This window comes from Stenella coeruleoalba (genome assembly GCF_951394435.1).
Source record: "Stenella coeruleoalba genome assembly, chromosome: 20".
In the NCBI taxonomy this organism is placed as follows: Eukaryota; Metazoa; Chordata; class Mammalia; order Artiodactyla; family Delphinidae; genus Stenella; species Stenella coeruleoalba.
In genome coordinates this window covers 43,642,088-43,767,789 of record NC_137166.1, presented here as the reverse complement: position 1 = coordinate 43,767,789, position 125,702 = coordinate 43,642,088, and the positions used below count along the sequence as shown (strand labels likewise).

The window sequence follows — 125,702 nt, the reverse complement described above, 5'->3', positions numbered from 1 at the left end:
CTTTAGCTCTAACATTCTTTCCTGTATCTCCCCTCTATTTTTAATTCCTCTGTTTCCCTTTCTTGCTCTCTTTTTCATTTGAATATATTTTATTATTCCATTTTAATTTATCTATTTAGCTTTTTACTATTTCTTTGTTTATTTTCTTTAGTGGTTCCTCTGGGGATTATAATACACATAATATATATAATTCACAATATACTTTGAGTTAACATTTTAGTACTGCATGTTGAATATGGAAACATTACCACCATATTTGTCCCTTTTAGCCTCCCCTCTTTATATTATGATTATCATATTTACTATATCTACATCCATTACAAACTTCATCAGAAAGTGTTATATTCCTTGCTTTTTATCACAGTAAATTTTTAAATTATTTTTAAAAACCAATAATTTTATTATTTATTCAGCAATTTGCCATTTCTGTTGCTCTTTACTTATTTCTGAAGTTTCAGGTTTTTCTTTGATATCATTTCCCTTGCATCTAAAGAGCTTCATGTAGCATTTCTTTTACAGCAAGCCTGCAAGTAACAAATCCTCTTTTTTTCCCTTTACCTAAGAATATCTTTTATTTACCCTTCATTCCCGATAATTTTCACTGGATAAATTTTGGGGTTGACATGTCTTTCCTTAAAGCACTTAAAAAATGTGTTGCACTATCCTTTGGCCTTCATACTTTCTAATGGGAATTAAGGGATTGTTCTCCTATATGTAATGCATCAATGTTCTCTGGAAGCTTTTGAGATTTTTTTCTTTGATTTTCAGCAGTTTGGTTATGATGTGTCTCAGCAAAGGTTTCTTTTAGTTTATCCTTTTTGTGGTATGCTATATTTCTTGAATCTGTAATTTTAAGATCTTTTACCAAACTCGGTAGGTTTTCAACCATTGATTCTTTAAATACTTTTTTCTTCATGGCACTCCATTTTGTTGCTGAGCCCATCAAGTAAGTTCTAATTTTCACTTTTTCAGTTCTAAAATTTCCTTTTATACATCCGAGAATTATATAATAAAAATTTTAAATGTTTAATTTCCTTTTGGTTTTTTGTAGCTTCTGTTTCTCTGCTTAGATATTCACTCAAGAGTTCACCTTTACATCTTGGAACATGGTTCTAATTCTAATGTGGATCATGTCAGTATTGGTGTCTTTTTCTTTTCCATTGTGAGTTTTAAAATTGTCCTGTTTGTTTGTATGTGGAGTACATTTTTATTGTTTCCTAGACATTTTGAATAATTTGATTCTCTGAGTCTAGTTTAAATCCTATGAGAAACATAATTTAGGTTTGTTTGTCTTAGCAGGCAGTTTATTTAGATTCAATATGCAAGTTCCAAACTACTTTCTGTGCCCTGGGATTCCAATGTCATTTCAGTTTTCAAAGAATTTGAAAATTGGAATTCAGTGTGCATTATCTTTTATGTGCTTCACCCAGTACCCACTCTGAGACCTGGTTGATGGTCCACCTGGTTCAGTTCTCAAGGCCTTTGGTATGCTGCCTAGTGTCAGATCTACACATGTGCACCCTCGAGTTCATATAATACTTTAAGGGATCCCTAACTTGAGTTGCTCCTCTCCCCTATCTCACTAGAACTCTTTAGTTCCCAGAGGACCACTTCCTGGATCTAGTTAGAGCAACAGGGCTTTATTTAGCCTTCCCATTCTGCTGTGGCCTTCCCACAGCTAGGGCTTCTTCCAGTGCCAATGAGTGAGAGAATAAAGAGGAAAAAAGCAATGGGATTTCCTCCACCTTCTTTAGAACAGACTTCCACTAGTAAGATAGGATTCCCTTTCCTCAGGGTTTAAGTATTTGCTGGCAGCTGCTGCTACCACCACCTACCCAATCCAGGACTGCAGCTTTCAGGACTAGTGTTTGCCTGCAGTGAGACCAGAAAGAAAAGAAAAACAACATGGATTTCTTCTACCTTCTCTGCTCCACAAAAACCCCTTCTCCCACTCTTCCAACTATAGAGAGTTTCTTATGGAGCTCTTTCCATCCAAGTTTGGCTCACAGTTTTGGGATTCAGGTTGTTTCAGTTCAGACCAGCACACCACCAGATCAAACTTCCAACTTCTTGTTTCCTTCTCAGTCTGTCTGCTAACATTTACTTTTCAGTTTTCTCAGCTGCCTCATCCATTCTGTCTATGATTTTAGTTGTGTTCAGTGGGAGAGGCAGGGTGGAACATGCTAACTATCTTAACTGGTACTGCTGCTTCTTTTTTTTTTTTTTTTCCTTTTAAATTCTTGAGTTTGGATGCATCTTGCTTAAAGAGCTGGAAATAGAGTGCAATCATGTGGTACGATTATGTCAAATTCTGAATGGTGACTGATAGGCAAAACAAAAGTTCTGCCTCTCAAGTCATGATTTCCTCCGTGTTTGGTTTCATTTTGTTAATATTTTCCTTAGAATATTTGCATTAATATTCATAAGCTCATCTAGATCTTTTAGAAACTATCTTGATCCAGTGTTTAGACTTCTAGTATGAGCTTGTAAAATTCTTTTAGAGATTATCCGTAGTTTTTACCTGATATTTAAGTATTGTTTTGTGTGTGTGTGTGTGTGTGTGTGTGTGTGTGTGTGTGTGTGTGGTACGTGGGCCTCTCACTGTTGTGGCCTCTCCTGTTGCGGAGCACAGGCTCCAGACCTGCAGGCTTAGCAGCCATGGCTCACGGGCCCAGCTGCTCCGCGGCATATGGGATCTTCCCGGACTGGGACACAAACCCGTGTCCCCTGCATTGGCAGGCAGACTCTCAACCACTGCGCCACCAGGGAAGCCCTAAATATTGTTTTAAAGAGAGGTTTTGGACCAGATTTTCATTTTCCTGCTATATGTATTGTACTATGCAGATTTCTACCTCATCTTGAGTCAATTTTAAAGAAAATACTTTCTGTATATAATATTACTGATATTTTTAAACTCTCCATAAATATATGTGTGCTACCTTATTAGTGCTGTCATATTTCTCACCTTTACATTGATCAAATTTATAAGTCTAGTTTAGATCAGTGTTTTTTCCACAAAAATAAATTGAGGTTTTATTGTTTCTTCCACTGATTTCCAATTTTAACTGTACGAACTGTTTTCTTCTGTAGTTAGGTTAATTTGTTCTTTTTCTGGTTTCTTAGGTTTGATTACATCATCAGTTTTATCAAGTGTCCACTATGTGACAGACACTGTTTCAGAACTAGGATTATAATAGTATAGTCACGTGGGGCAATGATGTTAATCGTTGAATGATGATGCAAAAACAGTTCTGGCCCTATGTCTTGATTTCCCACATTTGTTAAAGGGTATTAGTGTTCTTCTAAGATGATTTTGGTCACCTCATACAGGTTTTGTTATGTAGCAACTCATTATCACTCATATCTGAGTGGTATCCTGTTTTAATACTGGTTTTCTCTTTGAATCAAACAAATAAAATATAAATTTCCAAGAGGAGGTTAGAATCACTCCACACTTTCTAATTGTAAGAATAAAAAAGAACCTTTAAAATGGAGAGAGTTGACAGTCACCACCTTAACCATATGATCAAATTTAGCCTCATTTTATCAATATGTACCTTGATATACAATACAAAATACTTTACATCATTTATGAAATAGTCTTGCAAAATTGTTTGATCCAAACTTAATCTTCTCTCTATACTTAGTTTCCAATGTAAATGGCAGAATTAATTAAATGACAACATTAGGAAACGAGAACAACAATCGAAAATATGGAACATCCTACAAGACTACTGCATGGACTCTAAGAAGAAAAAGTCATGGAAAAAAAAAAATGAAGAACTAAACTAGCCTAAAAGAGACATATCAACTAAATGCAATTTCTGAACCTAGAGTTGACTCTAGATAAAAAACGAAAGCAAACAACTGTAAAGTCAATCTTGGGACAGCTGGGAAAACCTGAATGTGTGTCACATGATATATTTTAGAAGATGTGGTTATAGTATGGTTATGTTGAAAATTATAGGAAGATAAACCAAATATGACAAACTTTTAGCTATTAAACTAGGTGGGGGGGCAGGGTGGTAAATACATGTCCATTGTACTTTTCTAACTTTCCTGTTTGTTTGAAAGTTTTCATAATGGCAACTTGGAAGGTTTACTAATGGACGGTTTTCTCTTTGTTATCCTTTTGATAATTTCTAATAAACTTTGAATTGTGAGAGGAGAGTGTAGATTATGGGGTATCTGTTATTAGGAATTTATTAACAGAATACTGCTTCATACCCTTTTCTACTTAAGCAACTAGCTATATTCTCAATATATATTTACAGCCACTAGTTCCAGAGTATTTATTCCAGCATTAGTTTCCTGATGCAGCTCAGCAGGAATGAAATTGTCTCACATGTTCTCTATATTTTACTGGACTTTATTCAAAATCAGTCATCTGAGGTTGAATAGGAGAATGGGGGTGATTGGAGGCTCTTCTAAGTTCATTACCAACATAGTGTCTTTCTCTAAGAATTTGCTAATGATAATGCTATTAATTATCATCAGAACAACAGTAGTTAATATATTTGTCAAATAGTCTTATAAGGGTTTACACGTATTAATCCTCACAAAAACACAGGTATTGTCTTCACCATTTTACAACTGAGGCACAGAAGTAATATATTGGTATATTGCTGAATATCTTGAAGATGATGATAGGCTAGGTATGTGATGTGACCAAAGGCTTTCTTTCAGTTCCACAACTGATAGATTAAGAGATTCTCCTCTAGTATAAGTTTGCTGGTATCCAACAGGAATTGAGTGGTTTTGATCTCAGGTGACCTCAGCCTGCAGCAGCTTGAAGCAGAATCTCAGTTCCCCAGCCAGAGATTGAAGTCAGGCCGTGGCAGTGAGAGTGTTGAATCCTAGCCACTAGACCATGAGGACCAGTGGCCAGTGACAAGGCCCTGGCTTATCTGCTTTGTAGAAATGAATTTCAACAAAGAGACGGAAAGTAGTGAAACAAGTAAAGTATTTGGGGGGAAAAAAAAGTGCGTGTGAATAGACACACAGGAGGCCTCAGAAAGAGAGCTGCGCCTTCATGGTAGTTTAAATCACTTAGGTGGGGCATCTCTTTCGGGTTTCCTCTGGCCAATCATCTTGCTTTGCCAGGTTCTGAGTCCGTATTTGGTATAATTCAGGGTCCTCCCCTGAGGTGCACATGCAACTCTTAGCCAAGATGGATTCCAGCCCAGAGGTCTATGGATAGGTTGGCATCACCTACTATGGGGTGGTGCCCCCCCCCCTTTTTGGCCTCCACAGAGGCCAAATGTGCACATGTAGTCAGGAAGGTCTTCTTGACCTCAGAATCAAAATATGTGGTCTCTTTATCTTTTATCTGGACAGGACTCAGCTCCTCTTCACTTCTGCCATTATCTCTATCTTGGAGTATCTACTCCACAGGGGACAGACTCCAGCTGCTCAGCCTGGGGCCCGTCTATCTCCTGCCTCAGGTTTGGAAGTATTTTATATATTCATTAGATTAAGATACCTGGCAAGAAATCTTTTACGCTAAATAAGTTGTAAGAAAGACCAAAAAAAAAAAAAAAAAAAAGGTTTCCTAAACATTTCCCCTAGTGTTAATATTCTATAAAGAGTTGAGTCAAAGAAAAAGTACCTTTGAATTAACACTATAAGGTTATGAATTCTCAGGTGTTCATAGAGACATGAATATTTGGCCTTCACACATTTCTTACATTTTTAGAGTCTTTTGCCATTATTAATTCTCTGGTGTTCAGTAAAACATGAACAAAATCTAAAAGCATTCCCACATTCCTCACATTCAGGGTTTCTACTTAATGTACATTCACTGATGTTCATTCTATCTAAAGGCCTTCCCACATCATCGTGCACATTCATAGGTTTGGTTTCTCACCATTATGAATTATCTAATGATCTGTAAGGATTAAATGAAGTTCAAAGACCCTTCCATAAATCTTAAATTCACACAGTTTCTCCTTAGTGTGCATTTTTTGATGTTGAATAAGTGTTGAACTCCATCTATAGGCCTTCCCACATTCATAGGGTTTCTCACCAATATGAATTCTTTAATGTTGAATCAGATGTGTCCTCTGCCTAAAGGCCTTCCTACATTCTTGACATTCATAGGTTTCTCATTAGTATGAATACTCTGATGACCTATAAGGTGTGAATGAAGTCTAAAGGTTTTCCCACATTCCTTACATTCATAAGATTTCTCATCTGTATGAATTTTTTTATGTTGACCAACTTGTGCACGTAATCTAAAGGATTTTTCGCATTCCTTACATTCATAGGGTTTTTCATCAGTATGAATTTTTTGGTGTACTCTAAAGTATCTGGAAGAACTGAAAGTCTTCCCACAGGCCTGACAGTCATAGGGTTTCTCCCCAGAATGGATATTCTGGTGTACTTTAAGGTTTTTGCCAAAACAACAGCTTTCCCACATTCTTTACATGTATAGGGTTTCACGCCACTATGAATTTTTAGAGTTGTTGACATATTCTAAATGCCTTCCCACATTCCTTACATTCTTAGGGTTTCTCCCCTGAGTGAATATTTTGGTGTACTCCATGGTCTCTGCCAAAAAACTAAAAGCCTTCCCACATACGAGACCTTTACAGGGTTTCACTCCATTATGAATTTTCAAATGTCAAGTTGGTTGTTCACGAATTCTAAAGGCCTTCGCACATCCCTTACATGCATAAGGCTTCTCAGCAGTATGAATTCTCTCATGTTTGATTAGATCTGAGCTATAATTAAAGGTCTTCCCACATTCTTTACATTAATAAATGTTTACTAGGAATTCTGTGATGTAGGGTAAGAGATGTGTCTTTTCTGTGAATAGATATATTTTCATAGATGATTTTCATTTGGCTAAAATATTCTTTTTGAGGTTCTTGTTTCTTAATCTTGACTTTGTTCTGCCAGCTATTTTGGATAATGGAACCCTCAAGGTCAAGCATTTCACTTCTTTATCTTACATTTAGATAAATTTATTTCAAAAATGTTTTTGAAATAAATAAAGTCTTTGTATCATATCTGGTCTCCAAACGTGGAAAAATAAAGCAAGAAAACTAACAAATGTTGTTTTCCTGTACTGGGGTACAGAAGGGGGGCACAGGGGGACAGCAGAGATAAGTGATAAACTGAAAATACATTAGCAATGAATTTCGATAGTTATTATGCAGTTTGAAGAAGGCAAACAGTTTAGAGAATAATGAAAGCATATGTTGTGAGATCTGTTAACAATGAAAATAGATTAAATCATTGATTCTAAAATGTAAGTGTTCAATTAGAATCACCTCAGGAGCCTGTTGCAAGTATTAATTTCAGAGACCAACCCAGACCAAGTGAATCAGAATCTATAAGGGTAGGTCTTAGGCATCTATACTTTTAACCACTCCATCAGATGTATCAGAGGCAGATCAATGTTTGACATTCTCCGTTTTTTGTTTGTTTGTTTGTTTTGGTTTTCTTGGCCACGCTGTGTGACTTATGGGATCTCAGTTCCCCTGACCAGGGATTGAACACAGGCCACGGCAGTGAAGGCCCAGAATCCTAACCACTAGGCCACTAGGGAACTCCCTGACATTCTCTACTTACAGATTTTTTTCCAGTGGTTTCTCACTGCAGTTAGAACATTATATGACAAGTTAAAGATGGAAAACAAGGCCGTTCTTATAAGAACTCATCTCAACCACTGCCCTTTTAACCTACCTTAAAAATTCCTTGAAGGCACTAAATCTGACACATTATTTCCCATCTTTTGGAACTTCGCATTATGTTGTTTCATCCCCATGAATTCCCCTGACACAGCTCTTTATAGGCCTGACTCCTCATTCTTCAGGCCCCAGATTAAAAGTCGTTTCTTCAGAGAGGCTGTATGATCAGAACCTACCAATTCCATGTTCATTATTCTCTATTCTAATATCTTGTGTTTTGATCTACTTTCACTGTTTTCAATTACATATTCTTTAATTTCTCATTTCTTAATTTATTTCCAGGTATTTTTATAGCCCTAAAACTCATGATGGGTAGATCTAATTCTACTTTATTTACTATTAATAAACAAGAGCTAGGATACAGTAGTTTTTAAATAATTAATTTTAGAATAACGGAACCACTGAATTTAAGAATGAAAAATAAGAATAAAGGTAAATAATACAAAGATAAGCCATTGGGAAAGATAATTTGATGCCTATCAAAATACAGTTTACTATAATTACACAACAGTTACTATATATGACTCATTGCCTATAATCTCTCACATCTTCCATATACTTGTCTCACACTTTTCCTACAGTGATCAAATATATGTTTTCCTTCATCACTTTCCTTTCTGATGGGTGGAAATGAATTTGATCCAAACAAGCTCAGTTAAATGCACAAACAGAAAAGGTGACTGCATTCTTCTATCATCTTTACCCTTAAATATACAGGTATCTCACCACAGTCGACCATTCTGCCAGTGGCTACTCTTCTTTGTCCCCCATTTCAGTAAGGCAATAGGATGTTTAACTTACGATTCATTTTTAGTATTACACATCTATCCAAAGGTGATTACTAATCTCTCTTGTTCATTGAAGCTTTCTGTCAGGTCCTCCAATCTATTGCTTCATCATCAAGGCTAACCAGTAGCATACTTCCCAGCAAAGTATCTCAATGATTATTCAGGTATTATAATAGGTAATATATTATAGTAGGTATATCCAAAATTGGATACTGTGCTAAGATCAAAGTGTTGACAAGGCTGTCTTCCTTCTGGAAGCTGTAGGGGAGAATCTATTTCCGTGTCTTTTCTAGCTTTTAGTGCCTGCCTTCATTTCCTGGCTCATGGCCCCTTCCTATGTCTTCAAAGCCAGAGCATAGCATCTTCAAATCTCCTTCTATGACTCTCCTGCTTCCCTCTTTCTTTTATAGGAGCCCTTTGATTACACTGGGCCCACGAGGGTAATAATCTAGGATAATTTCCCCATCTCAGGGTCCTTAATTTAGTCATACCTGCAGAGTCTCTTTTGCATATAAGTTAACATATTCACAGGTTCTGGGGATTAGGACATGGACATTTTGGGGACATTAGTGTGTCCACTTGGATTTATTTGAAATGAAGGGATGGTCAATACTAGATAATCTGTTAATATGACTGGTTGTAATATTAGATCTAATGGGGAAATTCACATAATTCTCTCCTTAGAAGCTCAAAAAGCATGTGATAATTCAAAACCCAATCTTGTTTTTTGAAGTTCCATAAAATAGGAATTGATATATAGATATATTGCAGCTTAAAAACCAGGGACTTAAGGAGGAAACACTGGAGGCATTCCTGCTACATTCAGAAAAAAACAAAGGTACTCACCAAAAAAAAAAAAAAAAAAAAAAAAAAAGGTACTCACCATCAACCCTACTATTCACTGACACAGAAGGAAATTAGATATGTAAAATTTGGGGAAAAGGGCTAAAAAACTAACAATGTACAGATATGATTGTATCTCTGGGAAACTCAAGAAAATCAAGTAAAAATCTGCCACAAACAACCAGAGAATTCAGTTTGGTAGTGGGATATAAAATTAATATACTGAAATTACTAGTCTTCATATATAAAAATAATAGTTTCATATTAGAATTAGGGAATGTATTTTTAAAGCAAAAACTTAAGGTGAAATTAGCAAAATTTATGAAGGACACAGTAAACACTCCTAAATGAAAAATGCATTTGAACCTTGGGAAACATATCCTATTCTTGGATGAGAACATTCAACTGCATAAAAAGACATCGATAATTCTCTTAATTCAGTACAAACTTCATGTGATCCCCCATAAAAAAGCCAGCATGTTTTTTCTCTCAAGAACTAGACATGTTAAATTTAAAGTTCAGTGCTCGCTTCGGCAGCACATATACTAAAATTGGAATGATACAGAGAAGATTAGCATGGCCCCTGCACAAGGATGACACACAAATTCGTGAAGCATTCCATATTTTTTTTTAATTTAAAGTTCACATGGAGGGACTTGCCTGGTGGCGCAGTGATTAAGAATCCACCTGCCAATGCAGAGGATGTGGGTTCGAGCCCTGGTCTGGGAAGATCCCACATGCCACGGAGCAACTAAGCCCATGTGCTAAAACTACTGACCCTGCGCTCAGAGCCTGTGAGCCACAACTACTGAGCCCACATGCGCAACAACTGAAACTCGTGTACCCTAGAGCCCACGCACCGCAACTACTGAAGTCCACACTCTCTAGGGCCCACATGCCACAACTACTGAGCCCACGTACTGCAATTACTGAAGCCCACGTGCCTAGAGCCCATGCTCCACAAAAAGTGAAGCCACCACAATGAGAAGCCCGCGCACCACAACGAAGAGTAGCCCCCACTCACCACAATTAGAGAAAACCTGTGCACAGCGACGAAGACCCAATGCAGCCAAACATAAAATAAAATAAAAAATAAAGTTCATTTGGAAAAATAAGGAAGAATAACATGAAAATGTTTGAAAAAGAACAAGAATGGAAGAATAATCATACCAGATGTTGTTTGTGTTATGTTAAAGACTGAATAATGAAAACATTGTAGTACTGGTGAATAATTATACAGGCAATATGAATGGAACAGAATGCAAAGTTCAGAAGCATTGCAGATATTTTACAAAGTGTAGTGTATATTAAAGTGAACTTCAACTCAGTAGGACAAAGAGATTTTTACATATATGGTAAACTGAAACTATTTTACATACACACATGAACAAAAAAAACAGTTATTACCTAAGGAAACCACAAGCCAAAACACAAAACAGCACTGCTACAAAAGGTGAGAGTGACTCACCAATGGTGTTCCAAGCTCAACATTTGTCAGAATAAGAAGTAGGAAGGAAGACATAATAAACAACTGGTGTTTATTTGTTGGGGGAAGGGTACTAAGCCAAAAGCAGCAAATAGACTGAACCTGCACAGCATGTCTACATGACTACAACTGTTTGCCTTCAGAAGAAAGCAATAGGTGCAGGAACTTGGACATGATTCATAGGCCAGTTGCTGGTAATGCCCAAGAAGGAAAGGAAAGCACCCACATTCACAGTACTAACCAGTAAGGTAAACTGATACCCCATAACATGAAAATATATCTCCCCTTTATCTCTTTCTCTCTCTTTTTTTTTTTTTTTTTGGCTACATTGGGTCTTCATTGCTGCACCTGGGCTTTCTCTAATTGTGGCGAGCTGGGGCTACTCTTCATTGCAGTGCATGGGCTTCTCACTGCAGTGGCTTCTCATTGCAGAGCATGGGCTCTAGGCACACGGGCTTCAGTAGTTGCAGCACACATTCTCAGTAGTTGTGGCACATGGGCCCTAGAGGGCGCGGGCTTCAGTAGTTGTGGGGCACAGGTTCAGTAGTTGTGATGCATGGGCTCTAGGGTGCATGGGCTTCAGGAATTGTGGCTCGTGGGCTCTAGAGCACAGGCTCAGGTGTTGTGGTGCACGGGCTTAGTCGCTCCACAGCATGTGGGATCTTCTCAGACCAGGGATTGAACGTGTGTCCCCTGCATTGGCAGGCAGATTTTAACTACTGCGCCACTAGGGAAGCCCTCTCCCCTTTATCTCACAAAAGCAGGTCAGCTGCAAATCCATTTTTCCACTCAAGCTGACTACAAAGAAATCAAGCTGAATGAATGGAAGACTGCCTCCAAAAAATGGTTAGAGAACAAAGAAAACCAGAATTTTAGAATAAGTTTAAATAGAATCCTCAATAGATATAAGGAACTAACAAATCTAGAAAGTGGAATCACTTAGATTATACAAAATTTTAATTTGTACTCATTGAATTAAAAGTTCAGTAGTTGGCTTGAATAGCAATAAGTACATAGTGAAAAAGTAAATCAGGACACAAAAAATAGAGAAACGAGCACCAGAATGCAGCAGAAAGGAATATAGACGTATAATGTGTATATAAACTTGACATTCAGCAATTTAAAAATTTTTGGAGTGATAGGTCACATATCTATTTGAAGATCATATTCACTATGACCCTTTACTCAGAAAAACGTACACATCTACATATACTCATGTGCTGTTATGGGCAATAGCAGGGACTTACTTAACCTCCAGCAGGACTTACTTAACCTCCAAAATTCACAAATGGACCACACCTCCTGAATGACAATAGCCAGCTAACAGAATGTCCAGGAGACAAGAACAGAGAGAATTGTGGGGAGGTCATGTTCTTCACAGGAAGATGGAGATTTCCAAAAATAAAGATGGATAAGAATGCTCAGATTAAATTAGAACCATCATGTGGTTAGCAGGAAAACATCTATATCCCCAGTTTTGATTTGCACATTTCTTCACATTTTAACATCTCTGAAATTGAGTTTAACAAACTACATAGCCTAGTTTAATTAGCAGTGATTTTTAAGTGATAAATAAAATAAGTGGAATTACAACCCATGGCTTCTTAAATTCAATCACATGCATTAAATAAAAATACAAAAAATAAATAATACCAAGAAAGCTCTTAGAAAAAATTCAGAAACTGAATGATTAACACAAAAATTCTGAATGTTTCAAAGAGAGAAAAAACTGTGTACTTACAAAAGAACAAGAATCATATTAATATCAGACTTTAATCAGTGACAAATATTTCAGGAAAACTGTCTAAATATTTAAATTAAAAGGAAAACAATTTTGTATTTATAATGCCATACTCTGCAAAACAGAGAAGGAGAGTCTAAGCAGAATAAAGAAATCTCTGTGCTGACAGCAAATGAATATCCAACTTCCAATCAAGAATTATAGACATTTGAAGAAGCAGAGAAACATCAGTTCATAGAAACAGATGCAGAAATGACAGAGATAATAAAAACAGCAAGGATGTTAAAACAGTTATTATAAATAAGATCCAATGCACAGGAAAATATGGACATGATAAGGAGAGAAATTTAAGATAAAAAAAAACAAGTGGCCTTTCTGGAGGTGAAACTATAACATCTGAAATGATATTATATGAAATTAACAGCAGGTTAGACATTAGAAAAAGTCTAGTGAACTTATGCACATAGCAAAAGAAAGTATCTAGAAAAAAGCTCAGAGGGAAAACAAACAAAATCTGGGGGGAAAAAAACCAAAACACAGCAATAATGACCTGTGGGATAATACTAAGAGGTCCAACATATGTATAATTGTAGTTCTAAACTACAAGAAGCAAAACCAGATACAACTGAAAAAGAAATAAAGAAATCTATAATTACAGTTGGAGATTTCCACACTTCTCTTTCATTGATAGGATAAGTAGACACAAAATAGAAATAAAGACTTGACCAACTGTTTGTATCAATCAACTTTACATTTATAGAGCACTTCATTCAACAACAGCAGAATACATATTCTTTTCAACTGCATATAAAATATTCATCATAATAGACCATATTTGGGGCCATAAAATAAGTCCCTATAAATTTGAAAGGCTTGAAATATATGATGTGACCACAACAGAATTAAGCTAGAAATCAAAAGTAAAGATACTTGGAAAATCTGCAAAATAATTAATATTTAAACAGCATATTTCTAAAGAATCCATAAGTCAAGAAGAAATCATGTGGAAAATGTAAAACTTTTAACCTGGTGATAAAGAAAATATACTGAAATTTGTGAGAGGAAGCTGAATAAAACTACACAGAGAGGAGGGAAATTTCTAGCTCCAAATACTTGTATTACAAAAGAAAAAAGTTATCAAAATCAATGATCTAAGAAACTATTAAAATGTGTAAATTAAACCCAAAGCAAACAAAATAATAAAGAATGGAAATCAATGACAGAGAAAAAGAAAGATATAGAGAAAATCAATTAAAATTTAATAGGTTCTGTGAAAAGATCAATAAAATTGACAAAATTATACCAGAGGTGATCAAGAGAAAAGAGAGAACACACACGTTATCAATACCAGAAATTAAAATTCTGGACATCAAAATCTCAAATAAACAACCTAACTTTACACCTAAAGGAACTAGAAAAAGAACAAACAAAATGAAAAGTTAGTAGAAGGAAAGAAATCATAAAGATCAGACCAGAAATAAAATAGACACTAAAAAAAAAATAGAAAAAATCAATGAAACTAAGAGCTGGTTCTTTGAAAATGTAAGCAAAATTCATAAACCTTTAACCAGACTCATCAAGGAAAAAAGAGAGAGCCTAAATTAATAAAATCAGAAATAAAAAAGAAGTTAAAACTGACAACACAAAAATATAAAAAGGATCATAAGAGATTACTACAAAGAAATATGCAATAAAATGGACAACCTAGAAAAAAATGGGCAAATTCCTAGAAATGAACACTCTCCCAGGACTGAACCAGGAAGAAACAGAAAATATGAACAGACCAATTATCAGTACTGAAATTGAATCAGTTATTTTTAAAAGCTCCCAACAAACAAAAGTCCAGAACCAGACGGCTTCACAGGTAAATTCTAACAAACTTTTAGAGAACAACTAACACCAATCCTTCACAAATTATTCCCAAAAAATTGCAGAGGAAGAAATGCCCCAGACTCCAGGGCCGTCAAGCCCGCAGGAGCACGCACGCACAGCCAGGTGCAGCCTATTGAGCGAGGACACCAGAGCCTGACCCAGAGCTGCAAAAGCCCAGGAGGAAGCTGGGAGCTTCAGACCTACGTGTGTTGAGCACCTTACTTTTGTTCTGGGTAGGAATGCTGATGTCCACCATGGGTGTGACCTAGAACGATGTCTGGCGGGGGCGGGGGGGCGTGGCGGATTTTGTGTTTTGTCCCTGTGGAAGCCCAAGCGCCTGGAGCCGGGCCTGGCACGTAGCAGGTGTGACGTGTGTTTGTGTGTAGGTGTATGTCCCGAATTGGGATGGCCCTCTGTACCTGACCTGATGCTGGTCACCTCGAGCTACTCTGCAGCCAGTTGTAGAAGTGGGTGGAGTCGTGTTGCCGCGTGGTGTTTCCTCTGGTGTATCTATTTTTGGATTAAGTGTGAGTCGTGTTTGAGCTTGTAAGTGACTGGAGGAGACATTAACAGGAAGTGGTTTGTGAGTGTGATTTTTCTGTGTAGAATTACTTATATGAGGTAGAGAATGATGTGATGCCTTAGGATTTTGGTTTTGTTGAGTGGATGAGATAGTAGGTAACTGAATGTGTCTGTTTTTATAGATGTGTTAGTATTTATATGATGGTTACAGAAGGGATGTGGTTCTCTTGCATATGTTCTATGGTGGCAGACTGCTGAGCGACTCATAAACAGTGCCTGACTGTGACTAGCTGGATATCTGATACCTGCTTTTATTTGAGCCTACAGAATTGTGCTGGCAGTTAGGTAAGTGAAATAATTATAGGTGTAACAATTGAAAAGGGGATTTAGACTATCATAATTTCCAGATATCATTGTATATCTGGAAACTCAATGTCAACTAATAACAATATATTGAATTGAGTAAGACTCCACGCATTGCTTGCAAACAAAATATTTTATTAACTACTACTTTAAACACTTCTGTGTGTTTTTTCATGCTCCTAAATGAAGTCTTGGCAGATTCGATAGCTTCTTCAGTAACTGTAAGATGATAAAACTGAGGTCACTCTCAATAAGTATAATCATTTTTGCTAATTAAAATATTCTCTGGAAAAATCATTACTTCAAACTTCATTTAAAGCAAAAACTTTCCACCTCCTGCAACTTGGAATTTCTTCTCTAATATCCCAGTCTGTAATTTGACTACTTTACTTTACCTCTCTCTGTACGTGGTCTCTGGCTCTTCTGGGATTGAACCAGGGGACAAGAGAAATAAGGAGCAAGAAAAATATCACTTGATTGGTATTGCAGTAATCTAACTAAGGTTATGTCTTGCCTCGGTGGCATTCAAAGCTGACTTTTAAAAATCTCTTTATTTTACAATATTTTAATTATGAAAAACTTCAAACATACAGCCAACTTGAGGGAGTTTTACACTGAATATTTATATACTCACCACCTAGATTCTATCCTTAACGTTTTATTATACTAGCTTTGTCATGTATCTATCCATCTCTCTATACATCCAGTAATCCATCTAATTATTATATGCACTTCAAAGTAAATTGCAGACATCAGTACACTACCTCCTAAATACTTCAGGAAGCATATTAATAAGAGTTCAATCTTTGTTTGCCTTTCTGTTTTGATGTACGTACAGGAAAAAATGCAGAAATTTTGAGTGTACTTTCTTGGTTTTGACCAATGTGTATATGTAATCCAAACCCTTATCAAAATATAGAACTTTACAATCACCCGAAGAAGTGCCTTTATGCCTCATGGTGTCAAAACTCACAACCAACCATCCAGAGGCAAATATTGTTCTTTTTGGGGGTAGGGAGCTGCAGGTTAACTTTGCCTCTTTCAGAATTTCATATAAATGAAATCTTACAAAATATACTTGTTTGTGTAAGTGTTCTTTCAATGAGAATGTTTTTGAGATTTTGTATATATATTATATATAACATATATATAATATTGTTGGGCCTATCAGTAATTCATTCCTTTTTATTGCTAAGCAGTGTTTTATTGTATGAATAATGTATGGTTTATCAGTTCTTACAGAGATGTACACTTGGGTTGTTTTGGCTAAAAGCTTCTAATAACATTCTTTTACAAGTCTTTCTGTGATTATAGTTTTCATCCTCCTGGGTAAATAGCCAGGAGTGGAATTGTTGAGTCATAGGGTGGGTATATGTTTAGTTTTATAAGAAACTTTCCAGATCTTTCTCCATTGTCAAGCCCCACCAACAAGGTCTGAGAATTCCAGTTGTTCCACAAAATCCAGGTTTAGGAGTTATTAACCTTTTTCACTTTAACCATTCTGGTGAGCGTGCAGTGGTATCTTAGTGGTTTTAATTTGCATTTCCCTGATAATTAATAATGTTGAGTTCTCTTACATAAGATTTTTGGCTATTTGTATATTTTTATAAAATGTCCAAAAATTATTGATTTGCAGAGTTCTCTATGTATCCTGGATACCAGTCCTTTGTCAGATATATGTTTTATGAATATTTTCTCCTACTCTGTTCCTTGCCTGTTTGTTTTTGTAAAGATGTCTTTTGGTGAGAAGTTTTTAAGTTTGATGAACTCTGAATTTATCACTTTAACCTTTAATGGTTTTTGTCTTCTGTGACCTAAGAAACATTTGCCTGTCCCTAAATCACAAAATCTTATGTTTTCCAATAATCACTCTTTTGTTTTAGCTTTTATGTTTAGGTGTATGACCAAACTCTTATTATTAATTATTATTATTATTTGGTATGATGGCTAGATAGGGTAAGTAATCATGTCCTCTGCAAAAAGATAGTTTTACTTCTTTCTGATCTATATGCCTTTTAAAAAACAAATAACTCAATCGAAAAATGAGCAGAAGACCTTAATAGACTTTTCTCCAAAGAAGACATACAGATGACCAGTAGGCACATGAAAAGATGCTCAGCATCGCTTATTATTAGAGAAATGCAAATCAAAACCACAATGAGACATCACCCCACACCTGTCAGAATGGCCGTCATTAAAAAGTCTACAAATAACAAATGTTGGAGAGGATGTGCAGAAAAGGGAACCCTCGTACACTGTTGGTGGGAATGTAAGTTGGTACAGCCACTATGGAAAACAGTATGAAGGTTCCTCAGAAAACTAAAAATAGAATTACCATATGATCCAGCAATCCCACTCCTGGGAATATACCCAGACAAAACTATAATTCAGAAAGATACATGCACCCCTATGTTCATAGCAGCACTGTTCACAATATCCAAAACATGGAAACAACCTAAATGTCCATTGACAGATGAATGGATAAAGAAGACGTGGTACATATATACAATGGAATACTACTCAGCCATAAAAAAGAACGAAATAATGCCATTTGCAGCAACATGGATGCAACTAGAGATTATCATACTAAGTGAGATAAGTCAGAAAGAGAAAGACAAATACCATATGATATCACTTATATGTGGAATCTAAAATATGGCACAAGTGAACTTATCTATGAAACAGAAACAGACTCATAGACATAGAGAATAGACTTGTGGTTGCCAAGCAGGGAGGGAGAGAGAGGGAGGACTGGGAGTTTGGGGTTAGTAGCTCCAAACTATTACGTTTAGAATGGATAAATAACAAGGTCCTAATGTATAGTGCAGGAAACTATATTCAATAACCTGTGATAAACCATAATAGAAAAGAATATTTAAAAAAAGAATGCATATATGTGTATAACTGAGTCACTTTGCTGTACAGCAGAGATAGGGCACAACATTGTAAACCAACTATACTTCAATTTTTTAAAAATTTTTAAAAAAGAACATAAGGACACAAATGTGATATGGTTAGACCATCTATTAAATATGTACTTGAAGTCCCAGAAAGAGGACTGAGACAATAGGACAGATGTAATATCTGAAAAGAGAGTAGCTGTTAATTTTCCAAAACTGATTTTTTTTAGAAAATCAAGAAGCCCTACAAATCCCAAACAGGAAAAATCACATATATGCCAAAAAACAAAACAAAATCTAAAAACACTGAGAGAAGAAAGGCTATATTGCTTTCAAAGAAACAAACATAACATAATGGAAGTCAGAAGTAAGTTAACAGAAGTGCTAACCAAAAATAACTGCCTTCCTAGAATTCAAAATCCAGTGAAAATCCTTCAGAAATTAAGATGAAACAATGGTACTTTCATATAAAAGTATTGAGAGAATTTGTCACCAGTGGACCAACACTAAAGGAAACTCTAAATGATGTTTTTTTTTAAAAAGATTTTTTTTATGTGGTCCATTTTTTTAACTCTTTATTGAATTTGTTACAATATTGCTTCTGTTTTATGCTTTGGGTTTTTGGCCATGAGGCATGTGGGATCTTAACTCCCCAACCAGGGATTGAAGCCACACCCCCTGCATTGGAAGGCAAAGTCTTAACCACTGGGCCACCAGGGAAGTCCCAGTGTTTTTTAATAGATAGAAGAAAAACAATCTCAGATGGCAGCTTGGAGATGCAGGAAGTAATAAATAGCAACATCAGAGTGTAAAATGGTGTTGAAATTCCAAAATCCATAAAGAGCAGTCAGACATATTGGGTCAAGTAAGGTGACACCCGCTCCAATAAAAAAAAGTAAATGCCATGAATAACTTGTGGTAGGGAAATTTTTCATAAACAAGACATTAAAAGCACAAAACATAAATAGTTGAAAATGCCATTACATCAAAATTAAGAAATTTTATCAAAAGACTTCATAAAAATAAAAAAACAAGTCATAAACTAGGAAAATTAATTACAACATATCATATAACGAACAAATGACTAGTATCCAGAATATATTAAAGCTCCTATGAATCAATAACACAAGGAGCAATACCTGAGGAGTGCAGATCTTGGTTAAAAACCTGTGAGTGACTTTTCAGGCCTGACTATAGGCTGTTAAAAATGGCTTTATGTGTCGCAAAAAAAAAAAAAATGGCTTTATGTGGCAGGCCTACAGGGGTAAGCTGCCCTCCCCATACCAGACTTGGTACACTGCCAGTGCACTGCAGTTTCTGAAGGGAGTTGCAGTGAAGGACTCAGGCCCCCCTGGACAGTTATGTTCTTCACATATTTGCATTCCTACCCTTGGTGCCTTCTTTCCCAAGTCTCTGTATCTGAGACCTTGAGCAGAGGTCTTCTTCAGATATCTCTGCTGATAATTCCTTGTTAGAAGAAAACTTGAAAATACTTTTCCCCACTCTGACTCAGTACCCAGTACTTTCCCATTCCTAGGGGAATCCAAGGGGGATCCCTTGTCCGCTATCTGATCCCAAGGTCCATAAAAGTGCCAGAGCCTTTTGTTCAGGACTCCCTCAACAGTGAGAAGATTCCCACATCTGCACTGATCCACCTGACCCTCAACTGGTGCAACTGATCTCTTCCTGGATCCTAGAAAAGACAGCCCATAGATATTCAGACACCTTCCTAGGCTGGGCTTATTCTCATGGACTGCCACAAGTCATCATAAGATGCCAAAACCACATGGAAAAACTGTCCTGCCTGCCAGACCCTGCCCATGACTAAGAACAATGCTCAGGGATAGATTTCCCAGCCAGTGGGCCAGGATATTCTTGGCAGAGAAACCAAATTGGGCCTCTTCCTATCCAGAGTTTTGCTGGATCCTGACTGCAATTGACACTCTCTGGGTTTGGCCTAGCCATCTACGTGAATTCCAGTGACTCAGACCACATAACCCAGGCCCTACAAAACCACATTTGCTTCTTTGGATTTCCTGAACATATTGCTTCTGATGACGGCCCCTGATTTGTGGCCCAAGGCACACATCAGTGCGCCCAATCACAGGGTGTATGGACTCTCCATGCTCCATATCACCCCCAAGCTGAAGGGATGATTGAGCATTTGGATGGACAATTAAAGGACAGGATTAGGGACTTCCCTGGTGGCACAGTGGTTAAGAATCCGCCGGCCAGTGCAGGGGACACATGTTCGATCCCTGGTCCAGGAAGATTCCACATGCCACGGAGCAACTAAGCCCGTGTGCCACAAATACAGAGCCTGCGCTCTACAGCCTGTGAGCCACAACTGCTGAGCCCGCATGCTGCAACTACTGAAGCCCATGCGCCTACAGCCCGTGCTCTGCAACAGGAGAAACCACAGCAATAAGGCACTGCAATGAAGAGTAGCCCCTGCCCACCACAACTAGAGAAAGCTCGCACACAGCAACTAAGACCCAATGTAGCCAAAAATCAATCAATCGATAAAAATTTTTAATAAATAGATAAAGTATACAATTTAAAAAAAAAAAGGACAGTATTAAGTGGCTAATGGGAGGAGACAAGATAACCCCAACATTGACTACACATCTCAGGTAAGCAGTCTGGGGTCTCAATGCAGCAATTTCCCCCTAAGGATACTTCTCATTTGTGCCATATGTTTGGTCAGAATGTTGTTACTGAACAACATTCTGCATTTTGGGGAAAATATAACCTTTCGGTCTGTCCCTAAACAAACCTTAAGTGTCCCCTTATCTGCACACAGTAAAGCCAATCTACTGACACCTGGTTGTGGTGAAGGAAAGTGCAGCATTTATTGCAGGGTGCCAAGCAAGGAGCCCATGTAGCTAGTGCCTGAAAGACCCGAACTCCCTGAAGACTTTCAGGGAAAGGTTTATAAAGACAGGGTGAGGGAGAGGGGTTGTGAGTTATATGATCAGCTTGTGGACATTCTTCTGATTGGTTGGTAGTGAGGTAATCGAGAGTCAGCATCATCAACCTTCTAGATCCAACCAGCCTGGGGTCTGTGTGCTTGTAGGCAGCATATAGTTAACTTCTTCCACATGGTAGGGGTTTCAGTATCTACAAAATAGCTCTAAAGGATATGGTTCAGAATATTATCTGTAGCCCTTGACTTTCTTAAGTGACTAAACTGTTATTGTCCTGCTTGACTGTTTTCCTTTCTGCATTTTCTCACTTCTCTGATTACTATTCAGAACTCAGGGAAGGCCTAGAAGGCTAAAGTTTTTCTATAGACAGAGGACACTGGGGCGGGACGAGGGGGTGGAATCTGTCTTGGGAAGACCCCATAGGGTCCTGCTCGGTTACCTGGTCTGCTCCCTTCCTTCAATTGTACATCCTTCTTTTATAGTTATTGACACCTTAGTCTCCATTGGGGACCCTTCAAGGAGCTTCCGTCTCCTTTGACCACTTTCTGGAAAATCAGATAGATGGAAAATTAAGATGGCTATTAAACAGTAAGGGATGGGGGATTATATAAACCCATTTTGGGGTATTTTAAAAATTCAAATTTTTGTGCTAACCAATTTTTAAACATAATGTGTCGTTCTGGTTAAATTATAAATTCTTTCTATGAAAATGCTTTTGTTCCTCTTGCATGCAACCCTTCCAGAAGAAAGATCTATTGGTATTAAACAAGAAGGCAGAAAGACAGTAACCTGTGTGCCCCTGGATTTTTGCCTACAAGGACTTTAAAGATAATAACCATCAATCTGGGGTTTCTAGGTCAATATTTTCCTTAAGGTGACCCTGCTGTTTTGTCCCAGGTAGCCTCCTGGGATGGATGTCAATATGTAGAATAGAAACTTTTCTTGAGCCACAAGAGAATCTAAGCCCAAAGATTTGGATTCATTTTTCTGGCAGGGGCGGGGGGTGTGGTGGTGGTGGTGGATGAAAGGTGCTATGCTTGCTCATGGTATAAGACACATCACAGTCGATGGGGAAAAATTCTCCTGGTAGGACAGGAGCACCTTTGGCCCAGTGAGCCCAGGAACGGGGGACGGAGGGAATGGAGATCTAACATCTCTCCTCTCTCTCTTACAGAGTACCCTGTGTGACCTCTACCTGGAAGTGGAGGCCTGTTTATTTATCCCCATGCAGCAAGAAGTACCATTAAGGGAAAAAATGTCTATTTGGCTGGCCAGTAGATAGCCCAACACTAGGTGGTGGTTTGCAACCATGGCTGCCAGAGAGCACCGCCCTTCTTTTAGGGCTTTGAGGGCTGCTAAGTTTTAATTATATATTTGGTTATTGTCTTGGACATTTCCTGATTGGCATCAATTATTTTGTTTTGTTGTATAGTATTGTGGGCTTCTAAGGCAGCACCAGTGACTCCCAAAGTGGTCAGCTGAATAGGGCAGTTGGCAAGAATACAGTACGCATGGTGCATGGGAGTAAGACTGATGCGGTTTGTTTAGGGACAGACCAAAAGGTTATATTTTCCCCAAAATGCAGATAGCACAAGTCAAATTATTTTGTAATGTTATATTAGGGAGTGGGGCTAGAAGAGCTGAGTTCTGGGAACCAGAAAGCAAAAGGGTTAAAGGAGAAGGGAGAATAGTTTGTTGTGGCTGCGGCTGAATTGGGAAAGTAAGAGAAGTGGAGAAAGCAGCAAGGGTCTTGGGGTAGAGGAGACCTTTGACAGCAAGGTATAATGAGGGCTTGGTGTCAGGGAAGATTCCATCTAGGATGAGTCCAGCTGCGGGGCTGAGGTTATCTGATGGTCCATCAGGCTGTCACAGAGTTGGTTAAGGGTGAGGCCATGGCCTTAACTAAGTTTGTAATAATCTTTAGCCAAATTTAGGACCTTGCAGCATAAACTTTGTTGGTTGGGAGCCACAGAAATTTATGTGGTTGGATAATGAGAGGCACAATGAATAGAAAAGAGGTTACTATCTTGGCATCATATTGGGGATATAAAAATCCCCAAGAAGGGACTTCCCTGGTGGCACAGTGATTAAGAATCCACCTGCCAATGCAGGGGACACCGGTTTGAGCCCTGGTCCGGGAAGATCCCACATGCCACAGACCAACTAAGCCCGTGCGCCACAACTACTGAGCCTGCACTCTAGAGACCGCGAGCCGCAACTACTGAGCCCATGCACCACAACTGCAGAAGCCCACGCACCTAGAGCGCATGCTCCACAACGAGAAGACTCCGCAGTGGAAAGCCCGTGCACCGCAACAAAGAGTAGCCCCCTCTCGTCGCAACTAGAGAAAGCCCGTGCACAGCAACGAAGACCCAACGCAGCCAAAAAAAGAAAAAAAAAATCCCAAAGAAGCCTCATTGCATACATCCCCATGTGAAGCTTTCCGTTGCCCTTTCAGTAACAGTCTGACTTGTATTTTGAGAGGCCAGGCCTGGGCATAGGGATATTAATTCAAGAGCCTTAACAGTGGGGGTATGGAACAAGTATAAACGCTGCCTCCTATGTGGCTCCCTTGTAAATTTAAAATAGCTAATAGGGGCTGCTTAAAACTAAACTTTTGCCAGCAAGGTGGAAATGGAATTATGGTGCCATCTAGTGGTTGGCTGTGGCAGTGCTGAAGAGCTCTAGTGAGTATGGGTGACAGTATGGGCAGCTCTAAAACCCACTGGCTGTCACATTGCCAGCTGGGGCCTGCTTAATGGCCTGCAATGTCCCAGGCCCACGTCATTACCCAAAGTATGAATGCTATGATGTCAGGCAAGTTCTGAGCTGGGGATAAAGGCTTTCCCACATTCTTTGCAATTATAGGGCTTCTTGGCAGTATGAATTCACTGATGTAGAGTAAGTTGTGAGGCACGAATAAAGGTCTTCCCACATTCTTTACATTCATAGTGTTTCACAGCAGGATGAATTCTCTGGTGTTCAGTAAGTTGTGAGCCATGAAGAAAGGCCTTCCCACATTCCCTACATTGATAAGGTTTCTCACCAGTATGAAGTCGCTGATGTTGATCAAGTTGTGAATTCAGTCTAAAGGCCTTCCCACATTCCTTATAACCATAGGGTTTCTCACCAGTATGAATTCTCTGACGTCAAGTGAGGTCACCAGTATGAATTCTCTGATGTCGAGTAAGGTGTGCAGATTGTCTGAAGGCCTTCCCACATTCCTAACATTCATAGGGTTTCTCATCTATATGAATTCTCTGATGTTGAATAAGATGTGAGCCATGAATAAAGGCTTTTCCACGTTCCTTACATTCATAGTGTTTCTCACCAGTATGAGTTCTCTGATGTTCAGTAAGATAGGAAAAATGACTAAAGACCTTCCCACATTCCTTACATTTATAGGGTTTCTCACCAATATGAATTCCATGCCATCCCGTAAGTCCTGAGCCATAAATAAAGGCTTTCCCACATTCTTTGAATTTATAGAATTTCTCTCCAGGATAAATTTGCTGATGTAGGATAAGAGATGTTTGTAGGCTGAAAGTTGGCATTTTTTTTGTAAGTCATTAATGCTTGCCCCAAATATCCCTCCTGATTTATCTGTCACCTTTCAAATTGGCCTTTGCATTCCCAGACATCTCTCATACTGGAGCCCACAAGTCTATGACTTGTTTCCATTATCATCCATTGGGATGATGTTACTTCATAAATTTCTTTCTGCAGACACAATTCCTTGGTTTTGCATCTGAACTCCAAGTCTGAAAGATAATCAGAAAGTAAACATACGGTGTTTCCTCCTTGGGGGGAAATAAAATTTCTGTGGTAGAAATGGGGGGAAAACTGAAAATAATGTCCTTAAGAAGTGAAGATGGTATACAAGGCCTTCAATTTGAAAAAGAAGTCAAAAGCATAAACACTTAAGAAAGATGAGAGAGGCTGTTAGGAAAACAGGTTAAGTCAGTACTTTCCAAATTCAGGTGTAGATTAGAATCACATAAATAGTCTACTAAAAGACTGGATATCAGTGTACCACCTCAAATCAAGTAAATAAGAATTTACACCAATAGGTCTTAGGTTTCCTATGTTTAATACATTCAACCAGCCAATTCTGATGTTGCACAAAATTTAACAATCCCACCTAGAATTTTTCAATGGTTTCCAACTGCACTTAGAATAAAATCCAAATTACCTTACCACAGCTTATGAGATCCTCCATAATCTTATCTTTGACATATCTCAACCAAAATCCTATCCAACACCTTCTCAACCCACTTTTCCCCAGTGTTCATTATGTACCAAATATTCATCACTTCTGAGCATCTGAAATAAGTACTTTACCTTCTCAAAATTTTCCAGACTGTTCAATTTGTTAGAAATTCTCTAAACGTAGCTCTTTTCACAGCTGACTTCAAGTCTCAGGTGAAAAGTCACTTCCTTAGAAAGTTTGAGCTAGACAACCCTATTTAAATTCACTTCTTCATTCTCTATCTCATCATAGTATTTTCTCACCGCAATGTTCTGGATTTTATAATTATACAATCGCTTACTTATTCATATGTAATCTTTTATTTTCTTTATGTTAAAGCTCTTAAGGGGCAGGAACAATGGCTGTTTCACCCAACACAGAATAACCAACATTTTAGTCATAAAAGGTGTTCCATAGATAATTGTTTAATGAATGAATCACTGGATGAATGAAAGGGGATTATTGTAGGGATAAAAGGAAATACTGTGCAGATATGGAAGTAGGGAAGAATTTAAGGATTATAACAATCATTTATACTTATACTTAATTACAGAATAGTTCTAAACATCTATCCCTGATTTTAATCTCTCTCACATCACTGAAAGGATAATATAAGCTCTTTACTTCATAAGCTCTTTACTTCACTACTTCCCTCAGAAACTAAAACAAAATCACAACCAAAACTGGGTTATTAAATGATGCAAATAGAAAAATGATATTATATATACCTAACCACCTATCTATCCAATTGTTTCTCCCTTTACTTCTACCAGTGCTCATTGCCATTTATGTGTAGTTATGACTATCTATACCATACTATACTGAGGTGCCTTTTCTTTTACCCTTCACTTGAATTTGTAGTATTACTCAACCTTCCATCCAATATACAATCTATTTTGTTCCTCCAGGCCCTTTCTCTGGGCTTCCCTTCCCTCCTTTATGTCCAAAACCACTATATTTGTACTTCCCAGAAAACTATTTCTTCCCAGGCATTATAACAGGTTTGAAGCATATTAAGCAAAGAGACTTGAGAATTTTGGGAGACTAGGATCACTATTTGGTAGAATGAGGTGGGTAGACTGGACGACTAGAAACTCTATAACAAAGGGTATGCTGAATGTAAACTGAAGGAAATGATGGAGAATGGAAATCTAGATAATGGAACAGACAGAATATTCTAAAATGCTGAGTGAGTATAGAAAGTTTACAACACAAATATTCCTCTGACTACAGTATGGTATGTTTTGTGACTCTAATAAAACTATTATTTGGTGCTAATGCTATAAAGATTGTCCTTGAAATAATATAGAAGAGAACTCAGGCAGTCTCTAGCAATGAGTGATTTGACAGTAAAAGCTGAGAAATAGTTCAGAGTAAAAGAAAGAGTAATGATGAGATTTAGTGAGGATTTAGTGAGAACACAGGATTCAGACAGACCAGGATCTCAGACCCTAGCTCTGCTGATGATTACCTTTCTGTGTAGACAAAGTACTTTTACCTATCTCAGTCACCATTTCTTCATATAACAATAGATATAGAAATATCTATTCCCTGGGCTTGTAAAGATTAGGAATAATGCATGTAAAGTGCCTGGCATAAAGAGTTCAAGATGTGGTTCTAAGATGAACTGGTTTGCAGGGCAAAAATTGAGACACAGATGTAGGGAACAAACGTATGGACACCAAGGGGGGAAAGTGGTGGGGGTAGGGTTGTGGTGGTGGTGGGATGAATTGGGAGATTGGGATTGACATATGTACACGAATATGTATAAAATGGATAACTAATAAGAACCTGCTGTATAAAATAATTTTTTAAAGTGGTTCTATCATTCTTATTACTATGGAAGAAGATTCAGGGGAAAAAAAGGCGGTGGGGGGGCAAGGACTGAGCAAGGAAAATGATATTAAGTTTTCCTGCACCTGAACTATATGCTTTTCATAAAATCAATGTAAATTTCATAATGTGAATGTGGAAAATTTCATTAAAATTTTCTGTCATAAAGGAGACGAATGTGAAAGGGGTGAGGCATGAAGACAAACAAAAAGACTTCCAAAACTCAAGGAGTAGGGTGGAAATTATTCTAGATTCACCCTCTTGTTCATGCCCTCAATCATCTGCAATGTTAATTTTCACTATTATATCCCTGATGGCCTTACCTAGCTTAAATTCCACAGTCCATCATTGTAACTATTGTCTTGCATTTATGTCCCCAACCTGATTAAATCCAATTCTGCCTATTGTTCTTCTCTACCTGAGTAGCTGAACATGGCTGATAAGGAACACACAACCACATTGACTATTCTCACTATACATTTATAACCACACAACTCAAATGGACCCTCAGCATTTCCCCTCACCTCTGCTACATTTCTCATTTTCTCACTCTCTGAAAAATTTCCCCCACCTCTTTTCTCTCCTAAGATCTCAGAACTATCTCCTGGCTGATGTCCAGATTAATAATTTCACAAAGAAGGCGGGGAAAAAAGTAAGAATGAGAGAATTTTCTCTCATGCAATCAAATCAACCAACCTGTACATAAACTCCAATAATCTGTTTCCCCTGCTGATAAAATGCTTCTGTCCAAGGCCAATACCTTAACTGGATCCTGAAGATTATCTTCTCTGACATAACCTTTTCTTGCATATGCTTCTGCAATCCCCATCCTCTCTCCTTCACAAATAGTTTTCCTGCTCTCATGTTTTGGTCCTATCAGCACAAAAGACACTCCTTAAAATCTCCTTTAAAGTATGTACACACAAACAACTTCCTTGACTCTAGGACCCCCGGCAGCTACCAATCATTTCCTTGTCCTCTGTTTTACAAAATTTCACACTATCTACACATTGTCTCACCATCCACACATTGTCTCATTTCCTATTTTTTTTGTGTTAAAATAGTTTGCCATAGAAAAATGTAAGCTTTTGAAAGTGGAAAAAACCCAATATAACAATCACTCAGCTTCAACAACTGTCAACTTATAGACACTCTTATTTATCCATCCACTTCTCACAGCCAATCCATAAATTAATTTGAAGCAAATTCCAGGCATCTTATTATTTCATCTGTAAATATTTCAGCATGAATCTCTAAGACAAGAACATTTTTGCAAAAGCATATTAATATAGTAATCAAACCTAAAGTTTACAGTAATTCTTTAAGATCAAATATCCAGTTAGTCTTCCTATTTCCCCAGTTGTCTAATTATAAATGTGTATTTTTCAGTTTGTTTGAATCAAGATCCATGTGAGGTCTGTAAATGAGACTGGTTGCTAGCTCTAAGTGTCTTTTAGTCTTTAAGATATGTAATTAAAGATAAAATATAGCCTGAGTTCAAAATAATCCTTCCAATTCATATTCAGGACTACAGGGTTTCTATTTAATGTTATCAATCTTACATCTGTATTTCCTTTCTCCTGTACTGACAGTCTCAGTTTTCAAAGACTCCAACTAAATTGCTCATTTATTTTATTCCACAGAACCTAACAATATCAGCACTGCTACCACTAGTATGAGTACTAAAAACATTATGGTGGGGTTTTTAGATAGTGTCTTTTCTTCTTAGGGTATATAACCAATGGATACACATTTAGATTGAATTGTTTCCTTTCTCTTTTGGTTTCAGGGGTTTTTCTAAAGTTAATTTTGTTTTATAATTGTGTAAGATGTTTATTATAGTTCCCAACTCAAATCTACAAAATAAAGTATAATGAAAGAAGTCCTCTTCATCCCATTATTTTCCCTCTCCTTGTATAAAGTAACAACTAAAAAACACTTTATTTTTTTCCTCTTTGATCTTTATTATTTCCTTCCTTCTGTTGACTTTAAGTTTTATTTGTTCTTCTTTTTCTATTCTTTTAGGTGGAAGGTTAGGTTGTTTATTTGAGATTTTTCTTGGGTTTTTTTTTTTTTTCTTGAGGAAGGCCTGTATCACTATGAACTTCCTTCTTAGGACTGCTTTTGCTTCATCCCATAGATTTTTGTATGGTTGTATCTTCATTGTCATTTGTCTTGAGGTATTTTTTGATTTCCTCTTTGAGTTTCTCATTGACCCATTGGTTTTTTTAGTAGCATGTTGTTTAGTCTCCGTCTAATAGGTGTTTGTTGTTGTTGTTTTTCATTTTTCTTTCTGTAGTTGATTTCTACTTTCATGACATTGTGGTCAGAAAAGATGCTTGAAATAAGTTATATTCTCTTAAATTTGTTGAGGCTTGTTTTGTGTCATACTAGTGGTCTATCCTAGAGAATGTTCCATGCACCTTGAAAAGAATGTGTATTCTGGAGGCGGGGGTGGTTTGGATGTAGTGTTCTATATATATCAATTAAGTCCAACTATTCTATTGTGTCGTTTGGGATCTCTGTTGTCTTATTCTAAAAAACACTTTAAAAAATACAATATCCTTCCTGTTTTAGATAAATAACAACATGTTTTAGTATAATCACTGTTTGGCCTTAGTTCTATCATTTTGATTTATGATATACATAAACACTCGAACATGCACACATACATATCTTTTATCTATACAGTCTTTATGTATACCATTTTACTTATTCTCTATTTTGAGGCATATCTTTTCATATTTAGTCAAGTTTACATTTTTGATTACAAAGCTTATTTTTATCCTGATAAATTTATATAATAACTGTTGTCCTCCTACTCTCTCTGCTATTACCTACTGGTTTCCTAATACGAGACATATTGAAAATAATTATTAACTTCTTATCCCTTCCCTAGGCTCTGATTTGAAATACTTACTTCCTCTGTTAATATCTATAAGGTAATTTACAAGCTTGTTGTACTTTTCATATACCCCTCACATTCTCACCCTACTTCTTAGATAATTATAACGATATATATCTACTATACCTAAGCAATAATACTATACTCTCTCCCTTAATACCACCACTTAGTATTACATATACAGGTTATTATATACTTAATGCTCAACCCAGTCCTTAGGTTGATGTCTCTCTATTTCTGTTTTCTGAAGTTCATTTTTGGCTTGATCCCTTGGGAAGGGTTTAGAGGAATAATACTCCTTGAGCTTCTACATATATATATATAACAATTTGGCTAGGTAAAAAATTCTTAGCTCAAAATTTATGTCTTTGTATAACTTAAATAGAAAAATAGACGTTGTCTTCTGGAATAAATCTTTGCTGTAGAAAGGCCAGATGATAATCTGATTTTCCTTTCCTTTTAAGTGACTTGGTCTTTTTGTCTGGATGCCAAAGTTATGATCTTCCTGGATACATGGTGTAATTTTTCAAAACATGGCTTCAGTCCTTTTGTTCTTAATTTTAGTTATCTTGAGTCATTTTTGGCAATTGTTTGTTCCATTAAACTCTTATTGGAACTCTTAATGAAGATGTTAGATTCTCACTGCCTATCTTCTATATCATTTTCTCTCTAATCCTTTTTCTCTCCTTCTTAATTTCTTTATTTTTTAGGAGTTAATTAATTAATTGATTTATTTTTGCTGTGTTGGGTCTTCATTTCTGCACGAGGGCTTCCTCTAGTTGTGGCAAGTGGGGGCCACTCTTCATCGCGGTGCATGGGCCTCTCACTATCGTGGCCTCTCTTGTTATGGAGCACAGGCTCCAGACGTGCAGGCTCAGTAGTTGTGGCTCATGGGCCCAGTTGCTCCGTGGCATGTGGGATCCTCCCAGACCAGGACTCAAATCCGTGTCCCCTGCATTAGCAGGCAGATTCTCAACCACTGCGCCACCAGGGAAGCCCTTAATTTCTTCTTGATTTTGAAATTTTTTCTCCTTTCCATCTCCTGTTTCTCCCAAGGCATTATTTGTTGCACATTTTCATTTTTATTTCCCTTCTAGTTTGGTCTTCACCTCTGAAATGATTTTTTATTTTATTTCTAATTCTTTCCTGAGTCTGTCACCATCTTTAACTTTTTTTTCTCCAGTTGCCTCATATCTGAGTTTTTCTAATTCTGTTTTATTGTTCTTTCAGAGTGTCTATCATTTTCTGACATTTTTAGCTAGTTTTGAAACATTATGACTGTTTGTACATATGACGTGCTGGTGTGCCTCTCATTGTCTATAGGAATGTTGTTTTATCCTTTAATCCCTTTTATAGCAATTTTATGCAAGGTTAAACCAGAATCTTTTCCTATTGCTTTTATTTAAATTTTTAAAATTTAAATTAACATAGCAAAGCTTTCTTGTGTATAGTTCTATGAATTTTAATACATGTAGAGATTCATATAACCACAATAATTATACAGAATAGTTCGATCACCCCTAAAACTCCCTCAAGCTATCACTTTATACTCCCTCCCTCCCCTAGTCCCTAATCTCTGGCAAACACTGATCTGTTCTCCATCTTTATGATTTTTTTTCATTTCCAGATTGTTATATAAATGGAATCATACAGTATGTAATGTTTAGAGATTTTTTTCCTATTCAGCATAATGCTGTTGAGATCCATGCAAGTACCTTTATGTACTTAGAGCTCATTCCTTTTTACTGCTGAGTACTATTCCATTGTATGGATGTGTCATTCACATGCTGAAGGACATTTAGGCTGTTTTCAGTTTGGGGCAATTATGAACAGAGCTACTACAAATAACCCTGTATAGGCTTTTGTGTGAATGCAAGTTTCCATTTCTCTAGGGTAAATACTCAGGAGTAGGATTGCTGGGTTTTGTATGTGTAAATTCATAAGAAATTGCTAAACTCTTTTCCAAAGTTACTGTACCATTTTGCATCCCTTCCAGCAAAGTATGAAAGTTCCAGTTGCTCAGTATCCTCGCCAGTACCTAGTAATTGCAATATATTTTATTTTAGCCATTCTAATAGGTGTTTAGTTTCTCATCATGGTTTTAATATGCATTTTCCCAATGGCTAATGATGTTGAACATCTTCTCATGTGTTTATTTGCTATCCATATATCCTCTTTGATGAAGTGTCTGTTCAAGTCTTCTTCTTTGATTCATAGGCTATTTAGAGGTGTCTTGTTTCATTTCTAAGTGTTTGGAGGTTTGCCTCTTATCTTTGTTATTGATTTCTCATTTAATCCCATTATGTCAAAGGACATAAGATGTATGGTTTCAATTCTTTTAAAGTTTGCTTTATGATCCAAGATATGTTCTATGCACACTTGAAAAGAGTGTGTATGCTAATATTGTTGGGTAAAGTATACTATATTCATTTGCATGATTGCATTATTTAGTTTTTCCATATACTTGCTGATTTTCTGTCTACTAGTTCTATCAATTACTTAGAAAGGCATGTTGGAGTCTATATAAAATTGTGGATTTAATTATTTCTCCTTTCAGTTCTGTCAGTTTTTATTTCATATATTTTGGAGCTCTCTTGTTAGGTATACACATTGGGAATTATTATGTCTTCTCAGTGAATTGACCCTTTTATCATTATGTAATGTCCCTCTTTATCCCTGGTGATTTTCTTTGCTCTCTAGTCTTTGTTTCCTGTTAATATTACCATTCCAGTTCTTTTTTATTAGTGTTTGCTTAATGTATCTTTTTCTATCCTTTTAATCTACCTATATTTGAAGTGAGTTTCTCAAAAATAGCACACACTTCAGTCATGAATTTTTATCCATTTGGACATTCTCTGTCTTTTAATTGGTGTATTTAGTCCATTGGCATTTAATGTAATTATTGATGTGTTTGGATTCAGGTCTACTATTTTATTATTTGTCTTCTATGTGCAACCTGTTTTTCATTCCTCTGTTTCCAATTTTATGCTTTCATTTGTATTGACACTTTTTTTGGCCCATCATCCTTTTCTTTTTAATGGTGGTAAAATATACATAACATAAAATTTACCATCTTAACCATTAAGTGTACAGTTCACTAGTGTTAAGTATATTCACATTGTTGTGCAACCAATCGTGAGAATTTTTTTTATCTTGCAAAACTGAAACTCTCACATTGTTGTGCAACCAATCTTGAGAAATTTTTTATCTTGCAAAACTGAAACTCTGTGCCCACTAAACAAAGTCTCTCTCCAAGTCTGTACTCTAGATACCTTAGAAAATTAAATCAGTTTGTCTTTTTGTTACTGGCTTATTTCACTTAGCATAATGTCCTCAAGCTTCATCCATGTTGTGGTATGTGTCAGTATTCCTTCCTTTTTAAGGCTGAATAATATTTCATTGTCTGTTTATACTACATTTTTGTTTATCCATTCATTTGTTGATGGACATCTTGGTTGCTCCCTCATGTTAGCTATTGTGAATAATGCTGCTATGAACATAGGTGTACAAATATCTGTTTGGGCCCCTCCTTTCAATTCTTTTGGGTATATGCCCAGAAATGGTATTGCTGGATAATATGGTAACTGAATACTTTTTAATATTCCATTTTAATTCTTACTCATTTTTAATTGAGATGGGTGTTATTCTACATTTAGGAGAAAAAATTGGACCAGGGTAGAGTTTATAGCTTTGTAGCATTGAAGGTCCCTCTTCGTGGTTTTCTATGAGTGCTCAAAACTGTAGTCTTAAACACTTCCTGAAATATGCCTCCTCTGCTCCCCTCCCCAACTTTTATCTAGACCACCTTCTTCCTTTGCCACTATCATCCCTGTCCTGTTGTTTAATTTGGATTCTACTACCAGAAATGTCTCCTGAGTAGTAGATGTTGTCCTGAAAGGCATCTGTAGTTTGGATTCTAGAGTTTAAGAGGCCCAGACTTTAGCTGTGCTGTATTCACCTTTCACATACCTGCCTATAGAAGGATGACTTCCAGTTTCAGCTGCTGCTGTACTTTCTAGTGAGTAGATTTATGATTTGAGGGTTCTCTTCTTCTCAGAGCTGTCAGATATTCCCTTGCTTTTATTTCTACTTCATCCCATAAAAACTGCAGACACCAAAAGGATCTTAGGGCTGTCAGTTTATTCCCAGTTAATCTTCTTATAGGGTTTGAGGGGGTGACTTGTCACTTAGCTTTGATGTAGATGTTACCTGTGGATTTGTATTTTGCTCTTTTAGTTTCTCTCTTATTTGGTTTGTTTGTTTTGTTTGGTGGGAGATGGGGAGGATTCAAGGAAAGCAAAAACATTACATATTCACAGCCACCATTTTCCCAGAATTCTCTTCCACTTTTTTTAAAGCCATTTCAATCAGGAATGATTTTTGTTTCATAACTCCACTGAAAAAACACTCTTTCTAAGACCACCAAAACCCTCCCTTTTGTTAACTCTAGTGGTCAGTTACTGTTCTTCCAGTAATGTGTGACAGTTTATCTACTGGTACATCCATACTTACCTTGGTCATTTTCTACTTTGCTCACCAGTCTTTCTCATTCTCCTTTTAGATACCATCTAGGGTAATCAACCATCTCAGTTTGCCTGGGATTGTCCTGGTTTTAGCACTGAAAAGTCCCACATTCTGGAAAACTCCATAATTGGGAAAACCAGGACCATTCTCCTTTCCTGACTTCTAAGTGGAAGAATGGCTCAGAAAACAGTCTTTGATACTCTTCTCCTCTCAATATTTCACTCATTTATCAAGTGATCTCTTTCAGTCTTATTGCTTAATAAATTATCCATCTGCTGGTGATTCCCAGCTCTACCCTCTCCACTCTGCCAGAAGCTCACATAGCCAGCTACTATTGATCCTTCTGGCTTAACCTTAAAAAAAAATCCTGAATCTAATCATTTTCTCAACATTTCTACTGTTAACATCATAAGCATCAGCAAATTTTCTCTTTAAGGGCCAGAGAGTAAATATTTTAGGCCTGCAAGCCACAGTCCCCATTGCAACTACTCAACTTGGCCACTGTAGTGCAAAAATAGCCAAAGACAACACATAAGTGAATAGGTGTGGCTATGTTCTGATAAAACTTTATTTACAAAAAATAGGCAGCTGGCTCACAGGCCATACATAGTTTGCTGACCCCTAGTCTAACCTATCATCATCTTATGTGTGAATTACTAACACAGCATCCCAATTAGTCACCTTATTCCTCTCCTTTTAGCTTCATTAGTCAGAAAGTATTTTTTGTTAAGAAATACATACAAATGAGAGTGTTTTGTGCATTTGTATATACACATATTTAAAAGGTACAAAGAATAATGAAATGAATACTAGGTATCCATTACTAAGCTTAAAAAATAAAACATTACAAATATTATTGATGCTTCTTGAATATCCCTCCCAAAGCAAATTGTTCTCGCTTTCCTGTACCCTACAGGTAACCACTATTTCGAAATTTGTATTTCTCATTCTCTTTCCTTTTATTATTGTTTTACTATATATATGTGAATTCTTATTTAAGATACTGTGCAGTATGACAACATTTGAACACTATATATAAATAGCCTCATACTTCTGGTATTCTGTGACTGTTTTTATGATTAACCTGATATATTAGCTATAATTCATTCATTTCATGGCAGTATGGTTTTATTTAGCATACAATAGAAACAGGATGATTTATTGATCTATTCTGATGCTGAGAGACATTTAGATTGTTTCTAGTATTTTGCAAACACTGCGGGTACTGACATTCTTCCTCATCTCTCCCACTGCAACCTCTGCTTTTAGCAGTATGGTACACTTTATCTATCATGAAAAGTAGTCTTATGTTGCAAAACTGCTAAATGCTGGATATATCAAAATAAAGGTATCTTTAAACTTGCCACTGAGCGCTCAAGAAAGTAAAGGAAATTCCTAAAAGCAAAAACAATATAAACATACTAAACACAGAAAAGAAAACTGAAACTGGAGTGGCAAAGCAAACCCGAGAACTGAAACCACCTTGCTGTGGGGCATCCCAACAGAAACCAAGAGCTTTTGTGGATTGATGTCCATGTGAAGGAACAAGGTTAAGTCTCAAACTACGCAAAGTGAAGAACGAAACCTGAGACTACAGCATAAAACGCAGGTCTTCAAAGAAGCCACACCCAGAGTTAAAGGGTGGGCTAGGAAAAAGTCTCCTGCCAGTTAAGGGACTAACAGGTAAATCTGCTCTCCTCCGCTGTGGTTCTAGATTTCACCACCACTACCACCATCAAAAAAAAAAAAAGAGAGAGCTTCCCTGGTGGCGCAGTGGTTGAGAGTCCGCCTGCCGATGCAGGGGACACGGGTTCGTGCCCCGGTCTGGGAAGATCCCACATGCCGCGGAGCGGCTGGGCCCATAAGCCATGGCCGCTGAGCCTGCGCGTCCGGAGCCTGTGCTCCGGAACGGGAGAGGCCACAGCGGTGAGAAGCCCGCGTACCGCAAAAGAAAAAAAAAAGAGTCTCACCTGAGAATTAATCATTAACATCCATCCTCACATAAGATTGGAGTTCAAATTTACACTACCTGTCATGGACACCTCAAGCTGAGAAATTAATTAAAGAATAGACCTGGTCTCTGGTATAAACTAGTAAATAATCTCCTAGAGTAATGCTTTGAACCCAGATCCTTCAAGATTCCCACTTTTCAAACTGAGGCGCGTAGGAAGTCACAATCAAAAGTAAGACTAGGGCGGGATTCCCTAGTGGCGCAGCGGTTGAGAGTCCGCCTGCCGATGCAGGGGACACTGGTTTGTGCCCTGGTCCGGGAAGATCCCACATGGCGCGGAGCGGCTGGGCCCGTGAGCCATGGCCGCTGAGCCTGCGCGTCTCGAGCCTGTGCTCCGCAACGGGAGAGGCCACAACAGTGAGTGGCCCACGTACCACAAAAAAAAAAAAAAAAAAAAAAAAAGAATATAACAAGTGTTGTCAAGGATGTAGAGAAAAGGGAGCCCTTGTCATTACTGATGGGAATGTAAATTGATGCAGCCACTATGGAAAACATATGGAGGTTCCTCAAAAAATTAAAAATATAACTACATATGATCCAACAATTCTTCTTCTGGGTATTTTTCCATGGAAAACGAAAACACTAATTTGAAAAGATATATGTACCCCCACATTCACCGCAGCATTAACCAAGACATGGAAACAGCCTAAGTGTTCATCAATGGATGAATAGATAAAGAAAATGTGTGTGTGTGTGTATGTATACACAAAATTAAACAGACAATTACCATACGATCCAACAATTTCACTTCTGTGTATATACCCAAACAATTGAAAGCAGGGACTCAAACAGGTATTTGTACATCCATGTTCCTAGAAGTATTATTCACAATAGCCAAAAGATGGAAGCAACCCAAATGTCTGCTGATGGATGAATCGATAAACAAAACGTGGTAAATACATACAACAGAATTCAGCCTTAAAAAGGAAATTCTGACACATACCAGAACATGGATGAAACTTGAGGACATGGTACTAAGTGAAATAAGCCATACACAAAAAGACAAACATTGTATGATTCAACTCATATGAGATATCTAGAATAGTGAAATTCATAAAGACAGAAAGTAGAATGGTGGTTGCCAGGCCCTGGTGGGGAAGAGGAATTGGAATTATTATTTAATGAGTACATAGTTTCATTCTGGGAAGATGAAAAAGTTGTGGAAATGAATACAGTGATGGTTGCAAGAGAATGTGAATGTACTTAATGCCACTGAATTTACACTCAAAAAAGGTGAAAATGGAATACATTTGTTATTCATTGTTTTAACACAATTTTAAGTAAGTAAATAAATAACTCCTGAAAATTAATTAATTATTAAGAAAATAAACCTAAACAATCTAGTGGAAAAGATGGCAAAATTTTACATAAAAAGAAAGTATATTTATACTTTTATTTATATATTTATAAATAAAAGTATAAATTTATATAAAATTTATATAAATAAAATTAAAAAGTCAGCTTCCCTGGATCATGCATTTCTGTGCTAGAATATCAGGAGCTTTAAAGGGTTTAAACTTTTTTGGCCCAGGAATCTCATATCTGATCATCAAATATGAAAATATCCATCTAAATAAAGATGCATCAGAGTAGTAATTTTAAATAGAAGAAACTGTGAAAAGCAACATATATTTAATAGTATTTAAACGTATGATATCTGGCTCTTGCTTTAAAATACTTCAAGGGTGGGGGATGCAGAGGTCAATGAGGATAGATGAAATAAGATTGAAAACATGTTAATAACTGCTGAAGCTCGGGCACGAATTCATGGGACGTCCATTCCTCTGTCCGTAATAAAGTAAAAAAGAAAAAAATTTAAACACATTTGTAATGTTCTGTGAAAAAAAATGAAATCATCTCTATCTTACAATTAGAACATTATTTTAAGTCAATAAATGTTGATTAAAAGTAAATGAATATCTTTTAATGCATGGAATTGCTGCATCAAAGCAAAACTAGTCAGAGGGGGCTTCCCTGGTGGCGCAGTGGTTGAGAGTCTGCCTGCCGATGCAGGGAACATGGGTTCGTGCCCTGGTCCGGGAAGATCCCACGTGCCGTGGAGCGGCTGGGCCAGTGAGCCATGGCCACTGGGCCTGCGCATCTGGAGCCTGTGTTCCGCAACGGGAGAGGCCACAACAGTGAGAGGCCCGCCTACCGCAAAAAAAAAAAAACTAGTCAGAGGGAAAAAAATTCAAAGTTCAGTAGGAAAAATGAACAGTAGGGCTTAAAAATGCATTTCAGAAGATTTTTTTCAAAAACACATGAGTTTAAAAAAGGGAAAGAAGTGGATCTAAGTTATATGATATAAAATGGCTCTTAAAGAAAAAGGGCTTTAAAATTGGAGGGAATTATGACAGATGAATAGCACAGAGAGCACAGGTGGGGGTAAAAGGGAAGGGCTTTACATTTTTCCACGTGTTTTAGGGCTTTTCTTCACAACCCTTGGATAGGCCTTCAAGGAAGAGATTCCTCAATCTATACTTTTAAGGTGCTGCCTCCCTCACCAGCTGGGTTCTTTTTTTAAATATTTATTTATTTATTTTGGCTGCGCCGGGTCTTAGTTGCACCATGTAGGATCTTCTTGGTGGTATGCGGGATCTTTAGTTGCAGCATGCAAGATTTTTAGTTGCGGCATGCAGACTTCTTAGCTGCAGCATGCATGTGGGATCTAACTCCCCAACCAGGGATCGAACCCGGGCCCCATGCATTGGGAGAGCGGAGTCTTACCCACTGGACCACCAAGGAAGTCCCACCAGCTGGGTTCCTAGCTGCAGTGCCTTTCCCTACCTATTCAATCTAATCACCTGGGCACCATCCTCCCACCATGTTCCTTGAAACCATCCAGGGCTCCTTCCCTTCCTCTAATAAGAAAATCACATCAAGCTTAGGAATAGAGAGTCCTGTTTGTAAGAAAAAATAAGAAGACATAATCATGCTGTTCCTGAATTCAAACCCAGTCCTTAAGAAAACAGGCAACAACATGAAGGACAAGAGGAAGGTGTAAAGCAAGGAGAAGATAAAGGTACCACAAAGTGCTGCTCATCTCCGAATCTACAATGTACAAAATAATTCCCAAGGAAATAGGTAGAAACCCACCCAGACAATTGAAAATACACCCAAAATTCACAAGTTATTTGGGAATAGAAATCCTTACCTAGGACTTCCCTGGTGGCACAGTGGTTGAGAATCCACCTGCCAATGCAGGGGACACGGGTTCAATCCCTGGTCCGGGAAGATCCCACATGCCGCGGGACAACTAAGCCCGTGCATCATAAATACTGAGCCTGTGCTCTAGAGCCCGTGCGCCACAACTACTGAGCCTGCGTGCCACAGCTACTGAAGCCCGCGCACCTAGAGCCCATGCTCCGCAACAAGGGAAGCCACCGCAATGAGAAGCCCGTGCACCACAACGAAGAGTAGCCCCCGCTCACCACTAGAGAGAGCCCACAACACAGCAACGAAGACCCAGGGCAGCCAAAAGTAGATTAAATTAAACTAATAAATAAAAGAAATCCTTACCTAGTAAGACCAGGTTGCTGTAATTCTCCATCATTACATCTCTATATAAATCCCTCTGCGTAGAGTCCAGGCATTCCCACTCCTCCTGAGAGAAGTCTACAGCCACATCCCTGAACATCACCAACCCCTAAAATGACAAAACATGTAGTACTGTTAAAATTAAAGGAAATGTCTTTCAGATCAAAGAAGAGATGGAAAAGGACACTGAGGGATGGAGAAAATACACTGAGCAAATGGGTTAAGCCAAAGATAGGGTAGAGTAAAAAAATTAGTGTAATTAGAACAAAGTGCCTCCATCTTCTTGAATATTCCTATTGCTGTAGACACACCTCCTTCATACAGTGAGACATTCCCATTATCCCACGGCTAGGGCTAGGAATGAACAAAACACACATTTATTTACAGTTTCCCAAATAATGAAATAGAGTAGAAAAACACACAGTAACCTGTAGGCCTGGAAAATTACTATTTATTTTAATGATCATCCCTGACTTACCAATATTTTTATTGTGGAAACTTTCAAACATACAGAAAGTTGAAAGAACTGTATAGTGAACATCTGACATGCTAATTACTACTTACAATAAACTCTTAAATATGAGCTCCTCCTTTCCCTTTTTTTCTTCTTACTTCTTAAAGGAAAAAGTCAGAATCTTTCTAAAATATTTACCAAACAAACAAGCAAAACCTCTGTTGCACATAATAGGACTTTGATCTAATTAAAGTGTACACCAAATACTAAGAATCATCATTTTCAGAAAGTATCATAAGTATTTTTCCTTATAATGCAAGTTCTTTAATAAACTCTTTTTAACTGGATATATCTTTCATCTTAGGAAGGCAAGACATAACCATTCCATTATTTTGGATATTGAGATCGAACAAGATCTCTAAGTTCCTTTACAGCTTTGAAAGTCTAAAATTCTCAAAAACTTATGCATCTGACTAGTCTTACTTGTTAAAAAGTTCAAAACTATAGAAAAGCTAACAGTATATTGTTTAGGGATAAATAGTAAAACAATTGTGAAAAGCAAGAGAATGATGACTACAAAATTTTCTTTACAGGTTACATGTTGAGAGGGAGGGCAGTGTACAAAAGGGTCTTCAATAGGCCTTCCTATTCTATGTGTTAAGTACATGAGTGTTCTATTATTCTTTTGTAGTAAGAAATACTTCATATTTTTTTAAAGGGGAACTCAAAAATTAACGAAAAATAAACAGGCCTGTAAAGATGAGTTATCCCATTCAACAATCATTTCCACTTCATGAAACCACAATTCTGAATCCGAAAAAAAAAAAACCACAATTCTGATATGGGAGGCCCAGTGGAATGTATTTAGGCTCCATCATAGAGCACTGCATACAAATGGGAACACTGTTAGAAAAGAATGGGATGCTAGAATAGAAAAAAGAGTGCACACATTTATGGTCAATTAATCTGTGACACAGGAGGCAAGAATATACAATGGAGAAAAGACAGTCTCTTCAATAAATGGTGATGGGAAAACTGGACAGCTCCATGTAAAAGAATGAATTTACAACATTCTCCTATACTATTTACAAATATAAACTCAAAGTGGATTAAGACCTAAATGTAAGACCAAAAACAATAAAACTCCTAGAGGAAAACATAGGCAGAACGCTCTTTGACATAAATCACAGCAGTATTTTTTTGGATCTGTCTCCTAAAGCAAAGGAAATAAAAGCAAAAATAAACAAATGTGACCTAATTAAATTTAAAAGCTTTTGCACAGCAAAGGAAACCATCAACAAAACGAAAAGACAACCTACAGAATGGGAGAAAATATTTGCAAATGATATGAGCAATAAGGAGTAAATATCCAAAATATATAGACAGCTCATAGAACTCAACGTTTAAAAAAAAAAAAAGCCGATTAAAAAATGATCAGAAGAACTGAATAGACGTTTATCCAAAGACGTGAAGATGACCAACAGGCACATGAAAAGATGCTCAACATCGGCTAACCATAGGGGAAATGCAAATCAAAACCACAATGAGATACAAAATGGCTAAGTCTTAAATATAAGACGGGACACCATAAAACTCCTAGAAGAGAACACAGGCAAAACATTCTCTGACATAAATTGTACCAATGTTTTCTTAGGTCAATCTCCCAAGGCAATAAAAATAAAACCAAAAATAAATAAATGGGACCTAATCAAAGTTACAAGTTTTTGTACGGTAAAGGAAACCACAAACTAAATGATAAAACCAGCGTACAGACTGTGAGAAAATATTTGCAAATGATGCAACCAACAAGGGCTTAATTTTCAAAATACACAAACAGTTCACACAACTCAACAACAACAACAACAAAAACCCAGTCAAAAAATGGACAGAAGACCTAAATAGACATTTTTCCAAAGAAGACATACAGATGGCCAACAGGCACATGAAAAGATGCTCAACATTGCTAATTATTAGAGAAATGCAAATCAAAACTACAATGAGGAATCACCTCACACCATAATTTTAAAAATCTACAAATAACAAATGCTGGAAAGGGTGTGGAGAAAAGGGAACCCTCCTACATTGTTGGTGGGAATGTAAACTGGTGCAGCCACTATGGAAAACAGTATGGAGGTTCCTCAAAAAACTAAAAATAGAATGGCCATAGGATCCAGCAGTCCCACTCCTGGGCATATATCTGGAAAAGATGAAAACTCTAATTCGAAAATATACATGTACCCCAGTGTTCATAGCAACACTATTATATACATATATACACATACCTCATCTTCTTTATCCATTCATCTGTCGTGGACACACACACACACACACACACACACACACACACAATGGAACACTATTCAGCCATAAAAAAGAGTGAAATCTTACCATCTGCAACAACATGGATGAACTTGGAGGGTATTATGCTAAGTGAAATAAGTTGGACAGAGAAAGACAAATACTGTAGGATATCACTCATATGTGGAATCTAAAAAATACAACAAACTAGTGAATATAATTTTTAAAAAAAGCAGCAGACTTACAGATATACAGAACAAATTAGTGGTTATCAGTGGGGGAGAGGGAAGGGAGGAAGGATAATATAGGGGTAGGGGATTAAGAGGTACAAACTATTATGTGTAAAATAAGCTACAAGGCTATATTGTACAACACAGGAAATATAGCCAATATTAATAACTATAAATGGAGTATAACCTTTAAAAATTGTGAATCATGTTGTACACCTGTAACTTATATTGTACATCAACTATACTTCAATAAAGAAAAAAAAAGAAAAGCGTGGGATACTAAGGGACAAGACCCTGCTGCTGGGTGCCATCACTCGCTCCCTGACAGAATGGGAGGACCTGAGATGGGTTCATAGATGAAGCTCAGTTAGGCAAGGAAGTTTCTAGATAAAGAGATGTTGGGACTTCCCTCATGGCGCAGTGGTTAAGAATCCGCCTGCCAAAGCCGGGGACACGGCTTTGAGCCCTCGTCCGGGAAGATCCCACGTGCCACAGAGCGACTAAGCCCGTGCACGACAACTACTGAGCCTGTGCTCTAGAGCCTGCGAGCCACAACTGCTGAGCCCGCGTGCCACAACTACTGAAGCCTACGTGCCTAGAGCCTGTGCTCCGTAACAAGAGAAGCCACTGCAATGAGAAGCCCGCACAATGCAACGAAGAGTAGCCTCCGCTCGCCGCAACTAGAGAAAGCCCGTGCACAGCAACGAAGACCCAGCACAGCCTAAATAAATAAATAAATTTAAATGCTTTATTTAAAAAAATGAGATTTCACCTCACACACCTATTAGAATGGCTACTGTTAAAAAAACAAAAAATGTTGGTGAGGATGTGGAGAAAAGGGAGCCCTTGTGCGTCATTGATGAGAATGTAAATTGGCACAGCCATTATGGAAAACAGTATGGAGGTTCCTCAAAAAAAATTTTTTCTTAAATTACCATATGATCAAGCAATTCCACTTCTGGGTATTTATTTGAAGAAAACAGAAACACTAACTTGAAAAAATACATGCATCCACATGTTCATAGCAGCATTACTTAGAATAGCCAAGATATGGAAGCAACCTAAGTGTCCATCAGTGAATCAACAGATAAAGAAATTGTGATATATATATATACATATATACACACACACACACAATGGAATGTTATTCAGCCATAAAAAAGAATGAAATTTCGCCATTTGCAACAACATGGATGGACCTTGAGGGCATTACATTAAGTGAAACAAGAGAAAGACAAATACCATATGATCTCACTTATATGTGGAATCTAAAAACAAAACAAAAAACCAAATTCATAGATGCAGAGACTAGACTGGTGGTTGCCAGAGATGGGGGGGGAAGCAAAAATGGGTGAAACTGGTCAGAAAGTACAAACTTCCAGTTATAAAGTAAGTCCTGGGGATGTAATGTACAACATGGTGACTATAGTTAATAGTATTATATTATATATTGAAAGTTGCTAAGAGATTAGATATTAAAAGTTCCCATCACAAGAAAAACGTTTGTAACTATCTGCAGTGATGGATGTTAACTAGACTTTTTGAGGTGATCATTTCATAATATATACATATATTGAATCATTATGTTTTACACCTGAAACTAATATGTTTTACGTCAATTATATCTCAGTTAAAAAATGGTAATAAGAGCTATGAAAAAATAAAACAGTATAAGGGAGATAGGAAGTGCACTTGTTGAGATGCTATTTTATGTAGGGTGGTCAAAGAAGGGTTCTCCAATTTGGTGACAGGTGAGCAAAGTCTTGAAGAAGTGAAAGAGTAATGATGCAGATATCAGGAGCAAGAAAATGCCAGGCAGGGGAATCAGCAAGTTCAAAAGCAGAGGGGGCAGAATTAAGTTACCTAAAAATATATAGAAAATCAAGTCAGAGAGGCAGCCGAGAGCCAGATTACATTGGGCTGTGTAAGCCATTGTAGAAACTTTGGTTTTTACTCTGAGTGAGATGGGCAGCCACGGAAAGTTTTAAGCCAGGTAGTGATGACTTACATTTTGGAAGAATCACCCTGGCCGCTGTGTTAAGAAGGAATGTTAGGCAGGCAATGAAAGAAGTAGGGGGATCAGTTAATAGGCTGTTGCAACATCAAAGGAGAGATGCCTGTGGCCTAGATGAGGACCAGCTGAACTTGTACATGCAAGGCTTTCAAGTTCCGAGTCGCCCTCACTCAGCTGGGCACAGGCCTATCACCTTTCTCTCCACTATGTGGAACTGCCCCCCTTGCTCCCAAGAATAAATTAAGTCTAGCTAGAATTCCAAACTGTGGATGTTTGATAATCTAATTAAGTGCTACGTGAAGTTTAAAATGTCCAGCATTGCCTAAGCAATTTGATACATGCTGTCCACCTACAATGTTTTGATCATCTTATATCCCCTCTTTGCCCCTTCATGGCCACCCCCACCAGGGCACTACGGGGGCACAGGCCTCTGGAGAAGAAAAAAGTTTTTGTCATTTCAGAAGAAGGAAGTATTCATGGATGTGGTCAAATCCATGAGTGGCTGGGGAGGACAAATGGATAAATCCTGTCCAGAGGAACTTCTTCAAGGATGTGATAATAGAGAAGTAAGGAAACATAGTTCTACTAATTGGGAAGTTTCCCCTATTATTCATAATCTTCCCTTTAAGACATCTATTTTCCTTCATGTGTATCTCCAGGGAGCTTCTGAAGAGCTTGACTCTAGCTAAGAATTGGTTTGGTATTTACTGAGCTTCAACTGACAGCTCTAAAGCTTCTTCATTTTGAGGACCTCACATTCCTTTGGCCCTTTTACAAATAACTTCTGTTCCTAAAAAAATAGGGAGGAGATTTAACTATACAATTTCTTGAGTACTTTCTATTTATTTTATTTTTAAATTTTATTTATTTATTTTTGGCTGTGTGGGGTCTTCGTTGCTGTGCGCAGGCTTTCTCTAGTTGCAGCGAGTGGGGGCTACTCTTCATTGCGGTGCGCAGCCTTCTCACTGCGTTGGCTTCTCTTGTTGTGGAGCACGGGCTCTAGGCATGCGGGCTTCAGTAGTTGTGGCTTGCAGGCTCTAGAGTGCAGGCTCAGTAGTTGTGGCACATGGACTTAGTTGCTCCGCGGCATGTGGGATCTTCCCAGACCAGGGCTCGAACCGGTGTCCCCTGCATTGGCAGGCAGATTCTTAACCACTGTGCCACCAGGGAAGCCCTTCTATTTATTTTAAATTGCTTAATGTTAGTCATAATAATGAAAATGGATATGTTCTATCTCAAACATATTTTTACTTAGCTGCATAAAATGCCACCTTATATTGGGATTTACTTAAAATTTCCCTATTTGTGAAAAGTAATTTTGGATTTTATTATCTCAAAGGTTGTCCCAAAGTGTTGTAGTCTCTGCTTTTAGATCTATCCGTGGTTCTACCATTTTTGTAACCCTTAGTGAATTTCATTCCAGTCCTCCTTCCCTTTAGATATCTGGTGATGGAGTCCATGGATTCCAGATTGAGAACTCCAACGAGAACCATTTGAGAATTTAATTCAAAATAGACCTGGAAACTGGTCCAAGTATTTACTCACAAATTACCTGGCAAATCCCTTGTCCTATTGGTATAGAACTCTTTGATCAAGCCCCCATGTCATTCCTACTCCAAAAATATTGGCAAAGTGAAAGATCTTATCACCTGTTTGGACTGAGACTAACCAAAAGCAACCCATAAGCTGCATGGCTTTTGCTTGGTGTGTGGTATGGTGTGTGCCACATATGCACTCATCTTATTTTCAACAATTCAGTTGTTATGATGAAGCCTCTGTATTTGCCTCACTAGGCCAGCAGAGATCTTAGAGGAGATATGGCACACAGGAGAAACTGCCGAATTAATACTAAGACGGAGGGGACATATAGGAAACTGGGTCTCTGGGTCTAACCCCAAGGCCTCCATTATGTATCCAAATGGGAAGTACTAAGGACAAGGTCTCTTGAATGGGCTTTTGGTAGTCAGGAATTGTCAGAAGAGGAAAAAATATATATACCTTGAAAAACAAAGATTTCAGGGAAGAAAGAAAAAATCCCAAAGCACTTTGATCTTGACTTTTGGATGTTCAGAAACCATTCTTTCCTCTTAGTGAGGTAACTGAGGAAAAAAGAAGAAACTGATGAGACACTTAGCTTTTCTTGGGATCCCACACTTTCTCCAGCTTTTCTTGGGATCCCACACTTTCTCCAGCCCCTCTCCACCCACACACACATACAGAGGAAGGTCAGGGAAGACTGAAGAATCCAGCCCAATGCAGTTACAGGAAAAGAGCTACAATCTATCATGGGCTCACAAATGACTCCTAGGTATGGAGTGGTGAAGCCACACTTGCACCATCACAACCCACTCACCATGGCACACATAGTGCTGTACAAGGTCACCTGGTTACATATAATCCCACATACATACCTAAGGGACACACAAGGTCTCTATCGCACAGCCACAGGACTCCCCGCACCCACACACTAAGGTCATATTAGTTGCACCTGCACAGTCACAGGCGCCTGACACCACAGTCTCAGACCTCCAAATCCTAGGCACACGGTGCTGCACACATTCAAACAATCACACACCCATTACCGGGACACACAGTTCCAAATGCAGTCACCTGCCCTCTACATCCCCCACAATGGCGCACAATGTAGTAACAATCACATACCCTTTCTGGGAACACGTACAGTCACAAGCACCCCACTCCATCACCCAGAGTGATCACCACATACTGTCTCCATCACACACTGCGAAGACACACTGTAACAATTACACACACACACACACACACACACACACACACACACACACACACACACGATCTCCTCTCTTCTGCTCGCTCCGGACACGAAAGGCCGGGGGCCCAACTCCTCACCCTAGTCCTTCCCTAGTTCCGGTCTGGTCCAAAGTAGCTAAGTTGCACCGGGTTCCAAACGCCCCTCAGCAGCTAACTCCGCGGAGCCAACGGCCCCACCACTGTGCAAAACTCAGCAGCGAAATACCGCGGGACATAGCGTGGGCCTGCGGATTTCTCTGGGAAATGTAGTCCAGAGGCTGAAAACGGGCCCCCGATTCCTCTCAGCGCGGAAGCTAGGTTTGCGCTCATCCACCGCCTCTCTGCACCAATCAGAACCGCAAGCCCCGGACGCCAAGCAGTTCGCAGATGGAGCCGGCATACCTGCTGGAGTTGCCAGTCCTACCCATCTCTGTCAGCTCAGTTATCGCCCGTAAGCAAAAGGCGAGACCGCAAATTCGCCTCTTAAGCAGCTCCGAGTCGCAGAGCCTCTGGGAAACGTAGTTCACGCCAGAAAAGCAGCCAATCGGCCAGGGCGCAAGCGAACTGATTCTTTTCAGCTGGTCCTGACCCCCGTGACCCAACCCGCCGGGCCCGGGAGATTTCTGGAGGTTCTAGTTCGCCCTCGGAATGCAGAGGGGATGACACACTTTTCATCTTTGTCCGTCGGGTGAGTCCAGGCCTCGGTCCGCGCAGCGCTCAGGGTAAGAGTGAAGGTGGGACCTAATCTTCTCTTTCTGGACTGTATTGAAGAGGCGACAGAGAAGAAATCACGATCTTGAAGAGTGTGTGTGAGCGCGTGCGTCTCTGCACTCAGGTGAGGAAGAGGGCGGGGCAGAGCTTACTGAAGATGCTGAGTTGTGACCGCAGGTGTGACTGGGTGTTGTGTATATGTGAATGTGTGTCACCTGTTTGGGAGACCAGGCTTGTATCTGCGTAACAGAAATTAACCTCTGTTAGGCTTTTGTAAAATGATAAAAGAGGGTATCTTTATGGGGCATCAATTTTATTTGAAGGTTGACAGAATTTTTTTTAATCTACTATATGCTAAACAACATTAACGGGTTATGTTAAAATAGGCACTTTTACTATGGTTTAGAATGCAAGTTCAACATGTTTTTAAAGCAAGAAGGAAGATTGCAAAGTAATTTATTACGAGATGCTTGGTTTTATCTGTCCCAGACCCTCAAGTATAGACACTCTCCTCTACAGTGAAACTACTAAAATATTTGGGTTTAAATCTGCCACCTTACTATTTGTTTTCTGTTTATTCCACCTGTTCACAATCTTAACATTTTCAAAGAGTACAGATTAGTTATTTTGTATAATGTTCTTCAATTTGGGTTTACCTGATGTGTCCTGATCATTTATACATTTTGGGGAGGAAAATCCCATAAATGATGCTACGCTCTTCTTGGTTTATTTTATCAGGAGACACGCAATGTCAATATGTTCCATTACTGGTAATGTTAACTTCCTCCCCCCACCCCCCACCCGCCAGATCTTAGTTCTCGGACCAGGGATGGAACCAGTGCCCCCTGCATTGGGAGCGCAGAGTCTTAAACACTGGACCACCAGGAAAGTCCCAGGTTTTATTACTTATAGTTTAAATGGTGTCCATAAGATTTCTCCACTGTAGAGTTAATTAATGAGTATGTTCGATTTATCAGTGAATAAATAAAAAGAAGCCAGCTGACAAAGGAGCCTGGGAATTGTAGTGTGCAGAGTCCCAATCCCAGCATTACAGAGAACCATATAGAAGGTTCAGTGTGGGACTGAAACACAGTAAATGAATAACCAGCACATGACCATCTTGGGAATTTCCTTCACCTCTTATGTTGGATTACGGGTTTCCTGGAGCTTATGTCTTCTTTTTTTCTTTATTTAGTCTCACATTTTAATTTTTAAAAAAATCCTCCATTAGCACCTTGAGAGAGATTAATTTGGAATAAAATTGGGGGGCCCTTACAAGTCTAAAACGTCTTTATTCTAACCTCTTTGGGATGATAGCTTAACTAGGTTTGGAATTTTAGGTTGGATATAATTTTCCCTTAGAATTTTGAGAGAATTATACCATTGTCTTCTAGCTTACAGTTTTTATCTTAAAGTATGATGACAATTTGATTTGTATTTTGTTGTTCTTTCTCTTTAGAAGCATTCTTAAATGGTTCTCTTCACACCTAGTTTTCTGAAACTTCACAAAGGTGTGCTCTGGTATGAGTCTTTTTGGTTCATTGTATGGGGTATTCAGTGGACCCCTTTATGTCGAAGAATCGTGACCTGTATTTCTAGAAATCTTAAATTTTCTGAAATTTTCCTCCATTCAGTTTTCTACTCTCTCTTTCTGGAACCCTTCTCTTTCTGGATGTTGAAATTCCTGATTTTATCTGTTATCTTTCTCATCCTTTATTACCTTATTTTTAAACTTTTTTTCCCCTTACAACTGAGTGATTTCCACAGCTCTTTCCCATATCTGCTATTAAATCTTTAATAATAGGTATTTTATTTTTAATTTCCAAGAGCAGTTTTTATATACATGTTAATTGTTTCCTGGATATAAGATCTCCTCTTACCTCTTGGTGCTATTGTAGGGGGATTTTGGGTGGCTTTTTCCTGTGTGTGTATTTTTCTGTTCCTTAACTGTATTCATTTCCTTACTTCTTTGTTTTTTGTTGTTTTCATCTGTCTTTCATATTACTAGGTTTACATTTACATAGTGCTAGGCTTTCCCTAGTTTGTTGATTAATACTGTCCATTCATCATTTATTAATAATGCGCTAAAAAGATGACTGTTGCTGGGCCTCAAAACAGGCCACCCCAAGAAATGCCACAATGGCATGTTGATTGTTTTGAATTAAAGTTACTTGAGAAACAGCTAGTGGGGGAAAATGATATAGAAAACACTCTGACCCCCTTCATTCCCCAGAAAGCAGGAAATAAATCTCCCATGTAAAACTATCCTCCCTATACCAAGAGAATAAAAACCATCTTTATCACCAGAGTTAGGGAATTCAAGGCTAAGAAAGCTGTATAAACGAACTTTTTTACTGCTTCGTTAGTCTGCTCCGCCAAGCACAAGGCCCTTTGTTAAATCTTCACAAATAATTGTTCCTTTGTCAGGGGTTCCATTTCTATGAGACCTTCATGCATATAAATTAAATTGGGTTTTTTTTCTCCTGTTAACCTGTCTTGAGTCAATTAAATTATTAGACCAGCCAAAAGAATTCAAGAGGGGTGGGGGGGGGGATTTAATGTAGTAACAATAGGTAGATAGATAGGGCTTGTCAACTTGTGAACTTCAGTATAGATTTCAGACATTTCTTTGTCAGCCCCAAAATGTTAGCATTATAGCTTTTCTCCTAGGCTATTCCATTTCTCCAGAGAAGAGCCTTCTCACCTCTTGACTGCCAGAATTTTGAGGGTCCAATAGTGATGAGGTCCCACCATTTATTTTTTATTTATTTATTTTTAAAATTTTATTTATTTTTGGCTGCATTGGGTCTTCGTTGCTTCGCGTGGGCATTCTCTAGTTGCGGCGAGTGGGGGCTACTCTTCGTTGCAGTGCTGATGGCTTCTCTTGTTGCGGAGCACAGGCTCTAGGTGCGTAGGCTTCAGTAGTTGTGGCACACGGGCTCAGTAGTTGTGGCTCACAGGCTCTAGAGTGCAGGCTCAGTAGTTGTGGTGCACCGGCTTAGTTGCTCTGTGAGATCTTCCTGGACCAGGACTCGAACCCGTGTCCCCTGCATTGGCAGGCGGATTCTTAACCATTGCACCACCAGGGAAGTCCCCCGTTTATTTTTTATTATGATTTTTTATTAAAGTATAGTTGATTTACATTCCACTATTTTTTTAATCCCCTGATTTCAGCATGGTGCCTCTGCCATCTGCTTTTCTTCATAGCCTTGTGTCTAAAGCTTCCCTGATTCACTTTCTCTAGGGAATAAATATTCTATTCTTTGCCAGGATGGTGTGGTAGTGTATTATCTATTTCTGCATAACAAATTGCCTTACAATGTAGCAGCTTAAAACAACAGACATCTATTCTCTGAAACAGTTTCTGAGGGTCACAAATCTGGAAATAGCTTAGCTGGGTGATTCCAGCTCAGGGTCTCTTGTGAGGTTGCAGTCAACCTGCTGGCCAGACTTGACTGGGACTGGGACATTTGCTTCCAAGGTAGATGGCTCATTCACATGGTTTCTAGTAGTTCCTTGCTGGCTATTGTCAGAAAGCTTCAGTTCCTTGTTACCTGGGCCTCACAGGGCTGCCTGAGTGCCCTAACGACTGGCTTAATAGATTACCCCAACGACTGGCTTAATAGATTACCCTAAGAGCAAGTGATACAAGAAAGACCACAGTGCCTTTTATGATCTGGGTTCAGAGGTCTCATCCCATCACTTCCACCATAATCTGTTCATTACAAATCCAAAGTCATGAAGATTTACCCTTATGTTTTCTTCTGGATTTTATAGTTTTAGCTCTTATGTTTAGGTCTTTGATCCATTATGAGCTAATTTTTGTATATGGTGTGAGGCAAAGGTCTGACATCATTCTTTTGCATTGATTTTCCCAGCACAGCACCATTTGTCTAAGAGACTGTTCTTTCCCCATTGAATGGCCTTGGCACTCTGGTTGAAAATCAATTGACCATAGATGTATGGGTTTATTTGGGGACTCATTCTATTCCATTGATCTATCTCTATCATTATTTTAGTAACACACTGTTTTGCTTTGTAGTAAATATTGAAATGTATCTCTTCCCCAGTCTCTTGCTTCCTAGGCTTTTCAGTCTGTCTGCTGCTTGCTCTATTATTTTTTTTTTCATGGATAGCTGTGTGTAGTATATGCCTTTGAATACTTTTGACAGAAGCCTCCCAGGGGGCCACTCCAACCCTTACAGAGTTCTGAGAGGGGAGAGGAGAAACAAAGGCAAGTCCCTGTGCTGATCACTCAGGGAGCCACCAAACAGGTCAAAATAAGCACAGTTCTTTGGGAACAAGTCTGTATTGTCCACTATGGCACCAACAAGCTGCACGAGGAATGCAGGCCACCATACCCACAGCCACCTCTGAGGTGCGAGATAGTAGGTTGGTATGCCAAATGCCACAATTCCTTCTACTGAAATTTAGCAGCTTCTTTCTTCGTTAAGTACTCCCTTCGTTTTTGTAAATTTTAAATTAGATTCAATAGTTATGAAAAGTTGATTCTGACAATTTTTGCCACCTTAATCATTGCTTCATTGGAGGGATGGATCCATGGAGCCCCCTACTCCACCATTCTCAGTGACATCACACCCATTTCTACAAGTTATGCTTTACATATTCTACAGCTCTGTTGTTTGGTACATACACATTTAGGATTTATACATTTGAATAAACATTCTTAAAGGATATTTTCACCAGGTAGAGAACTCTGGGTTGGACAGTTTTGCTTTTTCTTTCACCACTTGAAAAATGCTGTGCCACTTCCTCCATTTCTGATGAAAAATTTGTTGTCATTCAAATTGTTTCCTCCTATAGATAAGGTGTCATTTCTCTTTTTGCTTTCAAGATTTTTTCTTTAGTTTTCGGAAGTTTGATTATAATGTGTCTTGGCTGGGATCTTTTTTTTTTTTTTTTTTAACACTGTTTGAGTTTTTCTCAGTTTCTTGAATCTGTATGTATGTCTTTTGCCATACTGGGGACATTTTCAGCCATTATTTCTTCAACTATTTATTTAGCCCTGCCCTCTTTTTCCCCCTCCCTGTGGGACCCCTGTGACACAAATATTAGATCTGTTTTTGTTTTCAGTTCATTTTCTCTTTCAAACTGAATGATTTCCATTGTCTGTCTTTAAATTCACTGAGTCTTTCCTCTGTACCTTTCACACTGCTATTGAACCCATCCACTGAGTTTTGTTTTGTTTTTTATATTTTCAATTATTGTATCTTTTTTTTTAGAAGATGTTGGGGGTATGGGTTTATTAATTTATTTTTATTTATTTTTGCTGTGTTGGGTCTTCGTTTCTGTGCAATGGCTTTCTCTAGTTGTGGCAAGCGGGGGCCACTCTTCATCGTGGTGCACAGGCCTCTCACTATCGCGGCCTCTCTTGTTGTGGAGCACAGGCTCCAGACGCACAGACTCAGTAGTTATGGCTCACGGGCCTAGTTGCTCCACGGCATGTGGGATCCTCCCAGACCAGGGTTCGAACCCATGTCCCTTGCATTAGCAAGCAGACTCTCAACCACTGCGCCACCAGGGAAGCCCTCAATTATTGTATCTTTCAATTCTAAAATTTCCATTTGGTTCTTCTTTTTGTTTTCTATTTCTTTTTTTTTTTTAAAGGGAATTTTTTTTTAATAAATGTATTTATTTTATTTATTTATTTTTGGCTGGGTTGGGTCTTCATTGCTGTGTGCAGGCTTTCTCTAGTTGTGGAGAGCGGGGGCTACTCTTTGTTGCAGTGCATGGGCTTAACATTGCGGTGGCTTCTCTTGTTGCAGAGCATGGGTTCTAGGCATACGGGCTTCAGTAGTTGTGGCACCCAGGCTCATTAGTTGTGGCTCGCAGGCTCTAGAGCGCAGGCTCAGTAGTTGTGGTGCACAGGCTTAGTTGCTCCGTGGCATGTGGAATCTTCCAGGACCAGGGCTTGAACCCATGTCCCCTGCATTGGCAGGCAGATTCTTAACTACTACACCACCAGGAAAGCCCCATGTTTTCTATTTCTTGCTCAAACTTTCTATTTCTCATTTGTTTCAAATGTGCTTTTAATTGCTCATTAAAGGATATTTATGATGTTTGCTTTACAATCTTCATCAGGTCATTCTAACCTGTCATCTGTGTTGGCATCTATTGATATTTTTAATAGAATTTATTTTTTAGAGCAGTTTTAGGTTCAAAGCAAAACATCTTCATTTTATTGGACTTCACTTTATTGTGCTTCACAGATATCGCATTTTTTACAAATTGAATGTCTGTAGCAACCCTGCCTTGAGCCAGTCTATCAATGCCATTTTTCCAACAGCATTTGCTCACTTTGAGTCTCTGTGTCACATTTTGATAATTCTTGCAATATTTCAAACATTTGCATTAATATTGTATTTGTTATGATGATCTGTGATCAGTGATCTTTGATGTTACTACTACAACTTGCTGATGGCTCAGGTGACAGCATTTTTTAACTAAGGTATGTACATTTTTTAGGCATAATTCTGTTGCACACTTAGCAGACTACAGTATGGTGTAAACATAACTTTTATATGAACTGAGAAACCAAGAAATTCGTGTGACTCACTTTACTGTGATATTTGCTTTATTGCGGTGGTCTAGAACTGAACTTACAATATCTCCAAGGGATGCCTATATTGATTTTTATTCAAGTTGAGATTTTCCCCATTTTGTGAAATTTTCTAGTTTTCCTGTAATTTTCTATTGAAGTGTGGACATTTGGGGCATTATGAGACTAGATCTTATTTAAACCTTCAGTTTGGGCTGGCTTCCTCTGATACTGTCATAGCTGAGAGAGCTGGAGACAAGACCTTGTTTCTGCCAGCTGTGGGTAGAAGTCTAGGTTCCCAATTCAGCCTTCTTTGACACCTGAGGAGGGGAAGGCCTCCTTGTTATTGCTGAACAGGGATGGAAGTTCCAACTCCCCTTTAGGCATCCACTGGTAATCACCATTTCTGGGATGGATAAGACTATATATTATAACCGTCCCCCAGGTGGTCTCCACTGACACTACAGGGGTTTGTGTGGTCTCATTAACACTGGGCAGTGGTTAAAGTACTGACTTTCCAGTAGGTCTCCCTGAGACCACCCAGTAGAGAGGTTGAGGGATGCAGGTGCCTCATTACTGCTGGGTAGAAGTCCTAGCTCCCCAAAGGGTCTACACTGACACCATGGGTGGGAGTGCTGTCTCATTACCACCCAGTGGGGATAAAAGTCCCAACTCCTTAGTCGTCCTTTTCTGAAACCACCCCTGTGAAGGAGAGGTAGGGTTGGAGCACCTTTACAGCCTGGTGAGGCTTTATACGGCCTTTGCTGGTATGGGTGGGGCCCCTCTTTTCTGTGGTGTTTGGCTTGAGTAGAGCAGCTATTATCTAAAATTTTTTTGTCTTATTAGGCTGTCCCTTTCCTTGTTCTTTGGTTAGAGAACGGGCTTTTTTCTGAGGCTTTTTCTTTCTACATCAATTGGCATTCCAGGGTTGCCAGCTTCTTCAGCTCCAAGAGTCTCAGATGTACAAGGCAAAAAGAAAGCCCAGAAAACTAACCACGATTTTATTCCTTAGGTCCCATGGTTCCAACCATGCCCACCTTTCAAAGTCTTGTTTGTTTTCTGTAAATATTCAGAGTTTTTATTTGTTCTCAGCAAGAGAAATAAGGAAAAGTACACCTACTCAATCTTCCTGAAGCAGAAGGCCCTCTTCTATTATTTTTAAATGACTACTTAATCTTATACTGTTTTTTTTTTTTTTTTCTGGCTGCATTGGGTCTTCATTGCTGTGCGTAGGCTTTCTCTAGTTGCAGCGAGCGGGGGCTACTCTTCATTGCGGTACATGGGCTTCTCATTGTGGTAGTTTCTCTTGTGGAGCACAGGCTCTAGGCGCACAGGCTTCAGTAGTTGTGGCTCGCAGGCTCAGTAGTTGTGGCACACAGGCTTAGTTGCTCTGTGACACGTGGGGTCTCCCCCGACCAGGGCTTGAACCCGTGTGCCCTGCACTGGCAGACGAATTTCTAACCACTGCGCCACCAGGGAAGCCCAATATACTGTTCTTTTCTGGCTCTTTTAAATGTCTATTATACATATAGAGCATATTCTGGATGTATTTTTATGTTTTTCCTTTCATAATCTGTGTCATTTTTCTCAGTCCTTATCAAGCTGTTAAGATTGACTGATTTGGTACTCTGCCATATCCATCCTGCTAATTATAGTTGCTGAGTCCAATTGCTTCATTTTATTGGCCTCTGTTCACTTGTAAAGGGATTGGAATAAATAGCCTTTAGCTTCCCAATTTATCTCTAAAGATGCTCTGTTACAATAATGGTTTGAGAACTAATGGTTAATTCCTAACTGTGTAAACTTCTATTTCCTCATCTGTAAAAAAAAAAAAATGAAAATGGTTAACTACTAGCTATGTAAATTCTATTTCCTCATCTGTAAAATGGAAATAAGTGACTACACTTCATAAACTTGATGTGAATATTGACACATTATAAAAGACTCAGTGACTGGTAGTTATTATACAAAAACCTATGATTCCTGAGAGGAAAAAGGCAGAGAAGAATAGGAAAGGCTCAGTGGAAGAGTGACAACTGATCTTTGCCTTTGATGAATGTATTTTGATAGCTGGTAATTGACAATTATAATGGATGGACATTCCAAACAGAGGAAAAGGTACAAGAAATGTTGCTAATGTGGAAAAGAGCAAAGCAAGTTCTGGGACCATTAAGCAATCTATGTTTAGTTGACATATAAAGTACATGCTCTAAATTAGTGAGATCAAATTAGAAAACTAGAAAATAAATAAAATATGAAAGACCTTGAATAATGTGGTAAGGAGTTCAGTTTTCTTTTCAAGAATTGAAGAATGATAGACATTTATTCTTCATATAGCAATGAGATAAACAAAGTTGTCTTTCAGATTTCTCTGGGAGATAAATGGAGATTGCATGTTTACCCAAAGACCACATTCTGCATAGCTCTATCATCTCAAAAAATTTGCTTCTCTGGCAATTTCCTTCCTGGATTATGTATCAGACTGGAATCTCCCAATTAACTCAGCAACCCAGGGAATCATTTCACTGTTTCCACTAAATGAAGTTAGGAAGAATAAAAATTGGTTCTGGTTACATGTGAAAAGGATGGATGACTGTCTGCAATGGTCCAGAGTCCTTACACCAGAAAGCCAAACAGAACTGTGAGGCCTCTTAAGGACTTTTCGGTCCTGTCAGCACAACGTGTACAGTCAACCATATTAACCTGCACTTCCGCTGTAATACTGTCTGTGCCTACATTTCATTTTGCCCTTGGAAATGCCAGTTGTATCACAAACACTGCAAATGTGCTAAACCTCAACAGTAAAGGTTTTACCTCCATTTTCTGCCTTAATTTAGCCATACTTTTTCTAAGGATTTCTCTTCCTCTTTAGGCCTCTAGAGTTGATGTTGCTCATTTCCCATGCTTCACATCCCACGGATCCCAGAAAAAGGGTGGGTGTTATTTTTTATTGCCTACACATTTGTGTCCCTCATTCTCATATAAAAGTCCTTCAGTGAGAGCTATGTCATATGCTTATATCCCTTCCTGTAAGGTCGGATCTTAACAGCACAGCGAAACAGAGGAAAGCTTCAAGTGAGCTTTATTAGGGAGCGCTCCCGGGCGAGGTTCACTGGTCCGAGAGAAAGGGGCCAGAGAAGTCGCACCCGGGGGCGAGGGTCGGGCAAGATTTTACAGGGGAAGAAGGGAAAGGGGTGTGGTGAATCTGGGAGGGCGCAGGATATTCCTTATTTGGTGGTCTTTTCGGGTATCCTGGGGGACCGTTAGTCCCGCCCCTCGAAAGGCGGTAAGGCTGGGCTGGGTTCCAGGTCAGTTCCTGGAACTGGGTGGTCCGAAATGTCTCCAGGGCAGTTTCTGGAACTGGGTGGTCTTCGGTCTGATGCAACCTGTGAATATTGTGTTCCCCTGCCTCGGGCCAGTTGGCCTTACACTTCCTATACTTCAAACTACTGTAACCTGTTCAAAACTCATTCTGGGAATATAGTTTTGAGAAAAACTTATGGATCTAAGCTTTTTTTTTTTTTTTTTTTAAATTGTTGCATTTCAGCTAGACTTGCTGTAACTCATGCTGGTAGTTTTAAGGACTTATGTATCTATGCTTATTTTCACAGAAACTGCTGTTTCAACTAGGTTTACTGATTTCCAGGTTGTGGGTTATATTATGCTTCCCAAAAAGATATGTTTAAGTCCTAACCCCAATACCTGTGAATGTGACTTTATTCGGAAACAGGGTCTTTGCAGATGTAGTCAAGCTAAGATGAGATCACACTGGATTCAGGTGGGCCCTAAATCCAATAATTTGTCATAAAGAGAAGTTTTGGACATACAGAGGAGACAAGGGGAATAGGATCATGTGAAGAGATTGGAGTGATGCAACTACAAGCCAAGGAATGCCTGGGGCTACAAAAGTTGTAAGAGGCAAGGAAGGATTCTTCCCTAGAACCTTCAGAGGGAGCATGGCCCTGATCACACCTGTGGGTTTTGGACTTCTAGCCTCCATAATTGTGAGAGAAGAACAAAATACCACAAACTTGGTGGCTTATCAAAATATCTGGTGGCTTGTTTTAAGCTTTGTGGTACTTTGCTATGGCAGCCCTAAGAAACAAACATTCCTCAGTGACTGAAAACTTCAACAGCAGTTTTTGAATTTTCTCTCTCTCTAGTTCCATTATCATTATCTGCATGGAAAACTTACCCAATTGGCTTGTCCGCCTCTTCTGTCATATACTTTCACAATGGTAGAGAATAGTAACGAAGGAGCACATATCATGTGCATTATAAACTTAAGTTTAAAAAGGGAAAGTATATGTCACTTTCATTTATGCAATCAGATTTGAAAGCTTAAAATACTACCAAACTTATTCCAGTAGGACTCCAAATTGGCCAAACAGGAATTCTACAAGGAATACCATAAATGGACTTTTGTTGTTCACTTTTGGTACACAATAAAAGATAGAAAAAATAAAGACACATTTTTTAAAAGATAGAAAAAAATAAAAGGAAAAAACTCAAAATCATCCATAATCCCAGCTATTCAGGATTACCACTCTAACATTAGCTAACCATCCTTCTTCATATTTTATTCTGAACGTGTACAGAAAGTATATTTGTATAGAAATGGTTACTTATTTTACATCTTGTTTTGTTGCCTTCCCTATCACACTGTAGAAAATTATGTATTTCTATTGCACTGTAAAAACACGAGGGCAGTGGAGAAAGTGACCTGAGGGTAATAAAATGTGCAACTTACACATAGCCCTCTGAGAAGGCCAGGCCTGAATGGTTATATATAATTGATGGGTGAGGAAATAGTGCCCTGAGTAGGAAAAGCCAGGTCTAGGGCATGACACAATTTGGGCCAGCTCCCATCTCTTTCAAAGAACTCCATCTCCCATCATTTTAGGCATTCAATAATAAGGGATTAAAAAATGATGGAAATGATCATGAGTTTCTCTTGCGTTGGCTTTGCTCCTGATAGTTTTAAAATACCTGGTTAATTTGTCAATTTCTCTCTGTAGTTCTTTTAATTTGTTTAATATTCTCAGGCTATATTATTTAGCAACATACATGATTAGAATTATATCTTCCTTAGTGAATTGAAATGTTTACTGTTCTCTAGTGACTTTATCTCTAGTAATGTTTTCCTTCAAGACTACTTTGTCTGTTATTTAAATACGACAGCTTTTAGATACCATTTGCCTGGCATATCTTTTTCTGTATTTTTCACCTTTCTGTTCTTATCTTTTTAGAGATACACTTTGTAAAATGGCTTATAGCTGCTTTTACAAAAGAATCCCATTTCATGATCTTTACTTTTAACTGAAAAGTTGAGCCTATTTACATTTCCTTGATTAATGATGTACTTAGATTTATTTCTACTATTCATTATATGGTTTCTACTTATCTCCCATTTTTGTTGTTGTTTTCTCCTCATTTTCCTGCCTTTCTTTGGGTTGGTTTTTTTCTCACTCCATTATGTTCTTCTACTTTAGAAGTTTTCTCTCCCTGCCACCCCTCCTTCCCTTTCTTAGTGGCTACCCTGGTTATTTCAGCACGTACACTTAAATCAGTACATCTGCCATCTTCCTGAAATAAAAGGATCTTACAATGCTTTAACCCAGAAACTCATTCACAAAAGTTTGCGTCTCAATACTTTAGTTTTGTTAACGCCACAAAACAGACATTATCATGGTTTTATAGTCACTATTACTTAATAAAAACATTTATATTAAACATCCTTTTGTATAAATATTCAACCCTTGGTATATTTTAGTCTGGTCTCCGGTATTTTCTGTTTTACATATCAACCTATTTTCTACAAAATTCCTGATGTAGCATTGCTAGGAATTCCCTGGCTGCATATGCTAATTAACACAGCTAATGCAGATGTGCCCTAAAGTTCACTCCTCTAACCATCTGCATTTTCAGTTCTGTAGGATGACAATCTCATTATATAGAACTTTCATTCAATAACATACTCTCAAAATTTCATGTGTGATATTCGTATGTGAATAAATGTCTCTCAAGTCTGATATTCATCTTAGGGTAGAAAAATAATCATTAGAGAAAAGCCATCATTAGTATGTTCTGGGTCAATTCCACAATACCCTCCTTCCCTGCCCCAGGGCACGCAGTTCAAATTGGACACATCTTAGGAATGTCTGAAATGAGGGGTGACTGTTGAGGAAAAAGGAATTTTTACTGAAAAGTTCGAGACTTAATTAAGATATATTTCATTGGGGACCTATGAGCATGCTTCAACACTTCAGTATGAGAGACCTCCTTTATCTCCCCAAATCTTGCACATTCCTTCCTCCGCTTTCGTTCTAACCAATTTCATCTTTCACTGAGAAAATACAATTAACCAAACAGAAACTTCCTTTTATTCTCCCCACCACCAAATTCTCAGATCTGCTTCCACTGACACTTATATTCTCTTCCCTCCTGTTCAGGGAAAGTAACCCAGTTCCTATCAACCACTAACTGGGTCATCTCTGCAACAGCTCATCTTCTCCCGGCCTCCCAAATACTTTTGTCCTGACGTGTTACCTTACAGTTTACAAATATACTCTACCCAGCTTTAATAACAAACCAAAACCAAAGAATCAAAACTCCCTTCCTTTATCTCACATCTGCCTCAAACTAACTTACCTCTGGGCTTCTAGTGAAACACTTAAAGGGTAGTCTACTCGTGCTGCCACTCTTCCTATCTTTACGTTCACCCTTTAACTCTAAGAATAATAAACATTTATCGAGCACTTAACGTGCTGAGTACTAAGATTTTTTTAAAATGTTAATTATTTCTTAATCCTTACAACTCTATGAGAAGATGATGTACTGGAGATAAGGCAACTGAGGCACAAATGTTACAAAACTTGCAGAAAGCCTCAGAAATAGTGGCAGGAACAGTTTTCAAACCTGAGAGCAGAGCCAAGTTCTTATCAATTTACCCTGTGCTAAAGCAATGTGGTTTATGACCTCCGCAGTCCACCAAAAAGGCTTCTGAACAGGTTTACAGTGGCCTACATACTGCCAAATTTAAAGGACACTGGCTCATCATTTAATTTTGTAGTAAAATCAACAGAATGACCATTTCTATCTTCATATACTTAGTTTCCTTGGCTTCTAAGACACCATACTCTAAATAGGCTCCTGCCTCATTAGCATAGGAGATCAGCTGCTTTTCTTTCCTCTGCGTGACTTCTAAACATTGGAGAGTAACAAGGCTCAAACCTAGGCCTTCTTATTTCCTCTAAAGACTGTACTTTACCTCAGGAATCTTATCCTATCACCTGTCTTTAATACTATCTGAAGGCTTATGATTCCAAATTCTCTGATTCCCACTTAGTGTCAAACAAGCTTTTCAAATCTAACAAACACACCTCAAACCAATTCTTTTTTTTCTTAAAGGAAACTTCTTTTTTTGATGTGGACCATTTTTTAAGTCTTTATTGAATTTTTGTTACAATATTGGTTCTGTTTTATGTTTGGTTTCTTGGCCGCGAAGCATGTGGGATCTTAAGCTTCCCGGCTGCATTGGAGTCTTAACCACTGGACGGCCAGGGAAGTCCCTCTCAAACCAATTCCTGATTCTATTTCCTCCCAAACTGCTTCTCCATGGCCCCTAATATCTTAATCAGCTAGCTGTAGAAGTTAAAAGTTGGCATTGTACTTGATGTCTTCCTGTTATCATGTACTTCATAAGTCCTGTCAGCTCGCCTCCAAGTAAATCTCACAACTACCCATTTCCATCCATCTCCAATGCAACATCTCTATCCTAACCTCTGTTACCTTGCTTCAGTGATTGATTACTCAGCCTCTAAAATGGCCACTCTGCCTCTCTACTCTTGCTCCCATTTCAACCCACTCTTCACAAAACATCAAATGATCTTGTCAAAATGTCAATCATACTGCCACACTCAAGTCTCCTTTGGCAGATTCTCATGGTGCTTAATAAATCAAGTCTTTGACGCAATGGCCTATGACCCTTACATTATATGCTACATGGCTGTATCTTCAGCCACATCGTACACTTCCCCTGCCTCCCCAGCACACACAAGAGCACTAGTTAGATCTTAAGACGGCAGCAGCATGTTGTTTTGATATTCATTATGTATCTACTAAAGGGCATGCAACAGGTAAGTAGGCAAATTATTCGCCGAAGTTTGCAAGCGCCATCTCTCCCATCTATTACACTGAAGTTGTCACAAAAAGCCGTTAACTTGCTTTATAGTCTTAGCTCACCACTAAATAGATATAAAACACTAAGCTTGTCACTTACCTCTCATTTTTTCTAGATATAAAATGGAGAAATAATACTCTACTACCCAGTGGAGCTGCTGTGAAGACCATCAGTTCTCAAAGTGTGGCCCCTGGCACAGCAGCAACCTGGGAACCTGTTAGAAATTCAAATTCTCAGCCCCCATCATGCCAGATTTACTGAATCAGGAACTCTTGAAATGGGACCCAGCAATAAACCCTCTAGATGATTCTAATGTACACTGAAGTTTAAAAATTTACATGAAAACACTGGGAAAAAAAAAAAAGTAGAGCTAAATAAATGCCAGGTTATCACTGCCTTGTATGACAATATGGTGTTTGTTATGCACCAGTGGTAAATAGTAAAATTACAAAGTCAGGTTTTTCATAAAATAACTTGTGTTGGCTCTTTTAAACACAGAACACCTTAAACGTGAAATACATATATGCAGTATGTAAGCAAGGAAAGCAGAGATAGTATTGCTTAAATGACAGATATAACTAAGGAATACCTGAAACAGCTGATGAAATGTTATCACTGAAAATTAGGATACTTGAGATTTTGTTGGGCTTGGGGCAAGGATAAAGATGTTTAATGGTCCCTCACATGGTTTGGGTATGATATAAGGTAGCTATTAATATGTATCCTGGCAACGTGGGCAACGTGGGAGTAACCACAATTTATCTTATAAATCTTGACTAATAATGATTCAGGTTTCCAATAATCTGGACACTTGTATCTATTAGGATAGAGTAAGACAGATGTACTTATTAGGAAGTTCAGGTCATCTGCCTCCTGACATATTAAAATGACGATTCTGGGGCTTCCCTGGTGGCGCAGTTGTTGAGAGTCCGCCTGCCGATTCAGGGGACACGGGTTCGTGCCCCGTTCCGGGAAGATCCCACATGCCGCGGAGCGGCTGGGCCCGTGAGCCATGGCCGCTGAGCCTGCGCGTCCGGAGCCTGTGCTCCGCAACGGGAAGAGGCCACAACAGTGAGAGGCCCGCGTACCGCAAAAAAAAAAAAGAAAGAAAGAAATAATCAAAACCTTTACTTTTAATGCATATGCTGTTCCCATGGAAATTTACAGGACAGGAAAATGGTCATTCCAAAGTCAGTTTATCTGAAAAACACAAATTATATGAAGTCTGTGTGTGTATCCTTATTTAAACTAAATGTTCGTAAAAATTCCTAAGCTCAAATGATGTCACAAAAGTGTTAGAAACGTGTAGACCATATAGTGTACACTATATCATGTAAAAATAAATTAAAACAGATTTGGATTATGCTGTCTTTTTTAATTTTAATAAAATAGATAATTTCATACTACATAGAGAGCAAGTCCATCCACTCATCGATAAAATTTTAGAAATACTTTCTATAAAAAGTTTAGTAGCTGATTGCAAATGAATCCATTAGAACTTGATTTCTATAGGTACAGTGTTCCCATCTTCACCCCCATTCTTGTTAATTTTGAGAAAATTTAAAAATACAGAAAAGTACAAAAAATAAGACAAGATATCCATATACCACAATCCAGAATTAACCAGTATTTCAATATATTTTCTTGCAGTCTTTTTTTTTTTTAAAGAGAAATGGACGTTTATATATAAAACTGAAGTCCCCTCTAACCAATCCAATCCCCCCCTCTCCCACACGCATTCCCTTCCCTTCTCCACTCTTCACAGGCAACCACTATCAAGAGTTTGGTCTGTATCCTTCCAAACCATTTCAAAAACATTTAAAAAACATACATACATATATGTATCCATTACCAATATATAGCACTGAAATTTTGAGGGAAGTTTTATTCAAATTTACAAAACTGTCATCGTAATATATGTCATTCTGCAACTTTATCTTTCCCCCTCAACGTGATTTTTGAGATCTTTCTCTGTAATACATATAGATCTCATTTATTACATTTTACAGATATACAGTATTCCATCATAAGTACTTTCCATTTTGTTGCTGATGGGCATTTAAGTTGTTTCCAATTTATGACTACTACATATCATGCCACAGTAAATAGCCTGGTACACATTTCCTGAGCATACAAACTCAGACTAGAATTGCTAGGTGTTTTTCAATTTGCTATAAGGAATGTTTCCCAACTCCCAAGGTCATAACCATTTTAGTATATAGCTTTTTCATATTACTATTTTTAACCTAACCCCCCTGGATCTTACCTTTGTGTATAGTTCGTGTTTTTTTTTTTTTTTTTGTCCCTTGGAGAACAAATTACCTCCAAATCATTTTTTAAATAGTCCCATTATATTCTCATCTCCTGATGCCATTTCTATATTATAAATTCTAATAAATGCATAGGTGTTTCCAGAATCTCTTCTGTTCTGCTAAATCAATACCATAAAGGTCTCTTCCTTTCTAATACTTGCAACTTTTTTTTTTTTTTTTACATTGGTGAAGATCTCCAGATCCATGCAGACGGCAATGTTAAACATGTTTTCCATTCCCAATTTTAGTGGAAATGCATCTAAAGTTTCAGCATTACCTGTGCTGTATGGTTTTTTTTTTTTTGCTGGATATTATCATACAAATGTCTTTCTCTTCAGGATGAATTCTCTGGTATCCTTTAAGTTTTTAGCTTTTGTTTCTCTCATTTGTGATGCTTTCCTTCAGAATGATTATTTCTGATATGTTATGAGATGTAAATTCCTGATGAACACCTTTCATGATATCCACAGGTTTTTAATGAGTATGAATTTTCTGGTGTCTAATATGGTGTGATTTCTGGCTGAAAGCTTTCCCACATTCACTACATTGATAAGGCTTCTTACCTGTGTGTATTCTCAAATGTAGAGCAAGGGTTGAGAATTGAGAGAAAGCTTTCCCACACTCATTACAACCATAGGGTTTCTCACCTGTATGGCTTCTCACATGCACCGTAAGAGATGAACTTTGAGAGAAGGCTTTTCCACATACATTGCATTCATAAGGCTTATCACCTGAATGAATTCTCACATGTACAATAAGTGACGTTCGCTGAGAGAAGGCTTTTCCACATTCATTACATTCATAGGGTTTCTCTCCAGTGTGAATATTTTGATGTTTTATGAGGTACTTCTTCTGACCAAAAGCTGTTCCACATTCACTACACTTAAAGGGTTTCTCTCCAATATGAATTTTCTCATGCTCAGTAAGGTTTGATTTGCCACTGAAAGTTTTCCCACACTCCTTACATACAAAGGGCTTCTCTCCTGTGTGAGTTCTCTGGTGTCTGATGAGGTTCGACTTCTGAATGAAAGCCTTCCCACAATCCTTACACTCAAAAGGTTTCTCTCCAGTGTGAATTTTCTGATGGGTAAGAAGGTTTTCCTTCTGGCTGAAGGATTTTCCACATTCATTGCATTCAAAAAGCTTCTCTCCAGTATGGGTATTTTGATGTTTAATAACATACTGCTTTTGGCTGAATGCTTTTCCACATTCATTACATTCAAAAGGTTTCTCTCTATTATGAAAATGCTCATGCTCAGTGAGAGTTGATTTGTGGCTGAAGACTTTCCCACATACCTTACAGGCAAAGGGGTTTTCCCCACTACAAATTCTCTGCTGACTGAGGTGTGACATCTGAATGGAAGCTTTCCCACATTCACAAGATTTCTCTCCAGTATGAATTTTTTGATGAATGAGAATTTGCTTTTAGCTGAAGGTATTTCCACATTTCTTACATTTGTAGGGCTTCTCTGTGTATGACCTTTCAAATGCAGAGTAAGAGACAAGGTTCAAGAGAAAACTTTATCATACTTAGTACCTTCAAAGCTTTCTCTTCAACTCTAAATTTTCTAATACTCAAATGAAGTTTTGTTACATTCACTGGTTTCTCTCCAGTATGAATTTTCTTCTACTCAATGAGATTTGTTATCTAGCTAAAGGCTTTTCAATATTCCTTAGAAGCACAGGGTTTCTCTCCAGCCTGACTTCTACATTTATGAGGTGCAACATGTGAGTGAAAGTTATACCACATTCAGTAAATTCATAGGTTTTCTCTCCAGTATGAATGCTCTGATATCATATGGGGTTCAAAATTTTTTAAATGAAGGCATTTCCACACTGATTTACACCTAAAGGGGGTTATTACCACAAGGAGTAAGCTGTGGCAGGATTTCCAAACTAATTGATGATTCTTTCTTACACAACTAAGTCTAAATTGTGTTTCAAACTCTTTCTAGGTTAAGTTGAAAAAGGTGTTGCCTTAAAAGATATAAGGTTTGAGATCAGAGGAAGTATTTTTCCAATTTTCTTATATTCACTGCTTTTTTCCTCAGTCTGTACTTTACTGGAGCTGGATGCAACTTGCCTCCCAAGTCTTGTTGCCTCTCTATCTGCTCATCTTCTTCTCAGGCTTCTTCTAAAATGGAGTACAAAGAATCATCATTTAAAGGAGTCAATGTGCTTAGAACTGTGGCTGGCACATGGTAAGCACTCAATAAATGTTAGCTTTATGTTATCATCATTATGAATTTTCCCATTACTAGTAATAAAATTTCAGATTGTGCTTTTGGGGATGAACTCGGGTAGCCCACCTCAACAGTATGAAAGAATCCTCATGACCAATGTCTCCAACTAAATTTTGAGAAGGAAAACTTTATAGAGGACCCCTGGTTGAAAATTAACATTCATACGTACATAAAGCTTAGATTATTCTTTAAAAATAATCTTTCTTATTTCATAATCCAGCAAATTGAATGTAACAAAAAATGAGGAATTAACAAACAGGATAAAGAGGTGACCACATAAAATTAAGAAAGTCTACCTGGGATTCTTAAGAAATGGAAAAAGGAAAAATCAACTGCTTCCTTCTAAAACTCCATTAAAATGACAAGAAAAGGGAAAATGGTACAAACTCACAAGAAAAAAGAATATGATAGGAGACATCAATACACACAGGTATTAACAAAATTTTTGATAACATAAAGTACATGGAAGATTTTCAACACACAGAAGAGCTGAGGAAGTTCGAATAACATAAAGGTATTCCAGAAGAGGATGCCAATGTCAAGCAAGCCAATTTGTGCCACAAAATATCAGAAAGGTTCAGGAAATGAAGGGAAATCAAGTATCTCAAAAGAAGGAATGAAGGATTGTTGCTGGGTTAAAAAAAAAAAAAGGTGTGAGTTGCAGCTGGACCTCTACTGTCAGTCAGGAGCACAAAGGACCACTCCTCTGTAAGAAATGGAAGTTATTCTTTGCAGAAATTTAATCAGAGTAGCTCTAGTCTCAGGGACACTCAACAAATGAGATGACAGGTGCTATACTGAAATCAACAGGATCTATATGTAATATGGTGAAACCTCCAGTTCCATTATGCAGCTGATGCCAAAAATTGTTGGCAACCTGTGAGCAGGATATGAAAGGACCTTTTTCTGGACAAACTGAAAGGCCAGTGAAAAACTTAACAGGATGCCCACCATCTAAGATGATACTTGTTGCTTGTACTCTTTTTTTTTTTTTTTGCTGAAACGAACTACCTGGCCACACCTGAGTTCATGAGAGTAAGGCAGTATAACGCTTCTGCAGGAGGAGACCCTGAGTCCATGAGGCATTCTATTTTTCACCCACTAAAGCCTACCAGATGACTAGAAGCACCCAGGTATGAAAGAGCTTACGTTTTAGTGAATCATTCTTAAGTATGACTGTGCAGCCAGTGTTCCACACACATTAGAGGAACCCCACTAACATGACAGATCAACATTGAAAGAAAAAAGAAAGTCAAAGGAAATAAAGGTAAGGCACAGCAAACAACAAAACCCTAAAAACCAATCAGTTATGAGAAGATATTTTATCAGTGAAACAATAACAGGATTCTGTAAGCAAGAAGCAGAAAGAAAAAGTTCCCTTACAAATTAAGACTGGGGTTGAGGGGGTGGTGAGGGGAAAGGTGGTAAAGTAGACTGTATTACCATTCACCAATAACAGAGTCTCCTAAGCACAGAGGGGTCATACTGTTAATATGAGCACAGGTGACAAGTGTGATTTCCTAGTAGAAGTTTTGTTTGTTTGTTTTTTTGGGGGGGCACGCCTCAGCTTGCAGGATCTTAGTTCCCTAAAACCAGGCATCCAACCCGGCCCCCAGCAGTGAAAACGCTGAATCCTAACCACTGGAATGCCAGGGAATTCCTCTAGAGACTTCTTTTTTCCCCTCTTTTTTTTCTTTCTTTCCTTTTTTTTTTTTTGGCCACACCACGCAGAATGTAGGATCTTAGTTCCCCGACCAAATATCGAACCTCTGTGCCCTGCAGTGGAAGTGCGGAGTCTCAACCACTGGACCTCCAGGGAAGTCCTCTCTAGAATTCTTAAAAGGCCCACTTGGTACCCCACACAATGAATAATATACCTAGACACATCACTGTGACATTTCAAAACAGAAAAGAGGACATAAATGCTCTCAGAAAAAAGAACATATATCATTCAAAGAAAAAGGAATCAGAATAAAATTTCCCAACAGAAAGGAAGCTAGAGAGAAAATTCTGAGAGAAAAATTTTAAGCTTAGCCTATCAATCTAATAAGACAGTCAAATAAATCCATTTTTCAGATATGCAAATGCCCAAAAATGCACCTTTTCTCCCAGGATGGTACTAGAAGATGTGTTCCATCAAAATTAGTAGAGAAGGCAACAGATATAGAATCCAAAAAAGAGGGGATGAATAGGGGAAAAAGTGAAAAAAATTTCTATGATAATGGTGATGAAAAGCTATAAGGTAAGAGCTGACTATCAAGTCAGAGTACAGCCAGTCTAGACTGAAGCAGGAAGACAAAAATTCTAAAAGTAATATCTCTAAGGGGAAAAATGGAAGGAGATTTCCCAATGCATCTGACCATGTGGAAACAAGTATTGAGAGGGCTTTGAACTATTCTGAAGAAAGTCCAAGGGAGTCTGTGCTAAATATAGGAAACCAAGCAAGGAAAAGCACTTGGGCAAATCATCTAAGTTGTGAGCTAAACCTAGCCACTTTTCTCATGAAGCACCATTTTTTACTTTATTTTATGGAGCACCACTAATTTGCTTTAAATAAATTAATAAATGCCTTACAAACTATGGTTATTAAGCCTTGGGTATTGTTTGCCAAGAACTTCCTTCAGACAGAACAAAGTAAGACATCATCTCAAGGAAAACAACTGACAGTATATGTTGCCAATGATAGAATTCAAGTTTTCAAACAAAAATTAGAATTTTGGAAAACCACAAATCCTCCACCATGAGACTGATAGCTTTTCAATACTTAAAAAACTTTTCTGGGCTTCCCTGGTGGCACAGTGGTTGAGAGTCCGCCTGCCAATGCAGGGGACACGGCTTCGTGTCCCGGTTTGGGAAGATCCCACATGCCGCGGAGCGGCTGGGCCCGTGAGCCATGGCCGCTGAGCCTGCGCGTCCGGAGCCTGTGCTCCGCAGTGGGAGAGGCCACAACAGTGAGAGGCCTGCATACCGCAAAAAAAAAAAAAAAACTTTTCTAATGAGACTGGTGATGTTAACAAACTGTGATGTTTTGATATTGTATAGTGAGATACATCAACATTTTAAAGATCTCCATAATTCAACAGACAAACGCATATTACAAAATCATGCATGGGTAAGAGATCCATTCAAAGTTTAAGACAAACCAATGGGATTTTACGTAAGAGAACAAGAAAATGTGTTTCAAATTTCACATTATGGCTAACCTTAAAAAAAATGATCACTTGTCAAGTGTTGGTATAGTACCAAAGAATATTTACAATTATCTGAAAAGGCTACTAAAATACTTCTCCCTTTTCTAACTACATCTGTGTGAAGCCACAATTTTTTAATATACTTCAACCAAAACAACAGGTTACAATAGCAGATTCTGCTATCTCCTATTAAGCCAGACAATAAAGATATTTACAAACATGCAAAACAATGCCACTTTTCTCACTAAATTTTTTTATTTTGGAAAATTGTTATTTTTATTAAGAAACAATGTAAGTTTATATGTAATGGGTTTTTTTTAAATTAATAAATGTTTCTAAAAGTTTCAATTTTTTGTTAAATAAAGTAAACATCACAAAAGTCCACATAATAAACCAAAGCTCTTTGCGGGTCCTCAAGTTTTAGGACTGTAAATTTTATTGCTATTGGGTACTGGGTTTCCTTCTGTGGTGATGAAAATGTGATAATGGTGATGACTGCATGACTTTGTGAATATATGAAAAACTACTGAACTGTATACCCTAAAAGGGTAGATCTGGTTAGCTGAATTATATCTTAATAAAGCTGTTATGTAAGAAAAAGAAAAAGAAAAAAAAAATGTGAAGAGTTCCTAAGACCAAAAAACTTTGAGAACCTGATGCTCAAAACATTTCTCATTATTCATTCCACAAATACCTTCTTCTTTCCTACTATGTGCCTGGCACAGTTTTAAGCTCCAGGGATAAACAGTACTGAATAAAACAGACAAAATTTTCTGCACCCATCAAGTTTATATTCTAGTGGACAGAGACAAATAATAACCAAATGAAGGAGATGGTTTGTTAACAAGTTTTAAGTGATATGGGGTAAAATTAGGGAAGGGATAGAGTTTCAATTTCAGATGGAGAGGCCTCTGAGAAGGAAGATTCAAGACATGAAGGAAGAAAGAGTGATCTGGAGGAAGAGCATTCTAAGCAGTAGTTAAGTAAGTTCAGAGGCCCTGAGGAAAAGCCTGCCAAGCATGTTAAATATGCAATCAGTGAGTCACAATTACACATATTATGTTCCTTATATCCTTTGGCTTAGCTTGATCCCCTCCTATTTTTTACACTTCTTAGAATTCACAGAACCTCCTGGAAGCAGCTCCAGTAACATGCTCTTAAAAAGACTTCTCCAATCTTGTCTCTTACTTCTAAACATCTTTCCCTTAACTACTAATCACAATCACATTCACTTTTCTTAAAATAAGTGTTTCATATGAAATATTTTTAAACCCAAACTTGTATGTAGCTAAGTCTTAGCATGCTAACTATAATCTGAGATGCTGGATTGCAGTAACAGCTCCACTCTTTTCTTTGGATGGCTGATAGCAAGTATTTTTTAAATATAGGGGGCATTACCAAGGGGGAAAAAAGGAGGGGAGGACAGTTTAGAGTTTAAAGACTAAAAAGACAACAACAAAACCCAAAGTTTAAACCTTGACTGGATTCTGGTATTTAAAAAAAACTATAGAGGGAGCTCCCTGGTCGTCTCGTGGTTAGGATCTGGCGCTTTCACTGCTGTGGCCTGGGTTCAATCCCTGGTCAGGGAACTGAGAACCCACAAGGCTCGAAGAGGCCAAAAAGAAAAAAGAAAAAACCTACAGAAAGTATTTTGGAGATAACTGGGGAATCTGAATATGGACTATTACACAATATTAGCACATTATGACTAATCATCTAACGTGTGGTAACGGTATTTTTGTTATATAGAGGGATGCCAGTATTTTTAGAAAATGCTTACTTAATTTTTTAGGAGTGAAATGTCATGCTGTTTGTGTGCTGTAGTGCACACAATACACATGCACTGGAATACAGATACCTCAAACATGGCAAAATACTATTGAATCTGTGTGGTGGGTATAGAGGAGATCACTGTACTCTTCTTTCAGTGTTTTATGGTGTTTGAAGATGTTAAGAATTGATTAAAAAAACAAATCTTCCACAATAATAATTCAGATTATTTAACAAGTTACCACGTGTAATCAAAACTGCAAACAGAAAATATAAAACATGGGCCTTCCTTTCAACAAGTTCATAAGATATCCAGACATAAAAAAAAAAAAAAAAAAACACTTAAGATGGTATTTACTAAGGACTTTTGAATTTCTGTGGAAAATGTGAAGCAGGATGGACAATCAGAGGGGAGATCAAAAGAAGAGGAAGTAACAGGTTTAAATAAGCAGGAACTAAATAGGTAGGGTATTTCATAATCAAAGGCCAAGATTCAAATAATTTTATAGAAAGGAAATATGTTCACATTTATATTCACATGGTTAATATGCCCTCTCTTGATTAGAGCAAAGTATATCTTTTAAAAGGTTTGACTGACCATATCACAAGGACCATAAGAAAAGAAATAATCCAGACCTAATTTGAACATGGTTTGAAGTAACGTCTGGACCTGAAATAATGAGCTGAAATCTCTAATTTGGGTACGATATTAATGATTTCACGGTCTGACACAATGAAAATGAAGTTAATTGGACAGTTGTTTATCCCGTAAACAGGTAAAATCATGGTGGGCAAGACAAAAAGCCTGGAGGTGCCAAAATAAAAATTGGTATTTATAGAAAGAGTTACTTCTAACTTCAGAACGAATGAGTCACTTTCTAGGGATCAGTTTATAAAGGGAAGGAGGAAAGGCAGAATACAAAGTTCCAGAAGCCACCTCCAGTAAGAGGATGGTGGGGGAGGGCTCAAAAGATAAGGAAACACTTAAGACAGAAAAAGCAACATCTCAGGCCATCAAAGCACCAATCAAGCTGAAGTGGGAGAGAATTCCTAGAGGAGGGACTCAAACATAACATAAATAGATGCTTTCTTCTAAAACGATAAAGACATCTCTGCTCACTTTATGCCTGTGAAGGAGAAAGATAAAGAGGAAAAAAAAAAGGGAAAACTGCATTGTTGATAAGAGTAGGAAGTAGCTATAATTCTAATGTCTTATGAGAAAGGATATGAGTGGGCAGCTGCCATTGCTGTTTTTACGAAGAGCTCTCATGCACAATGCTCTCCAAAAACAAAAGGCACAGCTTCAAGGGCCATTATCACTACCTCCTTGTTTCTAACAACAGAATCCAGGAATGTAGGCTGGATGCAGGAGACTTGGTGGACACTCTGGCATCCCTGGGTGGTAAGAAAAGTTAAGACTGAGCAAGGAAATGCAGAGACACCATCACTGAATAAAGCAGCTTATTAGTACAGCAAAACAGAAGTCATCACAAGTTTCTATCTCCCTAAATTCCTGACTTGTGCATCCAACTGTCTACCTGAATATGCACTTAGATGATGGACCAGTAGATATGTCACAATTAACGAGTCCAAAAGAAAACTCTTGATCTCCCAAAATTCCTGAAGTCTTCCTATCTCAGTAAATGGTAACTCATCCTCTTCTAGTTAAAGAGTCATCAACAACTCCTCTTTCTCTCATAACCAACATAAAATAAGTCAATCTTGTCAGCTGTTCCTTTAAAATATCTTAAGAATCTGACTGTGTGTCACTAAGTACAATTACTACCTACTGCAATAGCCTCCCATTAATCCCCTCTACCATGTTTTCTTTATAGCAGCCAAACCGTAATTCTGATCTTTTCACTCCTCACCTCAAACCCCCCTGCTTTTTTCCCCAAATATTTCATTTTTATTAGAGTATTTTTTTTGGGTAGTAGAGCATATTACAATCTCAATTATCCTAACAGGCTTTTAAAGGAAAGCAGCTCTGGGTCATCCCTGGTGGTGCAGTAGTTAAGACTCCAAGCTCCCAACGCAGGGGGCCTGGGTTCGATCCCTGGTCAGGGAACTAGATCCCACATGCATGCCGCAACTAAGAGTTCACATGCCACAACTAAAGAGCCGGCAAGCTGCCAACTAAGGAGCTCACGAGCAGTGCTGCAACTAAGGAGGACACGAGCTGCAACTAAGGAGCCGGTGAGCCACAACTAAGAACTGGCACAACCAAATAAATAATAAATATTAAAAAAAAAAAAAAAGAACCCAGAATTCCTTCAGGTTCACATGCCTGGGAGGAGCAGGGGGAAAAAAAAAAAGGAAAGCAGTTCTATCTGACAAGGAGAGAAGAACCAATGTTTAGAGAATGGTTATTAAGCAGAGAGGAGTAGAGTAACTCTTCCTCCATATGTCAGCAAACTTGAATACACTCAGCTTTGATACCTTGCCAACTTGCAAAGCATCTAATGGTGGCTTGAGCCACAAGGGATAAATGAATTATGGTATTTAACAATATTTACTGCTTGACTACTGGCTTCATACAATTTGGTGATTTACCTCAAAACCCTTTGATGGTCTCCCAAAATCACTCAGAATAAAGGCCAAAGTCTATGATTTGGCCTGTTAACCTAACCAAATCTATTCTTATTTCCTTTGTTCACTCTGCTCCAGCCCACTGCCCTGATCATTATTTCTTGAACAGCACGCTTCAGCCTCAGGGTTTTTAAGATTTTGTTCCTTTTGGCCGAATGCTCTTCCACCAAATACTGCACGTCCCACTCTCATACTCTTAAATGCCATCCTCTTAATGAGACCTTTCCTTGACCAACTTCTTTAAAATTATAACCCCCCAACTTGCCCTCTCTATGCCAGTTTTCCTTGCTTTACTCTTCTGCACAGGACTCACCACCAACTGACAGAATATATCTTTTACCTATTTATTCATAGTCTGTCTTCCCCAATTTGAATATAGGCCTCAAGAGGGAGGAATTTTTGGGCTTCTCTGGTGGCGCAGTGGTTGAGAGTCCGCCTGCCGATGCAGGGGACACGGGTTCGTGCCCCGGTCTGGGAAGATCCCACATGCCACGGAGCGGCTAGGCCCGTGAGCCATGGCCGCTGAGCCTGTGCGTCCAGAGCCTGTGCTCCGCAACAGGAGAGGCCACAACAGTGAGAGGCCTGCGTACCGCCAAAAAAAAAAAAAAAGAAAAAAAAGAAGAATTTTTTACTGCTTTGATCACTGACATTTCCCTAGTAACTGAACTGGTGCCAAATTCAAATCATTCAGTAAATACTTATTGAATATACGAGTATACTACGTTGGTAGAAATGTAAATTGGTTTACTTCTCTTGAGAACAATGTGCCTATTTCTATCAAATCTATAAAAAAACATAACTTTGACCCAGCACTTCCACTTAGAGTAAATTATGATGTAACTATATCTGCACATCTCTGCAAAGCAATATAAATAAGTATATGCACTTACATCTTCAATTGCATAAGCCTGGAAACAACCTAAATGTCCATTAGTACGAGACAGGTTAAACAAATTAAATGTTGATACAAAAAAAAAGAAAACTATGTACACAATAGAATACATACCACCATTTACATGAAAAGGAAAACTGAGGGCTTATATATATTCATATTTGCAGCACAGATACATAATATAGGCTGGTTTATTTGTAGACTACCTCAAGAAGGATACATGTGAAACTCTTAAAAGTGACTGCATCTTTGAAAAAGAATTACAGGACTCAGGGTCAGAACAGCAGACTTTTTCACTGTATACCTGATGTTCAAAAATTTTTACAAATTCACGTATTACATTAAAAAACAAATACAGACTCATACATCCATACACACACACACACAGCAGACAGGCAGAATTGACTTCTAAGGCAAAAACTTCTGAAAGAGGTACATGGGGGCAGAAGGGAGTGAGGCAGGAGTTTGTTGATGTATAATGGGGGCGCTGGATAAGAAGACAACAGGAAGTGTGATTACAGATGTAAAATATAATGCTGAGGCATTTAACCACTAAAAGAATTAGAGAAATTGGTAAGTAATAAAAAGGAACCTAAATATCAGATAATATATAAAGACTTAAGACATATAAAAGAATGCACAAAGGAGTCTATACACATCAGGGGATATGAGACTGAGGGCATCATGAAAGAGAGAACAATGACACAGAGGCAGTACAAATGACGTGCGAAGTGCTGACATGCAGAATAAAGGTAAGAGGGGAACCTGGTCCTCTAGCATCTGATTAAAGGAGTAGACTACTAAAAGAAAAAATGACTGGAAATATCTTTCAGGTTTCTAAAGAATTCATATCAAGTGATATTCTAAGACTAGGGCCTGTAAGAAAACATCCTTAAAAGCATTTCAGAGGTGGCAATGCCGACTGAACAACTGTGACCTGCCTGGTTGTGATGCACTCACCTGGACAAATTTCCTTTACACTTCTTTCTCCACCATCCACAGTTCGTCTTCTTGCTTCAACAGAGGATCACATACAGCTTGGCCAGCTTATAACCTGCTATTGGGGAAATGACACAGCACTAGAATGTTAATGCTGGAGCCAAAGTTCTGTCCTAGAACTCAGGCTGAGCCCTGGGGCCTCCTGGCCTTCTGAAGGATGAGGAAGGTGCAGTCTCCAGGAATGCACAAGGAAGCGACCCTGTGAAAAAGAACAAAGTAATGACTTTTTGTCTTAGAAATTAAAGCACACACAACTATATGAGCAAAGGGACTATTTGGGTCCTGAATTTCAAAGCCATACACTCACTCAACCTTTTAAGGCTCCACACATCCAGAAATGGAGGAAGAAAGAGGGAATGTATTTTGAAAATTTGACCTACATAGGAAAAGCTGTTCATACCTTACATGACTGGCTGCTACTGTTCTCTAGCACCACATTCCTATGTAGGCTCCTAAGTGGATTTTAACTGTGGCCCTTATTCCTGGATGAAATTCAATACTCATATCTATGACTATAACAACATACACCTAACATAACTAAGCCACATGGATAAAGTTGTTCTTGACAGTATTCAGGAATAAAAACTGAAGTTTTCCTGGAGTCCTAATATTTACTTTGTTAGCAATATCCTCTGAAAGAAACTACATACTAAAAATGTCCTGTAAATATATGTTCATCCACACATTCAAAAAAACGTTTTTAAGAACATTATTGGGACAATGGACAAAATTTGAATATGGATTTTGAATTAAACGATAGTATTGGCATTACATTTTCTGATTTTGATTACTGTACCATGGTTATGTATAAAAATGTCCTTGTTCTTAGAAAATTTATGCTGAAGTATTTGCAGATAAAGGGAGCATGTATACAACTTAGTCTCAAATAGTTCAGAAGAAAAATGTACACACATATTTGGAGAATAAGAGAAGGAAAAATAAAGCAATAAAAAAGTAAATGATTGGTGAATTTCGGTAAAGGGTATATGGGACTTTTCTGCACATATACCCTTCTCTAGAAAAGGTACATGCAACTTTTCTGTAAAGTTGAAATCATTAAAAAAAAAAGCAAAATCCTAAGTTACTACTTATACACTCTATCTACTATGTGTTGAAAAAGCTTGGTCACCAGCTTGTACTGGGGTGTGGCAGATGGAAGGCTTAGAGCCTGCTTTAAACAGTAATGTACACAGAGATAAACATGAGAGAGCGAGTTGCCTAGAAACAGCCTGCAAAAGGAGATCAAATTTGATCTTCTGGACATTCAGAGTGTCAAGTTTCTGAGGATCATGCAGGCAAGTATATCCATTACACAACTGCATATATAAATTAGGAGCTCAGAACAGCCTAGAATGGAAATGGGAATTTGTCAGTTGTCAGAATATCACTGCTGTTGAAGACAGGTGGAATACTACTGTGACTGCTTATAGAGAACATACACAGTCCGTGAAGATGGTCAAGGATGGAATCCTAGGAACACCAAAGGTCAAGGACACAAGGAAAGGTTTCACAGGAGCATGGTGGCTGTTTAGTTTCAATCTTTCAAATACTTTTCCTGAAAACCATATAAAACATCAAAAATAATGGGGTAATGGGGAGGGTGGAACAAGGGGGCAAGAAGTTAATCCATACACTACATCTGTAGTGAAACTAGTAGAGAGAATTTATGTTAACTCTAAATTATTTGTAAGTGCGGACCAAAAACCCAAAATAGCCGAAGTGGTACAGGAACCACCATAGTGTAATAGGTGTAGCAAGAAAGACTAGATAATGGCGAGAAGTCTTTGAGGTAACAGATCTCAGAAATAACTAGCAAATATTCATTCTCAGAATGAGGGATTCACCCTGAGTGAGAACTGTTGTAATGAAGTCTAATTATGAACAAAACTAGCCACAAAAGAAAAGACAAACCCCCAAACTCCATGTACCTCTGCCAAAGGCAAAGCCAAACAGGAGGCCTAAAGAAGTTACAAAGAAGCCAGGAAGAACTCAAAACGCTGAGGGAGATTCTCAGGACTTAAATAGTTCAGAAATCTGCAGCTAGTATTTCCTTACAGAACGAGTAGACCTTACCCTAAGACGGAACTAATGAAAGCAAGACCTAGATTAAACAGAAAGAGACTGCAGGGGAAGCAGAAAGAGCAGGCTTAAAAAGTACTTGGGGGCTTCCCTGGTGGTGCAGTGGTTGAGAATCCTCCTGCCAATGCAGGGGATATGGGTTCGAGCCCTGGTCCAGGAAGATCCCACATGCTGCGGAGCAACTAAGCCCATGCGCCACAACTACTGAGCCTGCGCTCTAGAGCCCGCTCGCCACAACTACTGAAGCCCCTGCGCCTAGAGCCCTTGCTCCGCAACAAGAGAAGCCACCATAGTGAGAAGCCTGTGCACCACAACAAAGAGTAGCCCCCGCTCGCCACAACTAGAGAAAGCCCATGCACAGCAACGAAGACCCAACACAGCCAAAAATAAAATAATAAATAAATTTATATATTAAAAAATACAAAGCAGGGCTTCCCTGGTGATGCAGTGGTTGAGAGTCCGCCTGCCGATGCAAGGGACACGGGTTCGTGCCCCGGTCCGGGAAGATCCCACATGCCGCGGAGCAGCTATGCCCGTGAGCCATGGCCGCTGAGCCTGCGCGTCCGGAGTCTGTGCTCCGCAACGGGAGAGGCCACAACAATGAGAGGCGCGGGTACCGCATTTAAAAAAAAAAAAAAAGCAAACGCATCATCCTGGAAGGCAAGTACTATGAAGATTTATGGGAAACAGAGAGATGGAGATAAAAGTCGGCCTCAACCAGGTTATGGTCATCTAGCCAGAGAAGGTGTGGAAGCCCTCTGCTTTTATACACTAGAAGAAGCACATGAGCTTTGAAGTATAGAATGCTACTATGTTTCCTTTTTCCTGGTACTTGTCTATGAATATCTACCTCATACAAACATGAGAAACACAAAATATTTTGTCTGTGTCCATACAAGGATGCTTTAAAGAAAACAGTGGCAATGAACACCATAATTTTCCAACAGTTAAACTCACCTGAAAATACTGCCACAAGTAGATAAAAAATGAAACACAATGTAACAAAATTAATTTTTTAAAAAAGACATAAAAACTTTAAGAAGCAAGCAAAGCTATAAAAAGAACACAAAAGATAAATGGAGAAACTGATTTAAGAAATGGTCACCCAAAAGGAGGAAATGGAAAGAAAATAGCAGTGGACATCTTATTTTTGTTATATTTGACTTTTTTTAAGACTGCAGCTATCAGACAGTTTAGAGGGATTTTTATTTCCTTGATTAATGTGATCTTTCCTGGTTGTTGTATCTGAGGCATAACAGTGGTCTCAGCCTTAAACGTTTTGTTTCTACTCACATCCCCAGAGACCCAGGCAGCATGGGTAATTTATACATATATAGGTAATCATAATCTATATCTGATCACGAAAGCCAGCATCTTATCTAATGCAAAAATATTGAAGGCATTTCTATTATTAAACTCTAAATAAAGATAAGGATGCCCACTGCCTCATTTAAAAATATAACTATAAACAATAATTCTGTAAATTAAGCAGGGAATAAAATTAACTTATAGAAATCAACAAACTTTGGGACTTCCCTAGTGGTGCAGTGGTTAAGAATCCGCCTGCCAATGCAGGGGACACGGGTTTGAACCCTGGTCCGGGAAGATCCCACATGCCACGGAGAAACTAAGCCCGTGCACAACTACTGAGCCTGCGCTCTAGAGCCTGCGTGCCTCAACTATTGAAGCCCATGCACCTAGAGGCCATGCTCCGCAACAAGAGAAGCCACCACAATGAGAAGCCCGCGCACCGCAACGAAGAGTAGCCCCCATCACCGCAACTACAGAAAGCCCGCAAACAGTAACGAAGACCCAACACAGCCAAAAATAAATAAATAAATTTATATATATAAAAAAGAAACCAACAAGCTTTATATATAGCACAATGACTCCATTCATAACAGCAATATAAAAAATAAAGTACTTAGAAATAAACTTAGTAAAAAGTGTCTAAAACCTATATGAAGAAAATATTAAAACACTCTAGGGCTTCCCTGGTGGCACAGTGGTTGAGAGTCCGCCTGCCGATGCAGGGGACACGAGTTCGTGCCCCGGTCTGGGAAGATGCCACATGCCGCGGAGCGGCTAGGCCCATGAGCCATGGCCGCTGAGCCTGCGCGTCTCGAGTCTGTGCTCCGCAACGGGAGAGGCCACGACAGTGAGAGGCCTGCTTACCGCAAACAAACAAAAAACCACTCTAGAACACCCAAAAGTAAACTGGAATATATACAACACATATCATGTACATAGACAAGAATATTTAACATTATAAAGATCTAATGTCCTTTCTGCTAAATTATTTTACAAAATTTAATGCAATATCAGTAAGTTTTTTTCTAGAACCAGACAAGCTGATTTTAAAGTTTACACAGAAAAATAAACAAGAATTAGGAAACTGAAAAAAAACAAGGAATAAGAGAATAGCTATAATAGATATTAAAACAAAATTATAAAGCATCCATACCAAAAAGATAAATATTGGTACACGAATATAGGCTGGAAGATGGATGAGAATATAAAGTCCAGAAATAGACCAGAAACACGAGAATTTAGTATATGATCAAAATGGAATCTTAAAATAGTAGAGTTAAGGCCTTTTAATAAATGGTGTTGGAAGAACTGGGTAGCCTATTGCAAAAACATAAACCTGGATGCAAACCTAAATATCATACACGAGGATATGAAAACCCATAGAAATTATAATCTTTTAAGGATTTGAAAGTATAGGTGAAACTTGGAGTGGGAAAGGCTTTCTATGACCATAAATGGAAAGACTGATAAATCTATTACATAAAAATAAAAACTTCCTGATTCCACATGGTTTAAAAAAACAAACCAATGTGAACAATATCAAAACACAAATTTAAAACTTGGAAAAAAAAACTCCAACTCATTTCACATAGGGCTAACCTTTCTAATGTAATTTAACAGCTCCTAGAAGAAAGAGACACCCCATAGTAAAAGGAGAAAAAGGATATGAACAGAGTTCCCAGATAAGTACATATGGCCCTTAAACATATGGAAGATACTCAACCTCACCCATAATAGAGATGTAAATTAAACCTACACTGAGATACCAATTTTCACTCATTCCTTTGGCAAAAAAAAAATGCAACTCTACATTGTGATAAGGTTCTAGGAGGAAAGGTGTTCTTGTAGATTGCTAATGGAAATGAAAGTACTTAGCCCTATGTGCAATTCTACTTGTAGCAATCTACTTTAGAGATAATCTTGCATAAGTACAAAATGACACAGATGAAAAATTACTCATTACTGCAGCAACAGCAAAAGACTGGAAACAACCCAAATGTTCAAGAGCAGAATCAACTACGGTACATGCACACAATGGCATCTTATTTATAAGGCAGTTAAAAAGAAAAATATATATATAATGATTAATAAAGGATATCTCCAGGACGTATTGTTAAGTGAAGAAAGTGAGGAACACAGATGTACATAGTACATCTTTAATGTAAGGACAGTGGGGGATAGGAGGGAAGAATAAACATACACTAATGGCCCAACAAACAAAAAAAATCTACTTGAAGGATAAAGAAACAAAAAAACAAGAAACTATATTTAATTGGGACAGAGAAGAATGTGATGCGGGGGAGCAGAATGAGATATCTCTATGAGATACAGTTTTTGTTGAATCACCGAAATGCATTATTTACTTTTTATATGATGAAATTGATTTTTTGAAAAAGCAATCCCTGAACTTGAAAACAAACTGAAACAAATGAACTCAACTGTACATTAACTTGGTAACATAATTCCTCAAAGAAAGGATTTATTTCAAATGACTTTAGAACAGAGAACTTTGACTACACATCTTTCCTGGGATGCATTCTAAGGACAAAAACAGCTACAAAGAAAATTTTCACATGATACAATATGTTTATGGTTACTACTATCAACATTGTTATTTTTGAAACCATTTTTTTTATAGTGGAGGATAAAGCAAATAATCCTATACTTATATTAACCTGTTCCAAAATTTTTACTATAAAATACAATTAGGGGCTTCCCTGGTGGCACAGTGGTTGAGTCCGCCTGCCAATGCAGGGGACACGGGTTCGTGCCCCAGTCCGGGAGGATCCCACATGCCGCGGAGCGGCTGGGCCCAGGAGCCATGGCCGCTGAGCCTGCGCGTCCGGAGCCTGTGCTCCGCAACGGGAGAGGCCACAGCAGTGAGAGGCCCGCGTACCGGGGAAAAAAAAAACAATTAGGAGCTAAGTATGATGTAAAAATACTGAACCATTTAAACTGAATTATAAATACTAATATGAACTCATGATTTTTCAAAATGGGTTTTCTAGTTCCATCTCTGAAATGGCCTTGAAACAATTACCTCTGCAGCAATAAAATAACATCCAGGAGCTTCCCTGGGTCTGCCCGCCAGTGCAGGGGACATGGGTTCGATCCCTCGTACGGGAGGATCCCATATGCCGCACAGAGGCTGGGCCTGTGCGCCATAGCTACTGAGCCTGCACTCTGGAGGCCACAAGCCACAACTGCTGAGCCCACACGCCACAACTACTGAGGTCCGCGCGCCTGGAGCCCCTGCTCTGCAACAGGAGAGGTCACCACGATGGGAGGCCCGCGCACCACGGCGAGGAGTGGCCCCCGCTCTCAGCAACTGGAAAAAGCCCACACACAGCAATGAAGCCAGTGAAGCTGAAAGAGGGGAGGGGAGGGGAGGGAGGGGATGGGGGGGAGAACGAACATTCAGCACCCAGATCTTGGTCTCCAATACCACTCTCCAGTAAAAGGAACCAGAGCTCCTTGAAGAAATAGCTAATTCCAAGTCTGGGAGGGAAGGTACAAGATGGGTCTGGAGTGCAAGATCGCTTTCAAAGTTAAATGGGGGCAAGTTAAAATGAGACTGGAGTTAGCATGAAGGAATGTCCACTGACTAAAACTGTGACAATATGACTATCAAAAAGAAAACTAGCTGCAGTTATTAGAGCACAACTTTAAAATGATGCTTAAAGAAAAAGCCAGGATAAATTTGTCACAATTTGAGGTAGCAATCAAATAAATGTAAAAGAAATGAAAAAACTAGAAAATCACTTTGCAACCTTGAAGAAATTATTGATTCAGCTAAGGATTATTTATTGGTGTTAAAACCATTCATTAAATGATTGATGGGGAATGGACATTTGTACCGTGCCAAATTATGAAACCATACAGATTACACTTTGGTCATAAAGGGGAAAATACAATCACTAATGGTGGACCAGTCATATATTTCTGTCCTGATGTTATGCAATTTGAAGATCACCTCTGATGTAGTCTGACCCAAAACAGGTCACAATTAGGATTTTTAAAGAACATCATCAGAGGCTCTGAATTAGAACCATGAGAAAGTAACCATCATAGAAATCAAAGAACAAATCTCATGAAGGAGGCAGTGATGAATTTCTAAGGATGAATGTAACCTGAACAAAGAACTCTAACTTCCTCATTCCCATTACAAAAGAAAATGTAAAAAAAAAGCTTAAACATTGAAATTAAAAAAGAGCATCTGCATATCTGAATCTTTCAGAAAATTTTACCAGAAACAGTAAGAATGAATGTACTGTTTCTGAGGAAATTTTTTGTCCCTTTCTGAATTTTCTAAAAATTTTTATTTTATATTGGAATATAGTTGATTAACAATATGCTAGTTACAGGTGTATGGCAAAGTGATTTAGTTACACCCATGCAAGTATCCACTCTTTTTCAAATTCTTTTCCCATTTAGGTTATTATATTGATCTGAGTTCCCTGTGCTATACAGTAGGTCCTTGTTGGTTATCTATTTTAAATATAGTACTGTGTACATGTCAATCCAATTCCCAATCTACCCCCCCCCCACACACACACTCTTTCCCTCTGGCAACCATAAATTCATTCTGAGTGTTTGCTTTGCAAATAAGTTCATTTGTATCATTTTTTAAAGATTCTGCCTATCATATATTTGTCTTTCTCTGTCTGACTTAACCTCACTTAGTATGATAATCTCCAGGTCCATCCACCTTGTTGCAAATGGCATTATTTCTGAGGAAGTATTATTCTGTAGATAGTAACAATAGTACTACTTAAAGTTTATCCAGTACTACTAATAAGGCACTATTTTTTAGAACTCCTCCATCTACACAACTACTCCGTGAATCAGATACTATTATTTTCTCTACAATACTGGATGAGAACCTGAGGCACAAGGGATTACCTGTCTAAGGTCACCAAGGTACAAAGTGGCAGAGGAAAGAGTCTGGTTCTATGGCCTACTTTTAAAAAAAAAGTACTTTGACTTTTGAATATATACTAAATTCATATAGTTAGGGGAAAAAAAAACAAAACAAAACATAGAAAGCTATTTGCCCTTGTCCTATCTATGCCAGTACCTCTACCCCCAACAGAGGTAGCCACTCTTACTAGTTTCTTGTGGATGTTGTTTCTTAAAGGAAACAAATACAAGTATATATTCTTATCTCTCCCCTTTCTTACTCTAAATGAAGCATACCATATATTCTGCATCTTACATTTTTCACTTAATATATTTCTGGAGTTATTTCAGTGTCAGTATACAGAAAGCTTCCTCCTAATTCTTTTATAGAGCTGCAAATTATTCTGTTGTATACATACATCATAATTTTATTGAACCAATCTCCTACTGATGGGCATGAATTGTTTCTAATCTTTTCCTATGTGAAACACTGCTGCAATGAACAACCTTGTACCTGTACAACTTCATGTAAATTCAGGTACATTTGAAGAATGAATTTCCATCTGTAAAATAAGTCAAAAAGAAAATACATTTGTAGTTATTATACATACTGCTCAATTGCCCTTCATAGGCCTGTTTCCTGCTAATACCAATACTATTTTAATTTCTGAGGATTTAAAATGTTACTGTTGGGGGAATTCCCTGGTGGCCCAGTGGTTAGGACTCTGCGCTTTCACTGCTGAGGGTGCCTGTTCAATACCTGGTTGGGTAACTAACATCACAAAAGCCCAGGGGAGTAGCAAAAAAAAAAGTAAAATGTTACTGTTGGGCTCCCACCTCCCCACACCCCAACTGCTTTCCTTTTTCAGAGTTTTACTAGCTATTCTAGCTTGTCTATTTTTCCATATGAAGTGCAGAATCAGCTTACCTAGGTCCAAAAAAAAAAACTGGATACTTTTATTGGGATAACATTAAATTAATAAATTTACTTAAATTAAATTTGCACACACTTTTTTAAGACGTCTTCCTATTGAAAAACACTGTATATTTGTTCTCTTATGTTATGCCCTTTAGCAGTATTTTAAAGTTCTTTTCCAATAGTTTTGCACAGTTCTTAAATTTATTCCTCAATTTTTAAAAAACTGTTCTTGTAAATAATGGTTTTCTTCTATTATACCTTCTAACTGGCTGTGGTTTGTCTATTTGAAGGCTACTGATTTGTAGATATTGATTTGGTCCCCAATTATTTACAATCACGTGAAGGATAACTGAAGGTGGATTCCTTACTTTTTCGTTACTTCACAAAATCCATACAACCTGGGAACACCTCCACGCATTTAGGAGTTAGGACAACTACTAGTCCAGACTCATGTATAAACACTGAAAGAACTAAGTTTTTTTCAAAGAACGAGGATAACCGTGCCGAACCTAGAACCCCAAACCCTTGACTCCCCAGTCCTCGGCCTTCTGCACTATTTGACACTGCTTCTCAACATGTAAGACTGATATTTACTCTAAATTAACAGAAGACCTATTAAAGTACCCCAAAGATCAGAATATTTGAGACCGTTTGAAGCAGGCTCCCCATAACAAAAATTTCCTTTGAAATATTTTTGTTAAAAAAAAAAAAAACACGGTGATTTGCATTCTACCCCAATTAAAAACAAACGCGCTTTTATACAAAAGTCCATTTAAAAAGTATTTACCACTTAGCTTTTATATCACCCTTCAAATCTTCAAGTAAATTAGATGTTCCAGGAAGACGGCACCGTTATTATCAGCACTTTCGACACGGGAAGTGCCGCTCGGATGTTATTTTCTCAATGCTGGTTTCCTACATCTCTCTCTCTTAGAAACAACCATACACAGTGCTGCACCCTCAGTTTCTCCCTCAATCTCAAACGTCCGATCAAACTTGCGGTCAAACTCAGGGTCATGCACGCTCGAACCCTCCTCAGAGGCCCCCCCCCCACCCTACATGTAGGCCAGAAGCTCTTAAACCCACTCCCCACCCTCGCGCCGCACCCCAATAGATCTAGAATCCTTCTCTTCAACCTCCCAGACCCCATCGGCCCAAGACACCCACATCCCACCTCCTATTTTCGCGCCACGTGGATCCAGGGGCCGGACTGACCCGCGGACAAAGACCAAAATGTCCACTCGGTGCGCTGCGCCTGCGCACTCCGAGGCCGAGTGAGCACTCCCAGAAATCTCCGCGATGCGGCCCGCACGGTCACCGCGGCCAAGCGCAGGCTGGTATCTGATTACCTTCTATCTACAGCAACGCCGATTTTCCGGCCTTGGACTACATTTCCCTTAAGGCTTTGCTGGTCGACATTCTATGTCTCTCCGTCTGTCTTTCCCACGCGAACTTGGCGGCCTCTTCCTGTGATTATGATGCTCTCAGGGTGAGTACTTTTACCTTGGAGGAAGATCAGCTCAAGCCTGGTGGAAGGTTTGGAGCCGGAACCCCACCCCGTCTTTGAAGCCTCCCGAGGGCAGCGTCAAACGGGCCAAGCCCGTACTCTGAGGTATGAGGACGCCATCTTCTCTGTAGCTGGTCTGGCTCTGGACTACATTTCCCAGAGTCCACAGCGGCCCAGCGTTACGTCTCTCTTGACGTCGTGGCGAGGTCGTTAGCTTCGCAGGGCCCCGGACGCGACCACGGGGAGGCAGAAGGTGAGGGGTCTGGGAGTCCGGGGCGGGGACAGGGCGTGTCCAGAGAGCCTTGGGTTTTTGCGCGCTGGCGTGAGCGGGCTGAAAATGCACAATTCTGCATGTGTCTTTGTGTGTCATGGTGGTGAGTAGATTGTGCGACTGTGTGTGCCTTAGTGGGTGTGAGATTGTGGCTGTGTATAAAGCTGTGGAGGTGTCTATGATCGTGTTTCATTGTGTGTCCTAAGAGTGGATATGTGTTTGTGTGACATTGACCATTTGTTCAGCACCAAGTGTGTGGGTGTGAGGTGCCTCTGACTCCAGTACTCTGACAGATTTTGGCCCTGGACAGTGATAACCTCAGCCTTTCCCTGTAACACCGAAATTGGGCATGATGTCCAGTCTTCTCTGCTCTCCCTCCCCTGTGTGGGAGGGTCGGGCGATGACCCTTTAAAAATGCCCTGGTCCGTCATGATTGCTTTTCCTTGACTCTTCTCCAAGAGACGTATTGAGAAGAGAAGAAAAGAATTATTATTGAACATCCAAAAGCCAAGTTCTTCGTGTATCAGTTTTTCTTCTTTCCCTGAAACCCTTCTTATTATTCGTGATGTGTGTTAAAAAAAAATTTAGCCAAATAAATGTGAAGATTAATTGGCTTTATTCAACAATTCATGAATCAGCCAGCATCCCATCTACCAAGTAGAGAGAGACTCCAAGGAGTTGGACAAAATGGAAGGTTTTTATAGGCAGTAGGGAAGTGGTGCAAGGAAGTTATTAGCAAAAGAAAAGAAAGGATTGTTTTAGGCCGGGACATCTTTTAGGGGAAGGGAATGGCAGGGGTCTTATCATGCAGATTACCTCACTAGTGCTAATCAGGAAATTTCAGATTGATTGTTTAAAGAGCACATTTTCTTTTGTTTGTTTGTTTGTTGAGTTTTTATTTAGGAGCACATTTTCTTGAGAGAGATTGAAACTGGAATTGTCTTGTTTGCTGTTATGGGGGCACATGACCCCATTTGGGGCTTTTTTTTTTTTAACACGTGCTTTTCCTTCCTTCTTCTGAAACTTCTTGCCTAACAAAGACACACACCACCACCCACCCCCAAGTGAACTGGTGTCCAGTGTTTGCCATGGAGTAAATTACTGAGTGCTATGGAGGTGAACTGAAAGGCCCATACCTTCCATACTCCCTATACACCTAATGTTAATCTAAATGTTTTTAAACTTTTCATTTTTAATTAGCTTTAGACTTAAAACTGTTGCAAAAATAGAATTCCCAAATACTCTTAACCCAGCTTCTCTATCAAAGCCAGGAGATTAACGCTGATAAATAACCAATCTACAAACCTTATTCAGATTTCATCAGTGTCCCTTAGTGTCCTGTTTCTGGACATGGATCCAATCCAGGATCATATGTTGCAATTAAGTTGGTAACTCTCCTTAGTCTTCTTTTATCTGGAACGGTTACTCAATCTTTGTCTTTCATGACCTTGACACTTTTGAGATGAACTGGCCGTTTATTTTGTAAATTCTGCAATGTAGAATGTTCCTCAATTTGAGGTTGTCTGATACTTCCTCATAATTAAATTTGGATTATGCAGTTGAGGCAAGACTACCCCAGAAGTGATGTATTCTCAGTGCATCTTATCAGGAGACACATGAGATTAATTTGTCTCATTATTGGTGGTGTTAACTTTATTTGCCAGGTTTCTCCACAGCAAAGTCACTCTTTCCATTATAATTAATGTGTCTCAAGGAGAAATACTTTAGGTCTATAAAATTATGCTGTTTTTCATCCTACTTCCACCTACTACATCCATTGATAATTCCTGCCTGAAAATTTATTACCAGGTATTTGCCAAACGTTGATTTTTTTTTTCGGATTCTGTTATTCCTTCTACATTTATTAATTATAATTCTGTCACAAATAGATTTTCCTTCTCCCCATTTAATTGATTTACTAACTTATATAAGTATAGTCTGGATTTTTTAATACTATAGGTTATAATCCATTACTATCACTATTTTATTGCTCGAATTGTCCCATATTTGGCCACTGGGAAACCCTTTGGATTGGTTCCTGTATCCTTTCAACATATCCCCTTTATTTATTTATTTATTTAGTACTTCTTTATTTTCCTGCACCACAGGATGTTCCAGGTTGATACTGTACTTTCCCAGCCTTAGTCCTGGAATCAGCAAATTTCCCAGGGATCACTGGCTCCTTTTATTAGAAAATTATATTTAGAAACCGAGATTAGATGTGCTCGTTGCTACTGGGATGTCTTTGCTTCTTGACTTTCTCAGATATGAAATATATGCATCTGTACCCACACATCTGTATCTATCTGTATGTATACCTATACAGATGATCCATGATGTCATATGATATCTCCAATTCCAGTTCAATACCACAGGGCTTCTTCTAGACATCTCCATTTCCTTTTCTGTAACTCCTTTCTCTGACAGTGAAAAACTCGGCTCTCATTAACCACAGTACATTTATTTATTTGCTCAGTCTTGTAGAAAGTAGTTCTAACACATATCCCCAAACCCCATATAGTTCTTTTTGTATTTAGTCTTACAGTTCATAGTAAAAATACAGTACCGCCCCCCCAAAAATAAAATAAATAAAAATACAGTTTTCCCTACACCCATCTGTATAGTAATATTACTCATTTGTAATATAGGTTCATTTGTTACTGTTTGTATTTTATTTGGGGCTCCCAAACACACATCCTGGTTGATTTTAATTATTTTTTGAGTATGTGAAACATTAACATGGTTCTGAAAGTTAGAATTAGACCAGAAGATCTACTCAGTTACTCCTCCATCATTCCTTCTCTCCCAATTCCATTCCCCCATTCTTTCCACACTGTGCCCAATCACCCATTATAGGTAACCAACCAATCTCAGTTTGTTGGGGGTTTTTATGGTTAAATATACATAACATAAAATTTACCATTTTAATTATGCTGTTCAGTAACATTAACTCCATTTGCCTTGTGCAGCCATCGCCACCATTCATCTCCAGAACTTTTTTCATCTTCAAAGACCGAAACTCTGTACCCATCAAACAATAATTCCCTTTGCCCCTTCCTCCAGCCCCTTGAAACCACCATTCTGCTTTTTACCTCTATGAATTAGAATATTCTAGGTACCTCACGTAAGTGGAATCATACAGTGTTTGTCCTTTTATGACTGACTTATTTCACTGAGCACAATATCTTCAGGATTCATCCATGTTGTAGCATATGTCAGAATTTCCTTCCTTTTTAAGTCTGAATAATTTTCCATTGTACATGTATACCACATTCTGTTTATTAATTTATCAGTGGGCACTTGGGTTGCTAACACCTTTTCGCTATTGTGAATAATGCTGCTCTGAACATGGGTTTTCGAATATCTGTTCATGTCCCTGCTTTCACTTCTTTGGAGTATATATCCAGAAGTTGAATTGCTGGATCACATGATATGTTTAATTTTTTGAGGAATCACCATACCATTTTCTACAACAGATGCACTATTTTACATTCCCACTGGCAGTGAACAAGGGTTCTGATTTCTTTACATCCTTGCCAATGCTTGTTATTTTCTGCTTTTTTTATAACAGCCATCCTAATGAGTGTGAAGTGGTATCTCATTATGGGTTTTGATTTGCATTCCTTTAATTATTAGTGATGTAGGAAATCTTTTCACGTTGTTTGTTGGCCATTTGTATATCTTTGGAGAAATATCCTTTGCCCCTCCCCCCCTTTTCTTTTGGCTGCACTGTGCAGCGTGCAGGATCTCAGTTCCCCGACCAGGAATTGAACCTGGGCCATGGCAGTGAAAGCCTGGAATCCTAACCACGAGGCCACCGGGGTTTGTTTGTTTTTTGTTGTTGTGTTCTAGGAGTTCTTTATATACTCTGAATAGTAATCCCTTATAAAACACATGATTTGCAAATATTCCCATTCCATGGATTGTACTTTCACTCTGTTGACAGTATCCTTTGATGCACAAAAGTTTTTTATTTTGATGAAGTCTACAACACATTTTTTTCTTTTGTTGCCTGTGCTTTCGTTGTCATATCCACGAAATAATTGCTAAATCTAGTGTTATGAAGATTTTCCCCTATGTTTTCTTCTAAGAGTTTTATAGTTTTAGCTCTTATGTTTAGATCTTTGATCCATTTTGAGTTAATTTTTTAGTGTAGTATTAGGTACAGGTCCAACTTTATTCTTTTGCATGTGGATATCCAGTTTTCCCAGCACCATTTGTTGAAAAGACTGTCCTTTCCCCTATCAAATAGTCTTGACTCCATTGCTGAAAATTATTTGACCATATATGTGAGGATTTCTATTTCATTGGTCTAAATATCTGTCTTTTTGTTAGTACCACACTGTTTTTTGTTTGTTTGTTTGTTTGTTTTTTGTTTTGTTTTGTTCTTTTGCGGCACGCGGCCTCTCACTGTTGTGGCCTCTCCCGTTGCGGAGCACAGGCTCCGGACACGCAGGCTCAGCAGCCATGGCTCACGGGCCTAGCCGCTCCACGGCATGTGGGATCTTCCCGGACCAGGGGCACGAACCCACGTCCCCTGCATCGGCAGGCGGACTCTCAACCACTCCGCCACCAGGGAAGCCCACCACACTGTTTTGATTACCATCTTTGGTAAGTTTTGTAGTAAGTTTTGAAATCAAGAATTGTGAGAGTAAGATTGTTTTGGCTATTTGGGGTCCCTTGAGATTCTGTGTGAATTTTAGGATGGATTTTTCCATTTTTTCAAAAAATCATTGGGGTTTTCATAAGGATTGCATTGAATCTGTATGTTACTTTAGGTAGTATTGCCATCTGTCTTGGTCAGCTCAAGCTTCCATAACAAAATACCATAGACTGGGTGGCTTAAACAACAGAAATTTATTTTCTCACAGTTATGGAGGTTGGAAGTCTGAGATCAAGGTGCCACCTTCTCACTGAGTCCTCGCATGGCAGAGAGAGAGTGAGCTCTCTGGCATCTCTTCTTATAGGGACACTACTGCTATCATATCAGGCCCCCACCCTTATGATGTCATTTAAATGTAATTACTTCCATAACGGCCCTATCTCCAAATACAGTGACATTAGGGGTTAGGGCTTCCAACATATGAATGGGGCGGGGAGGACACACACAATTCTAAGTCCGTGACAGCATCTTAACAATATTAAGTATTCCAAGTCTTGAACACAGGATATCTTTCCATTTATTTATGTCTTCTTTCATTTCTTTCAGCAATCTTTGTAGTTATCAATGTGTTAAGTCTTTTGCTTCCTTAGTTTATTCCTAAGTATTTTGTTCTTTTTGATACTATCATAAATGGATTTGTTTTTTAAAATTTTCTTTTCTGATTGTTCATTGTTAGTCTATATAGAAATTCAACTGATTTTTGTGTGTTGATTTTGTATCCTGCAACTTTGCTGAATTCATTTTTTAGTTCTGACAGGTTGTGTGTGTGTGTGTGTGTGTGTGTGTGTGTGTGTGTGTGTGTGTGTGTGTAATCTTTAGGGTTTTCTATATATAAGATTATGTCATCTGTGAACAGAGATAAGTTTACTTCTTCCTTTCCAATTTGGAAGCCTTTTATTTCTTTTTCTTGTGCAACTGCTCTGGCTAGGACTTCCAGTACTATGTTGATAGACATCTTTGCATACATATCCTTAAGGGCCTTTTTTACATCTTTTTTCTGTGTGAATTGTCCATCTCTTTTTCCTGTTTACTTTCATGGGGTTTTTTTGTTTGTTGTTTGTTTGTTTTTGGTGCTTTGTCACAATGTTTAAGAATTCTTTACACATTAGGAATATTAGTTCCTCATCTGTGTTGTATGGTGCAAGTATTTTCTTCCAGTTTGACAGTTGTCTTTTGACTTTGTTTATGGTGTTCTTTGTCGTTGAATATTTTTATTTTTATGTAGTCAAATTACCAATGTTTTCCTTTATTGCTTCTGGAGTTAGAAAGCCTTTCTCAATCTCAGGATTAAAGGGGAATTTACATGTGTTATCTTCTAATAACTGTATGATTTCATCTTTTACATCTAGCACCCTGATCCATTTGGAGTTTAATTTTGTGTATGGAATGGGGTATGGATTTAATTTTATATTTTCTAAATGGCTATCCAGTTTTCCCAGCACCATTTATTAAGAATTTTATCTTTGCCCCACTGACTTGAAATGCCATCTCTATCATATACTAAATGTCCATACATATTGATACTTGGTTCTATTTCTAGGCCTTCTGTTCTGTTCCACTGGTTGGTTTGTCTATTTATGCACTACTACCACACTGTTTTAATTATAGAGACTTTACAGTACATTTTAATGTCTAGTACAGCTAGTTTCCTGATGTTCCTTTTTTTATTGTCAAATTATTCAGTTTCTCCTTTATACCATTTATGCAGCAAAGGGCTCTGTTGGCATAGATCTACATCTTTTGGAGGGTTGTGATTTGTTGATTCATGAACAATGGCCCCTGCATAATTGTACACAGATACCCTGGATCATGTAACACTTGTTATTAATATTTTTGATTTTCACAGTCTGGGTTGATGAACAAGGCCTTCTGCTGTTCTGGCTTTTAGGAGTAAGAATGTGATTGGGACCTATATCAGAAGTCTAGATTCACAAATCTGGGATAAAAGTTTGTTTCAGTAACCAGAACTAATTTGATATGGGACATTTTAGGTTTGGGGTCTTAAATTTGTTTTCAGCCAAATCCATGTTGTTCTTTCGATAAGTTATGGAAAAAACAAAAAAAAGAATATTAGCTAGTAGTACTTGGTGTTTGTAAATAAGTGGTTACAGCAGGGTTTTTAAAGAAGGTCCAGGCTCCCACCCTTAGACTTCAGGGCTCTGCAGACGCCATGAAATTTTATGCAGCTTTTGCAGATACTTCTTTTTTAAATACTTATTTATTTATTTATTTTGGCTGCGCTGGGTCTTAGTTGCAGCATGCGGGATCCTCACTGCGGCTTGCAGGCTCATAGTTGTGGCATCTTAGTTATGCCATTCGGGCCTCTTAGTTGTGGCATATGAACTCTTAGTTGTGGCATGCATCCCAGACCAGGGATTGAACCCGGGCCTCCTGCATTGGGAGCCGGAGTCTCAGCCACTGGACCACCAGGGAAGTCCTTGCAGATACTTATTTATTTGATTTTTTTCTTGAAAGGAGTTTTATGATTTCATAAGATTTTCAAAGAGATTCATGACCCTTAAAAATTTAGAACTGCAATCAAAGACAGTAGTGCCCGGTAATAATAACCTTTGAGATGTGCAAAATTTGTGCCCAACAACAGGGAGTTAAAAGAGGAAGTTTCTATCACATATTACATTCATATGATGGAATATTATTCAGCTAATAAACATATGCTTACAGAGAGTTAACCAGAACAAGGAAAATACTGTAATGATACAACACTGAAAATGATGAATAAAAAAGTATTCAGGGCTTCCCTGGTGGCACAGTGGTTGAGAGTCCGCCTGCCGATGCGGGGGACACGGGTTCGTGCCCCGGTCTGGGAGGATCCCGCATGCCGCGGAGTGGCTGGGCCCGTGAGCCATGGCCGCTGAGCCTGCGCGTCCGGAGCCGGTGCTCCGCAACGGGAGAGGCCACAGCAGTGAGAGGCCCGCGTACCGCAAAAAAAAAAAAAAAGTATTCAAATTTTGCAAAGATCCCATCCCCAAATTTTTTAATGGGTAATTTAATGGAGAAGAAACTGGCTACGTATCTGACACCATGCATTCTGCTTTGTGCTCACTGACTCACTTAAACTGGAAATTGCACTGTCTTGAAAATTGGTCATTCACAGGATGTTTTTGATAATGAAGCTATTTCAGTGCACCAGAGAATATGTTAAAGGACTGTTAAAGAACTTTTAGTTGTAATTTGTTTCAATCAGACTAATTTCCTTTTTTGTCCCTACTTGTGTTGTAGACATTGGCTCGATTGCTCATAATTTTTGTGCTGCCAGGAAAATAAATGTCAGCTACAACTCTAGTTATTTATTTTTGTTTAAGTGGAAAGTACTGTTATGTTTTTTATTATGAAATATATAAGCTTAATGCAAAAATTAGAAATTTTTCTTAAAATGTAATTCATCTAAAGATAAATATTCTTAATATTTGATGGATATATTTCAGGTATTTTTCTGTGGGATTTTTATTTATTATTTATTTATTTATTTATTTATTTATTTTTGCGGTATGCGGGCCTCTCACTGTTGTGGCCTCTCCCGTTGTGGAGCACCGGCTCCGGACGCGCAGGCTCAGCGGCCATGGCTCACGGGCCCAGCCGCTCCGCGGCATGTGGGATCTTCCTAGACCGGGGCACGAACCCGTGTTCCCTGCATTGGCAGGCGGACTCTCAACCACTGCGCCACCAGGGAAGCCCTTTCTGTGGGATTTTATAGAGTGGTATCTCTTATATAAATTCTGTAACCTGCCTGCTTCATTTAATAATGCATTGACTGTGTAACAATTATATTTTAAAGTCACTATGTAGTATTTCATTATCGAGATGCACCTTAATTTATTCGCTTTACTGCCTACTAAAGAGCATTTATATTTCTATATTTTAATTGTGAAATTGTCCCAAAAGTACTCTTGTGCATACAACTTCATGCATTTTTATAATGAATTCCTTTGGGTCAGGCATTAGACATTTATTAAGAATTTGCAAATATGCAAAATCCTAATCTAGAGCTCAGGGAGAAAAAGTACTTTTAAAAAGTGAGAATCTCTGTTTTTAAATTACAAATAATGTAATGGGGGAGATAAAACTTGTATACAAATGTCCAAAGTAAAGGATGAAAAAGGGCACTAGTTTACCCTGATAGTATGCTATGAGAGTTCATAAGAGGAAGATATTTGTATGACCAGAGCTGTCATTGTCATGTCATGTCATATCTAAGTCAAACTGATCCCATAAGAACTCTATGGAGGTGAACTGAGTCACCTATATTTCCTGCAATTTTCATTCTAATCATCAGAAATCCAAAGTATGGGGACTTTCCTGGAAGTCCAGTGGTTAAGACTTTGCCTTCCAATGCAGGGGGTACAAGTTCGATCCCTGGTTGGGGAGCTAAGATCCCACATGCCTCATGGCCAAAAAAGCCAAAACATAAAACAGAAGTACTATTGTAACAAATTCAATAAAGACTTTAAAAATGGTCCACATCAAAAAAGTCTTTAAAAAAAAAAGTGTTCAAAAGAAATACAAAGTATGACCAGTGGAGCAAGATGATTCTATAGCTGTTCAGAGAACACTGAGGCAAATAGGGCAGGTGCAGAAACATAATAAACCTATCTGGCGAGAAGTGCTGAAAGGAAGCATCATTTATACACAGGACTTGGCCTGAATGACTTTTAGTTCTCTTCCAGGCAGGTCTCCAGCACACATAAATGTAGTTACCAAATCAAGAAGTTTGCAACAATTGGGAGCTGACAAGCAAAAACAACAAAAGCCATTCTGTGAAAAAGAACTGTTTTTAGAATATCCTGAGCTATTATTTCATGTTCAAAGGAAGGTTGTTTAAAATAAAGTATTTCCTTTTTCATCTGCCGTTTGGGAGTAGCTTATACTTAACAGAACTTTAAAATATGCATTTAAAAATTAATGCGTGGTTATTGAAAAACTACACTTAAGCAAAACTAAGAAAATTGAAGATCACAACCCAGAAATAACCAAAGTAATCTTTAAGGATAAAACTTCCCAGATACGTTCAGTCTGATTTGTCTGTCTATATTGTCTATGTTAATATATACATGTATTTTACAAATAAGACCATATGATGCCCAGTTGTTTTGTAATCTAACCATATCTTGAACATTTTCTATGTTATTAACTACTTAATTACTACTAAATTTGTGAGTACTGAGAATTGCTGTTTTATAGAAATCTTTAATTTATTTAATATGCTGTTGTCTGACTCAGAATCTTGAACATTGCCTGAGAATGTACATACCTCTCAGTGTATTGATTTTGGGTTGATGTTTAGACTGGATGTTTACATCCATAAAGCTCAATACAACATTTAAAAATATGACATATAGGAAAAGTTTCAAGTTACATCAGAAATTCACTTAGTTAAATATCAGAGTCATGTAAATATTTTGACAAACGTATAGATTGGCCTGTCAACAAAAGGGATGTGCAGATGTTCATGGTGCTAAAGGAGGCCATGTTACTGCACACAAAGCAACTAATTATTAATATCTATAATAACTGGTGATCGGGAAGTGATGTTTTAAGAAATTTTCATCTTTTTTTTTCTTTTTGTCTGCGTTGGGTCTCCATTGCTGCGTGCGGGCCTTCTGTAGTAGGGGCAAGCGGGGGCTACTCTTCATTGCGGCGTGTAGGCCTCTCATTGCAGTGGCTTCTCCTGTTGTGAAGCACAGGCTCTAGCCTCGCGGGCTTCAGTAGTTGTGGCGCGCAGGCTCAGTAGTTTTGGCTCATGGGCTCTAGAGCGCAGGCTCATTAGTTGTGGTGCACAGGCTTAGTTGCTCCGTGGCATGTGGGATCTTCCCAGACCGGGGTTCATACCCGTGTCCCCTGCATTGGCAGGCGGATTCGTAACCACTGCACAACCAGGGAAGTCCCAGAAATTTTCATCTTAATACAATAGTTTATTATTTATATGTAGGTGTTTCTTGTGTTTAATTATGTTTAGAAATTATTTGGGGGCTTTGTGTTAAAATGTGACTCATTATATTTTTCACATTTTAAATATTGGGAGAGAGGCTCCTGGTTAGAGTTTTTACTCAGAATGATTGCTTTTTCAGGAACAGATTGCTAATGTTAAGGTGAAGATATCTATATATATCTACTTCTCATGAGCTGTCAAGTTCTCGCACTCCCCCGGCCCAAGCCTTGTGTGATGTGGGATCCATGCCCTCTGAAGAATAAGAATGTCTGTCAATTTAGGAACAGGGAAAATCCAGGGATGTAACTGCAAGCTTCACTGGGTGGTGTGTAGATGGCTGAACTTTGCTTAGAAGGATTTGTACAAAGATTTGATGATAGAGATCTAAAGGAGCATGATTTTGCTGGATCAAGAACAACTTGTCCCCTAACTCATAATCTGCCTTTTTAGGGCCTTTTGTTTCACATTGTGGGTTTGTGAAAAATCCCTTTGAGATGTATAGAGTTGGAAATGCACAGCTCTGCTCTGTTATTTCTGAAGTTTCCTCTGACTTTTTAAAAATTATTCTGTCTTGTATTGACCAAGGCCGCAAGTCTGAATTTTTATTTAGTCAGAGTATAGCTGAATTAGCATATTAGTTAGGACAGGTTGTTATGCTGTGGTAGCAAACAACCCCCAAATCTCAGTGGTTTACAAAATAACTTTTTAATTTTTGCTCATTATGCATCAGCATAGGCAGGGTCCCAGACTAAAGGAGACTCCACCATCCTGTAGCTGTACCATCTGAAACACACAGCCTCCTTGGCCACCACATCAGCAATAGAAAGATTAGAGAATTATGTGGTCTGGATTATGTGGAAGACTGGATACTTGAAAAACTGGATAATGGTGAGACATTAGTAATTAAATTAGTAATGTCTACCACACTGGCTAAGACCCATTTCTTTTTCTGTGTATAGGAAGTTGCTTCTGTAAATTAGGTGTGAATTCTTTTTGGAGCAAGGAAGACATCCTGGACTGTGGAAAGAGGTTAACAAGAGGCCTGTGCACAGGTGAGTGAGGAGACTAAGGAAACAGAAAGCCTTTTATATGAAAGCTCACCTCCTCTGTGGGAAGTCAGTTACTGTTTGAGAACACACCCCTCAAAGGCTCTAGAACTATGGAGAAGATCAAGCTCCTTCAGCATACAAGTTCCCAGAGGCACTTTACTGTCACTCGTATCACTCCATTCGTATTTTCTTTTATAATCTATCCTGCCCCGTGAGGAGGAAGGAATTAATTGTGTTATTTATGATGATAAAACATATGCTTAAGGGAAAACTTGAAAACACAGGAAAACAGGGACTTCCCTGACGGTTCAGTGGTTGAGACCCCATGCTTCCAATGCAGGGGGCGCAGGTTCCATCCCTGGTCAGGGAACTAAGATCCTACATGCAGCGTGGTATGGCCAAAAAAAAAAAAAAAAAAAAAAAAAAGAAAAGAAAAGAAAAAAAAATACAGAATGGGCTTCCCTGGTGGCGCAGTGGTTGAGAGTCCGCCTGCCGATGCAGGGGACACGGGTTCGTGCCCTGGTCCGGGAAGATCCCACATGCCGCGGAGCGGCTGGGCCCGTGAGCCATGGCCGCTGAGCCTGCGCGTCCGGAGCCTGTGCTCCGCAACGGGAGAGGCCACAACAGTGAGAGGCCCAAGTACCGAAAAAAAAAAAAAAAAAAAAAAATATATATATATATATATATATATATATACAGAAAAACAGATTCCCCCATAATTATACACCTAGAGACAAATGTAAAAATTTAATTGAAAATCCTTTCAATCCATTTTCTATGCATACACATATGCATGTATATATGCATGTATATATTTTTCCTATAAAAATAAGATTACATATACTGTTTTATTATCTACCTTATTCACCCAAAGTTGTTTAACATCTTAACATCAGCAAAGATATGTTTTTATGGCAACAATGTTTCCATTTTATGGATACACTATATTTTGTAGGATATTTAAATTCTCTCCAAGTTGTTTCCATCGTCAGCAGTGTCTCCATCATACACCCCACATTCATCTTTTGGATAGTCTCAGATATAGAAGTACTTCATCAGAGGATATACATGGTTTAATTTCTGCTAACATTGCCTTGTTGCAAGTTTATACCAGCTATAATCTACTGTGTGTGTCCATTTCCTCACATCATGCTCTTGTGACGTGTCATCAGTCTTTTAAAAATCTGCCAAATTGATAACTGTAAAATGTTATTTCCTTATTGCTTTAACGTACACTCCCTTCATTACTAGTGAAGTTTTAAAACTCTTGATAGGTTGAGGAGCCACTTTATTATCTAGTGAGTTGCCCATGCATATCCTTTGCTCATTTATCTAAAATTATTGCTTTTTTCTGAAAATTTAATTTAAATTTTTAAAAATTTATTTATTTATTTATTTTTGGCTGCGTTGGGTCCTTGTTGCTGCGTGCGGGCTTTCTCTAGTTGCAGTGAGCAGGGGCTACTCTTCGTTGCAGTGCACGGGCTTCTCATTGCAGTGGCTTCTCTTGTTGCGGAACACAGGCTCTAGGCACACGGGCTTCAGTAGTTGTGGCTCGCAGGCTCTAGAGCGCAGGCTAAGTAGTTGTGGTGCACGGGCTTAGTTGCTCTGCGGCATGTGGGATCTTCCCGGCCCAGCGCTCAAACCCATGTCTCCAGCATTGGCAGGCAGATTCTTAACCACTGTGCCACCAGGGAAGCCCTGAAAATTTAATTTTAAAAGCACTATCCAATAAGAATTTTTGTTGTTTATCTGACTTGTGAGTTAAAGTTTTTTTTTTTCATTTTATCATTTGCCTTTTCATTTTGATTTTAGTATTTTGGGCTAGAGTTTTTAAAATCTCAAATATAAGTTTTTTCTTTGTATTTTTCTGCCTTGTATGTTATGTGTTCACAAAATATAAATACATTATATTTGTCTGAAGTACATTTACAGATATTTTATTTTTATATTAAATATTTTATCAAGTTAGAACTTCTTTTTGGCTTATGGTACAACCACAAAAAATAGGCTGAGAAATTGCTACTTTGATAAACTCTTAAGGTTTCCATTGTGATCTTGTACATTCATTGGAGAGTTTGAGTGCCTCCCATGTAGTATTTTATGTCCTGAGGAATTAATAATGAACAAAACCAACAAGATCCCTGCTTTTAAGTTTAGTGGGAAGAGTCAAATAATTGACAAGCAAATATATAATGTAATGTATAGTAGCACTGAGAGCTAGAAGGAAAAATAAAGCAGGGAAGGCTAAAGTGAATGACAAAGGGTAATATTTTAATAGTTTGGTCATAGAGGTGAAGTTTAAGCAGAAACCTTCGTGGAGGGAGCAAGTGAGCTCTATGACTATCTTGAGGAGGAGCATTCCGGAAGGAATATACAAAGCCTCCAAAGGGAACATGGCTGGTATTATGTGGTGCATTCTAAATAGTCCATGGACATTTAAGAATAATATCTTATTGGTAAGTGAAAATTTTAGGATTGTTACCAGGATGCATCCACATGGCCCTTTGTGAATTTTTATAAGCTCTCAGGGATTCTTTCTAATATAAAGATTCAAGTATTTTATTTCCTCCAGAAAACACGCTTATTATTAACTTTTATTCACTTTTCCTCCCGTTGTTCTGTTTTATTCTCCACTTTTACGTATATTTTAGGTCTTCTGTATCTCTCTTCCATATCTCTGACCTTTGTTTTCAGAATTCATTTCTTCTGTGTCTTTTTCTCCTCTGAATTCTGAGATGTTCTAGGCTTTTCCCTCCTGATTTCTAATGTATCTGGTGCCTTCTTGTCTAATAATTCTTAAAAGAAACTATTACTTGTCAGAATTGTCTCCTGTGACAAAGCCCTTATAAAAGATTTCAGTTTCCTTCTCCCATTAACCCCTAACTCTCTTAATTGGGCCTTTTCTAACTCTCTTAATTGGGGAATTTATTGTTCATTCCCCTCATTAATGGCAATAACCACAGGGAGACAGTTTATGCTGATGGAAACTTTCATGGGCAATAAAATACAACACTTGGGTTCATATCCCACTCAGTGTGGCCTTGGGTCAATATCATAACCTCTCAGGCCTTCTAGCTTCTCTTATGTATAATGTGAGAAATAAAATCAACTTTATTTAACTAACAGGGTAGTTATAAAATTAAAACTAAATGAAAGTGCATATGAATGGCACTGCATCACCTCACCCTAGAATCCTGGGGATCATTCCTGTACTTATGTACTCTACCTTCCCTAGTTATGAACGAACTACCTGTGATCTTCTGTAATTCAGCCCCCAATACTTGGGTGCAGGTTCCTATCCCCTCTCTCCTGCTCAAGGTCATTGCTCCTGTGCAGTTGTCTCCTATGTCCCTGCATTATTCGTTTTTCTCTACTGGGTTATTCCCATCACTATAAACCATGCTGTAATCTCTCCCACATTCAAAACAAACAACCGTTCCTGGATTCCATATCCATTTCTAGCTCTATTTCTCTACTCTTTTCAACAGAACTCCTTGAAAGGGATGGCTCTTCTGTCTCCACTTCCTTTCCTTCCATTTTCTCTTATAAATGTATTTATTTATTTATTTTTGGCTGTGCTGGGTCTTCGTTGCTGCGTGCAGGCTTTCCCTCGTTGCAGCAAGTAGGGGCTACTCTTTGTTGCAGTGCTCGGGCTTCTCACTGCGGTGGCTTCTCTTTGTTGCGGGGCACAGGCTCTAGGCGGGCGGGCTTCAGTAGTTGTGGTACGCTGGCTCAGTAGTTGTGGCTCACCGGCTCTAGAGTGTAGGCTCAGTAGTTGTGGCACACGGGCTTAGTTGCTCCGCGCCATGTGGGATCTTCCCAGACCAGGGCTCCAAACCCATGTCCTCTGCATTGGCAGGTGGATTCTTAACCACTACACCACCAGGGAAGTCCCACCTTCCATTTTCTCTTGAACTCACTCCAGCCAAGGTTTTGTGTCCTCCACTCTAGAGAATCCACTTTTGTTGAGACTTCTAATGATTTCTCTAATGCCAGATCCAATGGACAGTTCTCGTTCCTCATACCACTTGACCTATTGGTAGCATTTGACAGTTGTTCTCACCTTCCTTCTTGGTATACTTTCTTCACTGGGCTTTCAGTGAAGCCCCAATTCTCTTTTTTTCCTTCTATTCCACTGATGTTTCCTTTTCAGACTCCTTTCTTTCTTTTTTCCTTTTCATCTCCCTGTTCTCTAACCGTTGGAGCCCCTCAGGCTCAGGCTTTGGACCGTTTTTCTTCCTTACCTTTAATCACTCTGTAGGCAATCTTACCTAGTATCAGAGCTTCAAATATCAACTGAACATCAGTAACTTCCAGTTTTATATTCCTACATTTGGACTTCCTCTGAACTCCCAGATCTAATGTCTAATGGACATCTGGCATTTCCACTTAGACATATAATAATCAGCTCAAGTATTAAGGTAAAACAGAATTCATAATTGGTCCATCCAAACCCGCTCCTCTCATAGTCCATTGTGTTAAAAAATGGCAACTTCATACCTCTAGTTGCTCAAGCCAAAAACCCTAGCATCATCTTGGCCTCTTTTTTTTTCTTTTATACCTAAAATCAGTAAATCCTGTCAGCTCTTCCTACAGAGAATATCTAGAATCTGATCAGTTCTTCTCACCTCCCCCATGACCATACCACCCTAAGGCAAGCCCCTCAGCCCCTTGCCAGGATTACTGCAATAACCTTCTCAGTTCCCCCCACTTCCCTGCTTCCCCCCCTTGTCCTCTTAGTCCATTTTCCATGAGTGATCCTTTTAAATGTAAATCAGATTATGCCATTCCTTGGTTTGAAGTGTTTCATTGGCTTCCTGTCTTACTCAAGAGTAAAAACCAACGTTCTTACACAAGGCCCACAAGCCCTGTGTGATCCAGCTTCCATCTACCTCTCTGGCCCTCATTTTCTCACTCACCCCATTCCAGCCACTCTAGTCTCCTTCCTCTTTGTTGTTAAAGCCTGCTCTTGCCTAGAGGCCTTTGCATTTGTTGGTCCCTCTGCTAGGACTGTGCTTCCCCTAGATTTCTGTGTCGATGAAAAGCCTTCTTAGACCACCCTTCATTTCCCCATCTCCTTAATCTTTTTATTTTCCTCTATAGAACTTTGACTCCTTTACATATAAATAGGAATATCAATGTCAGTATATCAATATTTGTTATTGTCTCCTTCCATTAGAATGTGAGATCCGCTGGGACAGACTGGATTTGCTATCTTCCTTACACATAGAACCATGCCAACTGAGTTGGGAACTCAGTAAATATGAAAGAATTCCTGACTCCTTTTTCTCTCTGCATCCATATCCAATCAGATGCCAGAACCAGTTGATTTTACTTCTCTGACACCTTGAATTCATCCCCTTCATCCTCATTTCTACTATCACTATCTTGGGTCAGGCCCTTTGCTTGGGAAAGTACAGGCACCTTTCAGCTGATCTCCCTGACTCCAATTTTACTCCTCTCCACTAAAATAATCTGGCTATATTGGCCCTTTCACTTCTTTTTTAAATTCTTCAGTAGCCTTCCATTCATTAATGGGTGAAAACCAAACTTGTATATATTCAGTCAGTGTTCATTGGTCACCTTTATACTTCAGTCACTGTGGCCCGTACTATTTACAGTGATGATGAGACCTGGTCCTCATAGTTAATGTCATAAGCATTATCTTCCTCTAGATTCTAGAATTAATTAGATTTAAATGCAGATTAACTAAAATTAAATTAAAAATTCAGTTCCTCGGTCATACTAGCCACATTTCAAATGCTTAGTAGCCACATGTGGCTAATGGCTACATTATTGACAGTACAAGATGTGACGATTTCCATCATCACAAAGGTTCTATAAGACAGCACTGGTCTAATCCTTGCCCCAAACTGTACAAGTCTTTCCCAGTTATTCTCTGCAATCCAAACACACCGTCTACTTTTGGTCCACTGTTTTTGCCACTGCTCTTCACTTTGCTCAGAATGCTCTTCTGTCCCTTTTCTGCCTATTAATATCCTCTGATTTTAGGCCCCAAATCATATTCTGTAACTTACAGGAAATTTTCCTTGACACCAGCCCCCAATGATTTAACTAGTCTTCCTTCTGACGGCAGCCCTCCCCACCATGGGAACTCAGCAAGGCAGTCTGGCTGCTTACTTCACTATTGGAATTATTTCCCGCTGTTGCCAATGGAAATCAAAGAAAATGGATGTGACGTCTCTGCAGGTGGACGGCAGTAAGAGGGGCTTATTTAACTTGCTTCTCAGTGCAACTTGATAGGAGAATACAACATCTTAAAGTTGCATATGTGTAGCACTAGTGTTTCTTTTTAAATAGTTGGGGGAAAATGACCTAGAAAACCAAATTGCAGTTTGGTAGCCAAAATTAACTCTTGGTTTATTTGTCCTTTGTGTGTGAAAAGTCCTACTATTCCATGCGTCTGACTTCCTCACGTATCTGTTGATCAGTTTTGGTTCTTCTTAGAACTATTGAGATCTATCCACTTGATACCAATGGCCTTAGCGGCGGCAGCCTCTGGAATAACTCCTTACACCTTTCTGGCCTGCATTTCTCTAGACTTCACTCTCCAGGGAGGAGTTTTCTTTTCTTACTTTTTGACTCTCTTGCACACCATATGCACTAAGGATTCTGGAAACTTCTAGCATGACTGTGAAGTGGCCAAGAGAATAAAGTACCTGATGATAAATCACAGTATTAAAAAAAAAAAAAAAAAAGCATGGGTGCTCCTTGCACCTGTAATTAGAACCAGCCTTACTACCTTCCTTAAAAAACCCCTGAGTTCTCATTATCTTAAAGTAGGCCGTTCTCCACCAGCCTCAGCAGTTGTCAGCCAGAGAGGAAGTGATGTTCTTCAGGAAAGCAGTAGAGAGGGCTTATGTGGAAAATAAGGATTGCTGGGCCAAGAAGCTTCTAGAAATTGAGTTCCCACTCAGGTAAATACTCTGGATGTGTAGGTATGCTTGTAAGATGCCTGTATTACTGTGGTTTTTTTGCTCCTGTCTGATAAGTCCAGCTGGGGCTGGAGGCTTTGACGAAGCCTCTCATATGGATGGCGTGGCCCTTTTTGAACTTAGAAGGCGAATGTAGAGCCGGGGAGGTACCCAAGCGGTTTTGCCTGTTGAACCCAGAGAAGCTGGAAAACTTTGTTTAAGGGTTGTCTTTTTTACAAGGTTTGGCCTACACAGGTATGCTCTGCTCCTAGCCTGTAGGTACCATCCTCATCTTTAAGGGGTAAAGTCTGAGTGAGTCTGAGTTGTGATCCTCCTTGCTGCAGCTGCAAAGGAAGGTCTGCTTGGTACAGCTAGCTGGGAGCTGTCTAGGCCTCATCTAGGGTGTACATTAGCATCAACAAGGTAGGGACTGTCCCAGCCAGAATCCCTCCTGCTAACGTGCTTGGAGTCTATGTCAGTGCCGAAGCACATCTGCCTTGAATCCATCTTTCAGTTTCCTTATGGTTTAGGAAGGGGCTGGGTTTTGTTAACTCAATAGTTCTTGGCATTAGTGTTGTGTGGTGGGACAAGGGGAGAGCAAAGGAAGCAGAGCAGGGACCCTGGAAGTACAGTTGTTTTAAGCTCATCTATTTAGGCGTGCTGAGGCAAGCTCGGTTTATGAAATTTGCCCCTTCTCCCCCTACTCTGTTTTTTTTTTTTTTTTCAGGACTCTGCACTTGTTCAAGAGAAGAATCTAAAGAAATCCAAGCAGGACAGGTAGTTCTAAAAGCCATGACCCAGGTAAGTTGAAGTTTCCTCTATCCTTGAAATAATATCAACATTTGTGTTCTTTATCCTGAGACTTCCCTGTCTGGCTGAGCCCTATTCAGTAACCTGCTCTCAGTTCCTCCATTGCAGAGAATGAGCAATGATGCCTCACCTCCCTTTGTGGCCCTCTCTTCTCCAAGTGTTCACATACGTGCACAATGTTCTTACCAGAGCACCAATGGAGCAGAAATATATTCTCCTGAGAGAAATTTGAGAGCCATCCTTATCAGAACCATGGTTGAATAGAGCCAAAGATAAGATAACTTTGATCTTTTCCATTAACCCAAGTAGTTTCCTTTTTTCCTTCTATTTTAAAATATCACCCCCCTTTAAAAATCATAAAACATTTCACAGTATTGAAAAATACATACAAAAACGTGTCTATAACATATATATGGTATAAAGAATAATAAAATGAGTTGATATATTTGTTTAATGTACCATCTAAGCAACCCTTATCCCTTCCCACATCCCTTCACATATCGTATTACCACCTCACCAACGTTAATGACTACTTTTAATTTTGCGTTCGTTAGCACTTTGATTCTTATAATTTACCATATATGAATGCCTGCTGAACAGTATACTGTTGAGTTTTTCATTTTTAAATTTGATGTACAGTTGTCATATTCTCTATATTTTTTACCATATTTTTTCACTCAACACAATGTGATCTCAAGTTATTCACGTTAAATTGTGTAGCACTAGGTCAGCAGTTCTTAAAGTGTGATCCAGGAAGACTTTGAGACCCTTTCAGGAGGTCTAGGGGTCAAAATTACTTTTATAATAATAATACTAACACATTATTTGCCTTTTTCACTCACAACTCTAATGAGTGTACAGTGGAGTTTCCCAGAAGCTATATGAAATGTGTTATCCCAACAGATTGGGGAGTTCCCTGGTGACCTAGTGGTTAGGATTCCTGGCTTTCCCTGCTGTGGCCTGGGTTCCGTCCCTGGGTGGAGAACTGAGATTCTGCAAGCCGCGTGGTGCAGCCAAAAAGTAAAATTAAATTAAATTAAATTAAATTAAGTTGGCCAACAGATTGAATACAGAAGATGTGAAAATCTAACTCTTTCATTCAGCCAGTCATTAAAGAGATTTGCAAAAATGTAAAACAGTGCTACTAAATTTATTTCATTTTGACAAAGTTATTTTTCATAAAATGTGTGTTATTTATGTTAACAGGTTTATTATTATTTGGATAAATTAATAGTTTTTAAAATTTATCTCTTTTAATTTCTAATGTGGTATATATTGATAGATTTAACCAGCATTAATGAAAGTCTTCAATAACGTTAACAGCTTTATTTATTGTACATATGTATAATTCACACACAATGAAATACACCCATGTAAGTATATAGTTCAGTGCTTTTCTAGTATATTTGCAGAGCTGTGCAACCATCAGCACAAACCAGTTTAAAACATTTACATCACTGCCAAAAAAAATCCTGTTTGCATTAGCCGTCACTCCCAAATTCCCCTCCTCATCCCCTGGCAACCACTAATTTACTTTGTCTCTATGGAATTGCCTTTTCTGGACTTTTAATATAAATGGAATCATTGAATATTTGATCTTTTGTGTGTGACTTTTTTCACTTAACATAATGTTTTCAAGCTTCCGTGATGTAGCATGTATCAGTATTTTGTTCATTTTTATACCAAACAATATTCCATGGATATGTATAGACCACATTTGGTTCAGCAATTTATCAGTCTGTGGACATTTGAGTTGCTTCTACTTTTTGGCTATCATGAATAATGCTGCTATAAGCATTGGTATATACCAATGTTTTTAGGTAGACATATGTTTTCATTTCTGTATACTTAGGAGTGGAATTTCTGGGTAACATGTTAACCCTATGTTTAACATTTTGAGGAACTGTCAAAACTGTTTTCCAAAGTGGCTACCCCATTTTACATTCCTACCAGCAACGTAAGAGAGTTCCAGTTTCTCCACATCTTCACCAATATGTGTTTTTTGGGAGTTTTGTTTTTTGTTTTGTTTTGTTTTGTTTTCATAATAGCCACCCCAGTGGATGTGAAATGGCATCTTATTGTGGTTTTGATTTGCACATCTTTGATGCTGAACATCTTTTCATGTGCTTATTGGCCATTTGTATATTTTCTTTGGAGAAATCTCTTCAAATTCTTTGGCTGGTTCATAATTAGGTTGTCTTTTTTATTACTGAGTTGTGAGAGTTTTTATATATTCTGGATTCAAGTCCCTTATCAGATAAACAATTTGCACATATTTTCTCCCAGTTTTGTGGGTTGGAATTTCACTTTCTTGATGAAATTATTTGCAGAACAAAAGCTTTAAATTTTGATGAAGTTTATTTTATCTTCTTGTTCTTTTTGTTTCTTTTTTGTGTCTGGTGCCATATCTAAGAAACCCCTGCCTGACCAAGGCTGTGAAGATATACTCCTATGTTTTCTTCTAAGAGTTTTATGGTTTTAGCTTTTACATTTAGATCTACAATTATTTTGAGTTAATTTTTATATATAGTGTGATGTGGGGTCCAACTTCATTCTTTGCATATGGATATCTACTTATTCCAGCACTATTTGTTAAAGACTAATCTTTTCCCATGAAATTATCTTGGCTGGTTTAATTTAATATGTGGTAGTCCTTAGGGAGCTGGTAGAAGATGCCTTTCTTCAGAGAGGTTTTGCAGCTAGGAGTATTCTCAAATTTGGCACACTTTAATTTTTCTCCTGGGGTTTCCCCCAGCTGCATGAATTTCAACCTCACTAAAAATGAGACAACCAGTCATTATGTGCTTCCTAAGGGGATGCTATAGGAAGTACACAGTACAACCTCTGACATATTTATGTCCCCTAAAAAATATGGAAGTAGAGAAATATGTTAAACTATACCATGAAGATATGATCAGCCAAATCCAGAATATGGGAAATGCTACTGATTCAAATGTTTGTTTAATGAATAAACAGCAATAAAAATTTTTAAAGGGTCTGTGGGTGCTATAAGAGATTTGAGAGACTTTAGGAAATCTATAAACTAATTGCAAGGGGTGGATTTTGTTTGAATCCTGATTTGAACAAACCTACTGTCAAAAATCAGTTTTGAGAAAATTGGGGCAATCTGAAACTTTATCTGGTTATTAGGAAATTATTGTTAATTTTATTAAGTGTGATAGTGATATTCTGGTTATTATGCCTTTTTTAAAAAGCCTAATCTGTTAGATACTAAAGTATTTGTGGGTGAAATACTATAATGTTTGGTATGTGGGATTTGCCTCAAAATATACCAGGGGTAAAAAATGGAAAGGAAGACCTAAAACAAGATTTGCAAGGTCTTGTTAAGTTACCGAAGCAGAGTGATGGATTCATGGGGGCTCATTATACTATTCTCTGTACTTCTGTGTATTTTGAAAATTTTTGTAATCAATTTAAAAACTAAAAGTCATTTCATTTACTAGTAGTGCATGGGTTTATTGTTTCAGGGATTGGTGACATTTAGTGATGTGGCCATAGAGTTCTCTCAGGAAGAATGGAAGTGCCTGGAACCTGCCCAGAAGGACTTGTACAAGGATGTAACTTTGGAGAACTTCAGTAACTTGGTCTCACTAGGTAAGGACATTGTATAATACAGGACCAGCCAGGAAACAAGGCTCCCAGGGACTACAACAGTGGGAGGCTGTTACCACCTTCGGCTGGAGGGGGTAAAGAGAGGAAACACTGCCACCGGAAGATAGTGAGAGCTAGAGCCATGGAGAAGGGCCAGCTGGTAGCCACTGTAGCTACCTCCAGAACTCCTGGGTCAAAGGAGGGAGCGAGAGGGATAAGAAATATCCTGAACTGTCTTCCAGTCCACTGATGCTTTCCATCTACCAAACCCAGGTAGATGGGATATGATAGGACCAGGGTAATACAGTCCTTACAGGTAAGCTGTCTGGGGCACAGCTAGGCACATAGCAGGGCCAAGAGTAGCGAGGAATGGATTGGGGAGAGGGAGAGGGCAAATGGAGAATAAAATTTCTGGTTTCTTCATGGTGAATTTCTGGGAAGACTTACAAGTTTCTGGCTAAGTTTCTGTTCTCTGTCTTCAAGGGAATTGTTCTGTGCTTTGTTGAAGTGGAAATGGGTAGTGCCATTGGCACCTCCACCTTCCCATCCTTTGGACAACCTTCACACCTTCCCTTATGTAATTGCCTCTCTTCCTTAGCAACCAAGAGACTGGGTTTGAATTTGGAAACAGCACGATCATGCCCCATTTCTTTTCCTATAAACAGGACTTTCCCTTTCTAAGCCCGATGTCATCTCCTTACTGGAGCAAGGGAAAGAACCCTGGATGGTTGTAAATGATATGACAGGACCATGGTGCCCAGGTGAGTGAGGGCTGATCCAATGGGGGGAGGTCACTGGGAATAATAGCCCAGCAGGTGAGTCAACTCGTAACAGTAACTTGAGTTATTGTCAGGAAACTCCCTCAAAGCCCTGCCAAAAACTGAGGAATAAAAGCCTGAGACGTGAAGCCATGAAGAACAAAGACCTTGCCAGCATCAGCTTCCAAGGGAACCTTGCCTTTATCCCCATTAATTCCTCTCTGTTCTTTCTTCTCTTATGTTTTCTTCTCATTTCAAAAAGGAATGTGCCCCTTTCCGGTGGCAGCTATTTTACCTGGAGTTTGGATCCTTTTTTCTGCAAGTGTCTTCATTCCTTAAAAAGTATTTATTTTCGTAAAACAGCTTTTCACTTCACCTAATTCAGCAATTCATTTATTCTCTTAACTTTTGAGAGGTAAGGATGTGTAGTGGCTGAGGGAATACTCTGCAATCAGATTTTCTTTTTTTTAATTTATTTGGCTGCATCGGGTCTTAGTTGCGGCATGTGGGATCTTTCGTTATGGCGCGCAGGCTTCTCCCTAGTTGTGGTCTGTGGGCTGCAGAGTGTGAGGGCTCAGTAGTTGCAGTGCATGGGCTTAGTTGCCACGCAGCATGTGGGATCTTAGTTCCCCAACCAGGGATTGAACCTGCGTCCCCTGCATTGGGAGGCGGATGCTTAACCACTGGACCACCAGGGAAGTCCCTGGAATCAGGTTTTCTGAGTTCAAATCCTGGCTCTGCCACTTACTAGATCTGTGAGTTTAAGTAAGTTACTTAAATTCTCTGTGCTTCAGTTTTCTCCTCTGAAAATGGGATTAAAAATAGTGCCTTCCTGGGGCTTCCCTGGTGGCGCAGTGGTTGAGAGTCCGCCTGCCGATGCAGGGGACACGGGTTCGTGCCCCGGTCTGGGAGGATCCCACATGCCACTGAGCAGCTAGGCCCGTGAGCCATGGCCACTGAGCCTGCGCGTCCGGAGCCTGTGCTCCGCAACGGGAGAGGCCACAACAGTGAGAGGCCCGCGTACCGCAAAAAAAAAAAAAAAAAAAGTGCCTTCCTCATGTAGTTAGTGTGGCTTTTTTATGAGTTAGTATGTGAAAATGCCCAGAACAATGCCAGGCAATAGTGACCACTAAAAAAATGTTAGTAAGTATTTGTAACTGGCTCTTGCTGGACAGAAATGGAGCCTTTGAATACTTAGTTATGTTACTACCTCATGACTTCCCTGTATTGTTGTCATTTATTTTCATCTGGGATCATTTTTTCTCTATCTGAAGAACACCCTTAATATTTCCTTTTGTGTAGGTCTGCTGTTGACAAATTCTGTCAGCTTTTGACCACATGAAAATGTCTTTATTCTACCTTTTTTCTTGTAGGATATTTTCACTGAGTATGGAATTCTGTGTTGGCAAGAATCTTCTCTCAGCCCAAAGAAGAACTCATTCCACTGCCTTTTCTCTTCCAATGTTGTCATTAAGTCAACTTGTTCCAATTTTGGAAAATGTTCCACATATATTTAAAACTAGTGTCCTTTGGGGCATTCACCTCTTTAACTATAACCGTTTTGATTATGTGATTTAGAGTCTGTATGTCCTTTTAACTTTCTCTGTACTTCCACTGTCAAATTCTGAGAACTCTTAATTGTATTATATATTTTGCTCCTACATATTACATTTTTATAAAGATGAAATATAGATCCTTGTTGCAAATTGTATTTTTATCAGTACAGTCCATCCTTCATTTTGCCACGTAGTGGCATTTAACCTTGAATTCTATTTTTTCTGATATTAGTATAAAATGCCCTGTTTTTGTTAGTTTAAAAAATTATGGTGTATCTTTGCTTATCCTTTTTTAAAAATTATTGCCATTTTAAGTGTGTCCATTATAATCAGAATTAGAGTTTCCTTTTTTAATCAATCTGAGAGTCCTTGACTTTAATAGAATTTAATCCGTTCTCATTTATTGTGATCATTCATGTGTCTGTTCTTACTCCTCCCATTTTATCTTATATTTTCTGTTCCTCATTCTCTTTATTTCTAGCTATTCCTGTTTTGCTCACATTTTTTTTTCTTTTCTTTTTTTTTTTTTTTTGCGATACACGGGCCTCTCACTGTTGTGGCCCCTCCGTTGCGGAGCACAGGCTCCGGACGTGCAGGCTCAGTGGCCATGGCTCATGGGCCCAGCTGCTCCGTGGCATGTGGGATCTTCCCTGACCAGGGCACGAACCCGTGTCCCCTGCTTCAGCAGGCAGACTCTCAACCACTGCGCCACTAGGGAAGCCCTTGCTCACATTTTATTCCCCTTTCTACCTTTAAGCAATTTTGAAGTTGTACGTCCTATTGCTTTGTAATAGAATAGTCTTTAACTTGACTTTAAGAAATGTGCTTAGGGGGCTTCCCTGCTGGCGCAGTGGTTGAGAGTCTGCCTGCCGATGCAAGGGACACGGGTTCGTGCCCTGGTCCGGGAGGATCCCACATGCTGCGGAGCGGCTGGGCCCGTGAGCCATGGCCTCTGGGCCTGCGTGTCCAGAGCCTGTGCTCCACAACGGGAGAGGCCACAACAGTGAGAGGCCCGCGAACCGCAAAAAAAAAGAAAGCAATGTGCTTAAACCTGTGTTTCTCTTCCCACCTCAAGATTGAAATAGAATTTTTTTCTTTTTAGTAAAGTTTTTAAAAAAATATTTTGAAATCATTCTAGATTAGACTTATAGAAAATTTGCAAAATTATTACAGAGAATTCCCATATACCCTTCACTCAGCTTCCAAATGTTAACATTTTATGTAACCATAGTACAGTTATCAAAATCAGGAAGTTAACATTGGTGTTATACTATTAACTAATCTACAGATCTTATTAGAATTTTATCAGTTTTTCCCCTGATGTCCTCCTTCTATACCAGGATCCAGTCTGGGATCCCACATTGCATTGTTGTTTTGTCTCCTTAGTATCCTCCAATCTGTGACAATTGCTCTGTCTTTCATGACTTTGATCCTTTTGATGAGTGCTCTCTTGGAGAATGTCTCTCACTTGTGTTTGCTTGATATTTTCTCACAGTTAGATTGAGATTATGCCTCTTTGACAGGAATACCACAGAAGTGATGTTGTGTCCTTCTCTATGCATCATATCAAGGGTTGCCTGATGTTAATATGGCTTTTTACTGGTAGTGTTAACCTTGATCACCTTGGTTAAGGTGTCTCTCATGTTTCTCTCCTGTAAAGTTAGTACTTTGCGACTGTAAGTGGTAATTATCTTGGAGGGAGATACTTTGCAACTATATGCTGTTTCTCCTCATTTTGCCCACTGGTTTTAGTATCCATTGGTGGATCTTGTCTGTAACAATACAATAGTGTTGCCTTGTGTTGATTTTCTATGTCCCTTATTGCTTCTGCATTTATTAATTGGAATTCTTCTGTAAGGAAGGGCTCTCCCTACTCCCTTTCCCATTCATCTATTTATTCAAAGATTTGTTTCTATCAGTATGGGCTATTTATTTATTTATGTATTCTATGAGTTATAGTCCAAAAATATCATTGTTTATTCTGCTGTTCAAATTGCTTATTGGGAAAGCTTTGGCCATTTGGGAACACCTTCAGGTTGTATATATATTCACAATGTTGTGCAGCCATTATCACTATCCATTTCCAGAACTTATTCATCATCCCAAACAGAAACTCTGTACCTATTAAACAATAACTCTCTACTTTCCCCTCCGCCCTGCCCCTTGTTACATCTTTTCTACTTTGTCTCTATGAATTTGACAATTCTAGGTATCTCATGTAAATGTAGTCATGCAATATGTAGTTTTAGGTTCATTCATTTATCAGAATTTAATTCCTTTTTAAGACTGAATAACATTCCATTGTATGTATATACCACATTTTGTTTATTCATTCCTCTGTTGATGGACACTTGGGTTCTTTCTGTCTTTTGGCTATTGTGAATAATGCTGCTCTGAGCCTTGGTGTACAAGTATCTGTTTGACTCCCTGTTTTCACTTCTTTGGGGTATATACCTAGGAATGAAATTGCTGGATCAGCTGGTAATTGTTATGTTACTTTTCAAGGGCATTTCTTAATTTTTAAGAGTCTTTTATAAATTGTGAAGATCATCCCATTATCTATGATATAAGTTTCAAATATTTTCTCTGTCACTTGTCTTTTGACTTTGCTTTTGGTGTTTTTTGTTCGTGTGCAAGTTTTTTGTTTTGTTTTTCACCTTTACATAATGGAATTTATCAGTCTTTTGATGCTTTTGGATTTTGAGTCATTATTTAGAAGGTTTCCCTATACCTAGATTATAAAGTAATCTACCACATTCCCTTCCAGTTTTTGTATGGTTTCTGTTTTCTTTTAACATTAAAACTGTATTCAGAGTTTATTCTGGTATACGGTGGTATAACATATGGATCTAATTTTATCTTTTTCCAAATGACTAATCCCAACATTATTTATTATAAAAACTACTCTTTTCTCCTTTGAGATACCACCTTTATAATAAATTCAGTTTCCATATAAACTTTAGTCTATTTCTGGCCTTTCTATTGAGTTCCATTGGTCTGTCTCCAGAATCCAATATTTATTCATCAAGCAATCCGTTATTGCTACTATGTGCTAGGATTTGGTGACAACGGCTAGTGAAAAAGCCTTTATTTCTGCCTTTGGGGAGGTAAAAAAACAAATCAACAGATGAGTAAGTAAATGAAACTCTTAAGTACAACTGATGAAAGTGTTATGACAATAGGACACGTTGTGGGAAAGAGAATCAAAGTATACGCTTAGGGTTATCAGGCTGAGAGCTTTTTGAAAGTATGAGTTTTAATCTGAAACCTAAAGAGAAAAGCAGCCTTACAAAGGGCCCAGGACAGGATTCCCAATAGATAGAAGAACCTGATGAGAGGTCTAAGATGGAAAAGACCTACATTTATTCTAGATACTCAAAGGAGGGCTGTGGTTTGTTACATAGGGAGGAAAGGGGAGAGTATTCAATATGAAGATGCATTGTCCTTGGTGGAGATAGAGCAACAGAAGGACAACAGAGACAAGCAGGGACCTGCTTTGCCAAGAACCTGTGAACCATGGCATTGAATTTAGAATTTATTCTAAGTGCAGTGGGGAGGCTGTGAAAAAGTTTAAGCAGACATTTTCATTTTGACTGACATCAGCATCATATGGTAGAAAGTGCTAAAAATATAGATGCCTTATTTGTATGAAATGCCCTGAATAGGCAAATTCACAGGGACAGAATTAGTGTTTCTCTGCCATTAGTGATTGCCAGGGGCTGGCAGGAATGAGGAATGGGGAGTGGCTGCTTAATGGGCACAGGGTTTATTTTTTTTAAATTGAAGTATAGTTGATTTACAATATTGTGTTAGTTTCTGCTATACAGCAAAGTGATTTACATATATATTTTATATATATATATATACACACATATATACATATATATATATACACACACACATTCTTTTTCATATTCTTTTCCATTATGGTTTAATTTCGGATATTGAATATGGTTTGCTGTGCTATACAATAGGACCTTGTTGTTGATGCATTCTATATATAATAGTTTACATCTTCTAGTCCCAAACTCCCAATCCAGCCCTCCCCCGCCCCCCCCCCCCCTTGGCAACCACAAGTCTGTCCTCTATGTCTGTGAGTCTGTAGCACAGAGTTTCCATTTGGGGTGATGAGAGTGTTCTGGAATTAGAAGATAGTGACAATGATTGCAGGACACTGGGAATGTACTGCAAACCATGGAATTGTACACTTTAAAATGGTTAAATGGGAAATTTTATATTATGTGAATCTTCAATTAAAATATATATATATAACTTTTAAAATATGTGTAGATATGTATGTATACACATGTCTTGGCCCTACTCCTGTAGATTTTGATTCAGTGTGGGGTGCTGTTTGGACATTTGTTTTGTTACAAGGCTTCCTGGATGATTCTGATCTCTATCAAACGTGAGAACCACTGGCTTAATTTGTTTTCTTGCCCCTTTCTGGCACCATATGAGCTCTTATCATATTTGTGCTTTCATGTGCTTTTTAGAAATTGCACAGCAATATTTGAGACTTATAGAAGCAATTCACCTATTATGGTTATTATTTTCATTTTGTCTCTCTAGTCTCCTGTAGAATTCTTAAATTTCTCTTAGAAGAAGAGAACAAGTTGTATTTACTTTTTTTTTATTTTTCAGACTTGGAGTCCAGGTGTGATAAATTTCTACAAAAAGATATCTTTGAAGTAGAGTCATTCGATTGGGAGCTGATGGAAAGCCTTACATGCTGTGCTTTTGAGGGCTCCAGTTTTAGAGATGACTGGGCATACAAAAGCCAGTTTGAAAAACAACAAGTAAATCATGAGTGCTCTTTCAAGCAAGTGAAAATCACCTATGGAAACATGCCCACTTTTGAGCATCATACATCCCTCACCCTACATCCCAGCAATGAGACTGGTGAGAAACTGATTGAATGTAATGAATGTGGGAAAGCATTTAGCCGTGGCTCACACCTTATTCAACATCAGAAAACTCATACGGGTGAAAAGCCCTTTGAATGTAAGGAATGTGGGAAAGCCTTCAGTCGTACCTCTCACCTTGTTCAACATCAGAGAATTCATACAGGGGAGAAACCTTATGACTGTAAGGAGTGTGGGAAGGCCTTTGGTCGTACTTCAGAACTTATTCTACATCAGAGACTTCATACTGGTGTCAAACCCTATGAATGTAAAGAATGTGGAAAGACCTTTAGACAGCACTCACAACTTATTCTGCATCATAGAACTCATACAGGTGAGAAACCCTACGTATGTAAAGACTGTGGCAAGGCTTTTATTCGCGGCTCACAACTTACTGTTCATCGGAGAATTCATACAGGTGCTAGACCCTATCAGTGTAAAGAATGTGGGAAAGCCTTTAGACAGCATTCACAGCTTACTGTGCACCAGAGGATTCATACTGGGGAGAAACCCTATGAATGTAAGGAGTGTGGCAAGGGCTTTATTCATAGCTCAGAAGTTACTCGACATCAAAGAATTCATTCTGGGGAGAAACCCTACGAATGTAAAGAATGCGGGAAGGCCTTTAGACAGCATGCACAGCTTACACGACATCAGAGAGTTCATACAGGTGACAGACCCTATGAGTGTAAAGATTGTGGGAAGGCCTTTAGTCGTAGTTCGTACCTTATTCAGCATCAAAGAATTCATACAGGTGACAAACCCTACGAATGTAAGGAATGTGGGAAAGCCTTTATTCGTGTTTCACAACTGACTCATCATCAGCGGATTCACACTTGTGAGAAACCCTATCAATGTAGGGAATGTGGAATGGCCTTTATTCGTAGTTCACAGCTTACTGAACATCAGAGAATTCATCCTGGTATCAAACCTTATGAATGTAGAGAATGTGGGCAGGCCTTTATTCTTGGCTCACAGCTCATTGAACACTACAGAATTCATACTGGCTAGAAAGCCTTGATGTTAGGGATGTAGGAAAGCCTTTATGTGGAATTCATGCCTGACTCAATATTAGATAATGCATAATGTAATGTAATTATTGTCAGAGAACCTTCATTTGTCACCTCCATTATGGAACATCAGGTAACTCATACCAGAAGAAAATTCAATAAACATGGGAATTCTTTTTGCCTCACACTCACTGTTTACTAAGCATCAGAGATCTTACACTGAAAAAAAATTAATATGAATATAGAAGAGCCTCCTGTTACCACTCAAAATATGTTAAACTTCTGAGAATTCCTAATAGAAAATGACCCTATTAAAACATTTTGTGACTGTGCCTTTCGCCATATACCTTACTTAACATTATCTCACTTCCAGCAATTACTGACTGTATAACATTGGGTAAATTATGCAATGTCTGTGTTCCTCAGTTTACTTATTTTTAAGCAGTGATAATTATATGTACCTAATAGAGTTTATGTGAAGATTGTCAGATATTTTATATAAAGCCTATGCTCAATAAATACTATTGTCATTAATTAATAACAGTATTACTGTTAAGGAGTTCATGTGAGAGGAGGGCCTTATGAATGTATCAAATATCCAAAGCCTTCAAAACCACTTGTTAGGATAATTCATTCTGAAAAACAGTAGTAAAGTATAGTTATTATGAGAAGATCTTCATTTAAAAGGTTGTAAATTTTGAAGAGTAGAAATTAACAGAAGAGCAGCTGAAAGAAATCTGCCCATTTAGGAATCTAAAACCACCTCCAAGTATAACTTCAAGAGAATCAAACTAAAATTACAAACTAGAAATGAATGGCAGTGAATTCTGCATATCAAAACCAGTTCAGTGTAACCAAAGCTGTACTCCTGTCAGAACCCAAGGATTAAAGGTAGGGGCTTTGGGGGCTTCCCTGGTGGCGCAGTGGTTGGGAGTCCGCCTGCTGATGCAGGGGACGTGGGTTCGTGCCCCGGTCCGAGAAGATCCCACGTGCCGCGGAGTGGCTGGGCCCATGGGCCATGGCCACTGACCCTGCGCATCCGGAGCCCGTGCTCTGCAACGGGAGAGGCCACAACAGTGAGAGGCCCACGTACCGCAAAAAAAAAAAAAAAAAAAAAGGTAGGGGCTTTGGGACTTTCCTGGTGGCATGGTGGTTGGGAGTTCACCTGCCAATGCAGGGTATACAGGTTCGAGCCCTGATGCGGGAAGATCCCACGTGCCGTGGAGCAACTAAGCCCATGCGCCACAACTACTGAGCCCACGTGCTGCAACAACTGAAGCCCGCACACCTAGAGCCTATGCTCTGCAACGAGAAGCCACTGCAATGAGAAGCCCGCACACCGCAACAAAGAGTAGCCCCCAAACACCACAACTAGCAAAAGCCCACGTGCAGCAGCGAAGATCCAATGCATCCAAAGATAAATGAATAAATTAATTAAAAAAAATTTTTTAAAAAGGTAGGGGCTTTGTTCTCTAAGTAGATCTCCAGCACCTATTCATTGCCAGTCACATACTAAACGCATTAAATGAATGGTCAATCCTAAAAGTTAGGGGAAATTGCCACATAAACCCAAGTCAACAGTAAGAACGATTATTAAAAAGAAAAGAAAAAAATGGGACTTCTCTAGTGGTCCACTGGTTAAGACTTCAAGCTTCCACTGCAGGGGGTGTGGGTTCGATCCCTGCTCAGAGAACTAAGATCCTACATGCCGCATGGCACAGCCAAAAAATATAAAATCAGAAACGACAGTAGACTTAATCTGAAGGTTATTTAACAATATAATAGACAACTCTGATATAGAAAAAAAAACACATTTAGCAGTATGAATGAGGAAGGGGTGGATTTTTTTAAAAAGTAGCAACTATGCATGACTTTAATATATTTAGAAATCTAGAGAGAATGGATTTTTACAAAAATAATCAACATTGGTTCAAGAAGATGTGGGATTTCTGAACAATCGATTGTGGAAGGACATAAAAAGTCATCAAAGCTCTGTCCCTTTAGAGAAAACAATTGTTTCGTTTCGTTTTAATTATTTTTGGCTGCGTTGGGTCTTCATTGCTGTGCGCAGGCTTTCTGTAGTTGTGGCGAGCAGGGGCTACTCTTTGTTGCGGTGCACAGGCTTCTCATTGTGGTGACTTCTCGTTGCGGAGCATGGGCTTTAGGCATGCAGGCTTCAGTAGTTGTGGCACACGGGCTTAGTTGCTCCGTGGCATGTGGGATCTTCCCGGACCAGGGCTCGAACCCGTGTCGCCTGCATTGGCAGGCGGATTCTTAACCACTGCGCCACCAGGGAAGTCCCAAGAAAACAGTTTAACATACAAAAACCTTAAAGTACAGATAATCCCTGAGAGAAGCTTTACAATTCATCTTCAAGGCTAAAAAATTTATGATAAAAAACTCAACAAGAATAACTCCTGAAAAACAAATTGTAGATAATAATTATCATTTGTGAAGATAAATATAAATAAAATTCCAGCTAATTTAATCCAGTCTATGAAAATTAATTTTAGATGGAATGTCTGGAACTGCACCTATTCTGGATTAAATATGTTTTTAGAATTTTGATGTTGTAACTCCAGGATATGACAGTGATGGGGAAAAGAGCCTTGATCCAACTCCAGGGACATCCAGATCAGGGCTGGATCAGAATGACTGAGTAATCTTAAAAAACACATCCCCTCAGCCCTTGGGGTAGCCAGTCAGTGTCTGGGCCAGAGAACCCATTGCACCCTGATGCTATCCATCTTCTCAGTCATCCTGAGTGTTCAGCAAAAGCACCTGCATTTTCTGCATGTGCCACTGCCTACAAAGGGTTACAAAGCAATGTGCTTTATGTCATTTTTCTTTAAGTGGCTTAATGATTAGGATGTACAGTTGGAGGGGCTCAAATCTATGACATTAAAAATTAATCACTTTGAATAGCTAAAACACAGGCACAGGATAAAAATTTTAAAGTTAAATTTTGTATTCACATAAGTGAACCTCCACACATTACCCTGTTGCCCTTTATGTAGCAATCACTGCTATCAAGTTCTTGCATATACTTCCTGATTTCTCCGTTTGCTTAAGTGTAGACATACACATAACACTCTTTATAAGAAATGTTTTACATAAATGGTAGCAAATTTCTATACATTGCTAGTTTTGCTTATCCATACACCTTGGAAGATTGCACCATGTCAATACATATATAATGGCCTTATTTTTTAACAGCTGCATAGTATTCTCTCATGTGTGTTTCATAATTTATTTAACCTTATCAATTTAGTTTATTTTTTGCTCTTTCCAACAATCCTATAATAAATATCCTTGCACATACATTATTTTGTATATGTAATGTATATCTTTAAGATGAATTTCTAAAAGTGGAAATATTAGATCAAAATAATATACTTTTTTTTTTACTAGCAAATATCAAAAAAAATGTATATACTTCTCTCTTTTAAACTTTTTGTCCTCACACTCTTAGAATGTACCCGCAGTACCCCATGACCAGCTTCAATAATTACCAGCTCACGGCCAGGCTTGTTTTATCCATATTTCCACCCACTCCCCCACCTCCATGTTATTTTTGAAGTAAATCCCAGATATATCATTTCATCTATAAAAATTTTAATATGTACCTCTGAAATATATCACAAATTTAAAAAGATTTTCACGCCTTAAAAAAATTGACAGCACTGCCTTAATACTTAACATTGCATATCTGATAGCCAGTGTTCCAATTTCTAATTGTTTCATGAATGTGAATTTTTTGAAAGTTATTAGGATCCAAATAATGTTCACAAATTGCAGTTGATTGTTGTGTTTCTTAAGTCTCAATCTATCCATTCTCCTTCATCCTCCTCCCCCGGACCCCTCCACCCCCACCCCCCGGCAACTTAACTTTTCAAAGAAACTAGTTTGTTTGCCTTGGAGAGTTTCTCAGAGCTTGGTTTCTGCTGGCTCATCCCAATGGGTAGTTAAACCTGCTCCTCTATCCTTGGTATTTCCTGTAAGTTGGTAGTTGTTGTCTAGAGGCATGATCAGATTGAGGTTCCATTTTCGTTGTTGTTGTTAAGACTACTTATAGGTGGTTAATATTGAGAGACATAATATTTAGGTGTCTTTCTTTTTATGATGTTAGCAGCCATTGATGTTCAATTGGTAAATCTATTAATTTATTAGGGATTGCAGAATGATGATATATTATTTTTTCTTCCTTTATCAGCTAGAATATTTTTAAAAAGAGAAACTTCCTTTCAACTACTGTTTGGTTATCCATGTTACAATAAGGAAAGGCAGGGTAGATGCTTCTTTCTTTCTCCTTATTGGTTTGCAAAATAATGAGTTGGTTCCCTAACATTGTGCCATGGTAATCACTGAGTTTAGAGGGGTGTGTATGTGAAGCATATTCAGTATGTTTAAATCTATTTAAGTTGTACTCTCATTGATGCTCAAATTGTTCCATGTGTGGCTTGTGGGATCCTCTTCCATTTGATTCCTGTGTCCTTTTGATATGACCCTGCTAGTCTTTGATCACTTGCTTGCTATCTGCCACAATAGGATGTTCCAGGCTCGTCTTGTTCATTTCCTAGCTTCCACCTTGAAGTAGCCATTTTCCATTTTCCAAGGAATCCTTTTTCCTTTGGGTATTTTGGTACTTTCCAAAATGGTATTTGGAAACTGCAGTCACTAGGTGTGCTTCATTCTCCTGGTTGGACATTTTTTTTAAGTAAATATACATTTCGGCCCGTTTTATACACATTGCTCAAGTGCCTTCAGGAAGATGGTGCATCTATGCGTCTGCCCACTTTAGAAGAGATCCCAAAGCACCACATTCATCTAACCCTAAGAAAACATTTACTGAAAGTTCACCATTTGGTCGGTGAAAAATGGAAAAGTCGCTTTTGTTTTCATTTGCATTCCTTCGATTATGACTAATAGAGATGACCATTTGTTCACATATTTGCTGACCATTGGTATTGCTTCCCGCATGGTACCTAAAATATAGTAGGTGGTCATAAATGTTTGTTAATTGAATAATTGAATGTTCATATCCTTTATTCATTTAATATTGAGGTAGTCATATTTTTCTTCCTTAAAAGAGATGTTTTTGAGAGGAATAAATGTGTATAAAATTCCTAGTACAATGCCTGAAATTCACCAAGTGTTAGTTCCCTGCCTTGCTGTTTGCCTACATTGTCATTCATGCCTCTGATTTGGCTTATTTTCTACTTTAAGATAAAGAAATTGAGAGTCAGAGAGATTAAGTCGTTTGCCTAAGGCCTCTTAAGTGGAGAATCCTAATTTCAAGGACAAGGGCAAGATAGGGTAGAGTTTCATATGTACAAATTTCAGAATGTATGACTGAAAAGGAAAAAAATCAGTGTTTTTTCAGATAATCTGTAAACTGCAGTCAGTTCATGGCCGTAACACAGAAAGTGGCAATGCTAGGATCAAAAGGATGAAAGAGCTTAGTAAGAATGGGGTTTTGGTTTTTTGTTTTTGTTTTATCCTTATAAAAAAGTAAAAATGCTCAAATGGAATACAGAGAATATAGAAAATGAGGGAAAAATATTTTTGTGGTACCTTAAATATAAATGTTATCATTTTTGCATATTTCTAGCTTCTAAGTTTTTAAAAATTCATGCTGTCCTTATTATGGAAAACTTCAAACATATACAAAAGTAGAAAATATAGTACAGGGCTTCCCTGGTGGCGCAGTGGTTGAGAGTCCGCCTGCCGATGCAGGGGACACGGGTTCGTGCCCCAGTCCGGGAAGATCCCACATGCCACGGAGCGGCTAGGCCCGTGAGCCATGGCCGCTGAGCCTGCGTGTCCGGAGCCTGTGCTCCGCAACGGGAGAGGCCACAACAGTGAGAGGCCCGCATACCGCAAAAAAAAAAAAAAAAAAAAAAAAAAAAAAAGAATGCTCACAAATGCTAGTGTAAATTAGCATTTTTCAAAATACAGAATAAGGAAACAAGGAAAATTCATTCATTCCATGTTTTCAAAATACAGAATAAGGAAACAAGGAAAAAGTTGAAAGAAACCAAATTTTCACTCTCTTTTCAAAATA

The 125,702-nt window shown here is 38.5% G+C and overlaps 1 protein-coding gene and 2 long non-coding RNA genes across 7 annotated transcripts; 1 reads left to right on the top strand and 2 right to left on the bottom strand.

Moving 5' to 3' along the window:
- Positions 1–24,720: 24,720 nt before the first annotated feature.
- On the bottom strand, positions 24,721–48,460 carry LOC307178641. Its single transcript, XR_013825246.1, has 4 exons — positions 48,363–48,460; positions 47,190–47,290; positions 40,178–40,304; positions 24,721–24,897 (listed from the first exon to the last, which is right to left on the bottom strand). It is a non-coding gene; the product is annotated as an uncharacterized lncRNA (long non-coding RNA).
- Positions 48,461–64,772: 16,312 nt separating this feature from the next.
- Positions 64,773–87,955, bottom strand: LOC307179412. The gene is made up of 4 exons (XR_013825382.1): positions 87,791–87,955; positions 86,212–86,260; positions 77,370–77,607; positions 64,773–67,858 (listed from the first exon to the last, which is right to left on the bottom strand). It is a non-coding gene; the product is annotated as an uncharacterized lncRNA (long non-coding RNA).
- Positions 87,956–87,970: 15 nt separating this feature from the next.
- ZNF565 (zinc finger protein 565) lies at positions 87,971–120,142 on the top strand. 5 transcript variants are annotated; one of them, XM_079908512.1, is made up of 6 exons: positions 87,971–88,228; positions 99,964–100,056; positions 107,716–107,789; positions 111,287–111,413; positions 112,076–112,171; positions 118,369–120,142. In XM_079908512.1, the coding sequence occupies exons 3-6, from the start codon at positions 107,781–107,783 to the stop codon at positions 119,637–119,639; spliced, it is 1,503 nt and encodes a 500-aa protein (XP_079764638.1). In that variant the 5' UTR covers positions 87,971–88,228; positions 99,964–100,056; positions 107,716–107,780; the 3' UTR covers positions 119,640–120,142. The 5 variants fall into 5 exon arrangements, with proteins under 5 accessions (XP_079764638.1, XP_079764636.1, XP_079764637.1 ...); XM_079908510.1 differs by having other exon boundaries at positions 87,971–88,376; XM_079908508.1 differs by lacking the exon at positions 87,971–88,228 and adding an exon at positions 91,588–93,005.
- Positions 120,143–125,702: the final 5,560 nt, after the last annotated feature.

Excerpts from the sequence above, each read along its gene's own strand:
- ZNF565 (XM_079908508.1), top strand. The coding sequence starts at position 92,891 with ATGTGGGATCTTCCCGGACCAGGGGCACGAACCCACGTCCCCTGCATC. Across the intron at positions 93,006-99,963 it reads TGTTTTGATTACCATCTTTG|GAAGTTGCTTCTGTAAATTA; the intron begins GTAAGTTTTGTA and ends TTCTGTGTATAG. Across the intron at positions 112,172-118,368 it reads GACAGGACCATGGTGCCCAG|ACTTGGAGTCCAGGTGTGAT; the intron begins GTGAGTGAGGGC and ends TTTATTTTTCAG.